We start from the raw sequence: 131,263 nt of genomic DNA, 5'->3' as shown, positions 1-131,263 counted from the left end.
TATTATAGTTCTTGCGATAAAGTAACAAACATTTATTAGAGGTTAACACAGCATGCGCCAATTACACAGAGCTATTTCTTAAGAGTACAATACAAAATTATTTTTACAAAATTATTTTTAGTATTAAAAGAATAATAATTTTTAATTAATAGATGATAGATGATGATGACAACAATTTAAGGTTTCAATTTTTGTATATCCTTCACTATAGAACGGATCTAGTTGGGTGTCTAATCTCTTGCTAGGCATACCGCATAGCCTGTTTTAAGAGAGCCAGTCCCTTTCCTTAATACATCGCATCGTGGTCTTATAAAGGTAAAAATGAAAAAATAATTAATACAAAGGCAAAATTAAAAATAAAAGGGGGGATAGCCAACCCAATGAATGTGTGGTGTGTGTGTATGTGTATGTATATGTGTGAGTGTGGGTGGATGTGTGTGTGAGTGTTTGTTTTAAAGTTATTTTATTTTTTATTAATTAAATCAACTCCTCGACCTTTTCGGAAGTAAAATGTTCGATCACTATTACATTAAAATCCGATATTGATTGAATATATATTGTTTTCCCCAAAGTTTCTCTAAGTTCTCTTAGTTGTAATATTTGTAAGTAGTGACCACGATCACAACATGAACTTTCAAGCCCACAAAAAACACACAAAACCTAAATACGAAATACATATCGTGTTCCATATTTTTGTACCAACCTTAATAAAAAACAGAAAGGCATATTCATAAATAAAATATATATATTTACGCTACAGGAAACCCTAATAAATCCGGCATAACCAAAATCATTTATTAATTCAATGTAATGTACCCACTGAGAGCACAGGTGTGTCGAATTGTAATCAATTAATATTACTGCGAGACCAATAGAGCTCCCTGGAGGTAATTTACTTTGGCTTATTAGGCTCTGTTGCTCAGTACTATTGTTCCATTTGAGCGAATAAATTAAAATTTCTCCCCAGAAACCTGAGAATTTCGGAATATATTTTCTTATTGTTGGCTTTTAGTGGGCCATGTCGAAATCTCCATTTCTTTGTACCTTAATTAATAATAGTAATTTACGTTTCAAACACAATTTTCATCCCATTTTCTCGAGTTAATAATGGATGACAAAAATTTGATATTGCTTTTATTTTATTTGAAACTAGCGGTCCGCCCCAGCTTCGCCCGTGGTAACTACATATTTACGTTTTCTCTACATAAGAACCATCCTCGTACTTCAAGGAATATAATTAAAAAAAGAATTATCTAAATCGGTTCACCCGTTCACACGTGATGCCGTGACAACGCGAAACGGGTTTCATTTTTATATATTATAGAAGACATTGTTTATTTGTATTTCATTAAAATAACAACAATCTAAGCGTTGAAATTCAAACAAATAGAGCACTTAACCTATATAGATACACTTTTATATACCCCAGTACTTTTGATGCATGAAAAAAATATTATATTTCTATATAAATACGAATACGATACGGAAGCACTTCTAAAATATAACGGGAATATTGTTATTGAAACAAGGGAAATATTATAAAAGTTCACAAGCATTGCCTACGTAAAATAGATTGCAATAACCATAACATCATATCGAAAAGGATTATTATTTGGACAATGTCATAAGAATTCGGCAGAATATTCGCGAAAGAAAATATGTACATACGACATTGAGATAATATTACTACGTATGGAGGAGACACCACGAACAAAATCTGTGCGCCATTTTTTGCTCTAACTAAGTTTTAAAAATTATTATCTAGTTAGGTACTTACCGATGAAAGTTATTCCTTTGCACTTTTCCGTATTATTTGTGCAATATCGTAACACACACGAAGGCATACATATTTGATGCGTTTCACTTTAAAACAAATAAAAAATGAGCGTGCAGTTACGCCATATGGCCTATGTTGAGCAGAACATAAGTGATGTATGCGGTGTCGTCTCCATATGTATATCTCAATGACATACGATAAGCTTTTAACAATATATATTCAAGTTATACTATTTCTTATTCTACGAGATTACTAGAAACATTGAGAAGCACTTGGAGTTAATTTTAAATTAATTACGAAAATAGGTCTATTTAAGGAATACCTACGTAACAAAAAGAACCGAAATAAGTATCTAAACTTAACAAAGAACTATTTAACTAAAGAAATAGAATGCTATAAATATACACAGCATTCCTTATCAGCATAGAAATCTAATTTGTTATTTAGATTTCTATGCTTATCAGTTATCCGTTGAATATATAACTCAAGCAATGAAGAAAATGCTGAAACAACAATATATTTTTGTATTGAAAACTAGCTGTGCCCCACGGTTTTACCCGCATTGTTCCGCACCTATTGGTCTTAGCGTGATAATATACAGGTATATATTGACCCGATCTGTTAGTTATATTCATGAAAAATAAGAAGAAAATCCATCTAGCCCGTATGTATGATACAGACATACAGAGAATAATTCTAAAATCTATAATTTTGGTCATAAATATTCAATGTACCTACAGTTTTGACTTTCTTACGATTTTATTCTATGCATAGATAGATTAGACTCACCATATTTAAATTGTAAAGATTCGTGCGAAAATGACTTATTTTCTTATTACTTGTCTGTCCCGCGTTTTTCCAAAGTACCCACCTAGTTAACATTCCCTCCGGATTCTTTCGCGTCCGTTGAACTGGTTTCGCAATCTTGTTCATTCAATTTTATTATTTTGACACGACGCTCTGAATTTCAATGCATTTCTTTGTGCACGGATGCGTGAAAAAATTCAATAAACTCCCTTATAATTTTTTATAATTTAATGAGTTTATCTAGTTGGAATGTTTAAGGAATATAATTTATGAACATTGAGATAATATTAATATGGAGACGATACCGCCTACATCACTTATGTTCCACTCAACATACGTCATGTGGCGTAACTGCACTCAGTCGCTTGCTCGCTCATTGGCGCGAACGTCACGCTCATTTTTTATTTGTTTTAAAGTGAAACGCATCAAATATGCCTACGTGTGCATTACGATATTGCACAAATAATACAAAGAATACGAAAAAGTGCAAAGGAATAATTTTTCATCAGTAAGTAACTAGATAATAATTTTTAAAACTTAGTTAGAGCAAAATTTTTGGCGGGCGACATTTTGTCATAGATTAAAAATTTAAGATATGACATTGGGCATGAAATAAGTGTTGTTAGTAATATTTGGTGGCGTAAATTTTTATAGTATAAAATAATTATTTTACATATTTAGAAAAGCATAGACTGGTTGTTAATTGAAAAAAGGTGAAATCATGAAATATGAAAATCAATTACTCAATCACCAATTTTTTTTTGTTAATTGATTTTAATCAAGTTTTTAATTGATATTGTATAAGCTACTGACTTGAACGTATAATTGAATTATTATTTATTTATCTGCACTAATATTATAAAGAGGAAAACTTTGTTTGTTTGTTTGATTGTAATTAATAGGCTCATAAACTACTGGACCGATTTTGATGAAAGGAGAATGCCCATTTTTGGTACTGGTTTTTCTCATGCATCAAGACAACAATACTATTAAAAAAAATCTCGGCAATTTAGAGGCCTTCTTACCATCGGAAAATATATTTTGAACAGGGAATGTTTTGTAAAATCTAATAAGACATGTAATTGTTTAGATCCGTTATTATATAGATTTAGTGTCCATTACCGGTTACCACGGTAACCAAGCGGTAACTTTTTACATTTACTATGGTAAATAGCTAAATGTATTAATATCGATTATTGTTTTCATTGAATTACAAAAAAAATCAATTAACATAAAATCACTCTTTAAGGTATTGTTTATACACTGTAGGTTGTTTTAACAAAGATAGTGAAGTAAAATAATATAAATATGTATAATATATAAAAAAAAATATTATTATGACATAGCTTGGTAGGTAACCAGTTATTTCTTATTTGTTTCTTTCTTCGAATATGTAGTGAAAAAATGATTCAAACCACAACAACAACAACAACAACATGTAAACCGAATAAAAACTCAATTGGCATTTTTTAAGTATATATTTAGGTTTTCTTGAAATCCGTCCCGGAAGATTTCTGGTGCCTACCTACACTAGCCGATGAACAGATAGACTTTGTCTGAAAGCATAAGCTCTACGCATAGATTAAATATGTTAATCGAACAAGTGATAACTGCGTTAAAAACAACCGACTTCAAACTTGCACTTGCAAAATTTACAAATACCTACAGACAAAAATGCTCATAAAATAAAAACTACTGGGCCTATCCGAATAAAATTTTTATGGGACCAATTCGACACCATCCCGCATCGAACAAAAAAAGAATCACGTAAATCGGTTCAGAAACCTCGGAGTAATCGGTGTACATACATAAAAAAAAAAAAAAAAAATATACCGGCCGAATTGATAACCTCCTCCTTTTTTTTGAAGTCGGTTAAAAATAACCTTTGGACGATAAAATGTTACCTAAATCACACATAAACCTAACTAAATCGGGGTTATTTAAGTTTTGAGGTTATTTCACATTTTTCTCAATATCTTGAAAACCCCTGTTTTTATCACAAAAAAATCAATTGGTAAAAATCTTTTGAATATCGAAGAACCCTCCAAAACCACTCTGGCATTGACGCAACACTGTACTGTGGTCCATACTTTCATGGGCATTCTCCTTTGGCACAGACAATCTCTTAAGAAACCCTGAAGAAGTAACCCTGAGAAAGAACATAGGCTACTTTTTATTGCGAAATATGTGCCACGGGCGAAGCCGGGGCGGACCGCTAGTTCAGAGATAAGTAATTAATATTTTTTCTATTCAAGGTTTCCATGTCTGGGCCGTGAAGAAAGGGAAAAATTATTTTTTTTCTAAAAAAGGCTCAATTTGTAAGGAATAAAACTTCCCATAGCCCTGACTGAACCTAAAACACGAAAAAAATTAAATTATTCCATATGACGTCACTATTTACATCATCCTATATTATATGCCAGATATTGTTAGCCCCGCGTAGTAAAGTCAGTTTATAACTAAAATAAATATTAAGTAAGTACAAAGAAAATTTCAAGTCAACGTGCATGTAAGGAGTGGCACCCAATAAAATAGACAGAATGAAACAAAGTGTCGCCTCTATAGCGGTGAGTCAGTGACATCGCATAATCTATGACTGTATATCCGTCATTCGCGCGCCCCGCGCCGCCGCGCTTGGCGCACAGATTTTGTTCGTGGTGTCTGCTCCATATTAATATTATCTCAATGTTTATGAATAGAAATTTAAGTTAACAAATATTTATTATGTGTAAGAAAATTTTCCGTTATGTATAATTATCAGAAGCATAAAACTTTCAAAGGATTTCTTTCTTTCGAAGGCAAATTGTTTTATTTAAAATACACAAACTAGCATTATATTAATGGACTCACGTTTTGCGTTTTCATTCGGGGATATTATCTCAACTAAACTGATCTCTCAGGAACGAAAATGGTCTTTGGAAATAAATAATCTATGAAATTAGTGTTGATAATCACATAAACACTTAATAATTGCGGTACCACTTGAAAGAAACTAAAATATCGTTTAATAAAGTGAAATATATTATTATATTAGAGTAATTATTTCATTTAAATTTTATTTCTAAAAACAGAACTGAAAAATAAATTTACTCTGTGATTAAAGATTTACCATTGTGATAACCATGGAGAAAACATAAAATACGTAATCGATATGACTTGGAAATAGCCCTCTAAAATGGTTTAAAAGATAATGAATGAATGAGAATGAATGAATGAATAAATGAATGAACCAGAGCTTTATTGTACACACCAAATTAAAGACATTACATAAAATGAAATATATATAAATATATATAATATAACATAATATGCACAATAGGCGACCTTATGGCTACAGAGGCATCTCTTCCAGGTAACCCAACCAAGGAAAGCAATGACAAAAAGCGAATACAGGTACATGGGCGTAGCTAGCCATGGGCTCAAGGTGGGGCAAAAATAAAAAAAATAACCCAAATCCAACACCCAAAGTCATATCCAGGTCTTCGAACCTCAAATGCCGGTGGCACGGCCGGCGGCTGTGCCGCCGGCATTTGCGAAGGCATTTGCGAAGGCATTTGCGAAGGCATTTGCGAAGGCATTTGCGAAGGCATTTGCGAAGGCATTTGCGAAGGCATTTGCGAAGGCATTTGCGAAGGCATTTGCGAAGGCATTTGCGAAGGCATTTGCGAAGGCATTTGCGAAGGCATTTGCGAAGGCATTTGCGAAGGCATTTGCGAAGGAATTTGCGAAGGCATTTGCGAAGGCATTTGCGAACGCATTTGCGATGGCATCTTCTTTACCTTGAAAACTTTTTTATAATACTCACTTTATTCTGTGTAATATTTTCTGAAAGTTTTTTTTTCTAAGGCCCATATTTTTTTGAGTTGTAACTCACGTGACACGTTCTATAGAACGTGAAACGTAAAACAAAAGTGAAATTGGATAAGATAGTGGGGTAACTAACTGTACTACACTAATTTTTCTTACAGTTCATGTAACATAGAAGCCTCAGCTATTTTCTTTTTTCGTGTGTAATTCGTTATTCGAATTATTCTTATTCAAAACACCTTATTGTTCACCTACCTCATCACGAAATAGATCCAAAATGTGTCCCTATCTTCAGCCGTTTGGTCGCTGGGCGTATGACAATTATTTGTTAATCAGTCATTGTAGAGGTAAATAATACTATTGTAGGTAATCTAAGTACTAATGTTTTGGTCTCATTTTCTATGTCGACTGTCGACTTTCGGGAATCGAGTATGAATTTTCTTACGGATATTAAGCTTAGTAGTTAGTACCTGGATAATTCAATTTTTAGATTTGGTTAGGTACCTTCCAGGTCAAACCCTGGGTGGGGCAAGCGCCCCACCCTGCCCCACCATGGCTACGCCCATGGGTAGGTACCTGGTGGTGTGTGTGTGTGTGTGAAGTCGTGAAGCACTGAAGCAATAAAAAAAATTTATTGTTTGTTATTGATATGTTTATTGTTTACATGTAAACAACAACATTCCCATAACTATGGAACGCCCGAACAGGACATTATTAATTCTACGAATTCTAAACTTCAACCAAATTGATTGAAGATATGAATTGTAAGCGGAAACGAAAAATACAGTGCGAGTTTTCGCTTTTTTATTAATTTTTAGGGTCCCACGGCAGAGCAATCTAAAATTTCATATAGTATAATTATATATATATTTTCCTATAATACTGTACCTTTTGAATCCTGTTTACATTATTCCTTGTTAACGATTATTGTTATATACCTGTAGGGAATCAACATTTCAATTATTCTCCATAACATTGCGTAGTAAGTATAAACTATATTAGACGTTACGTAGCTACATGTATATTGTTGTGCAAACAAGCTAAACACTATTTATAATCATTACAAAATAAAATATATCTTTAAAAAAAATAAAATCACCATAAAATAGCATAGTATTATGCATAATCGAACGACTTTTCCTCTCAAAAGCTTTTCCAGAAATCTACAGAACCCAAGCGTTCAAAGCAAACCCACGCTTTTTGTACGATTGCCACAGTTTGAACAGGTGCAACAAAGGCGAACAAACAAACACGTACAATTCAATAATCCGAATGTTATTGTACCGTTCAGTTCGTCCGATGTTATTTTAGCCGGCGCGTAATATCCACTGATGTTTACCGTGGTACATTAACACGGTAAATTGGGGACAATGATAACATCGCTGTTTGAACGGGACTAATAACGTGATGGATCCGCGCATTAAAAATGTTTGCGGGATGATAATCTACTGCTTAGATATTGAAGTTGGGTGGAATTTAATTGTGTGTGTTGAAAAGCGTAGCTAACTGAAGAAAAGTTCGGTCCCAAAATTGCATATACATTAATTACCTATTTTTTAGAAATTTGTTATATTGGCGGCTTAAAATCCTACCTGTTTTTTCAGAAATTTATTACATAATAAATATATAAACGTAAAATAAGTGACTTACCTAATACATCATACACATTTTCAGAAAGCATACCAAAATTATTGTCAAACATACAAACATTATGTATCGTATTATTTAAAGAAAGTTGAGGCGACGCCTAATGCCGTATCAAGTATCATACGCGAAACAATTGTCTTTATGAAAACCCACTTTAGTCTGATATATCGTGTATTGTTTTGACGTTTCCGATATTTACAGAGAGAGAGAGAGAGCGGGAAACGTTTTCAATATTAAATCTAACGTCACGAAGTGGGCGGATATTTTTAATAATACTCTGTCTCAAATAGACGTCGAAGAAAAATGATGTGATAAATTTGCCATTTAGAACAAAATGTGGCTTGAATTTTATTTTTCAATTACCTACCCTTGGCTTTGTTTTCTATCCTGGCTGTGAGGCGAGTCTTCGAAGTAGGCTATGATTGAATGGGAATGGCTACAATAAAATTAAAATAACCAATTTTTTTTTATTTTTTCACGTCAATAGCATAGTCCGACTTACATTTTCGTGTCGTATCTCTATGTAATAAGATTTCATAGATAACAGGGTTACAGGGATAAAATTCCCTTGTGAGTATAGGTTTATATTTTACATAAAAACACATGGACAAATATGTATATAGGTCTATGCCAACAAAATTAAAAGTTAAGATCCTAACTTTTAATTGTGTTGTTTTAAGAGCTTTGCACAAGCCTACCAAGCTTATAGTGTCTTGGCAGACACACGCAGGAACAAAAGCCATCTTACCTACTATTAATATTGACATTTGTTCGACATAGTAGGTACCATAGGTACTATCATTTGCTCCCGAGCGACCCTGGGGCCTTAGCCAAACGTCAAAACGCCAAGGAATAGAATACGCTATCGATAGAAATTGACATAAGCGTATGATGTTTTGCATAAGGATTCGGTCACCCTACCAACGACAACGACGACCACGAACAAAATTTTCATCCAGTCGCAATTAAATAAAATTGTGCAAAACACAATTAAAAATGAAATTTAAGAATTTCCTGTCGTATTGGTGTTTGGAAAAAAAAATGTTGAGATCAATGGATAAACAAACAGGATTTTCATAGAAACGGTGGCTCCTAGAAAAAAATGTATTTAATCTTTTTTATAGATAATTAGATTATATACAATTTTGGTTCAGGTGATTGTATGATAAACTTACCGTCTCGGCGAAAATCGCAAAAAACCCTATTTCTTTTTATTAATTGACCTCGAATTTTTTTATTCCTGATGTACCAGAATGACGGGAGATTTTAATATTGATTTTGAACAAATTTCGGCAAGATTGGAACTTTGGTCGTGGTCGTCTGCGTCGTTGGTAGTGTGATCGAACCAATACCAAAATGTCATGAGCTTATGTCAATAATTAGCGTTAGCAGTTTCTATTCCATGGCGTTACGTACGTTTGTCTAAGGCCCCTGAACTCACTATAAGCAAATACTACTTACCTACACAGTCCATAAAATTCCGCGTCAAATCACAAATGTCATTTGAAAAAATTTAATTTATTTAGAAATCCGTTGCATTTCAGTTATGATTTATTTTAATATGCCTGACTCTTGCTTATTCTTTAAATGCATACCTACACTTTTACTTTACTAGATTTTAAATTCATTTCGATTAACCTATGACGTCACAAAATGGCGCCAAAACAATCCTATTCTTAGTTGTATCGCAGTATTGTTGCGTATTATACTCCCGAAAACCAATAAGTGCTACTCGATCGACTCGTATTACTTTTCGGTTTGATCGGTTGTATATACAGATACAACCAGTAGGGAAACTTCATACAACACGTTCGAAATAGCTCACGCACACAAGCAAGCGTGTCTTAGGGTGCTGTAGTCGTGTAGCGTGTCGTAGGGTGTCTGTCAAATGGCATAAATACTCATAAGATTCTCGTAAACACACTTGTTTGCGTGAGCCATTTCGAGCATGTTGTATGAAGTTTCCCTACTGGTTGTATCTTTTTATTGTGAAATTACTAGTATTGAATAACATTCTTGTACAAGTATTACCTTAACTATTAGCATTGTTTGATTTCGCGTATCGCTATTCGGTTATTGTTTAGGAATCGGGTCAGGTCAAATTTTGGTATAGTAGAGTATGTAGTTTTTTAGCTTTAGTAAAAGTGGGTGAAAACATTTGTTATATTCAAAAAAATCATCACATCACGATTACAAAACCTGCGTGAAAAATGTTTTCCAATTATAATTTAATTTGATATGTTCTTTAAAATAATTTAGTTTTATCTGTATAACAATGCATAATTCTGAAATAAATGTTAACAAACGTTAATCAGAAATAAAAAACGCGTAATCATTTGTTATTCTCTCGAATCTTATCTTTAAATTAAAGTAAGGAAAAAGTTAAGTAAACAAGAAGGATTAGGAAATTAAGGCTGCATTGCTTTCACTCACCGCTCCAAACACGAACCGAACGTAATCCATTTTGTTTAATAAAATTTTACGGTATTATGTAATTTTACGATATCAATTTTTTTATACTTTGGTATTTAATTACTTTTTTTGCTATTAGTTTATTAATATTGTTAGCGAACAGTTCTATCTTTGGTTAAATAACAAACGTAATCAGAAAAAGCGTAATCATTTGTTTATTCAAAAAATTATCAATAGTTTAGAAAGATTAATATTGTCACACCCTATCAATGGGTGCAATGGTAAGTAATAAATTTATCATTTATGATAATATTTTTGCTAATAAATATAATATGATTTGATTTGAATTTGAAAAAACATAATGGATCTTAGCTCCATTACTACCATAACATACAGTGAATGTATCATAGACATTCAAACTCTCTGGAATCTGCGACTTGTCTTTAAACAGTACATTACTCCCGTAAATTGCAGTGTAATGTTGCAAAATTTCCTTACTGCGAACATAAATCGTGTGCAGATTAAATAAAGTGTATTCAGAGGCGTTGGACTGTTATCCCATCATAATTTTGTATTCTTGCAGCCAAACCGAGCGAGCCAGATCGTTCGGGTAATGATTTATCCCCGTGGATGCCATTTTTATGCGATTAAAGGCGACTTATAATGATAAACGGGGTTTTTTTAACGATTGTTTAACTGCTATTGTGGCGCATGCGACATTGACATATCTGCGTACTATCATACTTCTTTAAATTAATTATAACTGGGACCTCTGATGGCACGTTAATCTGTCAATCTTGTGAGGAATTTTTATTAAATTTAATTTTTATTGCATTTATGTCATATTATAAGAAGTACGATAGGGCATTTTATTTCAAAGTAATAGGTAAGCTAACCTTAAGTTGATACATATGATGCACAAGCTAATCCAAAATAATAATAAACTATTAAATTATTATTATATTTTAGTATGTTAGGCATAATATACTTAGATAATATAGTATGATGTTAGACATTGCATGAGATATTACGTATCTTTTCTCGCAAATACCTAGTTATTCTTTGCAGAGACCGGCATCTATGAACAAAATCTATAAATAAACTACAACGCTTTTTCAATTACCCTTGTACAGTCCATTTTAAAACCATACTGAGTTAATAGTAAACTTTATTTGAACTGCGAGACTAGCTGCCAACTGTTACCTTGTTATGCCGTTAAAAAGAAGATACTTGATTTTAGTGCTTTTCAATTTGTTCCTCCGCTGTGAACAAAGTGAATTAGGATATAGTCAGGCATGGCTGTAAAGACAGATATTTTATAAATACCCATATATTCATGGATACCTAAATGAGAATCTATACTAATCTATCGGTACTAATATTATATAGCTGAAGAGTTTGTTTGTTTGAACGCGCTAGTCTCGAGAACTACTGGTCCGATTTGAAAAATTATTTCAGTGTTAGATTCATTTATCGAGGAAGGCTATAGAGTCTATATATTATCTCAAGACCAACAGGAGCGGAGCACTGCGGGTAAAACCGCGGAGCACAGCTAATGTATTATATTATTGTGAGAGCTGATACGTAGTTTCAGTATTTTTTCGTTACAAAATTTTATTTTTAAAACTAGATCCTGACAAAGAGAAGGGACCTACGGGATAATGTTTACAAAATGTCTGTACAAATATAATCCATACTAATATTATAAATGCGAAAGTAACTCTGTCTGTCTGTATGTCTATTACTCAATCACGCCTAAACTACTGAACCAATTTGCATGAAATTTTGTATGGAGATATTTTGATACCCGAGAAAGGACATAGGCTACCTTTTATTGCGAAATATGTACCACGGGCGAAGCCGGGGCGGACCACTAGTAAATTATAAAACTATATATTGTGTTGTGTCTACTGTCTACGTGACTTTTGTATACCCTCTTATGTCTTTTTTACCTGATAATTGTTTTCAAAACAATACATTCCCAACTTACCTCAAACATATTCAATTAAAAACGTTATTAATTTCAAAAGTTCACAAATTGTTACCTAACACTTGTAAGACAACCGCGCCTCAGGAGTTATAAACAAGCTCAAGAAATATGACACATATCGTTTGTAATATCTTGGATACAAGCCCACATTAAAAACCAAACACACGATTATAATATTTACTGTATTGTAATAGAGATGACATTGGTGCGGAATAATTGACGATGTTGGCTGAACTTGTTTAAAAGAAGTTTAAACAAGAGTACTTTGTTTAACGTACATTCTGGCTGACAGATGACGTATTCAATAAAAGTTGGCTCATTCTACGTGACTTCATTATAAAGGCTCTGTAGCTTTTAAGTCTTACGAAATGCGTAGGTACTAATTTTATATTTTACTAGCTGCTCCGCGCGGTTTCACCCCCGTGGCTCCACTCCTGTTGGTCGCAGTGCGATGATATATAGCCTATAACCTTCCTCGATAAATGGGCTATCTAACACCGAAAGAATTTTTCAAATCGGACCAGTAGTTCCCGAGATTAGCGCGTTCAAACAAACTCATCAGCTTTATAATATTAGTATAGATTTAAAAGTGACTTGTGATAATTAATCAGTTGCTAGTTTTAGGTCATTATTGTCATGTTTAAATATGAGTTTTTTTTAATATTCTAGTATCTAAGGTATACAACCATACATTATCACTCATGCGTTAAGCACTCGATTGAAGTAGTGTTTGCAAAAAGCTGAATGAAAAATGAAGCTACATACCTAAATATAATTAAGTATACAAATATCGAATTATCGTGAAAAACATTGTTGAGCCACCGTGCAAAATTATGATAATTATAGATTCAGCTGTTTTTCCTTATTGAAAGAAATAAATAACTCAAATCGCATTTTCTATAATAATTAATTTTTTCTTCTTTTATATATAAGTAATACAAGATATATTATAAAAATGCTTTTAGACATGTTAACAACATTCTTCTACATTTTTAGCTAACGTTACGTGTATGAATTTTAATGAGGGTCAGCTATGTACAATAATGTCACTCACAGCCTCCAACGAGAGTAATAAAATGCCTTTTATTTTATAATTAACAAGGGGAGAATATCAGCAGCATTTAGTGAAAAAACCAGACTTTAACAACACGTCAACACCACAGAAATAATTTCAGAAAATTAAGCTTAGGTAAGTATGCTACTTCAGCTTGATCGCTTTGGCAAACACTTAAATCTATTTCCTTTTAATTGTATTAATAATTGTACTCTAGATAACATAAAATACAACTACTCACGATGAATATCTATAATCTTTCATCTATTTCTGTTACAGTCTATCATCTGTTCAGTATCAAACAAAGTCACTTTCTCTGTCCATATATCTCTATGTATGCTTAAATCTTTAAAACTACGCAACGTATTTTGATGATGTATTTTTCAATAGATAAGATTCAATAGATTCAAGAGGAAGGTTTTGGTATATTTTATATTAGGTTTTATACAAAACGGACGGAGCCGCGGGCGGAAAGCTAGTATAGTTACAAACTATATGCGAATCATCCATGACTTCCCGTCACACTTTGAAACAAATTATAATATTATAATTAATATATTAATACAAATAGTATTCACTAAGGTGCCTCATTATTTGGTCCCTGAAATTTCCATGCGTCATATAAATTAGGTCCCTTTATCTGAAACAAGATCGTGTCTCACGGGTTCTGCAGATTATTTAGAAGTTTCTAAGAGTTATAACACACATGTTATATACTTTTAAAGTAACAACGAAAATAGAGCAAAAGAACAAAAGTTAATACAGATTAATATTGTAATACACGCGTGTTGACAAGGCATTACAAAACATAAAAATAATACTGAAACTCATAAAATAATAAATCATTGTGTATTTTAAGTAAAGATTTGTTACTGTTTCTTTATATGTGAGAACAAAAGGAATACTAAATTTAGATTTTCTCATTACGTGCTATTATCACAACCACAGTCCACAGTCATAATCAGATAATATACTACGTGCTTAAAACCAACAAATAAAATGAACAAAAAGCAATAGAGAAAATTGGGCTAAGCAGACAGTTTTACGACAAAATGGCGGACAGCTAGAATTTGTTGTTACAATAATATGCAAATTTAGTAAACATTATTAGGTAAGTTAATGAGATTATTGTTTATGAGCCAATTAAACACTACGATACCAGTTTACGGCGTGTCGTAAACTGTCCTTTACTATCCCAGCGTCATTGAGATTGTAGAAAATCTTTAAATGAAGGAAAATACAATTTGAGAGTTAATTAATGTTGATTATGTTTACAGTTTACGATTAAACGGCAAATGTTGCTGAGAAGGTACCTATACTTTATTTTTCCCCGATGTGAAATTAGGTTTTATTGTATAGCTTCACGTTAAATTTTCAGTGAGCACGCAAATTATATAACTACTATGCTTAGATACTATGTTATTTAAAACTTTACAGTTTTATTTGTCTTTTTTATATAATATTTTAATTCGTTTTACTAAAAAGTAAAACTTCTAATATCTTTTTTCATTTAGATTGAATGAAGTATTCATCTTTTGTAATAAAATAAACAATCGCTTGTTAAGAATTATTCCACAGTACAGTCGAAAAAACAAAAAACAAACACGTCTAATTTTTAATAGATGAGTAGGTATATAAGGAAAATATTAGGTACATAGGAATATCAACTAAAATAACACCTAGCTATTTAACCTCAATGTAACCGCACCGCGGACGAAGTCGTGTCGCAGCGCTTTATCACAACACTTTAGATTTTATGAACGATAATAAATTGAACTTGGGCTAAAGTTAATTAAATTTACTTAAAACCCACCACTGGTGGATTAGATGAAAATTATTTCACAACTAACGAGCTTGCGCTAAATTTACGAGTGTGTTGTAATTTATTTGTAACGCGATTAATTTTGACTGGCGTGAATGGCTGACTAATGTTTGCATGTGTTTGATACTTATTAATTTTTATACTAGTCTTAAAGGTTATTACTACATAGTATATAACAATGCTTTCCGCTGTCTGTTTGCCTGTCCCTATGTATGCTTTGATGTGTAGAACTACGCAACGGTCTGTGATGCGTTTTTTTTAATAAGTAGAGTGGTACGCGACGAAAGTTTTATAATTTTTCAAGCTTCAGATAAAGCGGGTAAAGTCGTGGGTGGTAAGCTAGTAAAGTATATATTATGGGAGTACATTACAGTGTTAATGAAAAGGTTCTGATGGATCCAAATTTGTTAATTTTCTTTTTGTTACTATATCACTCTCGCGATGGTCCTAAATGGGAAAGTTTTAGACTAACCCTAATTCTATTCCCAAAGGAGAATAGACACTAGACGTAAAATGTTTTATTCCACAAATGTGTTTAGAGCCAGATTTATTTACCGCCATTTATACTATGCCGCCATTTTACTGAATCTTTGGATTAAAAAACGCTTGGTGACTTTTAAAATTATAGTTTTTCGTTAGTGTTTAGTACTTACCTCCTGAGAAACTAGAAAGGGTTTTCTGACAAGAATTTGCATTGTAGCTTCTCTGATAATAATAAAAAAGATCGTTTAATTATTACAAAGCAGTGTATGACATCAATATGAATTATACCTACTTATGTAGATCCTGATTACAATAACCTAAATATTCGTTTCAATCACGGAAAACACTCCTAAATTAGGTTTCGAAACTGTATATAGAAGACAACGTGGAAATAAAATTTTCCTGTCACATTCACTTAAATAAAAGATTATCCCAATAATATAATCTACGCAGAGCCGAGTGAAAGACGGTAGCCCAAGGGATAACAACATGTCAAATAAATCTTAACTTTAGCCAAAATTAATTACAATCCCAAACCAACCTTACTATCTTGAAATTCAAGAATTACTGACTCCCAGGAGCCTTGCCTTTGAAACACTTACACCGTGTTTCGCCATATTATTATAGTGTGACCATGTAAGAGTCCTTTACGGCATATAAAATGTAATTTCCTGACCAATTTGTTTATACATATTCCGTAACAATCTTGATATCTAGTAAAAAGCAAAAAAAAACGTAAAAGCGCCAATAACAGACTATCGATATCATATGAGGAAAGAAAATGTGTCGCGTTTTTAGTTTAAATTTCTATAGGCAATTTTCAGAATTTAATGTAATTTGAAGTTTTAAATTCTTTACTTCATGAAATTTAAACTAACTTCTTCGAATAGAATTATTAATAACCCATTATAGGTACTATAATAACCAACGCTTTTAAATCAAAAACTTTATAGAATATTAAAAGAAGTACCTATCACCTTGAAACTAAAGGCAGTAAGCGATGGGGAAGTATAATATTGTGGACAAAGAAAAAGTTACAGCTACTAAAGGGAGAGGCGAGGTTGGCAAAAAGTTACGAGGGTCCACACTTTTGGTTTCTATTTGTTATTAATATTCTGTCATTAATAAAAAGTATAATGCAAATCTACATAGATTTTATTAATTTTACTATTTAAGCATATAAATCCTTACAAGTATTGTTGTCCATGCTATCTTATTTTCTAAAGGCATACACGTAAGGAACTACATTTTCCATCTTTATAATTTGAAAAATCTTATCTTTCCCTTAACTTTATACCTGACGTTTTAAATAAAATAACCTTGAATCTTCTATAATACAAATAGAAAACATGATACTCATTAACCTGACATTTTCTTATCTCAAGCTAATTTCAATAATTAAGACCTTCAAATACAAACCCCTTTCAAAGAAAACAGTTTACATCCTAAAAGCTTTGTCACCACAACCAAGGACAGCCGCCCAAGATTTTATTACGAAAATACAAAGGCCAGTTCGCACTATGTTATACCCACATAATGGGACGAAGAAAACAACATCTTATAACTACTAACTTTACGATCGTATAATATAAGTGGATAGTTGACTTACATGTTATATATTTAGACAGAGATATAGGCCGTTTTCCTTGGGCAGTTTTTATATAAATAGTTGGGAGTGTAAGAGATTAAATTCTTGATAAAACCGCAATGAATCTAATGAAATCCAAGTTTTCCAGAACACAGAACTGTATCACAGGTTAGTGATACAGTTGTGAATTATACATATATGTATGTGTAGTTGTGTATATATATCATACATACATACAACTCGGCAAAATATTTAGTAATCATACTTAAATTTAATGTACATAAGCCAATATTATGATAAAAAATATGAGTAGTAAGTGGAGCATTTTGAATGGTCGACTATATAGGTAGATACGTGTCGCAGTCAACTAATTTATTTATTCACGATTTGCATAAGTGATAAAGTTACTCTAAAAATAATGAATTGCTAAAAGACCGCATTTTTCATGCACAAACTAAATCTTAAAACTATGACATATCACATCATTTTTGAACCATTTATACACCCCATGCATACAAGAGTCGCGTATATATTCTATGTACAGTATACCTATTTACAATGAAACTACCACCGTCACAGTATACAGTAATTCAGTAGCTAAGTATCTAGTAAAATTAAATCCTCTCACGACTCAAGATAATTAACTCACGACCGAATGCAATTAAGACAAGTAAATAGCTAATGCGGAGTGCATACAAGTGTCGATAGCAAGGACCTCTATATTCATTTATATATAAATTTTCAGTGGTTTTAATATAAATTATGTTTGTGTGACTCAGTTATGTTTTTTTGAGTGAAATGCAAGGGAAGTATTAAAACTTTAATTAATTTAACCAACTGAACTAACATTACATATTATTCTTATCTATTTGTAATAACTAGTAATTGAATTGGTAAGAAACCTCTTTATGGATATTTCTTTTCGATTCGATAATTTGGAAAACAATAAAACATATTAGTCATAAAGACAAAAAAATTCAAACTTTGGGGGAGGAAACAGAACAAAATTTTCCTCGCTTCAGTAGGTATGCTTCAGTTATTTTTTTTTTTCAAATTCTGATAATTTGCCATGCATTAATAATTCCCAAATGCCACCGTTCTGCTCTGGGACAATTCTCTTTAATAATGCTACGAATAATGTATAAGCAATTAAAAAAACAGTTAATTTAGTGTAGGTACATGAAAGTAGTTGTTTTCGATTTAATTTCAAAGTGATTTAATCGAAATTTAATAACCAACTTTATTGTTCAAATACTTGCAATGAATAAATAATAAAGTGTGTTCAAAATCGTGATAGTTTATTGTTTAAACTGCATATAGGTTAGTACTTAATATTTCACAAAGCTTAACATAACACAAAACTTTGTTGAAATTTTACAATATCATTTTAATAATAATTGTTAAAACGTATCAGACTAAAATTTATATTGCATTATATTATTTATAAACTTAAATTAATTAAATTCAACGTATAAATTTAGTTCGCAAACAATCTGAGGATTTTATTTTACCTACTTTTATTAAATCGTCAAAAGCTCTCTATCTGAATAAAAAAGGGTTTTATTCAGATTCTATTGAAACATGACTTTTTGAAAACAATAAAATAATTATTATTCAACACAATAAAAAATAACTTAATATACATTCAGCTCATGAATAAAAGACGGCATTAAAACTATCTCATTATGAGAAAGTACAAAATTTTTAACTAGCAAATTGTCTCTCCAGAGTTTTGTAAAACGAATAAAATGTTTGCAAATTTATGAAGCGCACTCCACCGTATCTCAAATTCAGACCATTAATAATAAAAAAATATACCCACAGTTAATCTACTTAGCTGAAATTGAAAACGTAGCGGATCCTGTAAGCTAAGATTCAACTTTAAGTAAAATAGCATTCAAAAGATTTCGTATTCTCGTGTCGACCATTGGTTGGCATTAATGTCTATATAATATGATGTGTCTATGATGTTTAAAACTTATCAACTCTAATGCATTTGATGTGTATTAATCATTGAGTTAGACATATTATGGAGACGACACCGCCTACATCACTTATGTTCCGCTCAACATACGCCATATGGCGTAACTGCACGCTCATTTTTTATTTGTTTTAAAGTGAAACGCTGAAACGCATCAAATATGCCTTCGTGTGTGTTACGATATTGCATAAATAATACAAATAATACGGAAAAGTGCAAAGGAATAACTTTCATCGATAAGTACCTAACTAGATAATAATTTTTAAAACTTAGTTAGAGCAAAAAAATGGCGCACAGATTTTGTTCGTGGTGTCTCCTCCATAGTAATATTATCTCAATGGTATTAATCAGTTTTTATGAGGTTATTGTTTTTCATGAAATTCATAATCATAATAAATGGAAGTGCAAAATATGCCTATGTAGCATATTTAGATTAAATGAGAATCAAACTCAACATTTAGCCTACCACCAATAAATAATATAACAAGTAAAATCGTCATAACACTTTCTCCAATTAAAAGTATTTTACCCTCAGAATGTCATTTGAAATTCAATATGGCGGGCTTTGGCTTAAAAATTGTTCGTAATTAAGTCCGAGAACTGCCACAATATTCGCTCCTTCAATAAAAAATTCATTACAAAAAAATTATATTCTCAAAAATTAAAATGTCGTATTCGAAATACGAGATGGAAAACGTATTTAAATTAATGAAAGGATACCGAATTTAATATTGAAGGTCCTTTTAAATTTTGTCAAAAACATAAATAACCAAAATGACGAATTCACTTTGAAGAAAAATGTAAATGAAATGAAAAGGGCGCGCCTATTTAAGAGTAATTTGTAATCACCATTTCCTGCATATTTTAAATACCTGAGATACCTACTACGACTTTATCCTTCTAATACTGCGTAAACATACTGAATAATTAATCTATTTTCTAAAGATATGTGACAATAGAAAACAAAACAAACGTTTATTTATAAGAACCTCGCACGTGGAACATGATGTTTGTGTCTTTGAACCGGGAAAATCTTTAGTCTCTTTTTATACGGTTGTCCGTATGTTCAATCACAAATAAATTAATATGTAATTCATGGCCAATTTTGTGAGATATACATTTCGCTTACTTATAAATTTCCAGTCTCTTGTCTAGCGATACACAGGTGCATACGTAAAAAATACTACGACGAAACACTGAGATATTTGAATCGTAGCCTTTATAATACGCAAATACCAATAAATTGCCGATATGTCGATACTAACCTTTACAACCAATCAAGAATCTCCTTTTCCATACAATTAAAAGGTATTAGGTTTCTACCGACGTACTTATACCTTTCTATATAAACCGCTAGATATTTGAACAATAAACATAGCCAGGCCTACATAAGGTCTGAATACCATAGATTCGGTGCTTGTCAACATAATACGTTTAGGGTAAACCCGAACAGCTTACAAGCATATAATCACTCGGTAAAGTAGACAGACGTCCAAAACAAGCCGCAGACCTGCGAAACCCGAAGCAATACAAATAAATAGCTTCATGAATTATGCGAGCTTGGTTTTGTGAGTATTCTGTGCAGACTTAAACCCTCATTCGTGGTATTGCCCGCAATTTATATAAGATAGTGCGAGCGGTAATGCTCTGCATTGATAAGGTTATTAACTCTTGGTGATTACAGTACGTTGAGTTATAAATGCTATATTAAATACGTACGCTTATCCTTGATCGAAACTTTTTCATCTGTACAACAAATAAATTTAATTGCATCGTCACTTTTATAATTATATAAAATTATGAAACAATTGAAAAGTTACAAAATATACATATTGTGTTTGTATTTAATGCAATAACGATTACAATACTTTATTAATGTAGTAACATGGAATGAAACTGTACACATAAATATGACTGCAAATGTACACTGAACCGTACACTAAAAATCATTTGTTTGCACTACACTACACTACTGCTATTATATTTTGTCAAGCATCCTAATAAATAAAATTACTAAATAATTTCCCGCCACTTTCTTCTAACATAACAATCTTCAAAGATCCCGCGAACTGCAATAAAAGAACTCGTAACTTAAACCATGTAAACTCATCAATGGCTCTTAAAGCTCAATCGATTTAACGAGCGAAGGGAAAGAAAAATGCGAGGAGGAACTAATTTGATCCGATAAAACACAGGTTCGATTGCAATCTACGGAGATACGACGCTAATGTAACATCGTCAATACCATAAATTTGTTTCAACTACAGGTAGCTCCCTCCCCATATTAAAATGTAAATCACACGGCCGATTTAATTTCAGGCTTGGAGTAGCATGTTCGGAGGTAATGCAGAGGTGCTAGCGGATTATACCAGCCATTTAAACTTTGTTTACTCGACTATACTAGAAGAGGGAATCATTGATTGAATGATTTTCAATGTGGTTCCTTCCTGTATCAATAATGTCAAATAAAAAAAACGTTTGAGAAGTTGTGGTACATTATTCTTACTTCCATGAACGATGCTGTAGACTTGATAAGTATTCTGGTGTTTAACTGTAGTACAAAATAGTATTTACAAAACCGTTCATATATGCTTAACTAACGAATTTCGGGTTGCATGTTTTGAGTCACATACCTAAGCGTTTGAACATCTAAAATTTTATGCAGCTATAATTCAGATCTATCACTTTCTAACGACACGTGAGCTCATGTTCACACATCAGTTTATTGCATTATCAATTTATGCTGATGGCGCTTTTAGATATTTTTAGTAGTTTCGATGTAATTTTGGTAAAAATAACATGCAAAACTCTCTTCTTTCACTCTACATTGACTCATCTTCACATTATCTAAATAACTTACAGTTACTTCTCTAGACCTCAAAATTCTACGCATGAATATAATATACCTATAATATTATGAACTTTACTTGTCGGCCACATATTTTAGAATTTATATGATGTACCAATATGCTGTGTTTTATGTAGTATAATTTATAAAATAAAAAATATACATATATTTTTTAAAATAATAGAAAAAATAAGATCTTCAGGCGGGATTCGAACCCGCGTCTTTCGCCATGCAGGGGCTTTAAAACTAAATATTAAACACCACAATGTTCACTTGTTGTAAGCCGCCATCTCCTACACTTTAGGCGTTGTTCACAATACATCGTAGCTAGTTGGCTCATCCTCACCCGAGGCGCGTATTACCGAACAAATTGCACTAAACTGCTGACCTCTTGAAATATTCACGTCGTAAACCAATCCGAATATCTTTATACTGGTACATAAAAAAAACACTTTCCTGTTACTATTATATTGTGCGTATTTATTATATTTAATGTTAGATTAACACTAAGCAGTTCTTAATATCTATTAAGTCGAGCTCTTGGTATAACCACAATATTTGGTGGTTCCAAATCTTCAGAAAGGAATTCCTTACTCCGTTCACTAATTTTGCCCAAATGATAGGTACTTACAGCTAAGATGGATACAACCACTGTTGAAGCAAATACTACTAAACCTATAGTCCACGGACTCCAAGATACATGTCCCTTATAATCTCCATCTCCATCATCATTATCATCATCATCATCATCAGAAATAACTGTAGTTGGATTAACTGTAGAAGGTGCCAGAGTAAGATCCCCATCCGTAGAATCGTAAGTAGACTGACTATATGCAGTAGAATCAGTCTCACTTGACGTGGAAGGATCATCGTCTGTTATATCCGTCCGTCTATATGTGATAGAATCTATATCTGTATATTCCAATTGTTGTGTAGTAGTATCAATATCTGTTGCAATAGAAGGATCTGTGGTACTTTCAAAACTATACTGGTCAGTTGAAGGATCGAGTTCTGGGTAACTTGTTGAATCTTTGGTATCGGAAGCTACAGTACTGTCATTATGTTCTGTGGGGTTAGTTTCTTTTATAACAGAGGCGTCTGTAGTAATATCGAAATCTGTAATAGTATTTTCTGTTTCACTTAGGTCATTAACCGGATCTACTGTCGTATCGAAGTATGTAGTATGTAAATATTTTAGTGTTTGAGTCAAATTAATAGATTAGATTTTTTTTATTTGAAATGATTAATTAATTCTCGCTCAAAAGAGCCTGGTCTTCCTGATTAAACAAATCGATCAGTTAAATGTGATATGCATAGGTATACTCATGAATCAAAGGTAAATTTACTTTTCTTTTTAACCGACTTCAAAAAAAAGGAGGAATTATAAATTCGGCCGGTATGTTTTTTTTTATGTATGTACACCGATTACTCCGAGGTTTCTGAACCGATTTACGTGATTCTTTTTTTGTTCGATACGGAATGGTGTCGAATTGGTCCCATAAAAATTTTATTCGTATAGGCCCAGTAGTTTTTATTTTATGAGCATTTTTGTCTGTATTTGTAAATGTTGCAAGTGCAAGTTTGAAGTCGGTTGTTTTTAACGCAGTTATCACTTGTCTAATAAAGTAATATTACTTTATATAGTTTTCTTCTTATTTTTGTTTTTACTAACTGAGCTAGAAAATAAAGGATGCCTAGCTAGAACCTCTAAGAACAGTAGGTATCAGAGATACTCTTGCTTTAGTATTTTTAATTACATAAAAAGATAATAATGTTAAATAATACAGTCGGCAAATTTGAATGCACTTATAATTATCATTTGCCAGATAAGATATAAATTACAGTTAATTTACAACTACCATTTATCGATAACAGGGAAGTACAATTAAAAGGAATTTAACCTTGAAAAACCGTTGTAGTTAAAAAACCGTACCAAATTATAATGGATGCAGAAAGGAAACAAAAAAATGTTTAACTTATTTATTTTTATAAGGTAACAAATAATAAAAACAAAAACGAAATGTATGAAATTGAATAATCAGCAGTGTTCCTAAATAATTTTTATCATTCCTTTGTTACATAAAGAAATAATAAATAATGAAATACATAAATAGTTAGTTCGAAAGCTATCTACTCGAATAACACATACATAAAATATGTACTGTAATATCGTTTTGATTCAATTTCATTCACTATTTGCATATACCTACATAAATAATTATTTTATGATTCTAATCTATTTACACAATACTTACTTTAACTCTTATTTAATGACAATGTTAAATGCAACAATCACATTTCACACTTCTTCGTGAATTCTCGAATTATCAATGTAAGATTTTGCAAATTAAATCTTAATATATATAAATCTTGTGTCACAATGTTTGTCCTCAATGAACTCCTAAACCACTTAACCAATTATCATAAAATTCGCACACCATGTGCAGTTTGATCCAACTTGAGAGATAGGATAGTTTAAATCTCAAATCGTTTTAGAGAAAGCGGGCGAAGCCGCGGGCAGTAAGCTAGTAGATACTAAATTAATTAATGAATTTCAGATCCAAAATGTTAATCAATAAATAGACTTAGCCATTATACCATTGATTCAATGCTCTTAGATCTGGCCAAATTTACAAGTCTTGGCAAATTTCTTTCATTGTCAATTGCAACTGTTTGTTGCATCGTACTCGTCAAGATTTTGGACGTGAAGCAAGCATATATTCCAACACATACAAGTCCTAACACACAAGCAGATGGTATTACGATCAAGGCTGTGTTCAATGGAGTCCAGAAAGTATACTCATCGTCGTCTATCGGACTTTCTGTTGTTGTTAACTCTGATGTTCCAATTTCTCCTACAGTTGTTATTTGATTTGTTGACGTCTCTGGGTGTATAGTATTTTCTGTTGTTAAGTTTACTTCTATTGTGGTTATATCAACGTTTGTTGTAAGCGTTGAAAGCAATTCAGGGCTTGTATCGTCTGTCGGTAAAGTTGGGGAGTCAGTTACTATCGAAGTGGTATATGTTGACTGGGATTCAGAGGTGGAAGATGATGCATCAGTTGTCGGGCCTGTGGTTGATTCTGTAGTCGAGGAGACAGTTGCTTCTGATGTAATAACAGAAGTTGAAGGGTATTCAGTTGAAACTGTACTAACAAAGTCTGTTGTAGAGGCACCGGGTGTAATTGTAGGATTATTTGTCGTTAATGTAGTTTCTTGTGAGGTTGTAGTGTCTGTTATTTCTGGAGAAGTATTTGAAGTTGAAGGTAATTCGGTGGTAGATACCACTGAGTCGGTTATCGTAGAAAGTTCATTAGTTGGTAGTGTTGTAAATTCTGTAGTAGAAGGAAAGTCAGTAACGTCCGTTGTAATAAAAGAAGTTGATGGTAATTCAGTTTGAATCGTTGTGCTTACAGACTCTGTCGTCGTTAGATCTGACATTGTTGTAGGATTGTCTGTCGATATCATTGTGCTCTCTTCTGTTGGGCTAGAATCTGTAGTCTCTGAAGTAATAATTGTAGTGGATGGAAAATCTGTTGGAAGTAATGTACTGCTAAAATCTGTCGTATATACGTCTGTCGTTGTTGTAGATTCATCTGTTGTTGTTGTGCCTTGTGTTATTGTTGTATCTGTTGCTTCTGTCGTGTATGCATCTGTCGTTATTGTAGATGCATCTGTTGTTGTTGTGTCTTGTGTTATTGTTGTATCTGTTACTTCTGTCGTATATGTATCTGTCGTTGTTGTAGATTCATCTGTTGTTGTTGTGTCTTGTGTAATTGTTCTATCTGTCGCTCCTGTCGTGTATGCATCTGTCGTTGTTGTAGGTTCATCTGTTGTTGTTGTACCTTGTGTAATTGTTGTATCTGTTGTTTCTGTCGTGTATGCCTCCGTCGTTACTGTAGGTTCATATGCTGTTGATGTAACTTGTGTTATAGTAGTATCTGTTGTTTCTTGTGTGGAATACGACGTCGATGGTAACTCAGTAATGATATTATCGGTCGTAGATATTACCGAGTCAGTTATTGTAGAAATTTCAATCGTTGATAGTTTCGTTGATTCTGTAGTAGAAGAAAAGTCAGTTATATCTGTAGTAATTATAGAAGTTGATGGTAATTCAGTCTGAATCGTTGTACTCACAGATTCCGTCGTGGTTATATATGGTGTTGTTGAAGGATGGTCTGTCGATATTGTTGTACTCTCATCTTTAGTCTCGGTAGTAATTGAAGAAGTGGATGGAAAATCTGTTGGAATTATTGTACTGCTAAAATCTGTTGTATATACATCTGCCGTTGTTCTGGGTTCATCTGTTGTTGTTGTAGCTTGTATAATTGTTGTATCTGTTGCGTCTGTCGTGAACGCACCTGTCGTTGTTGTAGGTACATCTGTTGTTTTTGTTTTGTCTTGTATTATTGTAGTATCTGTTGTTTCTGGTGTGGAGTAAGATTCAGTAATGGAAGGAAGGTCAGTAACGCCAGTAGTAATTATAGAAGTCGACGTTAATTCTGTCTGAATCGTTGTACTTACAGATTCCATCGTGGTTATATCTGACATTGTGGTAGGATCGTCTGTCACTATTGTTGTACTCTTTTCTGTAGGAAAATAATCTGTTGTTTCCAAAGTAGTAATAGATGTTGATGGAAAATCGGTTAGAATCATCGTACTGACAAAATCTGTAGTATATGCATCTGTCGTTGTTGTTGGTTCGTATGTTGTTGATGTATCTTGTGTTATAGTAGTATCTGTTGCTTCTGTCGTATAAGAAACTGTTGCTGATGTAGGTTCATCTGTTGTTGTTATTGTAGTTTGTGTAATTGTTGTATCTGTTGCCTCTGGCGTGTATGCGCTTGTCGTTGTTGTAGGTTCATCTGTTGTTATTGTAGCTCGTGTGATTGTTGTATCTGTTGCGTCAGTCGTGTACGCACCTGTCGTTGTTGTTGGTTCATCTGTTGTTTTTGTTGTAGCTTGTGTAATTGTTGTATCAGTTGCGTCTGTCGAGTACGCACCTGTCGATGTTGTAGGTTCAATTGTTGTTGTTGTAGCTTGTGTAATGGTTGTATCTGCTGCTTCTGACGTGTATTCGTCTGTTGCTGTTGTAGATTCATCTGTTGTTTTTGTTGTTTCTTGTGTTATTGTAGTATCTGTTGTTTCTGGTGTGGAATAAGACGTCGATGGTAACTCAGTGTTGATATGATCGGTCGTAGATACGACTGAGTCAGTTATCGTAGAAATTTCAATCGTTGATAGTGTCGTAGATTCTGTAGTAGAAGAAAAGTCAGTAATGTCTGTAGTAATTATAGAAGTCGATGGGAATTCAGTCTGAATCGTTGTACTCACAGACTCCGTCGTAGTTATATCTGGCGTTATTGTAGGATCATCGGTCATTATTGTTGTACTCTCTTCTGTCGGAGAATAATCTGTTGTCTCAAAAGTAGTTATAGATGTTGATGGAAAATCGGTTGGAATCATCGTACTGACAAAATCTGTAGTGTATTCGTCTGTCGTTATTGTAGGTTCATTTGTTGTTATTGTAGCTTGCGTAATTGTTGTATCTATTACTTCTGTCGAGTACGCACCCGTCGTTGTTGAAGGAGTATCTGTTAATGTTGTATCTTGTGTAATCGTAGTGTCTGTTATTTCTGGTATTGATGATGAAGGCAAACCAGTAGTAGATATAACATAGTCAGTCGTGGTGGATAATTCGACTGCTGGTGTTGAGGCAAAATCTGTCGTCGTAGGAAGATTAGTTCCATCTGTAGTTATAACAGAAGTCGATGGTAATTCAGTTTGGATGGTAGTACTAATAAATTCAGTTGAAGATGCGCCCGGCGTTGTTGATGGGAGATCTTCTATTGTTATTTTTGTACTCTCTTCTGTGGGAGAATAATCTGTAGTATCAGTAATAATTGAGAATGGAAAATCTGTTGGGTAGGTCCTTGTTATTGTTGTAAGATCATCTGTCGCTGTGGTAGGTCCTTGTGTAATTGTAGAATCTGTTAATTCTAGCGTTTCAGATGTTGAAGGTAATTCTGAGTTTATATTATTAGTTGAAGATATCACTGAGTCGGTAATCGTAGAATATTCATTTGTGGATGATTCTATAGTCGAATGAAGGTCAGTTTCGCCAGATATTACAGTAGAAGTCGATGGTAATTCGGTTTGAGTGATAGTGCTAACAAATTCATCTGCTTCTTTTATGCTAGTAGAAACTTGATCTATGTATTCTACCCATCGTTGACTTAAAACAATAGTCGTAGCATTATTCGTTGAGTGTGGGTTCTGTGTATTACCGATTTTATGATTCGGATTGTATATCTTCATTATGGACTGGTCCAAAACTTGTACCGTTAAAATATTCTGAAAAAAAAGAAAATTTCTAAAAACACAAATACAAAAAATACAATTTGTGGGTTAGGTTTCTATTGAAATGCGTAAGTTATAATAATTTTAAACGGAAAACATAAATAAATACCAACGTTTTATCAATACTTACTTGAAAATTAATGTCACTTTCTATAATCTTGATACTTTCCAAATAAGCATCTTCAAATACTTTATACATTTTAACACAACTATCGTAACACTTTATAACTACCACAGCGCCTTCACTTGACACATCCTCGAATAGTACGCCTATTTTATTCACATCACTATCAACTAAATTATATACTTTTGCAATATAGTTCTGAAGATCATCTGTAGTCACTAAATATTCACTAGTAGTTTCATTATTATTACTATTGCCAAAATTTGTGTCAAATTTATTATATTGATTAAAATCATTGTCAGACTGAGAAAGCACAATTATTAGCAACACACAAAACGTAATACTAATTTTCAGCATAGTGATATACAAATGAAGACCTAATAAGTTATTATTCAATAGTATGTAATAAATGTATATCTTGATTCAAATTATCTGATTCTTCATTCATTATCTTAGATAATCTATGATAACAATACCTTAGAAACTTTTATGTGACTTATCTGCCGCCTTACTTAAAATCTGTTGCCAATAATAATTTAATTGTACCCAAAATAGAATATAAACTACGATAAGCTTCTGATTCTTACACTGGTAAGATGCAAAATGATAAAAGTGAAATGAAAATTCAAGAAATATTATGTATTTAGGTACTATAAGAATCAATTTTATACTCAAAGTCAATTAATAATAATTATTGTATGCTATGTAGTTATAGTAAAAACATGAATGTTCCTTAATTCTGATCTTAATATCTTTGTATGTACCATGTTTTTATGCAATAAATGATTTATTTATTTATTTATTTATTTATAAAGATCCGATCGATTCAATCTATTAATAAAAATTAATTGAATAGCTTTAGAAAAATAAATAAACTACCATAATATGCTACGATTTTATTAAAAATACAAAACTAATTATCTGTACACGTGTATAGATTTATATATTATTATCCCACATAAATTAATTAATTTAGCCCCAATCTAAGTAAAGAATTTTTCTATTAATATCTAGCTGTGTCGCACGGTTTTACCCGCAGTTCTCCGCTCCTGTTGTCTTTAGCGTACCTAATCATATTATATTATAGTCTATAAGTTATAACCCTTCCTCGATAAATGGGCTATCTAACACCGAAATAATTTTTCAAATTGGACCAGTTAGACCTGAGATTAGCGCATTCAAATAAACAAACAAACTTTTCAACTTTATAATATTAGTATATATTTTTGGTGTACGACGGAAGTTCAATTAGTGAGTGATAATAATCTTTGCCTTTGATTATTTACTAATCACACGCATTAGAAATTAATTATTAAAAAATTGTTATAGATATAGTTAGGTACCGTGAATAAGCTATAATATTATTTTATCTAGAGATTTTTAATATAAAGTACCTACAGATTCTAGAAAAATCTACTTAAATATCCTCCAAAGGCTTAACCCGAATATTGTTTCTTGTTTAAATATAGACTCATGACCAATCAATCGAAATCATACATAAATCTACAAAAATTAATAAAATTAGAACACAAAAAACATCAATCAAATAACTGACTCCCTTTGAAAGCTGTTTAGAATCTTATCAACTACGGGAAACACAAGTAAGGAAACATATTTAGATTTATTTTCCAGTAAAATATTTTTCAACGCTGTCGCTTGCTTTTACCGTAAAATGGGAAGTATATTGCCCATGGGAGGCCGTAAACTTTCAAATAGATGTCTCAAATAAATAATATTTGAGTTCCACTGGCTTTAGGGACGTAACTACAGGAATTATAGCAACCGTTATAAAGATTTATCGATGCAAATAACTCCTTCGCATTTTATGGTGTGAAATTTAGAGGCCCGTCGATAAAGTCTATACCGACGGAACCGTTTGAATTATTGTTTTTTTAATATTCTTTAATTAGTATTCTGACATGCGACAACTTTTTTTTTTAACTACAGCAACAATCAGCTTTTGTTTAAAACATAATACCTATGTTTAATCGACTTCTTGGTATAAAAAAGCAAAGTTTACTCATCATTGATGCAGAGGTAACAAAAAAATAGCGAGCGATAAAAAGAAAATATACCTTTTATCTCATAACGTATCTGCAAATTGAACATTAAAAGTTAGTATAAAAACAAAGTCGCTTTCTCTGTCCATAATGATATTTGCCCATGTCCCATGTAAGCTTAAAGCTTTAAAACCACGCAACGGATTTTGATGGGGTTTTTTAATACATAGAAAGATGAAGAGGAAGATTTTAGTATATAATTTATTAGGTTTTAGACAAAGCGGGCGAAGCCGCGGTAAGAAACTGGTAAATACATAAATTATTTAAATTACTTATACCAGATAAAATAACGACGCTACAGCCACCTGTTTATCTTAATATTAAGCAAAAGAGTAATTAATCAGTCCAAACAGCCATTTACTAAAAATATGGATTTTACGTAAAGGGATTTTAGTTTAATCATTTTGATCGAGCTAAAAATCCAGCTGGAATTTTGTGAAACAGTTGCGTTTATGTGGGTTGCTTTTTGTCGTTTGATCTTTACTTGTTGTAATAGTCAAAGGTCTCCATTGCTGTATTCGTCAAACGAATAGAGATTATGTTAGAATCTAGAGATGTAATTGACCATACATTTCAAGGTGTTTTATATTCTTTCGATATCATAAAATCACAATATCAAAAGAATTTATATTAAAGAAAATGAAAACTGCCGCTGCAATGTTATATACTTTTTGAACCTGTTTCTTAAATTATAATCTATACAGCTATTCGGTATTTATTAATATTCAAATAACACAATCAATAATCACATATAATTATTATGATTCTGGTTACAGTACATAAAACTACAACCTTTATTATTAAATGTTGTAGTTTTATGTACTGTAACCAGTGAATTTTATGATTTATACTTTTATTTGACAAATACTATATATTCTGTATAATCCAGCTTGCAGACTTTGTGGGCAAATCTTCATAGATTTATTATAGAGACTTTATTACACACTAGCATCCGCCCACGACTTTGTACGTGCATCCCCGTTTTTCCCCGTTCCAGCAAGAATTTCGGGAAATCCTTCCTTAGGGGACGCCTACGTTATGACATCTACCTGCATGCCAAATTTCAGCCCGATACGTCCAGTGGTTTGGGCTGTGCGTTGATAGATCACTATATCAGTCACCTTTGAGTTTTAAATATAATATAGATTATTACATTGCCACTATAAAAAGGAAACTTTTCTTGTGCTGGAAATGGAAATTCAGCAATGTACTGTCTACTAAGACAAATTTCCGAATTGAAAGAACTTAAAACTTGGTACTTCGAATATAATAATATTAATGGAGCGCTACATTGTGTGTCTGTTACTATGTAAGTCTTTTAAAGTACCTACTTATATTTCAATAATCTAAAATGAACGAACTGAATTGATTCTTGACTATCTTCGACTTCTGAAAATGTTTTACGTCATGTTCCTAGTAGGAAAAATAATGGGTATAGGTTTGGTCAAATTACATATTTACTTTTATACGAGAAATACAACTGTCGCGTAGGTATTGTGCTTGCTTTTGCTGGACGTCAAAAAATATTAACATTAAAATAATAAAGCCCATGTCACTCAGGAATAACCAATAATTTTATACGAACTAACTCTTTTCCCATTGTTTTTATCTAAATTTAAGTAAACAAGAATGACTCTTACAATTATACCATCTTATTACAAACCTTCGAATCTTAAAAATAAGGAAGGAAAATGTATCCAACGAACAATGTTCGTATCCAAAGAATTTTTATAAGAGTATCCGAAAAGTTCACAATGTCAAACCCAAACTTTCAATATTGGATTCCTTTCAAGTTGAAATGACCAATTTTGTCTGTTCCATTCGACGGACAAAGCGCGCTTGACGGTTTATTTTATTTCATTAGGTATTCTATGTGCGTTTTAAAATATTTTCATTTATTACTTTGTGGAGATGACACATTGTTAGAGCATGAAGGCATACTATAAATAAATAAATTTAACTAGATACTAGGTACTTCTATAATACGATTTCAATTTACATATAGCTTCGTAGGTATACCTAAACAAGTATTGCATTATTTAACTATAGTCACAGAATACAATATAATAGTAGCTAAACGCTACTATAGTAATAAGTCTCATTCCTTGTTTGCTAACGCGTCTATAATTTTTAGTTTAACCTGATTTGTAATTTCAACAGTATCGAAATGTTACCATAAATTTTAAATAACGATATTAATACTCTACAAAGCTGAGTCACAGAAAAATGTATCGGTTATTTTAACTGAACGCCTGAATTCTTTATACCCTTTCCATATCAATTTGAGCATAAAACGCTGCTCTCAAACCGCTAGCTATCAAAGCAAGTTTTGAATAGCAAAGAATCAAATGAGAATGGAATTCAAACAGTTCTTGTAACTTATGGTTAGAATTGAGAACACCTGCCGTTGAAGTTTCAGCTTTCCGTCGAATTTGAATTAGAATAGGGCTTGATTAGACTGACTTCATCGGGCTGAAACGTTCATAAATGAGAATTTATAGATGTTTAGTAAGTTCCAGTTAATATTAATGATGTAAATTTGAAAATTTCGCCTAAGTTGCATTTAAAGGACGGCGTAGTTTGCGATACGGGTTCTGAGAGCTTTCCATTATAGTAGCCGAGTGTAGAAGCTCAGGTCAAGCAAGCGTTCTCATTAAGCCCTTAACCTGGTTTTTTATTAGTAAGCAAACTATCCAGTGGTGCCCAGTATTTCTTGAAAAATCAGTCAACAATCATATTATAATATAGAGTGTTTCTCGCAAGCAGTTAGAGAAGGAAAAATTTAATATTACTGAGTTAGACTAGACAGATAAATTTAAAGAACTTTTCACTGTCAGCAGCATCACATCTATATTGTAATGCTAGTGATAAAAATTCAGCGAATCCCCTCAAATCACTGGAAAGAAAAATCTTCCCTTCAATTTGTAGAGATTTTAAAAGCTTTACAATTGCGCGGGTAAAATTTTCTCACCATTAGTACCCCATTCAGTTGAGTGACGTCAGAATCCTCGCGGTTCGGAGCGAAATGTGAATTTGTAAATTGAATTACGTGTGTTTGTTACTGAAATATGTATTCGCTAACTTTTCGCTGGGGCCGCATGCTTAATTTTACTGTTTATGCTAGGTTTTGACATCACTGTTTAATGAAGCAGTTCATTGAAGTAGCCACTAGCCACTGTAAAGTTAAGTAGGCGTTTAAATTCATGAATAATATAATCTAAGATGGAGTAGATAACACTTTTCTTATCCCAGCGACTAGGGATACTCCCTAGTATGAATGTCAAAAATATTGAAGCTTCCTTAAATTGATTCAGGTGCATGAAAATATATTTTAAGGCTAAGTTTTAGCGCACAATTTGCATTGTTAAAAACTTCTAGGTTGCTATTAGGTATCACAATATACTATGTACGTATATATCTGTCAACTGTGCTATTATAAAAATAAAACAATATAATTAAGTTAATATAGCTACAACTAAAAACGTAAAGATAGGTTTCAAGTAAAACTTTGTTTAATTAAAAAAGAAAAGAAGAAACTTTTTACCTGATTGCAGATTTTACGTGCACTCCACTGAAAATCAAATTAATTCCGTTCAGTGATTCACTTAAAACGAAACTTGGTGACTTTTAACTTGCTCGTAATAAGAAACAGTCTGCGAAGGTTTCAGAAACAAAGAGTTCAACAAAGTTTTAATAAAAATATTAAGTAAAGTGTTTACAATAGTAAGTGTCAGTGACTCTAAGTTTTCTTTACTTGTCTTGGATTGGATTGGACTTGGAAGAAAACTTGCCCAAAATATTATAATACATGCAGGCTGCAAGTAAAATGGATAAAACAATTGATGATATCGTTTGATTCGTCCATTTTGTAATTATATCCATATGGAAGAGTGTCAACGGTGTATAATGAAAATGTATTTTTGTTTTGTTCTAGGTAATAGAGTATTAACATTGCTTTACGCAGGTATAGGTACTAGCTGGCATGGCTCATCTTCGGTAAAATTAACTTATAGATTCGGTAAAATTAGCTCTTGCTGCCCAAATAACATAACTAAATCGAGATATAGTTCTGTGGCCCAAATAATAAGCCACTGCCAATTTTGTAAAAAATAATACGTCGCATAGATAAATACCTACTTGAAACTCAAAAAAACAAACGCCCGCATTCTCGCCTAGATAACTTTTCGTAAAAACAGAAAAACAAGATGAAATTAATGTGCCGCCATCAAAACACTTCAACGGCTTATAATAATTAAGATCCCATTTAGAAGCTTTGTTTGTTATTCCGTACCTACTAGGTATAGAAATGCCTTTTGAAAGTTATTTCATTAACGTACCTATACCTATTTACGTACGTAACTATAATAATTTTTATCGACTGATTGTTTTTTCTTAGAAATCTAGAAACATTTTTTTAACTTGTCTCGGAATTTTACTAAGGAATTTTACCAATTAATGCATTTAATGATATTTATGTACCTAAATTCTATCCTAATTCTAATACCTATGCTATAGAAAGATTTTTTCGTAGAATAATTAATATTCATTAAGTATGTAGTTAGGTACTAATACTTTTTATTTGATAAATAAATTATATTATTGCGCTCTCACTATAGAAATAGGTACCTATAGGTAGGTACCTACGGTCTGCATTGTACCTGCAATCTGATATGCTTGGATCTTTTTTCAAATGGAATAACCATTTAAAATATATTTTATAAAAAAAATATGAAAGTAACTAGCAATGTTTATTCATTACCGTTATCAGATATTTTACAAAGTACTACTGATTGGAAGAGCCAACTAATTACCTACTCCTGAATACTTCACCGTACCTACTGCACATCTATTGTTCCTATTGTGGGTTTTGTCTTAAGGAACGATTTCATCTTCAATGACTATTCAAAGGTAATATAGGTACTATGAGATTTAATCTTGGCTTATCTCTAAGTCATCTACCTACATAATATTATTATTACTTACGTAGGTTTAACTTATTACTTAATTAGAGTCAGGTTGAAAAAAATAAAAAGAATAATTAATTAGTAGATATTCCTTCTTCATCCATACTAATATTATATATGCGAAAGTAACTCTGTCTGTCTGTCTGTTGCTCAATCACGCCTAAACTACTGAACCAATTTGCATGAAATTTGGTATGGAGATATTTTGATACCCGAGAAAGGCCTTTTATTGCGAAATATGTACCACGGGCGAAGCCGGGGTGGACCTCTAGTAATAATAATATGCTTTAATTACAGAACTGTTCTGTGGCTTTAACAATAAAACTTTTTTAAAGCATACTCACAGAGCATACTATAAAAATATTTACTAGAAAAACAAACGCATACTTGAAGGAATGGGTGTATCTGCTTTTCTTTAATGGAAAAAATTGCGTTACACTTTACAGTTAAAAATTGAATAATAAATTATTTCATAGCATTTTCATACTTAAAATTATTATTATTAATAAGTCGGTTCAAGAAGCGTAAAACGGAAATCTAAAAAGCGTCATCTGACACATTGTGACTATTGACAATGACATTTGACAATTTACGGCTTACGGGCTCAATGTTTTTGTTGACGTGACGATTATAGATTTAATTTAAAATTATTATTGTACCTAACATTTTTCTATCAATATAAAATAGTTCTTAAGATAAATAAATAACCTTTTAGTATTAGGGTGCGTAAATGACTTAAAATGGCGTACAATAATTTACTTGAAGTGGAGCCCGACCATTTGTTTCAAACGTATTCCATCGCTGAAATAGACCAGATTCAAAAGAAACTACAGTATGAAATCGAGAGGAAAAGGGAAGAGCTTCGAGCTATGGTTGGGTGGGTATATCTTTATTAATTTAAAACTAATACTTTAGGAACTAGAATTTTGTCCAAATTCTACATTATCCAGCGTTACCTTTCATACTTTTAAAGTAAATATAAAAACCTCTAATAGGAATAATATAAAGATGACAGTGTAGTTAACAAATTACACTTCAATTCCATTGTAAAATCTCTTTTTACAGACATCACTGAGAATTTTAAAAGACATCATGTCGGTATTTACTATATTTAGTATTGGTGAAAAGATAACTATTTTCAAATATACTATTGTTATTATATAAACTAATTTTTTTATATATTTCATAGCGAGAGGTACAGAGACCTGATCCATGCAGCGGACACCATAGAAGAAATGAGAACAACCGCATCAAGTACTCTGAACCATATTGGTGACATGATGGGTATTTGTAAGAACCTGCACAATGCACACTTGATTGGATTTAAAGTACAAGAAAAGCCACAGAGCAATAGGTAAAGATTTAAGAATTAAATTAATGAATAATAATTTTTTAAATTAAGAAAGTAAACATTGCAACTAAACATTTATATTCAACTTTCGGTCCGCCCCTGCTTCGCCCGTGGTACATATTTCACAATAAAGGTAGCCTATGTTCTTTCTCAGGGTCTATAGATTGTCTGTGCCAAATTTCATCAAAACCGCTTGAGAGGTTTAAGCAGGAAAGCGTAACAGACAGACAGAGTTACTTTCGCATTTATAATATTATATATAGCAGGGATACATATTAAAAAACAATGTGGTTTCCTACTGTCTGGCCCTATTTATGCTTCATTCCTTAGAATCAAAAAACAAATTTTGATGCAGATATTTTAATAAATATAGAGATTCAAAGGGTAGGTTTATATGTATAACACACCTCCTCATTACAGCCATTCAAAGCCAGAGCAGAATCTAGTATTTTTAATTAGTGTTATTCGAAATTTATATTCTTCATAAAAATATCTGAAATAATATTGAATTAATCATTGATTTTCAGTCTTCAAATAGATCCCGTGCATGGTATATCAGTCCAAATCAAGTTATTAACGGAAATACCAGAGAAAATATGGAAGTGTATAAATAGCAATGATTTCATCAAAGCCGCACAACTATTTATTATGGCAAGGCATGTAAATACAGGTAACAACTAAACGTTTCTCATTAATTAAATACAGTAAAATACAATAATTTAGTTTTTCTTTCTTATATGTATAATATCAGAAAATTTTCACTTTTTTTTCATTAAATTTTGGTATATTGAACCACTTTAATATAAAGCACTTACTAATCACAATGAAGAAGTTAAATTTTGAAAAAAAGATCAGTGAAATGCAAAAGATTTTTTCTTCTTTAATGTTTTCTCTATATTTTTGTGTTACATATTATTTAATGTATGTTTGTTATTAAAATAAATATTATTTTCAAAGGTTTACAACTCCAAATCGGAAGTAGGAATGAGAAGCAAAGCATGCAATCAATACAACGGCTGGTCCAACAGCAATGGAACTCTATCAGTAATTTAAGTCAAACTATAATTGACATGTGCGGGCAGAGGCTGCAGGATCTTGATATTAGTGTTGAGGTATATATTATGAAATTTTATGGGTTATACAGTTCAAATAATTGTATTAGGTTGGTATCTATTTATTTTTCTTAGAGGGCAAAAGATCCAAAAAATCTAATCGAACAATCAAAGAAGTTTTATGTGTGTGTGATAGATTTAAAAAAAAATTAAATTGAAAGTGATGTAACAAATTTCATATACCTAGTCTTAAATCATCTAAAAATTGTTATTTAAATTTCATAAAATGTTATTTCCGTTCAAATCTCAGAAGAGAATAGAACTATTTGGCTTTTTAACCGACTTCAAAAAAAGGAGGTTATCAATTCGGCCGGTATATATATATTTTTTTATGTATGTACACTGATTACTCCCAGGTTTCTGAACCGATTTACGTGATTCTTTTTTTGTGTCGATTTGGTCCCATAAAATTTTTATTCGGATAAGCCCAGTAGTTTTTAATTTATGAGCATTTTTGTATGTGATCGATGACTTATAATAATATTGTTTTTTACACAAATAAAACAAATGTCTTCTATGCCTATATCTATATATATGTGTGTTTACTATATTATCATTTGATTTAATATTACAGGTTGCCTGTTCTTGCCTAATTGGACTATATCTCCTAGACTCCAGATCAATGGTGGAATTATTAAACACACTGATAAACCTACATAGTAATAACAGCTTAAAATCTACACTACAGTTCAATTTGCAAAAGATTTTGGAGGGAGATGTTAAAGCACAGATAAAAAATAAAATTGTCAATGGTGTCAAGATTGTCATGAAGACCATAGAGTTGATTTATTCTTGTTTTGTTGGTGAGTCTATTTGATGCATATTTAATTTAATTTGGAGTTAGTTACATAATAATATAAAGAAGAAATAAAAAAAAAACATAATAGCGTATGTGCTGAGCACACGTGTCAGAAGTGGAACTTCTTTGGCAAGGTTCAAAGATACCAAAATCGTTGCCTTACTCCATGAGGAGATGGTATTGCCACGACACGACGAAAAAGAATAAGAAGAAGTTTCACTTGTTATTAATTGTTAACCCATTGAGCCCCGAGATAATACAGACAATAGATTTTCTATTGTGTCTGTGATTCCAGGGGCTGACTTATTAAACAATTTTTAATACTGATTTATGTATCTTCCCTTAATTAAATGCTTTGGTTACAGAAAACAAAGGAGGTGTAGTGATACAAAAATTAGAACAGCTGTATCGCAAAGATTCCGTGCCACTGTTGGATTTGGTGCAATTCAGCGACCCTTATGCTTTAAAGCTGCTGCCCTCCGTGATATCTCAATATAGGTAACCTCATTTAGGGATAATTGTTCAATCCTTTGTTAAAACTTATTCATCGAATACCATATTAAACTACCATTTCAAAAATGTATTCTAATTTTCCGTATTTGACAGTTTACAGGTGACATTTTAAAATGTCCGTGTAATACTTTATTAGACGGATACATTTTAACCAAGGATTGAAAAATCGGCCCCTATTGTCACGCATATAATATAAGCTTCACTAGTGTATTTGTATGTAACCACGTTTTTTTAGCTTCTTTAAAAATATTTAATTCAACAGCCTGTACAACGATTGGAGACAATTTCAGGAGTTTAAACGTGTTTATTTAGTTTTTCCTTTAACAATTATTAATTATATTATTACAAGTTGACCCATGCAAATGCATTTGCTCACAAAAGCAACAGTTTTGCAGCATTTACTTGCTCCCTTTCTATTCCCTTACTATCTTTGTATATCCTCTATAATTCATACCAATACTAGTCATTAGTAGTTCCTGAGCTTACCACGTTCAACTTAAAAACAAACTCTTCAGCTTTATAATATTAGTATGTAAATTTACTACTTAGTTATATGTAGTTAGTATTTTTTTACAGAACTAATTATAACATCCCTACTAATACTATAAATGCGAAAGTAACTCTGTCTGTCTGTCTGTTACGCTTTCCCATTTAAACCTCTCAACCGATTTTGAAGAAATTTGGCATAGACAATCTCTAAAGATTGTCCTGAGAAAGAACATAGGCTACCTTTTATTGCGAAATGTGTACCACGGACGAAGCCGGGGCGGACCGCTAGTTCTTTTATATTAATTATTTTATTAAAGAAAACTGTATTGTTTCAGATTAACAGCAAACAAATCTATACAAGCTCTAAACAACGAGGAAATATCAACATCAGTACAAAACTGGAGTATCTGGGTGAAAGCCTTCATCAATGACAATGTGAAGGCACTACTACAGAATGTTAATAGAGTGAGAGTGTTACATGAGATACGGGAAGAGGCGTTTAAAATTGGTTGGTAGATTTTTTACAGGGTGTCCCACTATTGGTATACTAAGCGCGAAGGGACTTGTAGTCTTGCATACACTGATCACGTAAAAAATACTTAAAAAAAATTGCATCAAAGAATGTTTGCTAAATTTTTCCTGAAAATCCATGTTTTTTTTCTCTAGTTTCGCGCAGCCGAGGGCATATACCGCTTCGCTAATTTGAGCATTTTGTCTATGACAACATAATCTTAAACGAGCTGGTAGCAAAGCTAGCGGGTTGCTTGTTATGGTTGTACACATACACAGTTATAAGAACTCATCTATTTGAAAAAAGAAAACATGACGTGACGGTATTGCCATGACGAAATTATACCCTCAACGTGCCTAAAGAAGCTTCACTTCGAAAAAAATCTTGTTTTAATTCCCCAGAAAGTCCACCAAACTGGTCGACAATATGCGAGTCGCTAAACATCCCGCCCGTACACGCGTGGTGTAACTATTTCCAACCGCTGCTGACGTCACACGTTAAAGTCATCGTGGATAACCGTTGGTTGAAGATATATGATACATTCAAAACTCAGCTGCTTATTGATCTTACTAAGGTATGTGTTTTGGTTCCTTGGTTAAGTTTTAAGTAGGGTTAAATGGAATATATATTTTTGCAAAAAATGAAAAATATGTATGAATATAAATTTATAAAGAATAGAAAAAATTCGATCACGAGGCGGGACTCGAACCCGCATCCTTTCGCGCAATTTATATTTTTGGTTTTATGGCATTCAAATGCTTTATAAATATAAATTTATAAAGAATAGAAAAAAAAGCGCGGTGTGTCCCTTCAGACACATAAAACTGAAAGATTAGAATAAATTCGATCGCTCTGGCGGGTCACGAACTCACGAGTGGCTGAGTTGGTGAGGCATCCGCCCCGGAATGGCGCGAAAGGATGCGGGTTCGAGTCCCGCCTCGTGATCGAATTTTTTCTGTTCTTTATAAATTTATATTTATAAAGCATTTGAATGCCATAAAACCAAAAATATAAATTCAATATGTATGAATTTAAAAAGATTTGATCCTCATAATTGACCAAATTAGAGTGTGTAATTTTAACTATTTTATTTGGTTCGATTCCCGGATGTAGTAAGCAAAATTTCAGAGAAATATCTGAATACAGTTATCGTTATTTTTAAAAATAATGGAATGTTTTGTTTGAGTGAATTTTTCAATCTACATTATTAGAAGCACTTTCCTTCTAGGTGCGATTAAAAAAAGTCATCAATATTAATTATTCTGAAAAGATATTCTAAAATATACATGGAAGTAAGGTTTATATTTATTGGAGATACATTATGTGGTCCAATTTTAATGATATAATATGCCATTTAAAGGTATCAGCAGATAGTGAAGTAGAAAAGGAGGTGAATATAAATTGGTTCATTTGGAAAGACCTCATCGGTGACACTGTGATCGAGTCCAGGAATGAAGTCGTCTCCGTCATGAATTCTTTGATGAAAGGTATTATTTTAATATAATATTAATTAACATTTGCAATATACTCTCACTTATATAATAATATATACCAATGACTTTAACAAACAGTTAATATATAAAAAGAGCGTGTGTGCAGTGCACACATGTCAGAAGTGAAACTTCTTTGGCAAGATTTAAAGGTACCAAAATCGTCGCCTTACTCCATGACGGGACGGTATTGCCATGACGCGACCTTCTAATTTTACTCTCAACGCGCCTTAAGAGGGCTTATTCAATTTAACGCAAGTCAAAATCTCCGCGATCTATTACGATAGATCGCGGCTTGCGCTATCCTTTTACTATGAACAGCATAGGTCCACAGGAGAGCGCCGAGCAACATGTCCTCTCTCTGGAAAGGCTCGCTGCCGACTGATTTTATTCGGGTCGCGCGCAGTGTTTTATAGTACTTTAAAAAAAATTGTAGAAAAATAATAGAGGTACTTTAGTTGATTTTTTAAATTTTATCTTATAAGTAAGACGTTCTTTTATTGCAATATGTATAAATTATATTCAACTAAGTCAAATATCTTGGTGAAAATAATCATTTTGTCGACTATAATTTCTAAAAAAATTCACATTGTTCGGATTTTAATTTCGTAAGTTAGGAGTCCAAAATAAAAAAATCTTTTAACTAACTATTTTAATAAGGATTTTTGCAGTTAGTTAAAAAAAATGTGTGTTAGATCTGTCAGCAATTTCTGATATTTTTAGCTTCGAAATTGACACTAAAAGTGAAATCAAGTAATCATCGGCTCAGTTATCTTGATGGTATTCACAAATACTGTATTAATTGAAATAAACTCTTAACTAACTATATAGACAATAAAATTTCCTAAAATTATTAGTAATTCATATGTTTGTAAGATAAGTGGTTGATGGACAATCTGGTTTGGAAAATCACATATTTGAGCCAAACAGCGCACGGACCGCGTACACGGCCTTAAGAAGTTCACTTAAAAAAAACAATATTAAACTTAAATTTTTATGTAGGTATGTCCCGCCAAGACAGAGGCTTCACACCAAACCTCGAGAAACTGTGCAAGAGTCTCGAAGACGAATTGCAGAAACTTCTAGACGATTTAAAAGACTATTTATATGTGGAAAGGAAGAAAGATTACTTGTATGATGAAGACGAGAGGCTCGAACAAATGTATATAGATACTAGTGAAATTGAAGTTTATTTGTGTGATGTTACGGATAAAAGTATAGAAAGGTAAATATATACTGTACCTCTACCATGAGTTGACATAGTTAAATCGTCTGACGTAACTACAGTAAACGTGAATAGTTCTTAACTTTCACGAGATTATTTACCGTGAATGACGTATCTATCGTCGAATAGTTATATGACATATTATGTCAAAATTAGAACTCATGGTGCAAAAATTGTATGGTTACTACAGCGAGTGTAGTATAGTTTACTATACGTTATCTACTGTAGTATTGTACTGTACTATTGCACCTCATGGAAAGCTTTTTAGTTCCGCTACGGCACACTAGGGGCGCTGTAAGAAATTTTATACAAACCGCTTACTACAATCGCTAGCGAGTATCGTGTGCGTAAACTCATGGTAGAGCTACTGAAATTAAAATAATAAAAATCTTTATTGACAAGTATGACAGGTAAAAATAATGAACCCTTCGGCTCCCGAACTAGTTTAATGCTGTGTCTCAGGAGGCTTCTCGCAATATTGATCTTAATATTATGTCCATAAACTAAACTAAAAGCTCTAGATAATATAATCATTATATAGAAGGTATTATTCTATATTTTCTAAGAGTGCCGAAATTTTTACAAATGGCTTAGAATTAACTACAAACAGTTAATACAACTTTTAAACCAATAACCTGAAAAAAATGTAAGGCCTTTTTTGTATCAATGTTGGATGCGCCTGCTTTATGGCCAATTCAGATCAAGAAAAAAATATTAATGTACTCATGTGAATTGTAATTGAGTCATTATTGGCATGGTGTATCAAATAAAATAAATAAATATTACAATGAAAATTATTTTCCAGTATGTTATCATACATAAAAGCATGTTTCGAAGAACCCACGCTCCAGTCTACAGAAATACAAAGAAAAACAACCGCTATATATACAGCACGGTTCGTTCAAGCGATTACCATCCTTATTCCTAATATACGTAAATGCTATATTCCCGACAATTACACCATGTTGGACGAAACATTGGCCCAACGTTGGCACAAACTGTGCGATACTTTGAAGGAGAATTGTCACTTTTGTTGGGGGAAGTGGTTGACGTTGGTGATGGATAAGGCCAAGGCTTTGACCAATAGCTTGCCGCAAGGTTTCAGTTTGGAAGAGAATATTGATTATTTAATGATGGTAGGTCGCTTTTAATCTTTTTTATTTCCCATATATAAATAAATAAATAAATAAATAAATATATTTTATTGAATTTTGACGTATTACTTTTGTTTATTATCCCTATTAAAATAAGATTTAATGTGATAATAAAATAATATCGAAAGGAAAATATTTAGACCTAAACACCATTTTTAAAATTCCAACATTATTTAGGTATCTAACCGAGGTTATCTAACAACATACACATAGGGCAGTTATATATTTAGAAAATTTTAAATTTCAGCAATGGGACGTAATAAAAATCGTCGAAAAAGACGACGAAGGAAACTCCATAGAGTCCATAATAAAAGTCCCTGCAGGGCCCTCACTAAAACTACAAGAATATCTGTACTCAATCAGTCGACTACTCGATGACGTCATACCTCACACGCTACCCGTTGAAATACATACATCCTTCATAGACAATATTACATCCATCACTTTCGCACACTACAACAACGTCATACGAGAGAAAGAGACAGATATAAATCAACGGTGTGCGCTTCAATTACTAATGGATGTACGTCATTTGACGCTGTTACTTGTGCCAAGAGAGAACAAGAAATGTATGGAGTTTTCGCAAGAGATTTGCGAGTTTTTGCGGCAGAAGATCGATCCGTTTGATTATGATGTTTTCTATCCGTACATACAGACAAATTTGAAACGCTCTGTGCAAAGAGTTCAGGTTAGTCATTAGTTTTGTTAAATATTTAATATTTTTCTATTTAAACTAGAGTAAACTAAATGTTCATAAACGAGTTCATAATGTTATATTCGTTTTCATATTATTTATAAATATTATTGTAGATAATATCCTGCCTTACTAACGCTCAATATGGAAGTCATTACTAACTAACCTCAAATACGATGACAAATCAATATCATTTCAAATATTTAAAAGCTTTAAGTTACACACAAATTTAAGCGTCTTTATCAATTTCAGACATTACTAGGCAGTTTAATCTTACACCACGGCCAGCTAACAGGTATTATTGGCACCAAACCTGTGACTTCCGGCGGGAGTGGGGATAAGGCTGCGAATATATTAGCCTCTGCTGATTCTCAGTGGTTCTCCATACTGCCAGTCGCTACACCCGCCAATTTGCATAAGAAACAAGATAAACCAGTAAGTATTGTACTTAGTTAAAGAAAAAGCCATATCTCAGCATAGGGATATTGCTGTGAATATCTTAGTTACTGCTGATTTGCAATAGTTCTTCATACTGCCAGTCGCTACACCCGCTAATTTGCACAATAAACAGGATAAACCTGTAAGTAATGTTTCTTATTTGAGAATATAGTCAAATCTCAGCATAGGCCCTATGCTATAGGGGATAATGCTGCGAACATATTAGCCTTTGCTGATTCTCAGTGGTTAATATTGCCAGTCACTACACCCGCTAATTTGCACAAGAAACAAGATAAACCAGTGAGTAATGTTTTTTATTTGAGAATATAGTCAAATCTCAGCATATGCCATATGGGATAATGCTGCGAACACCTTAGCTACTGCTGACTTGCAGTGGTTCATTCATGGTCCATTTGTACAAGTAACGAGATAAGTATTGATTTGATGCTGAATCGAAATTGATTATTATCAGCATTAGGAACCAAACTGATAAAAGTTTTTTTTTGTTTTTTACAAAACTGGCACTGAATTTTGTTTTCTATTTTTGAAACTTTTTCTAATTTTTGCTAAGCTCTTTATAGCTTTTTATAATAGGAATGTCTAATGCAAATATTATATATTTTGTATAACAGAGAGACAACTTCTTCGTCTTATAAGAACATTTGGTAAATATTCAAACCCTTGTGTGTATTAAGTTTTAATAATTTAAAACTTATAGATAGATCAACTAATAATGATAGCGTTGTTTTTAATTTTTCATACCTCTAGATAAAAACACTAGAAGGGTTTGGTTTTGTTAACTTTTTTACAGTTGTTGTTGATTGACCTAATATAATTCTAATTGACTTATATACATTTGCGTTATTCAGAATAATAAGCATGTACCATCGATTATTTAAAACCTTGTTTTGTTTAAAAATAACAACTTAACATTAAAATTAATTCAGCATATAAGCTGTATTTCAGTGCTGATAATCAGTAACTACTTTGACAGCATTGGAGTGATATTAATAAGGTTTTTCTACTTTTCCTAATAACTTTAGATACTTCAACGTTCTTTGGTCCAAAAATTTTAACTGCTAAAGTTGATCTATATTTAGTCATAATTATTAAATAAGTAGTCAATTTTTTTCTCTTTCTGCTTTTAAATTTCCGGCAAAAACGGTAAGAACATATAATATAGCGCAAAATATAAATATATTTATTTCTTTACAGGTAAAAAAGAAGCAAGTGCCATCAGCAAGTCCGAATAAGTCACGTTCAGAAATATCGGAATTAATGACAAGTTCCCTACCAATAAATTTTGCGAACGCACGCTCGGGAGCCGCGTCTTTCTTCAATTCTATGACGTCAGATTGGTTTAGTGGATAATAATTATCCAACAACTAACAATAATAATATTATATTGTAATATTTTATGACAAATTTTTAAAGAACAGAAAAAATTCAATCACGGGTCGTGATTCGATCCCGCGTCTTTCGCCTTGCCGTGGTGATACCTTTTTTTTAAAGTGGGGAAGATTCCAAAGATACCCGGCCCCCGGGTTATTTCATTTTATTTTATTTTATGTCGGTTTCTTACCGACTAAAACCCCACTGTGTTCCGTCGAGCCGCTATAATGATGGGGCCGCGGGTATTGGTTGGAATTCTTCCGCGACCGCCGGGGGCCTGTGACGCCTAGCTTATCAAATATTTTCTATTCTTTAAAGCATTTGAATGCTATACAACTGTAATATTTGAGTTATAATAAGTTATTAATAGAAAATAATATAAGTAATATATACTATTGTTATACAAGTGGTTTTTTTATCTCTTATTTTAACATATAATCACCAGAGAGTGGTATTTTTCCATTAATAGATTTTTACGCTGAAATAATATTTCTTATCGGATCAGTAATTCCCGAGATTAGCGTGTTTAAACAAACAAATTCTTCAGCTTTATATTTCTGGTCTAGTAGTAGTTATAAGTAATGCTTTTGGTCTAACTAGTTTTGTCTTTTTGTGTATTGTGTATTTTTGTAAGTCTATGTAAGTTGAACTGTTTAAATCAAGTTGGGACCGATGACTAATGCTTCTATGATATTTGCACTATATCTAAGATAATATTAATTATACTAGGAATATAATATAGGTACTGTTATTATCAACACAGATGTTTTCCATTGTAAAATAAAAGAAAACTTTTAATTTTTAGGGAATTCCGTATAAATTCTTAGTCTTATGTATTAACATCAATTGCCAAGGATGTTATATAAGATGTGCAAATCTCTATAGACATTACGCGAGTTAATATTTGCTAACCTAGAAAAAAGTAATATTATCAAACAAATATTATCATTCGATATTTTGGTTACCTACTATAACCCTTAAAAATTAAACCTAATTTTCAAATGAGTATTCAAAGAATAGATTAATAAATAAAACAACAAAATAATTACAAAATTTTTATTCTCAATTAATGTATTTATTATAATTTACGCACATAAATAGAAAATATTCACAAACAATATACACATAAACTACCGACTAAACTAGCTTAGCTTTCTTTCTTTTCTTCTGCCTTTCTTCCCAACCTCGCGGTGTCATAACCATCTCCATAACCGCCAAAATAGTTACCGCCAGCCCTTGCGTAGTTACCGTAACCTGAATAGCCGGGGCGGTTATATTGATAACCTACGTTGCCTTGGTAACCGGGCCTGTAGTTGGGACGGTAGCCTGTAAGAATTTATTTATTTATTTATTAAATTTAGACAAACATAAAAGGGAAGATATGTAAAAAAAATATTTGTTCTAGTAAGAACGTCATAGAATAATTGATTGTTGTTAAATATTCGGCAATAGATAATAATAGATAATAAAAAATGGCAATAGATAAAAAAGTCTCAAATATGTGTTAATCAAAGTCGGATTAAAAATTCGTATCTCTAAAATTCAAAGTAGTTAGCGATTAAGTAAGCGATAAAACAATTCTATGATCTACTTCTTACTAATCTACTCCATTCAAGCTTTCTTATTATTTGATATGCTTGACACAAACAAATACCGTTTATAAAAGATATAACGTCGTATTTGTATTATGTACATAAATTATAATATAAAAATGACAAATTGCTAAAGCCAACAGAAGCCATTATTTCAATAAAAGGAAATGACTCAGCTTACACTGCTCGCAATTATAAAACAACAAAATAATATTATAATTATTTTTATTAACAAAATTATAATTATTTTGTTATATAAATTTATATAACAAAATAATAGTTTTAACTTTTAACGCCTTATACATTGTATACGAAAATTGTAGGTAACTAATGTCAACAATCGTATAAATCACGACAAGATCAAGACCATGTGATTTCATTCTAACAGAATTAATTTTATAACAGCAAAAAACCGTGATAGAAAAGAAGGAAATTAAGAATCCTGTATGCTTAAAAATTACGAATTGAATTGACCTCTTATGTATCGGTTCACGGTGTGATAAATGAAATATTATTAGTGTAATATGAACTTTGAAACAAATATAAGTCAACAGTAATAAAACAAATTCATCTGCTATTATTCAACCGCATAATTTTAACCAATTAGACTAAATTTTAGATTAACAAAAATATAGGTAACATACCACCGCTAAGACCAGAGTTGTAACCATTGTAACCACTGAAACTAGAGCTATAACCGCCGAGACCCTGGCTGTAACCGCCGAGACCCTGGCTGTAACCGCCGAGACCCTGGCTGTAACCTCCGAGTCCCTGGCTGTAACCACCGAGTCCCTGGTTGTAACCACCGAGTCCCTGGCTATAACCACCGAGTCCTTGATTGTATCCACTGTAACCAGTGTTGTAACCGCCATAACCACCTAGACTACCTGAAAATTTATTCACATTATTACGTTTCCTTACAAAACTGAACGTAAAGGGAAAGTCAATAACTCTTCTTTTCAATACAACACGTGTATGCACGCTTGAATTGAAAACAAAAGGAGTAATCGCTACACTGTCAATGTAAATCAGAAAAATAAGTTAATGCTTACAAAAGCCATTGAACGTTATCTAATACATTTGAGTATTTACAAGCTATGTTACACCGATGACTTAATAGAATTACCTTAACACAATTGCAGTTTTTGGAAACTAAATAACTTTTATGATGTAACTAGTCTAATTAACTACGATAATAACAGCTTATTTTTATTTATTTATTTATTATACTTTATTGCATTAAAAAAAATACATAAACACATATAACAAAGACAAGACTACAGAAACAGCAAAGGGCGGCCTTATCGCTAGGTAGCGATCTCTACCAGGCAACCCAAGAATCAGAGGAAATATAACAATATGATGTGGGTGAGCAAAAATAAGGCAATACTAACTTATTGAAAAATGTACAAAATAAACATATACAAAGAAAACATAAGTACTTACTAATAGTAATATAAAATACATAAAATATATAAATAAATACATAAATGCGATAATAATTATAATAAATAATTATACATACACCTACATACTTACAATACATACAATAAATACATAAATACACATACAAATATATATCCGTAGCACATATACAATATACATATGTACAAGATAAACAGCTTATATGCATAAGTAGTAAAAAAATATTAAGAATTAATAAAAAGCAGAAACAATGTTGTCTTTTTTATTTATTTTTTACAGAGAATAAATTGCATGTCTATAGATTAAATGCATAAATGTGGCATAAGTAAATAAATCAAAATCGGAATGTCAGGGCTTCACAAATAGAGAGACAATAGGGTTGTTTGAACGCATTACCATGTCGGTCGCAGTAAATACGTGATGTGGAAGTGAAGTTATTATTCAATTATGAAATAAGAGTTGTTTTAGTAAGCTTTATGGCAACAATAATAGAAAAAAATATATTCTTAAATATGGAAAATAATAAAACTGAATGATTAATCTAATTAATCGCAATTGAGAAATAATAGAACAATAAATTAAATGGTTGTTTGGTTTTTAATTACAATATTTCTGATACTATATTCATCTTCTAACTTACCTACCTACTTGTATAATAATGTATATTGCATATTGTAGCCTGTAGGCAAATCATAATATGTATATTTCTTTTTTAATACGAAAGATTTGGTTATTTAAGATATCCCTTTCATGTTAAGTAGGTAAGTTCAGTTATCCCTATTAAAAAAAATGTATTAGGACCACTGAAAAGCAACATCTTATCCATTGAAATTAACAAAAACTTTTCTTCTTCCTCGATACACAAGTTTACACTCGTACCACTTAAAATAAATACAATATTCAATACATACCTCCTTGATATCCCTGTCCTTGATAACCTTCATAACCACTGTATCCAGAATATCCGGGTCTTAACAACCCATAACCGCCACTCCCTCTCGTATAGCCTCTACCGACCTCAGATCTTTGACCCCAAGTCACGGTCAATACACAGCATAACAAGAAGAACTTCTAAAAAAGTTTAATAAAAAATAGTTCTCATCATCACACGTTATGTGATTATTCATTGGTTTTATCATCAGTGATAATTGGTGGTAATGGATTTAATCACTTTTATTGCAAATTAAGATGATTCAGCCAGCGCTCTTAGGTGTCTCTGGCGGCATGCAATCATTTTTACAATGAGTTGTAATAATCAAGTTATTCTCAACATAAAATATAAGATCTTTAATGATATAATTTTTCCATAAAATAATTTATTGTATACTTAACTACTTAATTTTAATATAAGAACTGAAAATGTAAAATTAATATTTGTTGACTTTGCAGTACCTACTTGCATCATGCATAGGTAGTAGGTACGTTCCGTAAATTATTAACCGCACCAACTTTTATTATAGAATTAAAATTGTTCGCTAAATGCTTGGTTTCAAAATATTTACTTACTTAAAGTATAGGTAATAAATAAACAAAGTTATACGCTACAAATCTAAGAATTACAAAAAACTATCATAATTTACGCATCTACAATTTTCACAATACACATTCGTAGGAACGATTATTCTTAATCATTTCCTGTCCGCGACGATTTAAACAAAACACCAACCACGTGTACTTACCGTATACATTTTGTTAATAAAAATAAACTATATTCACTTTAAACCGTCCACTGTAACAGCTGAACTCAAATTGTAGCAGGCTCTGAGCAGTAAGGCTTTATATTGAGGTCGGATCGTCGTGGTTTTTACGTCGTACGAGTAGGTACGAGATAATTGATCATTGTTTAAGATTTTTGTCATCAGCCTATATTTGCAAGGAGTTGAAGATGCTAGTTCCGTAAGAAGGGTAAATAATAATAGATCCTGAAAAACTTTTCATTCATATTTCAAATAAATATGCCGAGTTTGTGTTATAATGATTTGATAAAGTTTTTACTTATAAGCGACTTAAAAAAGCAGTATGGAAACAGTAGACATAATTTTAGGTATAGGTAGTTATCTATTTTAAAAGGATAAGAATACAAAATCTAGGATAGTAAGTATAGGAAGCAATAGGTACTTATTTAAGGTCCTTGAAACCAAAATTGGATTGAAGCATGGCATTTAGAAGAGCAAGCATTCATCCTACAACACTATATGAATCGAAAGAATTACGGTTATAGTGTAGTGAAGTCCCATGTCCCCGTAGTGGGGTAAGGGGCAGATGCATTATGCATACATCTGTTTCACTGATCGATTTTCTTTTTAGGGACAAGTAGGTGATCAGCCTTCTGTGTCCTACCAGACCGAGACATTTTTTTTTCTTCGTCTCCACCGGGAATCGAACCCAGGACACCTCGGTTCTACGCTCACGCGTCAACCACTGTACCAAGGCGGCGGTCACGGTTATAGTAACTAGTCACTATTTAAGTATTTAGTACCTTAATTTTTGGTAGCTTCCTATTTACTAATTACTAATTAAAGAAGCAGTATCTAGGATATGCAAAAAAAATGTTTAATCATGCCTAATAGTCCAAGATCCCAGAGCGATAAGACATAACTTATTTTCTAAAAGATGAAACTTTAAGTTCTCTGTAGTGTCTCGTGTACTTTGTATACCTGCGGGTTTGTGAAGTTTGCCCAGTGACACCTGGGCAGGTACCAGGTGAGAAAGGTGACTAAACATAAGAGTTACTTTACTTAAATTTAGATGGCTGATTTTTAGATATATTTTATAGAATATCATTCTCAAATGGTATCGCAAGTATCAGACACTTTTCATGGACCAAAACTTTAGTCAGACGCTTTAAAGCTCTACCAAAAATAAATGAACTTTACTTATTTTTTAATGTCTGATTTTTTAATATGTTATTAACATAACTATTACAAAATTATATTTAATCAGTCAGACAAATTGGAATGACCAAAAATCTACTAAACACAAAAAATATTCAGCCGTGAGTACGAACGCGAGAGCACTATGCGCATGCGTGTCAGAGCGAAGAATGTAAATATTCCAAAAAGTACGGTTACTGCTTTCGATAAAATATTTCTGCATCTCTTTACAACATTAAGGTAATAATTAATAATTATTAAAATTAAAATAATTTATTGCATATATTCGGTAAATTAATTTTTAGCATAGAAACTCCACCTTTTTGTTTTAGGATGAAAAAGAAAATAGTGTGACAGGCTTATAGTGCTTGACAAAGTGGTAAAGTCACGTATCGATAAAAATACAATAACCTTGACTTGATTGACCACCGAGCGGCCCGATTGATTACGGGGGCTGAGGGAATAATTATAATATCTATCTTTTTCTTCCCTAATATTTACGCAATTATGCACATAAAACAAGATTTTTTAAGGTTACCATTTTTTTAGATTTTTGTGCTCTTCTAGATTGCGTAAAAAATAGATGCGATCTTTAAACAGACTGGACTCCTAATAGGCTAATAGTGACTATTTGTAGCTATCATTTTGGGAGAAAATATGTCAACATAATTTAAAACTTATGCTGCCATATCTATAGAAATTTAAAAATAGTCTCTTTTTAACTTGTAGTCAGATACGGTATGTACAAATATATTTATTGAAAGGGCTACAAACTGAAACAATCGATATTTATTTAATGTGAAATGACATCACTTTAAACTTTTTTCTATACTACGTATCTTTGTTATTCAAAATCTGTGGATGTGTCACCCGCTACTATCGATCCCCCTCAATAGCCTGGATACTCGTAAACACGCTTGCTTGTGCGCGTGAGCCATTTCGGACGTTTTGTATGTAGTTTCCTAACTGTATGTATCTGTATATTGTGTTACTATGGACGTCTCACTCGCTCTGAAACGCATGCATAATGCTCTCGCGTTCTACTCACGGCCGAATAATTTGTTTAGTGGATTTTTGGTCATTCCAATTTGTCTGACTGATTAAATATAATTTTGTAATAGTTATGTTGATAACATATTAAAAAATCAGACATTAAAAAATAAGTAAAGTTCATTTATTTTTGGTGGAGCTTTAAAGCGTCTGACTAAAGTTTTGGTCCATGAAAAGTGTCTGATACTTGCGATACCATTTGAGAATGATATTCTATAAAATATATCTAAAAATCAGCCATCTAAATTTAAGTAAAGTAACTCTTATTTTTAGTCACCTTTCTCACCTGGTACCTGCCCAGGTGTCACTGGGCAAACTTCACAAACCCGCAGGTATACAAAGTACATGAGACACTACTGAGAACTTAAAGTTTCATCTTTTAGAAAATAAGTTATGTCTTATCGCTCTGGGATCTTACTCTATAAAGAACTTTGTCGTCAAACAATGACAAGTAAAAATTTTGCACCAATTTATTTTAGAATATCTAAAATAACCGTAGGCCCATAAGTGAGGTTAGATAAATTAATTTTTTATTGCCATTTTATTAAGCCATGACTCAGTTATAAACAAATAGTATGAAGTCTCCAAACGCGGCAAGGATAATAGACAACGCAAGGATGGAATACAAACGTAAGTATGTTATTGTTTATTTGCATAGAGCTCGGCCACAATACGCCCAATATACCTCTAGAATTATCATTATAGTACTAGTATAAAGTATTCATCAATGTATGTTCTTTATAATATTAACATAATTTCACTAATTTGAATAAAAATCATCAAAACGGAACAGGGCATAATCTATAATATAAAAATGAATCCCAAAATGTGTTGGTTAGCGCATAACTTGAGAACGGCTTAATCGATTTCGTTAATTCTTTTTTTTAAATATTCCTTGAAGTTCGGGGATGGTTCTTATGTAGAGAAAACGTGAATATGTACCACGGGCGAAGCCGGGGCGGACCGCTAGTAATTAATAAAATCTTATTTCCTTGTTATAAAGGGAAATCTATCGATGTTCTCTTTGCTAGCTGAGTAGCATCTGTGAGGTTTTTATTTAAAACTGGATGCACTGGACGCACAGAGACCTGAAAAGGAAACAGCATAAAATTATATTGTTATCAACTAAGACTTCGCTCATCCAACCCTAGTACTCCAAGGAAGCTTTCTTGGAGTACAAAATATCCCTTTATAGCAAATGCAATCATAAAAAAACATATTCATCTGCTTGCCTTTGGTTGCTTGGCTTTACCACGCTTCTTTCTCTACAACTCTATTATTTCATATTTTACACACTACGTAATACTTAAGTACTCCCAGTTTCCTTAATGGCAAACCTTTTAGGATGCGTTTCTTTTAACGCACACGCATTATGTAACCTGTAATGATAGTAATATATGACTATGGTAATGAGACCGTTAACGAAACGTGCGTGGCCTAATTTACTTAAAACAAGACCTGAGAATTATATAATTTCGAAAACAAGGTAGTTATTTGTTTTGAAAAAAAAATATGTTAAATGTTTTTCCAATCCTTAGTTTAGAAAGTTACTTGATCTTCTCTGTAATGAAAAGTAAGACATACATACATACTCATGGTAAAACATTAAACATTATAGAATTGGTTTTTTGGCTTGATTGGTAGTGGCCCTGCCATGGCCCTGCCTTCCAAGTCAGAGGTCGTGGTTTCGATTCCCAACCGGGGCAAATGTCTGTGTGATGAACATAGATGTTTGCTCTGTGTCTGGATATTGATTATCTATATATAAGTATTTAATTAAAATTATATAATATGTAATATGTATGTTTATCAGCCATCTGGTACCATAACACAAGCGAAAGCGTAGTATGGGATCAGATCGTGCGGTGTGTGAAAATTGTCCTGAAATATTTATTTATTTATTTGGAAAATTTCGTGTATTTTCGCTAATCTCATTAACATGAGCTAATTTGACAGAAAAAGGCTCAAAATTAGGACAATAATGCTTAATACCCCTTTCCCAACCTCAAAACACCTCAAAATGTCCATTATACTTACATAACCGACCTTGAGGCGGCAAGTTGTGTATTAACTGTGCGATATTTGTATCGAAAGGTGAAAGTTGTCTGTTTTTTTAATTTTAAATATCATTTTAAATGCGAAGCGCCATAATTAACGTGGTGCAGTGGATCAAACTCGTTGACATATATCGGTCGAGGTTGCAGAACTCAAAATAAGAAAAATATTGTTTTCAGATTTTTATTAAGTAGGCCTCCAAATTTTAGTTTTTGTTTACTTTAGAGTATAACGTTTTAGCTGTTTACGTTTCGGTCCTATTTAGACCTTACTTTTTTATACATATCTAGTTACGAATTTATTTTTTGAGTCTTCGTGATTATGTTTTTATATACTTAGGTACAATAATATCCAATTTAGATCCAATAATTAGATAAGGTCAACACTTGTCCTTTGCCTAAGGGGTCGCCTGGTAGAGATCACTCTGAAGTGATAAGGCCGCCCCGTTACACATATTAAAGCTGTAACTTTGTGATTTATTAAGTATATACTTTTATATTTTATAAAAACAATGTGTGTAATGAAGTGTCAATTAAATAAATAAGGCAACTCAAAACATAAATAAAGTAGTTTTAAGTATTAGCTCAAAATATGCCGTGGAAAAGGTTTGTAGAGCCAAATGGAACTACACAATAAAATAGATTCAAAATATAATAGTTATCTTTTAAGAAGCATCATATTTTATACTCGAATGGGTGGAAAATGGGTCAAATAAATGTCTACCTTCTAGAAGTTATGATATAATAAATTTAATTTAAAAGGTTATGACGAACTAAATGCAATTGTCTTATCATTGTCACAAGGCATCTCATCAACAAAACATCGCATTTATAATGACTAATACGTAATTAGGTATATTGTATCTACATATTTCATTTCAACGGACAATCTTGCGTGACTAATTGTTAAAGCTTAATGACATGAAATTTTTAATTTACATTTGCGTGGATGTCCATTAAATGATTCATTTACTTACATTCTTAAGTTTGAGGCAAAATAATAAAAACTTTTTCCCTTACTTTTTCCCTGGAGTGACAGGACAGGACCCGAGACAGGACCTCGGTAGAGACGCTCTGGTTACTCTACCGCTGTCAATTTGCCTCAATGAAATTTAAACCATAAATAATAGTAATTGCTTTGGTCCAATGCTGAGTATACATAACCAAATGCTGGGTATGGCTTCTCCCCAGTTGAACCGAGGTAATGATAAAATAAGAACCTAAGTACGTTACTCAGTAAAAACGTTATTTTCTAAAGGTATTTTTTTTTATTATGATATTAGCTTGGAGAAAGACTAGTAAGTATTTTATAAAGGGTTACTTAGTACAAACAGACAGATGGTTATCTTTGTAATCGCTAGTTATCATTGAATAATCATTTGACGTTTGTACTGTTTTCGTCATTCAAAAGGTTATTCCACAAATTATATCCAATATTACTTGATTAGCTGATTGAAGGTTATTGTTATAGGATTAATATAACTGACGCATCAGGGATTTTGCATGAGTTTTTGAAGCGAAACTTCTTTAGGCGCGTTGAGAGTAAAATTTCAAGGTCGCGTCATGGCAAAGCCTTCACGTCATGGAGCAAGGCGATGATTTTGATATCATCGAATCCTGCCAAAGAGGTTTCACTTTGGACACTTATGTGCTCGGCACAACCATTTTTTTAAAGGTGTATATTGTCTGCGTGTTAGTTTGAAGTTGTAGCCACCATGTACATACAAAATTTTACGAACATAAACCAAATCATGTTATTGAAGATAACTTATTGCAGAATCTGTTCCTACTTATTGTTCTTATCATATGAACTGTGAACATTAACATCTTTATATTTAAATTTACAAAATTGTAATGAGTCACTGCCGTCTTGGTTTTTTATCAACAAAATAAGGCCTTGACCCCGAGTATCCGTATTAAGTAATAGTATAGGAAGTATGTAAAAGCCTTATTTTAAGAAATAAAGTAAAGACATTGATTTTTGGTTTTCCCCAAGGATGTATCGCAATACTTGGTGGTCTCTATTAAGGTCTTGGTAATCAGCTTTTACGGACCTTAAGTGGTTGGTGAATGTTATGTAACTCACACTGGTATTATCCAACATTAACTGTTTATTTGTCTGTGTATGTTGATTAATATGTTTCACTTTAGGATAAATATACCTACTAATAGACGCATTATTTCATTTTCACCACATACTTCTTCTATTTGATAAGCGTGGTTTAATCATTACGGAAGTCTCTTCGATAATAAATTACTGTCTAGGACATCCAAAAGCAAAGAAAAAGCCACGACAGTGGACAGTTGGGATATACATATTGTGCTCTATATCTGATCTGTGTAGAGTTGTAACTGGAAGTCTAAATAAGGATTAGATAGGGGAATATTTATGGTTCATAATTACTCTTAAAATGTAGTTCTAATCGCTTACCTTATTATTAATGTTTTATAAAACTTTAATATGTTAAAAAAATTAATAGAATTCTTAAGTTTTATAATATGATTTCCGTTGAGTTCATTGGTAAGTAAATACTTTAAATGAACGATTTATTAAAATGGTGAATTAAACTCTAAACTTAACTCATTTATTTAGAATCATAGTATGTGTTCGCCCCAATTTGGAACTAATAGGCCAATAACAGCGAAGGTCTGTACTCATACACACAATAACATGACGTCACATCACCGTTATGACGGACAGACAAAAGAATTGCGTTCTACTGATACACAGGAACAAGATTGTTCTTTAATTTCATTATTGGTTTAATTAGACCTTGTTATAGAGGTCGAAGGCAAACAAAATTGCAAAGTGGATAAGAGAAACAAAAGTGAAAATATTATACTTAGGTACCAACCGCGTTTTGCTATGCATTTGTGACTTCATTACTGAACCTATTTCGATGATCCGCAATTAAAATTAAAATATCAGTTTCAAATCTCAGATCGTGTCAGATACAGCACCGTATTTAACAAAGATGCCTTTAATTCCACTGAAATATAGGATTAACGTAATTCAAATGACGACTTGCATTACTTTTGATAAGATAAAGAATTCAGATTAGCCGATGTGCAACAACGCATATCAAATGATAAACCAAGATTGGTGAACACCAGAAGCCAATAAATATCCTTATCGACCTTTTGGGCCTTAATCTTTTAATACCGATTTTCTGTTTTATTACTACGTACCTAACCTACATTATTTAGGACACATTTCTATCTCCCAATAAATATTGGTCAATTCTTTATAATCGTAATGATTTACGATTTCTTATTTGTGTTACTTTTGCTTAGTTACTATAGCATAAACTCTTGGCTCCTGTCCGTCTATAAAAACTGCTTACCTACTCCAAAAATTATAACAATAAAAGCACCACATAACGATATTATGTATATCGTTATGTGGTGCTTTTAGAATAGAACTCTTTAAAATGATTGTGTCCATACCAGCATAATATCTATGATATGCCTTAAATTATTAATAATTTATTATCGCGTTCCGGATAGTTCTAATACAATACTAATGGTTATCTATCTATCAGTATTTCGAATTAAACAGATTAAAGTATAATTCTATGGAATGTGTTCTCTATCAACCCTATAATCTCATCCGTTATGTATTTCAATTATTACTAAAAAAACAATAAAAAGAAAACAGCTCGTTGAAACTCTCCTAAATTTCTTTCGAATACCGGGATAATTTTGTTGTAATGTCTGTTTTCCCTGTAATTATTATCTTTGCTATTGCATCTATGAAAGTAATGGCGGGAAATAGGTTATAAAGAACTTTACTTAGCCACAAGCTTTAGGTAGGTAGCCTAGGTATTTTATAAAAGCACCTATTTTGTCCTGCTTACAACAAAATATTATTCAAATGGAATAAACCTACTGATAACGAGGGTGTAAAATAAAAGATTTGAATATAATAATAACATCTTTTATTGTGGTATTTTTATATAACTTTCTCAACGGTCTTTTTGAAACAGTTTTCTTCAAGTGCAATTTACATCCATATTCCTGTGATATTTTGATTACAAAGGTATAAAAAATAAATACACAACATGTCACAACTCCAACATAAATAGAAAAGAAATCATAATACAGATACAATATAAAAATAGTGCTATTCGATTAATATCGGTAGTCTCTTAAAACATAATACAAATATTTGTTTTACAGTATCCAGTAATTGTTAATATGAAAGCCACAATGTTAAAAAATGTAAAGTAACATTATTATCAAGTATCACATTATATTGAATAGGATTCGCAGCCTAAATAGAGATTAACAATAGTTAAACATAATTAATAAGGTACTTGTATTACATTAAACAACTTACAACTACACAAAATAGGTAGGTATTTTTTCAAAATACGACACAGTTTAGATCAACAAGCCTTCGACTTTCTCGAATTTAAATTTAATTAAACTTATGTTATAAATTGGCTATTTTAATTATCTAAAAATATACACATAACCAATAAATTAATTAAACACTAAAGTATAATATCAATGTTAAGGCCTATTCAAACTAGAGCGGTATTGGCTGTTTACTCTGATCGGTACCCGATTGGAGTCTCTATAATAATATATTTACGATACAGCTGTAGAGATGATACCGCTCTCCACGGCGCGGCGGTAACGGATAGCGCTCTAGTTTCAATTGGCCTTTATGCAGGACCCGCCTTGAATAAGACATTAAAATTAAAAAGATCATTAATAAAACTATACCAAATTGGACAAAATAGCATTCTTTTCTAGTTTTGTAACTCTGGGAATTCGATACGGCCTGGGTAAATCTAAATCAATAAATAGAGAACTTTTTATAAGTCCTCTCCATCTTCCCAAATAATAACTTATGATAGCAATTACAATAACCAATATGAGACAAAGTAATGTCACCATAGTTATTGTGAAAGGGTTCCAAAAGCTGTTACAATTTTTATCCAAAATAGGAGTTTCTGTTGTAGAGAGAGTTGTGTATGGCCCGTCAGTCGTATCTCCTGTAGTTAAAGTCCATTCTGACGTAGTTATGTCTGGATTTCTATATGTTTCATCAGTTTCTTGCGTGCTTGTCGGAAATCCTGTTGGAGTCGTTGCATCAGGGTTATTTGTGTAGTCATTCGTAGAATCTGTTGAAGACGACGTCGTCGGTGCCGTTGTCGGTTCCACAGTCGTTGTTGTTGTTTCTTGTGTTGAAGATACATCAGTCGTGACATCTGGCCCTGTGGTTGTTACTTGATTCGTTGTAGTTGTTATTAATGTTGTAGTAGTTGTTTCTTCCGGAGCTGTTGTAGTTGTTGTTTCTTCTGGTATCGGTGTAGTTGTTGTTATTTCCGGGATCGTAGTGGTTGTAGTCACCTCTGTTGTTGTATTTTCCGGTATTGTTGTTGTTGTAGTGACTTCTGTTGTTGTTGTAGTGACTTCTGTTGTTGTTGAAGTGACTTCTGTTGTTGTTGTATCTTCCGGTATCGTTGTAGTTGTAGTGCCTTCTGTTGTTGTTGTATCTTCAGGTATCGTTGTTGTTGTAGTGCCTTCTGTTGTTGTTGTATCTTCCGGTATCGTTGTAGTTGTAGTGACTTCTGTTGTTGTTGTATCTTCCAGTATCGTTGTTGTTGTTGTAGTGCCTTCTGTTGTTGTTGTATCTTCCGGTATCGTTGTAGTTGTAGTGACTTCTGTTGTTGTTGTATTTTCCGGTATCGTTGTTGTTGTAGTGCCTTCTGTTGTTGTTGTATCTTCCGGTATCGTTGTTGTTGTAGTGCCTTCTGTTGTTGTTGTATCTTCCGGTATCGTTGTTGTTGTAGTGCCTTCTGTTGTTGTTGTATCTTCCGGTATCATTGTAGTTGTAGTGACTTCTGTTGTTGTTGTATTTTCCGGTATCGTTGTTGTTGTAGTGCCTTCTGTTGTTGTTGTATCTTCCGGTATCGTTGTTGTTGTAGTGCCTTCTGTTGTTGTTGTATCTTCCGGTATCGTTGTAGTCGTAGTGCCTTCTGTTGTTGTTGTTGTATCTTCCGGTATCGTTGTCGTTGTAGTGACTTCTGTTGTTGTTGTATCTTCCGGTATCGTTGTTGTTGTAGTGCCTTCCGTTGTTGTTGTATTTTCCGCTATCGTTGTCGTTGTAGTGACTTCTGTTGTTGTTGTATCTTCCGGTATCGTTGTTGTTGTAGTGCCTTCTGTTGTTGTTGTATCTTCCGATATCGTTGTAGTTGTAGTAACTTCTGTTGATGTTGTATCTTCCGGTATAGTTGTTGTTGTAGTGACTTCTGTTGTTGTTGTATCTTCCGGTATCGTTGTTGTTGTAGTAACTTCTGTTGTTGTTGTATCTTCCGGTATAGTTGTTGTTGTTGTAGTGACTTCTGTTGTTGTTGTATCTTCCGGTATCGTTGTTGTTGTTGTTGTAGTGACTTCTGTTGTTGTTGTATCTTCCGGTATCGTTGTTGTTGTACCTTCCGGTATAGTTGTTGTTGTGACTTCTGTTGTTGTTGTATTTTCCGGTATCGTTGTAGTTGTAGTGACTTCTGTTGTTGTTGTATCTTCCGGTATCGTTGTTGTTGTATCTTCCGGTTTCGTTGTTGTTGTATCTTCCGGTATCGTTGTTGTTGTAGTGCCTTCTGTTGTTGTTGTATCTTCCGGTATCATTGTAGTTGTAGTGACTTCTGTTGTTGTTGTATTTTCCGGTATCGTTGTTGTTGTAGTGACTTCTGTTGTTGTTGTATCTCCCGGTATCGTTGTTGTTGTAGTGCCTTCTGTTGTTGTTGTATCTTCCGATATCGTTGTAGTTGTAGTGCCTTCTGTTGTTGTTGTATCTTCCGATATCGTTGTAGTTGTAATGACTTCTGTTGCTGTTGTATCTTCCGGTATAGTTGTTGTTGTAGTGACTTCTGTTGTTGTTGTATCTTCCGGTATCGTTGTTGTTGTGACTTCTGTTGTTGTTGTATCTTCTGGTACCGATGTAGTTGATGTAATATCAAGTGTCGTTGTTGTTGTTGTCGCTTCCGTTGTTGTTGTTGTATCCTCATACTCGTAGATGTTACACTCGCCCTCGTAGTTCGGGGGAATATATCTGAATGAGTCCACGAGAACTATGGAGTCTGCTGCTGCTACTCCTAACATTGTTACCTGTAACAATACAATATTATTGAATTAATACTTTTACTTCAACATGTTTTCTTATCAAATACCTACTTGTATAACACAAATACGTACTTTTCGCTAAAAGGTCTAAATGATTTATATTTACTTGTGCTGTAAAACAGTTTATTATTGCTTTAATAAACAGTAAACTGTATTATAGCACAAGTAAATTATCATTCATTAGACCTTTTAACGAAAAGTACATATTTGTTATAATAATATGAATCAATATTAATTATCGTGATAATTAATTCATAAAAATTACATAAAAATTATATTTATATTATTTTTTCTTTCAACTATAACTTAGGATGTAGTACAAATTTAAATAAAGAGAAAATATCATTCGTATAAATAATTGAAACTATGAAAAAAAATTGTTCATTCATTTAATGTAGGTAGTTACTTCCTTTAAAAAAAATAATTTTATAGATATAAATTTTCTCTCTTCAACTGTTGACGAGTGTAAAATTGATTTTCATAAAATACAATCACAAGGAAATTGTAATTCAATCATGTTAAAACGATTTATTTTTGTTCTTATCTGCATATTTTATAAATTGATTATATTAATCCTAAATCCTTAACAATAATTACAAGAGATAATGAACAGCCCTGACTTATTTGTAAATGAATTTTAATAAACAAGAAAAAAGTGATTGTTGTACTTATTATAATATAATTCAGGTAATCGTGCAATAAATCATGAATTAAAGGCACACACACACATTTAAGGCTGTCTATACATACTTGGTGCATTGAATTGATTTTCATTAAATAAATTCATAAAATCAATAGCCACACAGGTGCCACATAGAGTGAACAGCTTCTCTAAGAAATTGCTAATACGTTTACGGGGTAGATATAGCGATGAAGGTTTTAATTCTTAGACTGCGCTGCGTTAAAACTAAAGTAACGAAAATACAAAGGGATGGGAACTTTAAAATGGTGGATGCACAAATAATCCCTCTGGATTACGGAGACGACCTTGTTGATAAGATACGATTATTACAGTTGACGATGTATTGACGTCATAGAAAATGAAGAAATCAGGGACTATTGGAAGCAATGATATGAAATTACAGACAAATAGCTTGGTAAATGTTTATACCCATAAATGTTTCTTGACGGATTTCCGGGTCAGCTATAAAAATATGATCTATTTCTATTACACAACATTTATCAAGAAAAGTGGATTGAACCGTCTGACGCAAGTCAAGAGAAGAGACAAAGATTAGCGTAATATGAAAATGTCATGAAGTTATATCATTAGACTTTGTCTGAAAATTCGAATGTATGGTTCGGAAAAGAGTGATTTTTATGACTGTTGTATATAATACACTAATTAAGTAAGGATGCTTCGATTGCAAAGATTGGCTGAAATTGAAAGACTCTTGAAGCTAGGTATAGTTATACAGTAAGAAATTGAGGTAGGTTTATATTTCAACATGTTGAAAATGTTGAGGAAAATAAACTGTATACCTACCTAATTACAATTTCAACTAACCGTAGTTTTATAACATTGATGTTTACTAAACCTAGAAAATGTATAAGACAGCCGATTTTAACACGAATCCATCAAGTGCAAACCAAAGAACAGGCATCTATATATTTGCAATCAAACGATTTATATATTGAGAATTTATTCGTAACTTACATAAGCATTATAACTAGCGGGTCCACTGACTGTTACTTGCTGCGTGAGCCACCCTTGTTCAGTAAACCACAAATTACCGACCACATTCGCTCCACCAGGGACAATTTCACTAATTATCACCCACAATGCATCACCAGGCGCTGTAGGCCTCATATATCCAGTCACTTCGAATATGCCATTATTGGACATCGGAAAGCTTTCAGAGGACATGCAACTAAGCACCTCGTTTGCAGACATAAATGTCATACTTCCATTACTAGGCGGCGATATTAATATATCTGCATAATATCCCATTTCCCACACCGGTCTCCCGATACACATTGTACAGTCATTTGGAAATCTGCCATTGAAATCAGACTCAAATTCGTACTTATAACACTCTTCACTTGACACATAATAACACAATAGCGATACTATGAAAATGGACCAGCTTTTCATCATTCTTCGCTGTTTTTTTTTTTTTTTTTGTTGTCGAAGAGCACAAAGTTTCACTACTGTATGTCATCCATTATAGCCAATTACTCGAAATTCAACTTAGTTGTCACTGATAAAATTCGTAATTGATGTACGAAAATCGTTTGAAAACTTTATAATAAAATGCAAAAACAGCATTGCACTTCCCGTTTTTCTCGAATCACAATTCATTTCGAATCAAAGCAACAAAATTTCTCTGGACCAAATTGAGTTTTCCATCGAAGTTACTTTACAAAAGTGTCTACACAGTTACACATACACATCAAAGGTCCGTATGTCCTCTTTCAAATAATACATAATTAGAAGTAAAACTAATAGGTCGAGGAATTTAATAGATTAGATAATTATTGAGCCCCTAGGATTTAGTAGAATTTATTGAGTATAATTATTTAAATATATTTTTTAAAGATTAGGCTGTATGCAAAGCAGGCATAGAGATAGAGCGTGAACTTATCTCCTGCTTAGTTAAATAAACGATAAGGAAACGTATGAATCAGAAAGTGTATGTAGGGGAAAATGCAATGCTTTGGTTTCCCAATATTTTCAGCAACATATCAACAATCTATTGTGTTGAGTATAAGCAAGTTTGATTTTTTATGGATCAGACAATATTATGAGGATTCCACATAGGTTAATTTCATTCTTCTAAATTGTTATCATATATGACTATATACAATGTTTATGGTTGTATTCGTTGATTGGCTATAACAGTATAGCATAAGAGCTAGCGCGCTACGTGCGCGCACTTTCTTACTAACCCATAAGTGGGAGAGACAAAATAGTTGCAGAGATAAAATAGTTGCGGAGACAAAAGTTGCTCGTGCGCGCTACCTTTAAATGTAGGAAGTATGGCATTTCAATATATGAATTTTAAATTTTACTCATGTTTGATATACTTGTACTTATCTGGTTCTAATTCGTATTGGTCATTGTTTATTAATTAATTTATTATCTGAAGGGCACAGTAGATACTAATTAGAAAATATTTGCTATTGTACATAAAAATAATTGCCAAATGTAGAAAGAATGGTCAGTTCCAATAAAAATAGAAGGAGCTGTCACATTCAATAATTTTTAAGTAAATTTAATTTAATTTTAAGTTTAATAATATTATGTTTATCTGTTCTGGGATGAGACAGCTAGGGAGAATGTTGAGGTCTAATAATAATTAATTAATGAATTCTTTATTGTACACACCAAAGTAAACAGAAATAATTCATTACTTCCAAACTATATATCCTAGTTCTTATGAGGACTATTAGGATTTAAATTAAAAATAAAATCACCAGCTCTAGGAATATTGGGAATCGAAAATTCCAGCCATACTTAGCCTTACCTATATTTGAATCTAAAGTTTCATCACGCAGTTATTATGGACATTTACCATAACTTAACGACAATAAATGGATTCACTGTCATATCAAAACTGCTCAGTAGGTGATGGGTAATACTAGTAGCTCGTAATTTGATCGATTCCGAACTGCTTACGATTTGGGAAAAGATGATCGATTAGATAGCCTTAATGCATTTGTTAGTGCAGAATGTTAATTGCATTATTATTTTCATATAAATTCTAGAACAATTCATACCTTTCGCTGGTTCAGATAATTACCCGGCTGCTAAAAATAACAATATGGTATCAACTAGCGCAAGAAGTTTGTTTAATTCAGTAATTGGTTTAAAACTAGAGGTATTGAATTAGTTTTAGCAAGTGTCCGTTTCTATGTATCACCATAATATTTTGAAATTTGAGTTTAAACATTTGCGTTCTTTTTATAGACGGTTACTTTTTATAGCTTTTAATGCAAATAAAAATTAGAGCTAGATAAGAAAATGACATTTTTGACCGCGACGATAACCTGACCAAGTTACAAAAAATAGACGATATTTACAAAAAATAATAAAATTTAAAATCTCCCTAGTTAACTAACCAATGTTTCAATGATCGATAAAAGTTAAAATTGTGTCCTATTCAGACCATACATATATCTACCCTGAAGGCTTAATACTTACATAGCCTGTGTACTTCGCAGGACCAGTGAGACGAGTACTCTTCGTAAACCAGCCTTCTTCAGTGAAGGGGATATTTCCAACAGCTCCGTTCGAGCCGCCTGGAACTATCTCGTTCACAAGCACGGACAACGCATCACCGATCGCCGTAGGTTTCACATACGCAGTCACTTCAAATATACCATTGAAAGCCATAGGAAAAATATAAGTCGACATACAAGTCAAGTTTTGCCCTGCATACGCAAACTTCGTGCTACGCTCGTTCGGTGGAGTAAGATCCACGTCCGCATAGTTCCCTATTCGCCACTCATCTCTATTCAAGCACATGTCACAATCGTTCGGAAATTTTTCCTCGAAATTCATCTCGAAATCATATTTAACACAATCATCACATAGAACAGTATAACTCAATAGCGTCGTCACTAAAACGAACCAATGTTTCGACATTTCTTTACACAGAGTATTTGCAGCGGCACGAGTCAATGAACAAATTCACTTTCGTTTTAAATTCATAATTAGCGAATTGAACGATCACTGATAGGACTTGGAATTTATATCCTACATGCTTCAAGTTATCAAATTAATATTCGACATCTCATACATCTTGATTCTTGATACGCAATATTTAACCACTAATAATATATAAAATATTTTCACTTAACGATTTTCTCTAAGCTTTATTTATTTGTAACATTTTCAAGAGCACGTTCAAGGCACTTATGCCTATTACAAAAATAATATGTAAGTAAAACTATTAGCTGGCCAAATCTGAGAGATAAGATTAAATTATTTGATTGTTATCGTTTAATATATCCGATGAGCTTGGATTTTGTTTAATTATTTGAACAATAATCTTTGATTTAAAGATTTATTGAATTGTAATCCGCACAAAACAACTAAAGGTATATGTTTTATAAAGAAAAATGTAGAAAAACAATATTGTAATGATGATTAGGCTAAGCAGATAGGTTATAGGATGTTAGACAAAAGTGCAGATTTGTTGGTACTACATTCTACATCCTACACATATAAGTATCCGGCGCATATACAAATTACTTTTTTAAAAATATTATTTAGGTATAAAAATATGGTATGAACTTGAAATGGAAAAGGAAAATGTTCCTATATCTGAACCCAAATAATGATCTGTAAAAACTTTTTCTATTTCTGATCATTTTATATTTTGAGGAAACTTTACTCTAATGACTAATAAATCTAATGACAACAACATTTTCTATATGTTCTTCTATGGGTTTAAAAACAGGTTTAATTTTCAGATCAACAACGTCACATGTAGGTAACCTACCACGTACCTACTTTAATCAATGTAGTTAAGTCTGCTTGTGTGAAAATTTCCTCATCAAATCAAACTATCTTTTGTTAATTAAAAATGTAAATACTCATAAATTTATAAAGAATAGAAAAAAATCAATCACGAGGCGGGACTCGAACCCGCATCCTTTCGCGCCATTCCGGGGCGGATGCCTGACCAATTCAGCCACTCGTGACCCGCCAGAGCAATCGAATTTATTCTATTCTTTCGGTTTTATGTTACTAAGGGACACACCGCGCGCCATCTATTGAGATGATTAACAACCATCTCAACCAATATGAAACACTTTTCAGTGAATACAATATTCGATAGTTAAATACTTTATCTTAAAAAATAGTTTGAGCAATAACATAGACTTTTTATCTCGGATCAACTCGGACAAAGCCTGTGCAAGCAGTAAGTATTTACCTTAGCCTTTTTGCCTTGGATGGCCTTTTTCTTAAATAAAATATAAAATAAATAAAAAACTAATTAGGTACATTGTTCTAATTTTATCAAAATAGATAAATAGATATTTGTTTGATAGGCGCGTAGGGAAAAAGTCGGTCATTGGCTCGTCTGTAAATATCACAAATTATCTAATAGTTTATGTACTTCCCTATTCATGTAAAAGATTAAAAATAATATAATATAGTCATATTAGTCACTAGCTTCACCTGTTTTACCGACGTTCTTAATTCAAACATTAATTATAGTTTTTCTGGAAGTGCTTTTAAAAAACGACGGTTATCAATTCCTATCTCAAAAAGAAATATATTTTTTTGTGGCTACAATCGGTAAATCTAAGTATAATATAAAAATTACAAATTTCTTGTTTGGCACAAAAATTCAGTAGAAGAAATTATGTTGAACGATTTATTTTTTCTATTCTTGTAATTAAATTTATTTAAGCACTTAAAACAACAGTAACGTAATTATATTATAAGTTTTCTTGTGCATACCTGTAATTGGTGTACATACATCATATTAATATTCGATAGTTGTTTAGTTTTAATTGTGATAATTTTCATGTGTACTCTGTTGGTATGTCTAAATTAAATAAATAAATAAATAAATAAGAGTGTAGACTATGCTTTCAGCCTGCAGCTTCTTGGTTCTTCTTGGTTGGTATTTTCTACTTGAATTCAGCTTAATTTTTATTATAACGAAATCAGAATATATTTCATCGATTTCATAATATTTCCTCGTTTTCTTTACAAGAAACTGAAATACGGGATTTCAATGCATTTATTCCACTAGCTATTGTCCTGTTAGTTTATAACTTCAATTGATATTATGCAATACCTATATTATACAATATATTTTGCACAATAGAGAACGAGAACATTTATTATTTATTCAAAACAAATACATATCTAATAGTATAACAATTTCTCTTTCTATTTTTTTTAATGTCATCGCTGTTTGCTTTTCTGCGCCTAATAACAGTAACGAACGGTACGAGATTCCTGTAAATGTGTCCGTAGTTGTTATTATAATATGAAAAAAATAATTAAACATTTTGTTAAGAGGAGTTACAAACAAACTAATGTGACTGGTTTTATTTTCACAACAATGCAGGTGAAAATTGTATCTTTATTTTTAGTAAGTGTGTAATGAGGGCTTTAAAATATATTATAAAGATATCTATAGACTCTAGTTAGATATTAGATATGCCAAATGGCATATTGCTACATAGTATAAAACAAAGTTGCTTTCTCTGTTCCTATGTCCCTTTGTATGCTTAAATCTTTAAAACTACGCAACGGATTTTGATGCGGTTTTTTTTAATAGATAGAGTGATTGAACAGGGTGGTTTTAGTATATAATTTATTAGGTTTTAGACAAAGTGGGCGAGGCCGCGGGCGGTAAGCTAGTCTAATATAAGTAAATACTTATTTATAGTCTATGGTCACACGGTGGTCACACGGGGTGAATGACATTTTGATTTAACTATGACCTCGAGCTACGGGCACTTTGAAGTTGAAATAAGTAATTAATATTAATGGCAGGTGCATTTGTTTCATTATTTACAGTTTAAACAATACAGGTAACATTTTAATATTTTAATAATAAATTTCAGAAGTCCCTGGTCGTTGAATCGAAATTGAAAGACAAATGAGAGTTGGTGTCTAGTTTTAATTGAAACAGTAGGATTTTTAAATCTATATCAACACTAGCTGCTCCGCGCGGTTTCACCCCCGTGGCCCCGGTCCTGTTGGTCGTAGCGTGATGATATATAGCCTATAACCTTCCTCGATAAATGAGCTATCTAACACCGAAAGAATTTTTTAAATCGGACCAGTAGTTCCCGAGATTAGCGCGTTCAAACAAACAAACAAACTCTTCAGCTTTATAATATTAGTATAGATATTCAGAACATCATACACATGGTAAGATATAGTCCTACATTTTGTACTATATAGTTACTAAAAATAATACGTCCTAGAGCCAAACATAATGAGTAAATTATAAATAAATAATAAAAAAATAAAATCGTTTATTTAGAAACAACACATACAAACAAAAACAATTTAGACACGACGATCGCCTCAACTAGGAATATACCTGTGCTAGAGACGATCGACGCCTTCCTCTCCAGACTTAGCCAGTATTGTTAATTTAACTTATATATACTACATAAATTTATAAAATAGAGAATCATTAAAAGAACTAATTGAGGTTAAAAATAACATTTCGGGCCTGCAGTTTGTGTGTGTGTGTGTTCGTGTGTGTGTGTGTGTGTGTGTGTGTGATGTGTGATTATCCTACTATAATTATAATAGATAGGTATTATAAATGCGAAAGTTTGTGAGGATGTGTGTGTGTTTGTTACTCTTTCGCGCAAATACTACTGACCTGATTACAATGAAATTTAGCACACATACCTATAGAGTATAGAGGGTAACTTGGAATAACACATAGGATAGATTTTATCCCGGAAATCCCAAGGGAACGGGAACTATGCGGGTTTTCCTTTGAAAAGGCGGGCCAAGCCGCGAGCGGAAATCTAGTAATAATATCTATTATAATACAATCTCTACAATACCAGCCCAAAGACGTAGCTTAGCGCCCAAGCTTTTTAGATCTATATTCCTGTAGTTGAAACAAAAATAGCCTGTGATTAAATATTGAACGTTTTACGCTTAAGCACATACTAATACCTAAAGCATATATTTGCAAAATATATACAATATTATTTTACACATTCAGTCGTTACGTAAATAAAAGATTATATCAAAGCGATCAATCGGTTTAGAGATTTTTATCTCATCTTTATTGGAAGCTATAGATTAACACTTCAAAGGACAATTACCTGCAAGATAGTAATCAATCTGATTAGATTACTCAAATGTTTATATCATGATCTCAATCTAATTCACAATAGATAATTTTACCGAATGTACTCACAAGTATCTTACATTTGACAATATTATTTCACACGAAATTGACAACACACTTAAAGAGAATAAAGAACATTTTGGCGTATATGTATTGATATGTATATTTTTGCTTTTTACCGGATTTTTCTATAATAAGCTTAACGCCACACTAGCAAAACAAGTAACGTTATTTTCAAATTACTAATAATTATCTACATTTAAATGAGTAATTAGTAGTTTGTTTTTGAAGTAATTAGATGGCTAAAATTTAGTATTCCTTTTAGAATAAACGCCTTTGTCGTTTAGAAAAAAGTCTTAATTTATAAGTTGAACCAAAAAGAGGAATATAAATGTTACCTGCCTTTTGTACTGCACCAATTTTCATTCTGTATTCACCGAAAGGTGGACGTGTCTTATAATTATATCTGTCTATCTGTCTATGACATCAAATCTTACAAATTAATTAAATTACATGTAAACATCGATTGTTCTTTGTGATTTAATCGAAACATTTTCTAGATTCTTAGCTGTTTTTACCTTTTAGCCATTCAACCGTTTGTAGAGCGTCTTATCACTGGTCTTTCAATTCTTAAATTCTAAATTCTCTAATTCAATGCGTGTTTCAAACTAAGTAGGTATATTCTAGATTATTGAGTAAATGTGTAGTCACCAAATACTTAATAGTAACGCGTGTAGCATATCAATCAAAAATTGGTGCCTAAAATATGTTAATCTTTTGTGCGTACCGTAAATTAATATTATCCTGAGCAAAAACTCTTTATTGTCTTAATATATTACAATAACTATATTAATCTAATTGCAATTTAGATATTATATAAAAAAGTCCTCACTAACCATTAAAATAAAGCGGCACTGATTGAACATTATTACCGTAATTGTAAAATAATCGTAAATATGATCATAAAAATATATCATTATCAGATATTAAAGATAACAGATCTATTTATGACTTGCCAAGCAAACCATGTATTCCTGTCAGTCTACATTCATGTATCGTCAAGACTCACAAGTCCAAAGGTTTTTTGGACTGAAACATTTAGAGCATAAGATTGATTTATAAATGCAATGATAAATAAAAATTAAAGTTTTAAATAACAGAGCGACTATCTAACTCTAATAACGATTAATAGTAATCTCCACAGTGAAAACATATTATACAAATTTAGCAAAATCAAGTTATGAGTGCCACTCTGACCTCTGTACAACTTTTTTTCTAAGTTTGTGAGTTACAAGGTGCGAAACGTAACAATACACTCATTCTATACTAACAACTAAATTGAAGGATGACATTCTTCCCTCCATAGTAATTTACTCACATGCAATTAAAGTTTCTTTATTATACAGGGTTACTTGTAAAACACCAGCAACCTCGCAGGACAAGATAGCTAACATCATAAGCAACAACATTTGTTCTACGACTTTTGATAATTTGTTAGATTTTATTTTCATACAAAAATAAATATTCATTTAATTTTCTGTTTGAATATTATAAACTCTACGCGCATCTAAAATTTACGTTAACAAGAAGCGATCGAGAGGGGGAAGGGGGCGTCGCGTCGTCCTTTCGATAATGAATAGAACATAGACTTACAAATGTTAGGAGAGTAGAATAAAAGCTTAAAAAATCATTTAAAAATAATTTATTGCGTTATGCCAAAAGTCGTAGAACAAATGTTGTTATTTATGATGTTAGCTATCTTGTCCTACGAGGTTGCTGGTGTTTTACAAGTAACCCTGTATATATTTTACACAACATTTCAGGTTACTATATTGTGAATATTACGACTGGTTATCCGAAAACGAACGAAAGAAAGTTATTCCTAGCTTTGATAATTTGGGTGAACGTGAATAATTTTCCTACTTATCATTCGTTATTTTTCGAATATTGTTTTATGAAGTTATTAAATAAAGAATTTCTGTTACTGAAATCTAAATCAAAATACGCAAAAAAAAAACTACATACGAACTCTATTTGTGCGATATAAATAATTATTATGTACTTAATAATTGTAAATAATATGTAAATAATTATTATGGAAGAAGCATATATTCTTTATAACTTACTAGCTTTCCGCCCACGGTTTCGCCCGCTTAATCTATAACCTAATAAATAACAACTAAAACCTTCCTCTGGAATCACTCTATCTATTATAAAAAACCGCATCAAAATCCGTTGCGTAGTTTTAAAGATTTAAGCATACATAGGGACATAGGGACAGAGAAAGCGACTTTGTTTTATACTATGTAGAGATAGAACATGTTCTCTACGAGCTCTACGTTTTCGTAGACGTTAGTCTACGAGTTGCAAATTATGTTTAAATCTGATAGGCGACTGTTTTTAAAACTTTGCAAATTGTATTGCGAAAAATAAAGTACTGTATATTTCCAAATTATCATGCGAATTAGTCATTATAATAAATGCCTTTTTAATAATAAAAACTGCTAATCTATACTAATATTATAAAGCTGAAGAGTTTGTTTGTTACTAACTCTAACACTAATCTCGGGAACTACTGGTCCGATTTGAAAAATTATTTCGGTGTTAGATAGCCCATTTATCGAGGAAGGTTATAGGCTATATTTCATCACGCTACGGGCAACAGGAGTGGAGCCACGGGGGTGAAACCGCGCGGAGCAGCTAGTAATCTAGTAGCTAGTAATATATCTAAGAATCTAGTGTAGGTATATTTTATTTTCACGTCCTCATCATTAAACACTCAGGTATACTTTTTTTTGTTTCATTTTTGTGTTTGTTTGTTGTATTATCTGTTTATTGAAACAATTTGAAAATATGAAGAGAATAATTGTGATCAATGCCATCTAGGTAATTCTATATTATAATATATCACAAGTAGAAAACCAATATTATCTAATCAATGTTATTTGCTCGGAAAACAATACATTCTTATGTTCACAATAGATGGCGCTACATAAAGAAAGAAATCTATACATTAGTCTATACGAAGTTACTTTTTATTTTCTCTATTAAAATAAGCTTCATTCAGTTATGTTACCTATAGTTCATATAATATATTGCTTTTACTACGTGCATCTCGACCACAGACTCGACACTGTTGGAATAAGGAAGAAAGAAAAGTGCAAAAACCATAGACCTCAAATGGATTTACAAAACTAAGTATATCCGGCATCCCCCAACTCCTGCTCTTCCCTATACGTAGATAGATATTATAATATCCATACATCTCAGTAATTTAACAATTTACATACAACTTATGTTTGCAGTAACTAACGCATATTTCCTTTTATTTAAATACAAAAAGAGTGTGTATGCCGAACACACGTGTCAGAAATGAAACTTCTTTGGCAAGATTCAAAGATAGGTACCAATACTCCGTGTCGTGACGGTATTACCATAACACGACTTTTAAATTTTACTCTCAAAGCGCCTAAAGGAGTTTCACTTAAATATTCGACTCATTAAATTATGCAAATGATCAATCTTGTTACATCCTATTGCTAATCTTTAGAAAAATGTACGTAATCTATTTTTTATCTTTTTCTATTTTCTTGACGATAAATATTATCGGAATAATAAAAACTAGTAGTTATTAGATAAACCTGTTTATGATATTATAATAAATAAATACAAAGATATAAAAAAATCATATTATAAGTACCTATCTATTAATCCACGACAGTAAAAAGTGAAACCCTTACAATAATTCACAATAAAAAACCAATAGTTAGGTAATTAATGTGAGCCGTTCAAACGTATATTGGAACGAAGTTCGTATGCTTTTTTTAGAGTATAGAGTATAGACTAAGTATTAATAGTGCTTAGCGCTCAGGAATGTGTAGCGCTAGGTAACGATAATTATTATGAGAGAAATCAAGACCAAATTATGTGCGCCTATTTAAAATTTTATAGCAAATGTAATTAAAACAACAATCAACATAGGTACATGAGTAGGTTTCAAGGAGATACTACAACAGTAGGCTTTTTGAAAAGAATTCAAGGTTTTTCATGTTTTCGAATAATGAATTAAAATATTCTACAAATATTATAAATGCTAAAGTTTGTTAGGATGTGTGTGTGTGTGTGTGTGTTTGTTACTCTTTCGCGTAAATACTACTGAACCGATTACAATGAAATTTAACACACATATAACATATATAGGGTAACTTGGATTAACACATAGGATAGGTTTTATCCCAGAAATAACACGGAACGGGAACTATGCGGGTTTTCGCGAAAACGCGAGCGAAGCCGCGGCTGGAAATCTAGTTATAAATAATTGCATCCGATTTTATATATTGTACATATACGGTTTAAGCTACAGTCAAAATCTGTTATAACGACATCGAAGGGACTACTCATATTGAGTCGTAAAAACCGATAGTTGTAACAACCGGATTTGAATTTTGATACACCATATTCTTTTGCCAGGTTTTTGTTTGGAATTCCTTTCTCTAGCTTTGAAATAATACGCGATTTTTCTTCGATATTGATTTGTTGTCATTTTTGCGACATGTTACAATTTTCACAGTTAACTCAACAATATGTTTTGGTGCGCCTTGTGTAACGATAAGTAACAAACTGACTTAAGAGATATGACCAAGCGGGTCTTGAGGCTACGGCCAAGCTACGGCATGCATGTGCTTTGTTTCTAAGAATGACAAAAGACCCTAAACTTTGATTACTTTTAAGATAATAGCCATTGACTATTAAACCGTGCCAGATGTGGATACAGTTACCTATTCAATAATTGTTTACAATACAGCTGAGCCGGTCGTTCTACAGATATAATTCTCCGAAAATATTAACCAAATGTGGTCGCTTAATGCGGTATGTCGTATTAAACAATGTCGTAAAAACCAATGTTTTCGATAAGGCGGTCATATAATATTCAGCCAGGACCTTTGATTTTGGTCAATTTAACCGGTATGTTGTTCTAAACGATGTCGCCATAAACGGTTTTGACTGTACTTATATCAGTAGGTTTTCTTTGTTAGGCCTTCTCTGAATCACGGGCACACAGTGGCTTCATGGATTTAATTTATCATTGATAACAATTAATGCAGTCTGATAAAGTCGCACATATCTTTCCGCGGTAGGAAATTGTTAAAATAAGTTAAGCTATTCATAAATATGACATAAGGTTTATCGGAACTTAATCATAATATAGTAGATATAGAATAGAACGTAGGTACGCTATCATCACAACAAAAATGTGTAGATTAGTTTGGCATTGCGATTGCATTTACATTAATTTTTGTCGACATTATCTCCTTACTTCATTATATTACTAGATTTCCGCCCGCGGCTTCGCCCGCGTTTGCAAAGGAAAACCCGCATAGTTCCCGTTCCCGTGGGATTTCCGGGATAAAAACTATCCTATGTGTTAATCCAAGTTACCCTCTATATGTGTGCTAAATTTAATTGTAATCGGTTCAGTAGTTTTTACGTGAAAGAGTAACAAACATCCATACATCCATACAAACTTTCGCCTTTATAACATATATTAGAATATTAGATATAAGATTAGATTAGAAATATTAGAAATATTAGATGTGTATAGGAAACGTCACAATGTACCTTGAAATGTAACAAGCAAGATTAGTAGTACAGGATACATCGCCCATTTTTGCAAGTGACTACTATCAAGCTGATTTTCCGTTTGTAGCTTTATTTTGATGAGACACCGAATAATTTCGTGTACGAAACTCTCGATTGTGGTAGCTAACAGAGATAACAAGGATAAAATTTTTTGATTTGATGGTTCTCAAATATTTATTACTAACTGAATTTTTTTTTTTGCTTAATCAAGGCTACTTTTATCCGGGTACTATGCATGCAGAAAATATGTATAAAATAAAGTTAAGTAAAAGAATTGTGAGATATAAAAAGTGATTATTAAATAAACATACGTAGCATGATAAATTATTAAGGTAAACGCAGCTATCAACGACCCATCGAAAATCTGAAGGTATTACCGACCTATAAAAGTAATTCGAAATTTAAACGTTTCCAGAACTATTCTAGCTATAGGTAGGCAAAGTTATACACGAATGTATTAATTGAGCATCGTATACTTTAACGTTAGAGTGAGTAACTGAGCAAAAAAGAGTTAAAATGCGTAAGTTGCTGCGGGGTAGCGTGGAAGCAGGACGTGTCGTACTGTTCCGTTGTTCCTTCGGGTAAGTACTCTGAGTATCTTTTTAAGACATTTACAAACAAATGACATCTATACTTTAATTTATATTACTAAATGTCAATGCATTTAAGTGTCAACTTTTCATTTCTTACAACATTTTATTAATAAAAAGTAATTTGAAACGATAAAACTTAAAATTAAAATGGGACGGTGTTAGCTTCACCAGTTTAAGTCGTGGCAGGTATCAACGACCCGTAAGTCGGCAATGGCAGCAACGTGACTTTTTGTTTTATTTTCTTTTATGTTATTATATCACACTAACACAAGTGGTCTTATGGACCAGTTTAAATCTAAGCTATGAGTCTTCATAAAAATCTATTAGCGACTAAACTTTTTTGTCTAGTGTTGTGTCTTTTAGCGTTGTCAATTTATACAAAGTTATGATATTTTCGAGGATCCCTATCGAATAGTTACAGTAGTAAATCATTGTTTTTTTTTTGTTTAAACAATATGCATTTGTTCATATTTTGTATGACATTAATCAATTATAATCTATTTTATAGTCTGATGGTCAAATGAATTAAAATAACCATTTTTTTATGGGTCGGTAATACAATTTAGGTTTATACTTACATACTTTAATACCGACCCATGTGGGTCGGCAATAGCAACTATAGGAAGCTATTACCGATCGAATATAGATTGTTTAGTTTCTCATCTACAAATTCAAATTCAAATTGCTTTATTTGCAGAATGTAGAATAAAGATGTTTGTATATACAGATAATATTGATCCTTAAACATTCCGCTCGTAATTGAGCGTGCAAATATATTTTTATTACTTTTATGACATAATAGGTGCCTATTAAAAATTATATTTTTTTTAGGTTCAATTAACATAAAACATATAATTAGGTATATTTTTTCCAGAAATATGGAGCCACGAAAGCGGCGAAAAGTATTCAGTAAAACACAACTCGCCGAAGCAATCAATCAAATAGCATAACGAAATATCCTAGAGTTTGAAATCCTTAATTTAATATATGTACATATATTAATAGTATTATGTTGATTAATTTAAAAGTTTGTAATTATTTAGTTCATTACTAAAAAGTACTCATTTGTTTTATTAAAAATAACTACAATAAAAAAATACGAATATATTTGCATTTTTATTTCATTTTATTAAGATCGGTAATCATCATCATCACTAGCTTCTATACATTCCATTGCTGGAAAAAGGCTTCCTCTCACATACGATCGGGAATAGCTGCATAAAAATCGTTAATAGCTTCACAGCCGTTTTTATGGGTCGGTAATAGCAACAATCGACTAAGTCACATTGTAAATTATTTTTTACAAGATAATCCTTTATTAGAATGTATTTGCTTCAATAAATACATTTTTTATACATAACACTAGCATATAAAATGAAATTATAAATCTTTAGAAGAACCAGTATACTTAAAAAATATGGTTGATTTTGAAATTGCCTTAGAGGGGTCGTTAATACCTGCGTTTACCCTATACAGTTTAGTTTTGAAACCTGCATCTTTTAATGCGTTTTAGGCATGAATCTCTACTTGAAATTTAAACAATATTTTGAATAAAGCAGCATGCTGGCAATGTGCAAAAAAAAGGAAAAATCCTACGTTTTTGAAACTATGTACTGACCCCGTGACCACGCTCGCTGTAAAGTGTTCGAAACGTCGGGAAAATAATATAATGAATAAATCGCGTTTAAAATCCGATAAATAGTCTTTAATTTCTAAATGTTTAATACTCGCGTAAAATCAAACACTAAAAAATACTTTAAAACCAATCTTTACAGTATTCATATGTGACTGCTCTTACTATACACATTTAGATATAGGTAAACAAGTGGTAAACAATATTTTGTTAACTTTGAACTGTAAACGAAGCAATGCACGTCCATTATTATGACGCATCTATTTATCAACACATTCCTAAGGATTAATTAAATCCTAAAATACTTCAAAAATATTGCACAGATAATGTGAATGCATTGTGATAAAGTGGATATCGTAATAAAATTTATAGGAAATGGTTAATAGGAGCTTAATTATTTATAAGAATGACATAATTCTTTGTTTTATTGAGTTGTAAAATTACGTTATCAGAAACAAATATTGTACTCGTAAATGCGTTACATTTTCCGTGTTTTGTTTCTTATTAGTGAAATAAAAAGTGTTAATATTCCCACGGTGCATTTACATCAAACGAGAGCATGATAATTGTAACCCCACTATGTAAAATTATTTTAATGTAGAGCATTATTTCGTTGTTCTTAGTACGAACGAAAAGATTCTTTGCAATGTTCTAATAGGTACTGAACAACACTGAATACAAGTTTTCGACGTCTAGGTACACTTAAAAAATCAGGAAAGAATGCTCTTGCTCGAGCTCTAGCTCTACTCGTATGTTCGCATGATGTAAATGTACCGTCAGAAGATATACTTTCGGATGCTTTTGGACTTAAATAATTTACGCTTCCTTTAGCTTTTTTAGGCATTTCCTTAGTTATTTAACGATAAGTGCTAATAAATAGCTTAATGCTTCTTAGTATCGATTCATGTTCAGCTGGAACGCAAGTAAGTAGCATTTTTAGATTCTCCCATGTAAATTTATTGTTGTTAAATATTAATCATAGACCATATTATCGCTGTAAAGTTACCTGTATCAGAGATATTATTGTTGCGGTGATGATAGAATATATTAAGGTACAAGTCCGAGACGGGCCGCAGACCGCAAACCGCAACAGCAAACTGCAAGCGACAACACTTGTTTCTATGAACATCTATATATATGAATCGGTGCGCGTTGCGGCTGCAGGCAGCAGTGTCGCCGCGCTTAGAATCAATTTCATAGATGTTCATAGAAACAAGTGGTGTCGCTTGCAGTTTGCTGTTGCAGTTTGCGGTCTGCGGCCCGTCTCGGACTTGTACCTTTAGGCAAACATTTAAAAATCGTTAAGCTTGGCTTGACGTGACTAAGATTTAAAAAATAATAAAAAGGAATAATCTCTGGATAACTTATTATTCTCTAAAATAGTGTCCCTGAGTCTAAGTCTTCTTTCTCATTCGTTTAAATTAGTTTTACACGGTGATAATGTGAATATAGAGCTATTAATAAATGATCTATTGTACATCTTACTGTACACAGTTATTACAAGCTAGTGTTTCGAATATGAAAGTAAATAGGTTTATGTTTAGATATCTTAATAAGGGTTAATGACTTTTCCTACGGGATCCTAAAATAATGTTTCTTGCCTTTTAGAGGCTAGAAACATCGAAATACCGTATCTATCTAAGTAAATATATAATATTATTAAATTCAAACAAGTAATGTGCGTAATAAAATCGATTACGATCCATTAAAACATTTGTAAATTACGTAGTGTGTAGATACAAGGTATAAAAGATAATTATTGGTTGTTTGATGTTTACGCTCGCGCCACTTCAAAAGCACTTAACAAGTTAACAAAGACATTTTATGCATGTATTATGTATCGTTTTATATTATTATCTATACTAATATTATAAAGCTGAAGAGTTTGTTTGTTTGAACGCGCTTATCTCGGGAACTACTGGTCCGATTTAAAAAAAATCTTGTGGTGTTAGATAGCTTATTTATCGAGGAAGGTTATGGAATGAAGCCACGGGGGTGAAACCGCGCAGCAGCTAGTTGAATATATTGCCAAAAATCGTTTTCTATTATTATTGAATATATCACCAAAGAGGCGAATCAGTGAAAGTCTGGACTTCTTTCAAATAAATCTATACATATAATAAATCTGTAGAAGGGTCAATTCTGTACATTGAAAATATTGAAAAAATAAATACCAGGGGGTGTTACTGGATCGATACCAAACCCAAATATGTGTTTAAAAAAATTTTTGTTTGTCTGCCTGTCTGTATGTTCAGGCATCACGTGAAAACTAACAGTTCGATTTCGATGAAACTTGGTATAATTATACCGTATTATCCTGGGCGTAAAATAGGATACTTTTTATCCTGGAAAAATACGTAGAAAAAAATTAATCTTAATTTTTCAGTTTTATCCATAGACGTTGTTCTGTAGAACCGCGAACACACGTTGCGTATTATTATAGGCCTAGCCGTATTTGGGTCCAATATATATATTTATAAGATATCATTGTCAGAGTTACTCAAAATGAAGAAATAAACCATCCACGCGAAGACCGACATCCGCGCAGACGGAGTCGCGGGCGGAAGCTAGTAATAAATAAAACTGGTTTATTTGGAAACAATACATAACAATTTAGACACGACGATCGCCTCAAGCAAGAATATATACGGTCTGTGCTAGAGACGATCGACGCCTTCCTCTCCAGAGTTAGTCAGTATTGTTTAGTTTACTTATATACTAGTAGTTTTTTTTTTTTTTTTTTTATTGGTTATAGGGAAGCGCTTGACCACAATCTCGCCTGATGTTAAGCTGAGATGTGGTCTAAGATGGAGCGCGCTTCCCTAGAAGGTACCTGTTCACTCTACGCTTGAAGACCCCCATATTGTACTCGTCGGGGAACACAGACTCAGGAAGCATGTTCCAGTCCCTCGCGGTTCGGATAAAGAATGTGGAACCGAACCGCTTAGTCCGGGTACATGGAACGTCCACCATATGGCGATGCCTAGAATCTGTGCGCCTCGACGACGACTAGTAGTTACACATTTTTAATAGTCAACGGTTTGTCACTTATGAGCCTCAAAATTTAAATTGATTTAAAGTATTTGTACAACGGTGCATTTACATTACAAAGAATGCTCTTGCTCTAGCTCTATGATCGTTTGATGTAAATGCACCGTAAAAAACAATTGTGATGAAATCGGAATGTTTTAAAACAAAAAAGAACTAAAAACCGTGAATGGGAAACGTGTATCACCAAGTGTATCACTGATTTTTTGATGTAATGAGACATCCTGCAATTTGCATACCTACACCTTGGCATCATGGTGACATGATGGTAGCGTCAATATGAAAATGTCTCATTAGTTCATTACGGTGCATTTACATCAAACGAAACAGCTAGAGCAAGAGCAAGAGCATTCTTTCGTGATCTTTTAGTGTGAACGAAAACACTGAATAGTGTTATTTAGTATTAGAACATTGCATAGAAACTATTCGAACGCTCTAAGTCCAACGAAAGAATGTTCTAGACCTGTTTAGACTATAAGAAATTGACTTAGAGGGGTTAGAATGAGCTTTCGCTCACCTGATCTAAGTATGCTCGTTAGACATGCAATAACAGATACACTGAGAGAAAATTTATATTTATGTTTTAAAATCCTATGTATTATGTAACTAGATACCTCTTAGGTACCTTATGTTTTGAATAAACTAATTATAATGAAACTTGAAACAATAATACTTATTTATAAATTAAAAACTTAAATAAATAGAAAATATGGATACTTACATATCCACTGTAAGTGCCAGAGCTGCCCATTGTCATGACGACGGAATTCCAGCCACGAACGAAGCCCGGGGTCTGGAGTCCCAACGTTTGCTGTGCCACCGTCGCTTCACTGTTTCCCGCGAATTCGTTCACTATTATCGATATGATGTCCTGATTGCTCGCCGTATCCATGAAAATGTTCATCTCGATGATCCCTCCCGCCGTTATATTGAACGCGAACGAGCCGATACAGCTCAATACAGTATTGGGCGCTATGAACAGCGTGCTCAGTTCGTGGGGAGGCGTCATCCCTATATCTGTATAGCGGCCTAGGTTCCACATGAGCTGCCCCCCGCACAGACTGCTCTCATTCGTGAAGTCATCACTGAACCCCTGCTCGAAGTTCACAGTCACGCACTTGCTGTCACTTAACACGAAACACAACGACACAATAAAAAGCCGGTACATTTTTTCGATGCACAGCACTGTCCCGGTCGCCGCTTAATCTCCACGATTTAAACAAAATTATGTATCATAGCTATTCAAAATGTTATATCGGATAAGATACGGCTCTTCGATTCTGGTAATGTTGATAAGTTTAATTACAGTGCTAATTCTTTAATTAAACATATTCTAATCACTGTTTTCCATTAAAAGATACAATCTGTTCATAGCTTGGTTACACCGACTCTAACTATGAGTAACGTATGAAATGTACGTTATAACTTATAACACAAAAATTATACAGTCCTTCAGCAGTTCTTATCGAGTATTATATCCTAATAATGGTATTTTAATATGTGTATAAAGATATACAGAAAATTATCTATAACACTTAGTAATAAGTAATAAAACAATTAATATTAATATTTTATTAAGCATCCTGCTTTAAGCCAATTATGATTACTCTAGGCAATTTTATACATGTGTGCAAATATAATATGGTTATTATTATGAATCAGAATCATAGTTCAGGTACTTTTCTTTAATCTCTGGGAATTTTAAATGAATGAAATTGTATCCATATTTTCTAACTTGCGTTGTTATTTCTGTAAAGTTTCGAAGAAAGAGGTTCATATGATTTCCCCAATGAAAGATTTAGAATAATGGAATATTATTATACACGTATATTCTTGGCAAAAGCAAAATCTACTTAGAAAAGGAAAAATGGAATATAATGCAGAATTTATGTCTCAATAGGCACCTAAATGAAAAAGGTTTTCATTTGTGCGTCAAAAGAAAAACATCACATTACATAAACACACACACATTTAATTATTTTTATCGTAATCTGAGTGTGTTAATTAAAATGATTTATTGATTGATAATCGCCGTGATTTTTCAGTACTTTTCAAACGGGCTACCGTCATTGTTTTAACTATTTTTCAAAGACAGAGATACATACAGAATAAATATACAGAAAATATATTAGAATACAGTTTTAACTTGCAAAAAACATTAGAAATGTTATACACACATATTTAATCTTAATTTTTAAGGGAAAAGCGATTACAGAAATTGAAAATAGCGTTCAGGATTTATAATGGCAGGCACAGAAGAAACAACGGCTCCAATATTTTAAGCTAAAACATTGATGGCAAAAGTTTTATGTTGCCTGTAAATCTTACAAATATTTCATTCTGTACAAACTAGACATTTGAAAACTAAAAGATTCATGAAATCGTTGGAGGCCTGAAGAAGGAATTATTTTTATACGTAGGTATGTTATTTCAAAAAGTTTCAAAGATGGTGTCAGAAGATTGCAAAAGGTTTTTTTTTTTGAGAAAAAATTGTTGATTAACAGGAACTACCACTTTTATCACTATAATAAAAAATTATAATCCATTAATACCGGATTACCGCCGACAAAGTCCTTATAAAAATTATCCGCGATAATACACCTTGATAAGATATACTTTTCATTAGTTTTACAAAAATATCCCTTTTGGCAATATAGTATCTATAATTATTAGCATTTATTATATATTTAGAATTTTTTGATAAAATTTTACTAATGTAAATCATATTGTAATCTACACATGAAAAGTAAATAAATTATTAGTCGAATCGAAAAGAAGCCGATACATAAAGAAGTGTTTAAGAGGGGTTAGGCGGTCAGCGAAAATTCAGCTATTCGGGCCTGAGGTAAGCGGTGAGGGGGTCCGAACTAAAAATCGTAAGCGCCATTCACATTTTTATCAAAAAGTGAATGAAAATATTTAGTATTTTCTAAATCTAAAACAGTCACGAAATCGACAAGGTAAATACCTATGTATTTGTGATTTTATACGAATTATTATCGTAAAATACGGTTGTAATGAGCATTTATATGATATTTTAGAGGTAACTTCAGGATTTTTTTTTATCGAGCAAAATGTTTCCAATCGTGTTTTGGAAACAGTCATCCCATCACACATATGTTCTGTAATACATATTAGAAATTCCAGTGCGAAAAAACTTCAATATTTTCAATTATAGCTCATAGAAAACAGTCCATTTTGCCGTGTTCACCTACTAAGGCCCCTTAAGACTGTATTTTAATCCTTAATCACCACATAGTATAAAACAAAGTCGCTTTCTCTGTCCTTATGTCCCTTTGTATGCAATCTTTAAAACTACGCAACGGGTTTTTGATGCGGTTTTTTTTAATAGATAGAGTAATTCAAGAGGAAGGTTTTAGTATATAATTTATTAGGTTTTAGACAATTCGGGCGGAGTCGCGGGCGGTAAGCTAGTTTAAAATATATGTCAGATAAATAATACAACAAATTCTCATGAAAAATAACATTTAATGAAAAAATTAAATTCATATTTTTACGAATACATTTTAGATCTTTTTGGGCATGTATTTGAGTACTGTTAAATTAAACTATAAACATAATTCAGTCTCTATGTTTATACAAAATTAATATACAATCTAAATTTTATAGGAAGCAACATTTCTTTGAATTAGGATTCACTGGCAACATAATTATTATATGTATTTTATGAAGAAATCATCCCAATTTTAACAACTAATCAAAATATTTATAAGACAACATCCAAATAATTTGAAATAAATTGCATAATGATCACTGAAATGCGTAAAATAAAGTAAATAAATCATAAAATATTACATTATTTACTAGGTACTTCAGTCTGTGATAAATCTACACAAAAATAAATTCAAATCTCTTGAAATACAATTTGAATACACAAAAATATATTTGCAATCGCAATAAATATATGAAAGGGCTCAAGGAAATAAGTTGAACTTAGTAAATAAAAATGATTTTCATATTTATAAAAATATACAATACTTAACACTAAGAATATCGCCTGACAGTGATCTTATAAACAGCAGTGAGCTAGCGACATCTCTTTATTTATTAAATTTACCAGAATAAAGATACCAAAATCCTCGCCTTACTCCATGTCGTGACTGTATTGCCATGAACCTTGAAATCGACTCAAAAATAATAGAAATTGTGAGTAGTACAAGAAATTTTACTGCAGTTTGTCACTTATGGAAAAGGACATATTGAGTATGCTCTTAGTTAAATAAAACAGTTATTTGATTAAAGCACATCACATAAAATATTAAATAGCAATTCATTTTTTTTGTATTTAAACAAAAGAGATATCACGAAACCACTGCTGATTACAATTAATTAACATTAAAAGTTGACTGCATAAGAATGTTTCCTTGCAAGGCAAATCTTTATTTTATAAAATTCAATATTTTTATTAATTTGATAATAAAATGACATTTGATAAAATAAAACTGATCACTATACATTTCAAAGTAAAATTACATATTAATTTAAATTCATTTTGTAGAAAACATTCAAATAGTCAATTTCATAGTACAATGAGACAGAATAAAATGTCACTTAATAATAATAAAAACCACTGCACCGTTACCTTAACCAAAATTAAATCGACAATATACAAAATGCATCTACTTGTTTCCATTACTTAAATATAATACATATAAAAATCAAATATCTATTTAATAAATGCTACTTTAGTTGCAGTCTTCACGCATCCCATTATCTCATAAGTGAGTGTCAAAAACTTGTGTCATCTATACTTAATATTATAAAGCTGAAGAGCTTGTTTGTTTGAACGCGCTAATCTCGGGCACTACTGGTCCGATTTGAAAAATTCTTTCGGTGTTAGATAGCCAATTCATCGAAGAAGACTATAGGCTCATCATCTCGCTAAAATCAACAGGAGCAGAACACTGCGGGTAAAACCGCGGAGCACAGCTAGTTAAAACATAATAGACAACTTTTATTACCCTTATTTTCCTTTAAAAACAATATTTAAGATATGCTGACTAATTTTTGCACCATATAAAACTGCTGAAACTAAGTACTTTCATACTAACAAATTTCTATCTCATACAAATTTATTGTTCGCGTATAATGCTACAAAATAATACTAAATCACCGTGCATAGAACATTTGTGCGTATCATAGCTAGGCCTTGGACGACACGTGATATTTAACAATTAATTTCATATCGTTTCAAGTAGAAAGCTGTAGATAGGCTTAAAGATCGGGAACGGCACATTGAGATGTGTTTTAATAGTTCAGTTGTCTCTTTCTCGCTCATAATAGTTGAATCATGCCATCTTACTTTGACATCTAATTGTGTATGCATGCCATTTTTGACATTGTGTTGGTAACCTATCAACATCTTTTCACTTAAAATATTCTTTTCGCGCCAAAATATACTTAAAAAAAGTGACACTATTCCATCTCACCTTCAAATTTACTGGACCGCAAAACAATTATTGCCTATTGAGATTATCGGTTCGCTACACATCACTTTTCACTATCACTTTCGCTAACGTTATTTTGTTTCACTGTTATATTTCACATCACTATTTCAATACAAAACTTCGTAAACTGTCGCTTTCTTGTCCCCCGAACCCGTCACTATGAACTTATCATCCGAAGACACATCACAACTGAGCACCGACGACGATTCTTTAGACTGAAAAGAGTAAACAAAATTAATGAATGTTTATTCAAGTCGTGAATTTTTGTATTTAAGTATTGAATACCTATATTGTCATTTTATTCAACCAAAGGTGTAATTTCTCCAAATAAAATACTTCACAAGTAATTTAAAAATAAATTATCTGTAATAAAAAATAAAAAAAAAGTATCATGCGAAATAACGTCCAGACATCTTGGTGAAATTTGCCGTATTTTTATTTTTTACTGATTAGCGAATCTTTTCTCACTTTAAAAACATAGATGATTTTTTTTAACTTCTACATACAAATTTAAACATAAAAAATACTTGTCATATTTTATAATCATCTCACCTGAAATATACTAGCTCCATACGGTGTCCTCCACGCATTTAGCAGATTATCCTTGCCCGTGGACACAAACCACTTGCCCGAAGCCGCAAACCGCAGCGATAACACACATGATTCGTGCAAAGCGAGCTGGTAACGGTCCGGTTTGCCCGCGTGGAGTACTTCTACGTGGGAGTTCTCCATTCCTACTGCTAGCCAGGAACCTGGGTGGGCAAATATGGTATGTTTTAGAGGTAGTTTCATATTTGTGAACATGGGTTGAGAGATATAAGGTTATGTGTGATAGAAGTTTTTTGTTTTTTATGTGTTAGTTATCTGTTAGGAATGTTGTGTTAGTTAAGCAAGCAACTGAATGGGCTTAATTTTTAGTTTGTAGGTTTTTTCTTCTTGAATTAGCAAGAAGCATGCAACTTTTAAAATAAACGCAAAAGCAGTGGTGACTCGAAGTAAAGCTCGGACTCAAATAATCGCAACTCAAATATTTCAGTATCTGTATGTCTGCTCTCAGAAGGACTATTCCTGTTTTTACAAAATTTATTTTGCTTCTCCGCTCCTATTTCACATATTATTATAGTCGATTTGTATCACTGGTGTTCCCGCTATTGTATTTTTCAGTTTCACTTCTACTTTAGCATATATCGCGATGTGATATAGCCAACATACCGGTGGGACAGTAATAATAATAATAGACGGGCATTTCTCCGCAACTCGACGTCAAGCGCCTATTTTGCGTGAGAGAGGGAGGTGGGGGGAAACCAGCTAAAACTGAAACCACCCGAGCTCCTCCATGAAGCCAAGCAGCTTGTGAGGGCTGCCAAAGGCTTCTGGGAGGGACCCAGGAGACCCCAGGTATCTTGCCCTGTACTCCGCAACCCCCTTACATTCCATGATGACGTGGGCTGCCGTTTCCTCGGTCGCCATGCATGCTCTGCATAGCGGACTGTCTGTGATCCCTAGATTGAAGAGATGTTTGTTAAAGGGGCCGTGCCCTGTGAGGGTCCCTGTTATTACACGTAGTTGCACTCTACGTAGGTTGAGAAGCCGACGTGCAAGTCTCGAGTCAATGTCCGGTAGGGCTTCTCTGGCTTGCTTGCAGTCAGATCTGCTTGACCATTCCGCTCTCTGAACAGTGCTAGTGAGCTGAGTAATCATCTTACCGGTGGGACAGTATCCCAGCGAGAATATCTGGCTGGAGAAGTCGTGCTGGTGCAGCTGGCGGCCCTCGCGCAGGTCCCACGAGCGCACCGTGTTGTCCAGCCCGCCCGTCCACAGCCGGCTGCCGTCCGGGCTGATGTCGATGCACGACGCGCCGTCCGTGTGACCTGACACACATACATTATTATATAAATAACTATATAAATAAGTATACAAAAAAAACAAATCTTGTTAAATAAAATAATTAATACAGTTACTCTAAACCACGTTTCGCACCGACACAGGTGTGAACTTGTGAAGGAGCGCAGCGCGGCGCATTTTTCATTGTCAAATTATAATCGACATTGTCCTCGTTAAAGTAAAATTAAAAATCAAATAACAATTTATTCCCGAGAAGCATCGAAGCGTCACGTGCGAAAGATACCGCGCTGCGCTTTATGAATATTATTTTTTAATGAGGACGTCGATAATAGTTTGCCTACGAAAAATGCTCTGTTCTGCTCTCCGCCATATCTGCACAGCCCTTAGGGTGATGCTATACGAGCGGTTTTCCCGCCGCGGGAATCCGCTTCTGAACCGCACTAGTCACAATTTAAAATGAAAGTTGTATGCTGCATACTACACTGCGCGGTTTCCCGTCGCGGTTCACAGGCGGGACAAATTCGACCGCCGCATGCAGCGTCAAACCGCCGCTGATAACCGGCGCTTTAAACTACACGGGCGGTTTCCCGCTACGTACATCATTCGGCGCGGGATCTTAGCGTTCGCTCGTGGTGTTCAAATGAACAGAAAACAGCGATAAACCGCGTCCCGTGTAGTTTGATGGTCTGCGGCAGCTTTGGCGAGCGGTTTCCCGCGACGGGAAAACCGCTCGTATAGTATCACCCTTAGTGGAGAAATTCAAGTATTTTCAGCGATCTAAAGTTAACAATATTGTATTAAAATAAAGATGTCTTACCTTGGAATTGCCTAACTAATGTTTGATTATGTAGATCCCAGACTGCGATATTCCCGTCAGAACAACAACTGAAGCAAACCTGAAATCAAATATTTTTATGTCATAGAAAGTATTCCATTTATTTAAAAAAAACTTTATTATTTGATGTTAATGCTGTTTCGACAACAGATTGAAGATTTTTGCATAGTATCAACAAAAAAAAATTCAACAAAAATTTTCAAAAACGATTCGAAATAATTGTTTATGGCATACAAGCAGACGGCGTTCGCTGGGCTCGACTAAAACGCACACCAAACGCAGAGACGCGCACGCAGCGGTTAACGTTGACGGCTGAGAGGTATTACCGCATGGCGTGAACGATGTGTTATCCTAATTCGCTTCAAAGAGGTTCATACGTGTCAACTGTTAGTTCAGCGATCAGCGTGCATACAATCAGCCGAATGGTACATCTATCGGTCAATTAAGGAAAGCTGGCATGTTCACAGTACTCACACTTATGCAATTTCACTTACAGTATGTTCAAAAATAAATGCGACTCTAGTTTCATTTTCGACTTGAATTGTAAAATGGGTGCGTTGTAGATAAATATATTATGCAAATATAATTATGAAAGCTCTCATAATTTACCTGTAAAATTATACTTTAAAAGTAAATCAATTGATGAAGTTAATTATTTATTCTAATAATAATCAATTGGATAAAAGTATTAATAGTCATTCAATCATCAAATAATAATTAAATTTCAGGTCATAAAAACAATACAAATAACACGTGCGCTCACTCCCAACACACGGATGGTTGTTTTGATAATGATTTAAATAACGGACGTCTTCTGCAGTTGCGGACCAGTCTTGTCCTGACTTTAGTCGAGTAAAGATATTATATAAGAACAACACAAATAATATTATATTTGTAGTTAGTACGTAATACCTACCAATACGCGCTAACAAATATGTGTTACATGTTTATTGTATAATATTCACACTATTGGTTTTAAACTCAAACTCAAACATTTATACAATTAGACTTCTTCTAGAAGCACTTTTGAATCGTCTTAGCAGTTTAACAGTTTTAACATTTACCACCAATTCAGAGAGCAGTATCTATAGAGAAGAAGAAGAATCTATTTAATCATACCTAATCGTAATCTTCTACTTCACTGAAACTTTCATCGCTCGAAGAACTCGCCGTCAGTAAATGAGTCAGTGTAATTATCTACTTTTGGTTCTATAATTGAATATATTTTTCCTCATGTTCTCGCGTCTTTCTCCAAACGTCACTAAACATATCCAGACTAATATGGCATTTGCTTCCTTTCTAAATAATTCTTCCACAGTTTTCAAGTTAAAGTTCACATTTTGTGATGCTACTTTCCCTTTAATTATGCCCCATAGTAGGTAACTCTATTGGGTTGAGTTCTGGATGGTATGGTGGAAGGCGCAATACACTATGTCCATGATCTTTGAAGATTGCATCAAGTAAAAATTGTGTATAGTTTGGCTTATTTTTTTTTAATAATGTTATAACTCTGATTATTAATTAGTAATTTGATTTTTGAAAAAAAAAAATGCCGATTTTAGTCAAAATTTATATTTTTCTAACAAGATCCTTATCATCCAAATTTCCACCTTGGTGAGAAAAATTGACATTTCTAATGAAAATGAACAAAAAATTAAATGATTTTATTAAATACTGTAAAATAGTCTATAATTCTTCCATTTACTGTATCACAAAATTCTTCATAGATTTTTAGATATTCGTACTACACCAATTACATCACCCTGTATTTATAAACAATTGCAAAATATGACACATACATAGGCCGGGAGATACTGACACAAAATTTCGGGTCATTTGTAACAGAATGGCGGTTCTAAGGTCTTATTACGCAATGACTAAAATAAAAATGATGGTCAGAACGCTGGTACCGGCGGACTAGTCGCGTGGGCGTTAGTCGAACTCGTCGTATAAATAGCGAAAGTCAAACGATTTGTAACACAAAAATTTTAGAATTTACCGATAGCCCATAAAAAAGATGTAGTCCGCCAGTACCAGCGTTCTGACCATCATTTTTCTTTTTGTCGTTGCGTACTAAGACCCTTCTAGACCGCCATCCTGTTACAAATGACCCGAAATTTTGTGTCAGTATCTCCCGGCCTAACATGTGCAATGTGTAAATGTGTTGACGTTCCAGCTCTTCTTAATATATCTATACACATTTGTGCGAATAGCGAGGCGAAAAATGAAACAATGAAATTATGAAAAAATGAAATAATGTAAACAATGCACTTGCTATTCGCCTTGATTCGAGTATTCACGATAAGCCCTGTTTTTCGGACGTAACCAAAGCGTGTGTGACGTGTCAGAAGTGCAACTTCTTTGGCAAGATTCAAAGATATCAAAATTGTCGCCCAAATCGCAGATACGTGACGGTATTGCCATGACGCAACTGATATTTTACTTTAAACTCGCCTAAAAAACTTTCACTTCAAAAATAAATGTTTCTTTCGTTCATACGAATGTTAAGTCGAAAATCTTCTATAATATAAAAATGAATCCCAAAATGTGTTGGTAAGCGCATAACTTTAGAACAGCTGAACCGATTTCTTTAATTCTTTTTTTATTATATTCCTTGAAGTGCAAGGATGGTTCTTATGTAGAGAAAACGTGAATATGTATTCATTTGTATATTAAGTTGTTTTAACTTTCAATGTCTAAATTTGTGTGGTGTTTACCTATCTAAAATTGTACACTTAGATTTAAGTTTAATTTTATGTATATTTGTCAATTTGTGTAACAATTTCTGGTAAACCTTAATAAATAAATAAATAAAAAAAAAAAAAAGTACCACGGGCGCAGCCGGGGCGGACCGTTAGTATCACATAATTATGAGTGGAATAACGAATAGTCACCTTGCTGTCGGGGCTGATGGCGAGCGCGTAGCAGGCGGGCGCGGAGGAGGTGAGCTCGGCGCGCATGCGCGGCGTCGGCGCCGACAGGTCCCAGATCGACAGGTTGGACGCCTCGCCGCCCACCAGCAGCGTGCGCCCGTCCGGTAATAGCTTCACCGAGCGGATGTAGTTGTCCCTTTGCTGCAATCAAATAAACACAGATATAATAGAGAGACTACTACTATAGTAGAGCCATTTTAATAGGCAACATTTGACAGTTAAACAAAATTCAACAACGTAACCTAGTAACGACGACATAGAATAACATGATATTTCGTTTTGTTAGAACTGCACATTTGCTTAACTTTTTTCAATTATGATTACATATTTATAATAATAATGACCGATACATTAAGTAATTTTAAAGCCCGGCATTCACTACACGCGCCGCGAGCCGAGCCCCGAGCCGTACCAATCCGTGGACAAATCCGTCATCGCCCACACACTACACGTCTATCACTATCCGTCTCCAGTCGGCGAGCGCCGCGCCGAGCCGCGAGCCGCGCACAACTACACATACACACGCAGATTTGTCCGCGGACTTGTCGCCAGCTACAAATCCAGCGGATGGGTGCGCCTGTGAATGGTACCCTTAAGATTTCATTCTACTGATAAACCATACTAAACATAATAAACAATTTCTGAATTGAAGAACTGACGTCGCTACAATTTTGTGTCAATAAACCTTTTTTCTATTTAAATAGCAGAGACGTTACTCTAAAAATCGAAATCTGACATCTAGAATCGAATGCATTGATTACTTGTGAATAAAAATCATCATAAATTAATAAATTCGATTGACAAATGTTTCAAATCCGTATCGATTAATTCACTTTAATCGATGTTTTTAAGCAGGTTACCTCTCTTCGAAGATAAAATTGATAGACGTCAAATGTTGCCTATTAAATTGGCTCAACTATAATTATAAATACTTTTCAATAAAAATAAAATAAATTATAAGAATATTACACACAATATACGCAATTGGTAAGTATTCGTTTAGGCGATTATCACACTGCCACGTATTATTTTAAGTGTTATATCGATACGCATCTACGCGCCTACTTGCGGGATTTCAATTTATACAATCGTGTAAAGAGCTAAATTACGTTTTGTAGATTCATGAATTTCGTTCCAAACAGTTCGCTTTTGGCACGAAATAACGCACGACGCTGTGCGACTTAGCATGCTATACGTCTCGTGCGTTTCTGTCGCACCGACGCGCATGTACGCATGTTTCACCACTTATACGCGCGTGATCTGAATCAACACGCGTGGATGCATTTTCTGAACATGTTCCATAAATACACTTACAAGCGACATTAAAAAATACATTCGCACTAAGCTGCGTTTTACATGGCAGTGTATACGCCTTTACTATTATAACACAAAATATATTGTTAAAAACATTTTTTTTTTTTCAATTAAATCACAACTAACCAAACAGTCCAACTGCGACAGCGGCTCGAGCGTGTTCGGGGATCCCGGGCTAGTGATGTCCCACAACTTAACGCAACCCTTGCCGCCCGTGTACGCGTGCCGTGCGTTAGATCCTAAAGACAACGCGACCGCACATACAACTTCCCCATGTGGGAGTGTGGCAACCTGTCGGGCTCCACGCGGGATCCCGGGCCCTACGAGTGCATCCGCAGGGAAGGGTACGGGTTGCAGCGGCCCGCCGCATGTGTGGTAGGAATACGCTCTGTAGGCATAAATCATTTTATGAGAAGCATTTATTATTTCCTCAAAAATTTTGTATATTTCAAGATAGTGTTATATTATATTACAAATAGGTTAATATTGACTCATTATTAATACTTGAAAAAACGCAGCAAGACTATTTTAATGAAGTAAAGTTTAAGCAAAATAACTACATTCTAAATATTTTGCATATACAATAGATGCAACTTGCAAGTTATAAGATAACATCAAACACAAATGTCTGTATATAGATTTCATGATAACGATTGAATTCCAAAATGTTTTAGTTGCATTTTTTTTTTCAATATTATTAATACTGTGCAAACTTGTATTATTATAAAAAAAAAACACTAACGGTTTAGCAGGCGGCATGCCATTGGTCCTATGCCCGTCAAAAGGGAGGGGGGTGCGGTAAGCAGCGTATGGGGGAAATGCGTATCGGCCTGTCGGTGTTGGAGCCCGGCCCTTCGCCCCTGGAGTTCCAGGCTTCTCCTGCAATGTGATTATTTTATTATAGATTGTTTTTAAGTGTTAGCAATGTAATCTTCCTCTTAGTCGAACCCATTAATAAAAGAACTTGGTTTTTACGTTTCTTGCATTGCGTATTTACAGCATGTAATTGCGTATTTACGTTTTTACAGCATTTAATTAATAAGAAATAAATATAAATTCCAAAAGCATGTTCATGCTATGTATGATTTTTGTACTGTTTAATTGTATGTAATAAAAATAAATTTCATTTATTAACATCGTCTCTTATTTAACCAAATGACATATAGGATCTATTTTCCACATTAATTTGTGTAAATATGTATGAATGATTTTATTAGTAAAACAATTGTATACTTACATCTTTAGAGCTCTTAGGAGTGGATCGACTCGATGAGGAGCCTGATCTCGACGGAGGTCTTGGACCATTTTCCGTTCTCTCGCCCTCTGTGCGTACACTTGGTGACCCTCTTTCCTCCTGAAAGTGATATTTTTAAATAAAAAAAATATATAAGGATCATTTATCACTCAAAATAATGTAAACGGGAATATTGTAGACAAAATTTTAGTTCTACCTTTGAACAAAATCTAAAATTTTCGATGTAACATGTAATTTTAGAACTCATATATTGTTCCATTTGTTGATTATTGCGATTATCGATTTTTTATTGTTAACAAACACAAAAGCTAAAATCGTTGTGTTTCTTTTCAAACTTGAGTTTAGAATAGTAACTTAACTTCGCAAGAAATCTCCTTTCAAACTTTAGTGGCGACTACACCACCGCAACTAGCGCCCCCCAACATTTTATTTTTTTACTCCTAAACCAGATCAAATTTAAAAAATCTAGCTCGGTACTTTGCTAGTATATTACTTGTAGTATTTTTGGTATTACTTTTCATTATTTTGCATTCGGTAAATTAGGATAGTACGGGAGCTAGCAACGTTTAAAAAAAAGTCATTTTAGTATAGTTGGGTTTTTGATATACTGTTTCTCTTGCTATTTCGGTTAGAGTCCGGGCAGTCTGGCTGGCCGCAGTGGTTGCGTTTATTAGTGCGTGTAGAAGGATAAGTAACACAGTGATTACTTATCTTTCACTGGGACTCATGTTGATGTAATTTCACTTATTTCGATGACATTTTAGTTATTTTGAAATAAAAATTGCGTATGGCACCTATTTTACAACGAAAAAAACGTCTTGCAATAAAAAAATTATGTCTGATGGATCTATCTAAAGGCAAAAGATTAAAAATTACGCGTTAAAAAATGACTTTAAATTAAGGATATTTTCCTGTGCAGATAAGATGCGCACTAATAAACGCAACCACTGCGGCCAGCCAGACAGCCCGGACTGTAACCGAAATAGCAAGAGGAACAGCATATCAAAGAACCAACTATACTAAAAGTTCTCTAGAATAATGAACAGTTAGAATAGTGAAAAGTAATACCAAAAATACTACAAGTAATATACTAGCAAAGTACCGAGCTAGATTTTTTAAATTTGATCTGGTTAAGGACTAAAAAAATAAAATGTTCGGTGGCGCTAGTTTCGGTGGTGTAGGCCTCTTAAAATAGTAACTCAAATTCGTAAAATTATCTTGAAGCAGAATTAATTAATAACCAATTAACATTTACAATAATATAGTACGAGAATATAATACTAACCTCATTAGCAACATCTACAACCAAATCTTGATCGCTCTTTTCTGCATCACTATCCTGGAATATCAAATATAAAAATGGTTGAAATTAACGCATGAAAGCAATTTTAATATCAGCAAACACTGTAGCAATAAACTAAAAGCAACTTTATACAAAGCGTTATAAAGCTTAAAATTGGTTGTCTGTTTTGGTATTCATTTGCAATATTCATTTCTTTAATAGATACTGTAATGGTTAGATAGTAAGATAATAATATCCCATAAAATTTGACTAAAAAAATGTATATTTTATAAAATTCTGTACACAACTAACCCTTTCTATTATCACATTAAACACAAACATTTATTACCACTTAATATCAGCGACCACGAAAATTACTATCGTCAAAGTATTCGTATTAGATAGGGAGGCGAGGTAGCTAAATGGCGTAATTCAACGGCGTCGTCGAGACTTATCAAAATCGAAAGATAAAATAATTTCGAAAAGAAAAGCTTCTATGGTAAAAACCATTTTAGCGGTGGGTTTGGCGTTTACGGATTTTCAAAAATGTAAAAAAAAACAGTTACTTGGGCATTCTCGAGCGCGTCAGATATTCATACTACGTATGCTCCAAGTGCCTCTGATAACAGCGGTATACTAATCTGCCGGTTTGCGTGGTGGGGCTAGGCATATAAATTCATCAAAAATGCACAAAAAAAAATTTACTCGAGCGCGTCAGATTTTCGGAAGGGGTGTTAAGTAGGCCCCAAGGAAGCTCCCCTTAAAAAAACTGACGATTACGGCATGACGATAAGTTACGATGAATTTTTGAAAATGCAGAAAAAAAAAGTCCTTTTGAAATACTCGAGCGCGTCAGATTTTCATAGGGGAGGTTCATCTCGGTATCCTGAAAGCATATTTTCTTAATCTGACAAAAATGTTGGTGGGTTCTCTTAATCTGACCGAAAAAGGTTTGTGGGTTTCTTTTTTTTAATCATCGTTATTTCATATCAATTTTTCTTAACACCCTCAGTTTTCGAGATATACTCAAAAAACCGGGAGTTTGAATTTTTATAATGCTTCAAGTAAAAAAGTTTTAACTTTGGACAAAAATTAAAAGAGACCTTTTTTTGTAAAATAAAATTACCTTTTTTGTTTATTTTTTTGGAAAAAGTAAAGTTCGCGACTTATATGCTGCAACGCGTTTTTTGGAAGAAGAAATGGCTCCTCCAGACTTCCGGTCATGCGGAAACCGGCAGATTTTGTATTTTTAGTAAGTTTTAGATTATATTCTTCAAAATACAAAATAAAAACAATCGCGCTCGAGAATGCCGGATTAACGTTTTTTTTTTTTTACAAGTTCGCGACCCTATAACACGGCGGCGTCAAGGACTTATGGTCAGATTAGTTAAATTTAGTCTTAAACCACTAAAATCAACCCCCAATATCTTAATCTGACGCGCTCGAGTATTTCAGACTATCGATTTTTTTTTACTAATCTGATCGTCTATCTTAGGCGCGCGTCACTACATATAGAGCTAAATAGTTAACAAGGTTGTTCTATTAGGTCTAAGGTATCTCTCATATCTTAAACTGCCACGCTCGAGTATTACAGAAAATTCCCCTCTTCGCCTCCCTATCTATATTGGCGAGAGCATTTGTATGGGAATTTGAAAAGCGCCCCTGCCGTGCGAAAAAGGACTAATTTTACATGTGAGAATTTTTGAAGTGAAAATTTCTTTAGCGGCGTTGAGCACTTTTTCTGTAATGGGTATAAAATCTTAAACTCGCGTCAGGGCACGTGACCTGATCGAAAAAGCGTAAGACGGATGGAGAGAACTCAACGTTAATAATAAAGTTTTCACTTCTGCCGGCACTCCCGGAGTGCAACCCGTCTTTTTTTTTATTATTTAATAATAAATTACATTTATTTCTTATTCTTTCATAGACATGGACATATTCATTATAGTTTTGTTCACAAATAAAAAGTATAAGTGGCACCCGTTTTAGGCTTAGTTCGAAGAACTAGCCTGTGTATACCGGCACCAGCTTCTCCCTAAGTCATTCATAATGACATCATACTCTCTATAACGATACGAATACTGTGACGCTATTTATCGTGCTCGTACTTCAGGTTCTATGCGTTGAACAAGTACCTGTTCTTTGATAAAAAAAAATCAATTAGACTTAACAATCCCCTTTCAATCACACGTAGCTACACCAAAACCAGCCAACCAATCGCACACAGCAAGCGATCGAGTACAAATACCACTAACACTAGACACACTGACATATCCCACCTTGTCCTCCTTCCGTCGCTTCGCGTCGAGCGGCTCGGGCTCGGGCGAGCGCGGCCGGTACTTCTGTTCGCGCTCTAGAGGCGATACTGAGCGACGCTGCTGATTATAATAAAATATATAAATAAATAATAAAATTGTGCGGACGTTATTTTCTATATATAATATTATAAAGCTGAAGAGTTTGTACGTTTGAACGCGCTAATCTCGGGAACTACCGGTCCGATCTGAAAAATTCTGTCGGTGTAGCCCATTTATCGAGGAAGCCATTATCATCACGCTACGACCAACAAGAGTGGAGCCACGGGGGTGAAACCGCGCGGAGCAGCAAGTTTTCATATATAAAACCTTTTCATATTAATTAATAAAATTTATCATCGGATAAAAATGAAAGACTATATTTGTTGCTGAGCGCAAATCTTGAGAGCTGCTGAACGGATTTCGTTAAACCTTTTTATAATATTTCTTGAAGTACGAGGATGTTTCTTATGGAAAGAAATCGTCATGTACCACGGGCGAAGCAGGGGCGGACCACTAGTAATTAGCTATTCAAAAAACTTGTAAAAAGCATGATTTAAAATACAATTAAACACCTAGAAGCAACTAGATTTATTGTAATTTTAAAGTACTTAGTTTTCCTTAAAAATTAATATAATTTAGTGAGGACGAAACTAAGACGTCACAAGTTAATTACGTATATCTTTAATCTGTGTACATTACATGTCTATAAAAAGACAAATCTTACATAACAACGTACAGTAATAAATCAAACTCGGTATTTAAATGTTTTATGGTTTCATTACGATTCTGTTATTTAACATTGTTATTGATCTTATTTTTAATCGTTTTTCCTAGCAACATCGTAACTGACCATTCAATTGAGAATATTAAAATAATTTATTTATTGAGTAGCTTATAAAAATGCTATAATAATCCGGAAAACTTGAAAAAAAAAATGTTAGGCAGAAGGATTACTATAAAAGATCTTTTATTCTGTTACAGACTACAGTATAGTTTTGGAAAAAAGTCTACCTGCTTCTCGTATTACATTCGTTCATTTTCAATACATTTAATTTTCTATAGACGTATTATAGTAAGTGTGGCAATACTTCAAGGTAAGACTTCTTCCAAACTAAAATCAAAAGAGAGAAGCAGATGGTCCCTGCAATTTTCTCTCTCTTTCTAACCCAATTAACAAGTTACCCAACTCAAACTATATAACTATGAAAGCGTTACTTCTTTTTGTTATATTTACCTGTTGGCTCATAGCTCTTGAAGCGGCTAGTCTATCGTCCTCTCTGGGGGGAGGGGGTTGTCCCGGCAGGAGGGGGGGTGGCGCCGGTCCACCTGATAAGGGCGGTTTTATATCCGATGGAGGGGGTAGTTCCACCTATAAATATTTATGAATAATTTGTTAAATAAGCTTGTTTAACGGTAAATTGTATCTAACTTTTATATTTGATTACTGTCATTGTATGTGTTATAAATACACTTACATAAAATTATGATCATAATTATCATCCCTCTACTTGACAGTAGTGTGTTGAACATCATCGGTCGCATCATACTTTTTTTTAAATTAAACTGAATGTTTGAATCTAATTGTTTATTAAAATCACAATGTAAAATACATGTTTCACTTTGGCCTTAACTAACACCATTAGAAAAAAATTGGAGACATATATCTTTAACATGTAAGGTAGATTTCTCCACATAAACAGGATGGGACTTCTTAGTTTATATACATATAAAGTCACTTAGTTAAATTCTACCTAAAAAAATATGTATTATTGTCAATACACGCCAAAATTCTCACCTTATGCGCCGGCGGGGGTAAGTGCGGCGCCGGCGGCGGTCCCGCGCCGGGGAACAACAACCCGCCCGCGCCTAACAACGCGCCCGCGCCCGCTACGCCGTGCGGCAGGCCGGACGCGTGGATCTGTTGCTGGAAACATTCCCTTGTTACGAACGTTCCGAGGTGGCTGGGTATCTATTATAGTGTTCGATGTATTATACAAGTGATAACTGCGTTAAAAACAACCGACTTCAAACTTGCAACATTTACAAATACAGACAAAAATGCTCATAAAATAAAAACTACTGGGCCTATACGAATAAAATTTTTATGGGACCAATTCGACACCATCCCGCATCGAACAAAAAAAGAATCACGGTAAATCGGTTCAGAAATCGCGGAGTAATCGATGTACATACATAAAAAAAAACATACCGGCCGAATTGATAACCTCCTCCTTTTTTTGAAGTCGGTTAAAAAGTGGAACTTCTTTAGGCGCGTTGAGAGTATTATTTCAAGGTCGTGTCATGGCAATACCAGCCGAATTGTATGTACCTGTGCTGTGTACATACAATTTGGCGGGCATTTTACCGCAACATGTGATTAAATTTGTGTACAATTAGTCAGAATTGTCAGCTGTGATGTGTACCTTTTTTAATAAATAAATACCGTCACGTCATGAAGTAAAGCGACGATTTTGGTATCTTTGAATCTGAGTTTTGAAACCAAAGAAGTTTCACTTCTGACACGTATGCTCGGCGCACACGCTCTTTTAGACGCCTGGGACGTTAGAAACAATATGGACCCCTATTTTGTAGTCTTTAACGCTGCTCGCACACGAGCACGAGACAACCACGAGACATAATACGATCCACAGGTATAATTGCTAATATATTATGGGTTTAATGATATATATGAAACACTATAATAGAAATTGATAAAATTCACATATTATAATATAATTATAAATAAGTGATAAATAAAAATAACAAATATTAAAACTACATTATGGTGAATGGTGATCTATAAAAAAACACATAAACAACTACTAAAAACATAAGAGTTTAAGAACAAATATAACACAATTTTTTATTACACAATAAAAGTGATGATTACACAAGAATGAAAAAACCCAGAAACGAAAATAAAGCAAATAACACTTATGAATAATGAATCATGACCCATATAAACAATAGGTACTTATGTATCCAGTATTTTGTCAAAGGTTTTTTTTTTTTTTAATTACAAAAAGTTTGATATGATCCAACTATCACGCCCTAGCAAATGATATTAAAATGATCGTTAGATACATAATTATGACAATAGAAAACCACCTAGCTGAATTAGAAACCCCTTTACAATCGTGAAATTGCGTGCAAGATAAGTTAGTTAAAAATAATAAAGTGCTCCGAGTTAGTTGCATCAGTAGATCTTTACAAAACATTGGATCTCTCCTAGAACACAGTATTTAAACTGTTAAAATTGAACTATAGTTTAGTGACAAGAATCATTTTATAACCTTTTTCGGAAAACCTATAAGTACCTATATTTATCAAATACAAGAAAGAGCATAACAAAAAAAATTACTAAAAATGAAATAAAAATAACTCTCAAGCCACATGTACAGTGCGTCATGAAAAGCAATAACTATGTGAAGTCAACGGTGCTTGAATTTAATGGAATAAAGTTAGGCATATGGGAAACTCCATTAATTTTATATGAAAATGTCGATATGAAATAGAAACGGTTATATTAATGACCGAGATATTGATTTGTGGCTGCTATTAAAGTCCAATCACAATGTATTGTATTAGAACGATGGGCACTCAACCATTTCATAATGTTTTGTAATATGATTTATGAATAAATAAAGATTTTCAGTTATCTAGTATTTGTTTTAGTTATATTATCTTTTTGGGTGTTTAAATAATAAAGTGCCTATATCTTTTAGGTCAATATATTATGAAAAATACAATTTAAGGTATTGTTACAGATTTATCTGTGAATATTAGTTTTATCAAAACATAGGAAAAGCCTACATTTGCCGTGTTGAGATCCTTGACTCACATAAAATCTGTATAAACTGTGTACAAGACTGTATTTGCTATAGACAGACTTCCTAATCTAAAGCAAACTACATAACAGCTTTGTTTAACATACTTATCAAATAATTATATTTACAACGGAATTAGTTCACACTAAAATGTAATGAGATGTCTACGAAAAAAATAATAATCTTGCAACACAAAAGTGGTGTTAATCACAAACAAAAAAAACATAAAACCAAGCACATGTTTGACTAACTTACAAGAAGTTGCTGCAGTCCCTGTTGTTGTTGTTGCTGCGGACAACATTTAAAAAATACGCTCAATTATTTATTTTTTATATTGTAACAACAAATTACCTGATTTAAGCATTATCTACAAACACAATCGCATAAACCATCAACCTTATCTCAATTAAAGTAATTGAATATGTAATCCCTTAAAAAATATTGTATCCAAAAACCAATTCAAGATAAATAAGTCGAAGAAATTCGGGAATTTGGTCAGTAAAGAAATATTTTCTAAAGTTAACAGGGTTCAGTACAGCATTATAAAAATAGATAGTCAGTAACCATTTTGTTTGTATTTACATTGAAATACGAACAAAAAACTTACCCCTATGATAGCATTAAGTTCAGACATAGTGACCTGCTTAGCTCTCTCCACGGCGGAGGCGACTTGCTGTTGGTGCTCTTGAGCGAGGAACGGCAACACTTGTCCAATTATTGCGCTTAATCTCTTCGCTATTTCCGTCTAAAACATTATGTGCAATCAGCTGAACTAATGATTTATAAAAAATTATATTAGTAGCAGACTACCAGGAATAGACAAATATAGTGGGTGGTCAACTAAATGAGAATGTTAGAAATGTTCTAGAAAGTTCTCTATTATGATTTAGTAAAAAGTCAAGTGTATTCAAGACAAGAATGCACTATCATCAGCTCTAGCAGTTCTAATAGATATTTTATATAGCTATACAATTGTACATATTATAAGCTACATTCTTATAATATAAAAATTTGGATAATTATAACTAATTGTTATTATTACTTTTCATCAAAGTAATTACTATTGTAATGAAGGAGAAAATACATTCCGTTGGCTTCAATTAAAACTCTTGCACAATGAAACTACAGATAAAAAAGGTATAATGAAAATTGCTTCAAGTAATAGACATGAAATAATTATAAAACAAAGCAATAAAGTATATTTATGTTTTAGCACTCATAAATATGGACAATTTGTATTGTACTCATAGAATAACGAGGCAATAAAATAATTTACCTGCTTGTGCATTTCAACATTCAATCCATAGGACATCTCGTAATACTGAAAAGAGAAATAAATTAGGTTAGATACCTTTCAGAAACATAAAATATAAAACAAATAGCATATTTTTTATGTATATGTGAACAGAATTAAACATCTGCATCGTAATGCTATGAAATAATTTTGGCCATCTTTATATTAATATTCTAAATCATTAATAGATAAATTATTAATAACCATGTGCTTTATGTGTTTGAATTGTTATTAAATTTTAATGATGAGTACACCAAGACAGAAATGATTTTAACTGGTGGTAATAGCAGAAATAAAAAAATGTTGTGTGGTTTTATGAAACCACGGTAAAAGTGAAACTTTTTTCATACTATAGACATTTAACTAAAAATTATCGTATTTGTACGATAATTATCGTACGTATCGTGCGTCACGCGACATGCGCTACACAGACCAAAAAGTTTGAGACGATGTAATAAAAGTTTCACTTTAAAAATAATATTCCTTTAAGATGACTAAGAAAAGATTGTAACACATTTTTATACATGAAATACTCTTTACAAGTAATAATGTGAATACTGCAAATTAAGAACTCTTACCATAACATAATGCCGTTGCATTTCGGTTTTTTCACTAGCTAGTTTCTCACATTCTAATTTTAACCTGTAAAATAACAATAGATTAAAACAGATATTTTAAATTACTTTCTTAATTGGTTATTATAACTGTTAATTTATAATTTGCAAACTAATGTTGAATTGTTAAAGAGTTTAAAAGAATGGCTTCATTTACAAAGTAATTATTTCAACTTTAATAAGTTAGTATACAGGTTATAGTTTAAAGGGTGAAAAAATAATAAAAATAGAGTACGAAATAGCCTCAAACTGTAATAATTGTGGCATGATATTCATGACCCTCAATCAATTTCTTAATCATGAAATAGGACATTCAACTTACTGATAGCTACATTCGAAAATTATTGTACTTAAGGAAAATTTTAAATTGAATCACTTGAAAACTTACGTATGATATTGTGCTTGTAAAAAATTAAATTCTTCCTTTATTCTTTCTAAAGTATCCGCTATCGTAAACTTTATCGGACCTGCCGAGGGTTGAGGCCCCTGAAAAAAAATATCACGACATTCCATAAAATTCAAGTACAATAAAGTTAACATATAGGCTAATAAATAAATTAAACAAACCCGAACTGCTCCAGCCGGGTGCCGCGTCGGTGTAGGATACATTTTTATTCTTCTTAAAATTAAATAAAAATACACAATCAAATAGAACTCGTCTTAAAACTGACACCGCTGTAAGTTGATAGCACCATTTCCAGTAACTCAACCTCTGCTATAATGCACTAAACACTTTTCCGTAATAACACACTAAGCACAATGATATGCACAAACTTTGATTATAAACTTTTAAATTAACAATCATTATCTCGACATTTGAGATATATATCTCTTCCACTTTATTTTATGTTTCAATCAATGACCTTAGCTATTGTTATTAAATCAAACATTTTATTAAAATACAACAGATATTTTTATGAAAAATAGTATCCATAAATCCACGCCGCAATTTTGGTGTCATGTCATATCCATCCATCATTCACTTCATTCGTCAACCACAGACAAATGTTACCCAATTTAAAATATAAATCTACTATAATTATAGATGTTTAAACATAATTTTATTTAAATTATTAATGCTTCAGAGAAAATTTTGTGGATAGGAATAACAAACGAAATAAGAAAAATCTACTAAACTATATAAAATAAAATTCACTGGAATACACGACCACCATTATTTTGAGGTATACCTAAATAATATGTTATTCCAGAAGTATGATAGCACTTTTTCAGTAATTTCGAACGATCTATTTATATTGCTTATACAACACTTAATCATCATTTTATTTCAAAATTAATTACAAATAAAAATAATATTATATTGTTAAACAAAGAACTACTAACTAAATTTTTACCTGTAACCTGGGTAAAATTCACAATACTGACAACACTAGCACAGACGTCATATTGTACAGATATTAAATTATTATGTACTCTATAAAATAAATAATTTTATAAAGCTGTATAAAGTGTTCATCATAAAATAATTAATAGGTACTCGGATCGATTTCAAAACTTTTTTTATCTACTAATTTGTCGATATAATAAATAAGTCTCGCTATCCCATGACTTTTTTCATTTCATTTTTTTACCCTCGCTCTTGAATTTATTAAAAGTTCAATTTTAGAAAATATCTAGATAGATAGGTTCGAGATTCATAACAAATTTTAAGTCAGGTATAAAAACAAGATTTGTTATTATGTATATCGTATGAATATACTTTGAGAATAGCTATTCTAATCATCATGAATTGAAAAAGAGAAAAGTAATAATACGCAAGTAATATAAACTAAGATAATAATCAAAAATGTTTTAATTACGTATTGTTTTAGACGTATATTTTAATCTAATATTATACGAACACAGTATACGAATTTATTGGAGTTAAAACGTTTTCTGTAAACAAAGTGCTGTACTTGTAAATGGCAACATTTAAATTGAATGTTCGCATTTTCAATTTTATTTTCGCATTTTGATGGCAGATTGCGAACGTCGCGCTGTTGCAAGCAGACGTAAAAAGAGTGCAGTGTTCGGAGTGTTTTGAAATCATAAATTTGGTTGCTTTGACAAAAACATGATAAAGTGTATGTTCCAATGATTATATTTAGAAGGAAGTGCTGTTCCTAAAGTGGTATTACGTTTTATGTGAGTTTATACGTCGCAAAGAGAACCATCATGGATTTCAAATCAGCCGTTTATAATACTTTTAATGCTGCTCGAGATGGAAATTTAACACGATTAAAAGTAAGTACTTCTTTATTTTGTCAATATTTAAATAATACGTATATAGACTACCTATTTATTTTTCGTTTGTGGCGTTCTTTATTCAGCGCTTCAACATTCCGTTATGTAGGAATGTGTAGTTAATAATAATCCAGTATCCACGTCCTATATAAAATCAGGCTAAGGAATGGAGATCGAGGAAAAGTACTGTACGATTATCTCGGCAAATGACTTCGTTGCTAGTTGCTATACATGTCACTATTTATTTAATATATTTCTGAAAATAAAATATCTATAACCAATGAACAAACTTGAGCGATTTTGTTTTGAGATCGGTATTTATAGCACAGTAGTTGATAAATTACATTCAATTAACACTAAGTATGTAATTCTAAGTACAAGTAGGTACCCAGTTATTATGGAACTAAGGTTGTTGTTTTAGTTGAATAACTGAGGTCTTAATAAACTTTTATTTCTCTTTTTTTCATAGTAATTCAAAGTTAATCCAAATCAATAATTATAATAATATGTAGGTATATTAGAGTATGCACCTGTTTTTGATAATTATCATCACATCATTGAAGGAAATAAAGTCAGTTTTGTCAGCCTTTCAAATATGTATGATAAATTTCATAGCTAATGGTGTACCCATAAAGATATATAAAAAAATTCCATTACTACAGACAATTTTTGGACTTACACCCATGTCACATTATAATATGTAAATTAAATAATTATAAATTTACAAAGTCATCATTTATCATTATTTATTGCATGTTGCATTAACAAAAATTCACAAAAGGTTAATAATATACCAGAAAACAATACATTTTTATTTTTAAAATGAATAGGTACATTGTATTAAATAATTTTTAACATTTTAAATGAAAGTGGTGGTGCAATGACCTGATTCAATACTTTGTACTGACTTTGTGTGGGCGACCAGTGCACTTTGGCCCAAGAGAAATCTTATTATCAAATTATGTTGAATGGAATTTCCACTGTTCTGAATTCCTTGGATAAATAACTGATTTAAATCTGTTTTGCTGATTAATGTTATCATTCAATAAAGATAACTTATGTCTGCTTCAGCAAGCAATATTATACCTCATACTGTACAATAATATAACCTATTCTCATATCAAATAAATAAGGACGACGTGCGCCAAAAGGGCCCAGTACAAGATAGTGGCTGGCGGGACTAACCGGCAGGCATTCTGCAAACTTAGAGGAGAGGCGTGAAGGAAGATGGAGGCAAAATTAAAAAACAAACTACCCCAGGAGGGTACCGGTACATCCGGAGAATCCCTCCCCGAGCAATCCTCGGGCAGCCCCTCGTATTCTGGGGGGGGCACAGTTTTGCCAGCACCTTTGATTGATAACTGCACAGGAATGGGTCACCAGGTTCCTGCGACAGCAAATGCTACTGGTAACAAGAAACTCGTGCAGCAGGCCTTTCATCCGAGCCTTTTTATTCAGAGACCACGCAGTAACTCGTTAGGTAATGTGCCTACTGCAAAACAATCAATTGACTTAACTAATCAAAATCCTGATGATAACTTGAGTGTTGAACAAAATTATCCAGCGGAAAACACGGAAACAGTATTACCACCACCCTGGCAAAGAATACCTCAAGCACGTAACCCTAAAAGAAAAAAGCTATCAAATTCACCATCCCCAGAAATAAAGACAACTAACCGATTCAGTGTTCTCCCCCTGGATTTGGCAGAAGAAAATGATTCGGACGATAATTACAGAAAACCCAGCAAACCACCACCTATTATACTGTACGGAATTGATGATGTTAATCGATTAACAGAACTCCTTGAAAGTGTTGCTGAAAAAAATCAATTCTCTCTTAAAAATATTAGCAGAAATCAGTTAAGAATTAACTGCATAAATGTTGAAATCTATAAAAAAATAATAACACTAATAAGAGAAAATGGAATAATTGGTCATACTTTTAACAGAAAAGATCAAAGAAACTTTAGAGTAGTCATTCGAAATCTACATCCCACAACACCTATTAGTGCTATTAAAGAGGAAATAGAATCTACTGGAAACACAGTTGTAGGCGAGATAATTAACGCAAAATATGGACCTGAAAAAAAACCAACCTCAACATTTTTCGTAAACATTGCTCCTGGACCTAATAATAAAATTGTTAAAGAGCTAAAATTTATATATCACCAATCCGTTGTTATAGAAGACCCAAGGAAAAGACGATCGATTGTACAGTGTCACAGATGCCAGCAATACGGACACTCTAAAAATTACTGCATGCGCCCGTACAGGTGTGTTAAATGTGGAGAACCACACAAAACATCCGAGTGTAAAAAACATGATAGAAATATGCCGGCAACTTGTGCTCTCTGCAACGGACCACATCCAGCTAACTATAAAGGATGTGAAATCTACAAAGAGATCCTTGCCAGAAGAACCAATAACAAACTTAACTCGCATTACAAAAAAGATTTTAAAACTCCATCTGAAAATAATATAATCATAGATAATAATAATACTAATATAGAAATGAAAAATCCGAAGAAAAATACTCTCTACTCAGATATACTAAGACAGAAGAATAATGAACAGAAGACTGAAACAAAGCAAGCGGATAACTCTCTACTTGAACAAATAGTTATAAAACAAAACGAAAAGTTCGATCAAATCTTACAACAAATGAGTAATCTAATTGTACTCATAACAAAGCTAGTTGAAAAAATGTCAAAATGACAGCTTTGAAGCTAGCCACCTGGAACACAAATGGTTTAGCGCCTAATAGAAATGAAATTGAACTGATTCTTAACGAACATAATTTAGACTTACTGCTGGTATCTGAAGCACACTGTACCTCAGCTTCAAACATAAAATTTAATAAATATCAATGCTATGTTACACTCCACCCCGACGGAACTGGCCACGCTGGGTCTGCAATTGTTGTGAGAAAGACAGTTAAACATCATATCTTACCAGAATTTAAAACCGACTACATCCAAGCTACTACAATAGCTATAGAAGATAGGACCGGCTATATCAAAGTCTCGGCGGTATATTGCCCTCCAAGACATAAAATTAGCTGTGAAATGTTCTCCGAATTCTTCAGCAGTCTAGGAAGTCGCTTTATTACAGGAGGCGATTGGAATGCAAAGAACATTCACTGGGGATCACGGTTAACAACTACAAGGGGCAGGCAACTTAAAACTTGTATAGACAATAATAACATGCGTGTCATTTCTACTTGCGAGCCAACGTATTGGCCTTCAGATAAGAATAAAATCCCGGATCTACTCGACTTTTTCATTGCAAAGGGTATGTCAACATATTACTTTAAAATAGAATCTTGCTACGATGGTTCTTCCGATCATACTCCAGTTCTACTAACAGCTAGCACCCTACTAATAGAAGAAGAAAACATAAAGACATTTCATAATAAAACTACAGATTGGGATTCCGTTAGAGAATATCTGAATAACAATATTGACCTGAAAGTTTCCCTGAAGACGCCCGATGATATAGAAGAATCTACAAAATATGTAACATCGCTTATTCAAAAAGCCTGTATCCTAAACACTCTAGAAAGTAGGACCTTAAAAATACCTGATAATTATCCTCGCGATATAAAAAGGGCTATAGTAAATAAAAGAAGAGCAAGGCGCATCTGGCACGACAGCAGGTTGAGTACAGATAAAACAAAATTCAACAGAGAGGCGAGAAAACTGAAAGATATGCTTCATAACTGGCGAAATAAAACTCTCGAAACACAACTCCAATCGCTGACTGCAAATGCCTCGACGAATTACTCGCTCTGGAAGTTTACAAAAAATTATGACCGTCCACAGAATGCTAAACCGCCAATAAAAGGAACGCAAGGCTGGGCGAGGACACCAGAGGAAAAAGCAACCTGCTTTGCCGAACATCTAGAAAAAGTTTTCCGTCCCAACAATGAGACATCCACTGGACACGACGAAGAAATCATTAATGCCCTCAAAGAGGATATGCAAATGTCTCTCCCGCCAAAACCAGTAACTACCGCCGAAGTATGGAGGAAGATAAAAGATCTTAAAGATAAAAAAGCGCCTGGTTTAGATCTTATAACCAAGGAAATTTTAAAGCAGATGCCCCGCAAGGTTATAGTATTCCTGACAGTCCTTTATAATGGAATTATAAGGGTTCAACATTTTCCTAATGTCTGGAAATTATCAAACATCCAGATGATACATAAGCCTGGCAAACCGGCTAATGAAGTATCATCATATAGACCCATTAGCCTATTACCGATACTGTCAAAAGTTTTCGAAAAGATTTTGTTATCCAGAATGCTTACCTGCCTTACAGTGAACAATGCTATTCCAGATCATCAATTTGGCTTCAGACAGGAACATTCCACTATTGAACAAGTTCATAGAGTAGTTGAAAGAGTCCGGAAGTCACTAGAAGAAAGGGAATACTGTTCATCGGTGTTTTTGGATATCCAGCAAGCTTTTGACAAAGTATGGCACGAAGGTCTGCTATACAAATTAAGGAAAAATCTACCTCACAGCTTTTATCCACTTATAAAATCCTATCTTAGTGAACGTCGCTTTCAAATTCTGGAAAGTGGAAAGACATCAAACATCTACAGCATCAGAGCAGGTGTGCCACAAGGTTCAGTGCTTGGACCAGTACTATACACACTTTTTACAGCTGACTTACCGCTTACTGAAAACGTCACTACAGCAACATTCGCTGATGACACAGCAATACTAGCAAGTAGTAAGGATCCGGCAATTGCATCAAAAAATCTACAAAAAGGTCTCAACGCGATCACGGACTGGATGGAGAGGTGGAAAATTAAACCGAGCCCCTCAAAATCGGTACACGTCACCTTTACGCTTCGAAAAGAAGATTGCCCGCCTGTAAAGCTTAAAGATTCTACACTACCACACACTGACAGAGTCCGCTACCTCGGGCTACACTTGGATCGACGTTTGACCTGGAACTACCACATCAAAGCAAAAAGAGAAGAAATAAACATTCGCTACCGCAGCTTGTACTGGATACTGGGCCGGAAAAGTCGCCTGTCACTGGACAACAAACTACTGATATATAAAAGTGTAATAAAACCTATTTGGACATACGGCATTCAACTATGGGGTAGTGCCAGTAATTCATCTATCTCGCTACTGCAACGACAGCAAAATACTATACTGCGAACTCTCAGCAATGCCCCCTGGTTTACTACTAATGCTGAAATTCATAGCCACACTAACATATGTTCCATAAAAGAGGAAATTAATACACATACAAAGTCTTATGTTGCCAGACTGGAGAAACACCCGAACAAACTAGCTAGCCAACTGATAAAAAAGTCCTACCACAATCGACTGAAAAGAAAAGATATAATCTAGCTTTACTACTTACTTGAAGAGAAGTTGTCCTCACTGGAGGGCTCGCTCTAAATGCCAAACCTTGCCTGACAACACATCCGCTCATAGCGAAAACCGCTGATTGCAGATAAAATGAAAAAAAAAAAAAAATAAAAAAAAAAAAAAAATAAATAAAGTATAAAATATATTGTCTATCTATTTCGGTGGAGTACATCTTCATTCTTCAAACACTTTTACACAAGTTGTAAAATTATGGTACTAATGATTAAGCATAGATGTTTGCCGTTCTACGAATGTATGAGATTGACGTAAGCTGTAGATACGTTTGTCCACAGCTTACGTCAATCTCATACATTCGTAGTCTATTCTATTGAACGCTACGCTAACAGAAAGCCACTTGACTAGGGGGGCTGTTCATTTAATCAATAAAATATATTATATTGTTTTATTTTTAAAGTTCCTTAGAATCAGAAGATGTTATGTACATATGATGTACTACTTAAAATAATGAAATTTAAAGTAAACAGTCATACCTACCAGTAAAATTATTTTTAAATTTAAATAAATGTATTTTTTGTTTTAATTTTTTTGTGAAGACATCTTTTGTGCACAACAAGAATAAAACATAGTGTCATTAAAAGTATAGCAATTTTTTCACACAAAAGCATGCTAGTTAACTCAAGTAACTTGCTATGCAAAACTATGTTAATAAATGAATTAACAATACATGTAAAATGTTAATTAAATGATACACTTACACATTGCAATTACAAGATGTAGAAATTGGTTAAAAATAATAATAAACTCGGGCAGACATGTTTATAATACAACTCAAATTTTATTGTTTACTAGCTGCTCCGCGCGGTTTCACCCCCGTGGCTCCACTTCTGTTGCCCGTAGCGTGATGAACAGCGTGATATAGCCTATAACCTTCCTCGATAAATGGGCTATCTAATACCGAAATAATTTTTCAAATTGGACCAGTAGTTCCCGAGATTAGTGCGTTCAAACAAACAAACTCTTCAGCTTTATAATATTAGTATAGATTTAACCACACTGAATTAAGTAAACTGAACTAAAAACAACACCTATCATGTTGAATATAATAGTACTTTTAGGCTAATCCTAATAAATATCAATGCTAAAGTAAGCGTTGATATTATTGAGTCGGTAACTGCATGAGTCTTTGAACCAAAAATAAAACATATGCTTACTTGATGCAGATGTTCAGGATGTCTGATTTAAACTTGCATTAAATGTGCATATTATTATGTTGCATGTAGTATTGTTTATAAAATGATCTGTCTTAAAATGTGACATGCATGTCTTTGATTTTAATATTTTGAAGAAACATTGCAATTAGTAAGTTGCAGATTTTTATTAGTTATATCAGAGTATTATCGACGTGAATTCAGGGATTATTATGTACAGTGTAAACTCAGTATTTGATTACCTTTTCATAAACATTTTTATTTTATATCCGACGGGTAAGTAAAACAATATAATATTGTAGGTAGAGAAAGATAGAGAATTTCTTAACTCAATGCATACAAGATGTTTGTTGTAACATTGTGTTCATGAATTGTTCAGATAATAAATATTTAAACATTGCATTATTTATAGGATTATGTATACTTTGTTTATTTAGAATGCATTCAACTTCCCTATGTAAGTACATACATATTTTATGCTAATGCCTCACAAATCCTATTAAGAGCATGGTAAGAATATTAAATGCTATTTATATATACATGCATTTTTATGTAGGTAATGTTTGATGTGGTAATGAATGTTTCGGCAATGTTGATTACGTTATCTGGGCCGAAGGCACATTGGTAACCCAAATTGTGTTCGATAAGCGCTGTTTTTGCGTACGCCAATTTGTAGCGTTATGGTTTGTTTGTGGTTTCAATTTATTTTATTAAAAATTACGATATCAATGTTGAATAATGTATTCATGAATATTTAATTTTTCCTTTGTACATTTAAATTTTTTTATTCAGGCTATTAAATAAAATAAATTTCATAGATGTTTTTTATAACTTTCCCATGAATAAATTTTGTGAGTAAAACGTGAGTACACAGCTATAAAAACAAAGCGTACCAATATTGTAGTCATCAGCTGGCTCAGTAAATACACGGAAGTCTCTGTAGTTACACATGAGGCTCACGGAATTAGACCAAACATATGCGATTTTCTTATTTTGACTCGTACGAATGACTCAGTTCCTGCGAGACGCGCGGAACTTTTTTTAACCGTTTACCGTTTCTATATAGGCTTTGTTTGCTAAAAACACTTCTTGTCTTCTTTGTATATCATCGGTCTTGACTTTTTTCCAAGTCAAAAACGAAGTCGAAACATAATGGATGTTTTTGTAGTTTATTGGGATGTTTCCTTGTTCTCGGTGTTTACGATGTTTTTAAATGTACCATTAAATTATTATCAGGTGTATTTAAAATTTAAATACTCTTCGATTTGTAGTTATCAATGCCTCAGGCTTTTTATAAACACGATTTATTTTTAAATTGGACGCGTTTTAAATGTTTATGACCTAAATTACCACTTGAATGGTGTGTTTTTAATGAAGTTACTTGAAACAAATGCCACTTAATTAATGTTATTTTTATTAATGTTGTATGTTGTACGGCTCATTTAAATTGTATTTTCATGCTAATTTTTAAGTCCACTAGACGCAAATAATCATAGTAGGTACATCGATCAATTCGATTTCCCCGTTTTTGGGTAATGCACATGAATTAATCAAATAAAATTATGTATGTACTAATGTCAACTTTCGATCATTATTTATACGTGTAATAACGGTACACACGCAACGTGTCAAGGTTTTTAGTAAACCTAGTGAGTAAATAACTAAATGTTATATTTTATAAACTTAATTATTAAAATTTTTGTATGTACATAATATTACATTACGTCGTTAACGATTAATACACATTTTCATTTAAAAGAAGAATTAAGGAAGGCAAGTTTCGTAATAATAATTAATAATGCGTGAAATGGAGACAAAATTAAAAACTTCAGAATTGGAATTTCGTATGCGGATGCGAAATAGGTCAACCAGTGGGATGACCTGTCCAGGATTTTCCCAGTCAACCCATTTTTAATACATTTTTTAATAGACTAAATTAATTATAAAATTGGTCTCATTCTATTATCACGCCGTTAAATTTCGCCTTATGTTCGGATCTTAGACCAATATAGGAATCAAAACAATATAATATTATAATATATCATATTGGTAATTCCATTAAAGCAGAAATCTTTCGAGTGATAAGTAAAATTTCCAATCCATTTCATCGGTAAGAAAGGGGAAAGCGAACACGACGTTGAGTGAGGGAAAATTTATACAAGACGACAATATGCAATTAACAACATGAAGGACGTAGTATTAACTATAATATGTAATAAAATATGGCGGTCAACAATGTTGTGTATGCACACATATGCACATATGTATATCGATCTACGATAATATGATTAAATATTGAAGTTTCATATATATTTAAATTAACTTCACTTCTATACTAATAATATGTATCATTATATTATTATTTAATATTTAAAGCTGAAGAGTATGTAGGTATGTTTGTTTTATGGCGCTTATCTCGGAATCTACGAATACAATACATATAGGTAATACCTACCATATTGTAATGTAAGGTACATTACAATATACATGGTAGGTATATTACTCTATTAAATTATATAATTTACTTCTATGTTTCTAGCTTCACTTTTATGTTTGTAAGTTTGTATGTAATTGACTCCTTTAGACTCGATTTTGATCCTCTATGTTCTATGATTAAACGGATAGATGTTGGATAGATGAAATTCAAACTTTGTACACTTATCAAATATCGGTGACAATACAATAATTTAATTTTAATAAAGCGTGTTTTTCGAAACTAATTATTTTTCATTATAACATCGACACCGGTCACGGCGCGGTCATTTAACTTGCACATTTACGGTTCAGTTAGCGATCCTAATTGGATACGAATGAGTTAACTGTTGCGACCGGTTGCAAATACAATGTTTTTTTACTAGATAATTATTAATTTCGTATAGGTATACCAGCAACGTTTTGAAATTATTCAGGCTAGTTAAAAAAACTGCAGAATATGTCCTAATGAATTCCTTCGTCTACTGTAACTGTAATCTGCGAACGAGACTGTTCGAATATAGTAATGTTATAATAGGAACATTTTAGATTAAATTTTAAATGTGTTCGTAGGCTCTAAGGATTTTTTGTTTGTTTAATAATTTCACCTATAACTAATAATAATTGTAAAGCAATCGCTTTTATGAAGATACAGCTAGCATTCAACAATATGATCAATGGCCATGTTGCAACGGCCATATTGTCTCAAAGAGCTGTTAACTTTACCGTTACAAAACTGTTACCGCCCGATTTCCTACTTATTCTTTTGAAATACAATTATGTATTCGTTGCTCAAATACCATTTGCAGGCTTGTTGGGAAATGTCCTTACATAATTTGTACATTCGAAAAGTAAAAGAAATTGTTGTTTGGAAAGGTAATTGTGTGTAAAATAGTGTGGTTTTTGTAAGGATTTAGGTTTTGACTTATCCGAAATAACTCAATGTATGATGTACATGTGTTTATTTTAACATATTTACAATTATCAAAACAATGCATAAAACATTTATAAAGTTAAATAATGCTTCCTCACGCAAACAATTAATGTGATGAATGGTAGGAAATAAAATAAAAAACATAATAACTAAATTCACAGAAATAATAATAAAAATTTAAATTCAAATTACATTTATTTGCAAGATTAGAATAAAAAAATTGTTTGTATTTTGAGAAGTTTTTCTACAATCTCTTAAATCTTAATACGAATATTGAATTTAATGGTTTGCGCGATATGAGTTCAATGTTAACGATAAGTTTTTCCTTATGTAACTATGTGATATACCTGAGCATCGGTATTTCCCAAATACATGTACAGTTATTAAATTAATTTTAAAAGCTCCTTTATTATGTTTCTCGTTTTTTTTTGTTGTTTTTATAATTCACTTATAAATCCGGGTTACATTACAAATGTATTAAGGTCAGGAAATTAATGAAATGCCCCTAGATATAATTGTAAATATTAGGTGATTTAGTTATTAACAAGAAAAGTGTATCTTTATGCCTATTGTAAATAAGTAAATAAGTTAATGTGTGTTACATTTTACAAGAATGTAGCGAGACTTACTAAAAGACGTGGGTTTACTTTACCATTCGCTATGTTTCTAATAGCTTACTTGAAGCTATGATGTCAATTTTCATAGGTTCATCTATTGAAACTTTTAACTGCAAGACAAACTGTACGTTTATCCACAAGTTATGTAACCGTAAATCCTACATAGTATAAAACAAAGTCCCTTTCTCTGTCCCTATGTCCCTTTGTATGCTTAAATCTTTAAAACTACGCAACGGATTTTGATGCGGTTTTTTTAATAGAGAGTGATTCAAGAGGAAGGTTTTATAGTAGGGGAGCCCAAGAGGGGATTTTGGGATTTACTCGAGCGCGTCAGATTACTATTAGGGACGGTACCTTAGCTATTCATTAGTACCTCTAGTCAATATGAGCAGTTATGGTTGGTGGGTGCGCTCAGGGGCCCCGCTGGAAAATTTGAATAATCCATAATTCCCTAAGGTTGAGCTCGAATCGTCAGATTAGCGAAATAGGGACTTCTTATATTGTAATTAACCCCCCCAGATATTAATCTGACGCGCTCGAATAATATTACTTTAATTTTTTACCCTTTCTTCATAGCGATTAAATCGCCACTTTAATCGTCAGATTAACGTATACTTTTTTTCAGTGACGTCCTGGAGCATGCAAAATATCAATATCTAACGCGCTTGAGTATTTCCAAGCCATTTTTTTTCTTTTTTAAATTAAAAAAAATCAAAAAACCCTTCCCCACCGCTAAAAGTGAAAACATTATAGGACCTTTTTTTCTCGCTATGGTCTAATCTACCAATTCTAATAAGTTCCCGTGACGCTCGAGTAAATCCACATTTAGCATCCTGGGCTCCCCTACTATTAGTATATAATTTATTAGGTTTTAGACAAAGCGGGCGAAGTTGCGGGCGGTAAGCTAGTAAAGTATAAACCACAGCAAATGGAAGTGTTGTGAACCCACCTGACATCCGCTTGCGGTTACGGCAGGTGCAATGGGCTGGTAACAGTAACAAAATGACAAAAAGTACCTACAGAGGTAGGACTGCGTAGCTTAAAATTGGTAAATTTTGGGTACTCGTTACTGACGACTGTTATTGCTTTACTTGCTGTGCCCCGCTGTTTTAATCGCATTGCTCCACTCCTATTGGTCTAAGCGTGATGATAAACAATTAGCCTATCCTTGTAGCTTATCTCGAGAAATGTACTATCTAACAGTTAAATGATTTTTCAATCGAGATTAGCGAACAAACAAACTATTCAGCTTTGTAAATTGTAATATTTGTATTTAGTATAGATATGCGTGGTTTTTTTTTCAATTTACAATTTAACATTGTAATGTGAATAATAAATGCATTTTAGCTTAAATTCTAAGATTTAATTTAACTTTTTTTGGCGTACATTAAAGTAACTTAATACTTTAAAGCACTTTAGATAAGTAGAGAGTTTTTGTTGCATTGGATTTTACATGAATTTGTTTAACATATTCTGAACAATTGTTTAATATATTTTTTAATTAATGAACACGAAGTATAGAGCGATTAAATGCATTATAGCTTGTAAGCAATACAGTACGGTTACTGTTAGTTGGTATTCTGTGACGGCGTTCTAGTATTTTCTACGCTCACTATAGGTATAGTTTTTACCGTGGTGTGTAACAGAATATCTCATGAGTGCAGGCGTGCATAACTTCTGTATCAGTGGAACTGTTGCTATGCGTTTGAAATTACCTAATGAGAATCCAGGCCAGGTATACAATTAGTGTAGAATTACATTCGTTTCGACTGTGAGCTAAGCTTCAATATCTTGAAAATAAATTTAAATAAGGCATTATGAGCTAGCAGCTAGTTATTTAAAAAATAAAGCTTGTTAATATTAATATTTCAATAATAAGAAAACACATTTTAAACGGTTGTAACAATACTTACTTCATTTCAACCTTTTACCAACATAGGTTAGTAATGTACTAATGTGCGATTCCCCTTTACTTATGATATGTCTAGCATTAAAATCAATTCAACCCACATTCAACCGTTTTGTCATGAAGATTTTCCACTTTTCGCATTTTCCAGAAGTATTAAATTATGTTGCTTTGGATTGCCATTGACATAGATAAACATTACAGAAACACACACGTTAAAACGTTAAAAATAACACAAGACAGATAAGATTAATGACACTGAACTTGACGTAAAAATACTAAGAATTTAAATTTAATAATATTAAAAACATTTTTACTAAAATTAGGTAAACAATTACAACCGCTAATGAATGCATCGTAGTCAGAGTTATTATGCAAATAATGAATTTCATTCATTGAAATGTAAATTCATTTTAAATACAGTAGGTATAAATTGTTCTAAAATAGGTTAAATCTCTAAAGAGGCCATTACAATTTTACGGGCTAAGGGAATTTTTTAACGGAAATTTGGCCTGTTGTAACTGTGCCACTTTTTCTGTGTAATGAAGTATTCAAATAGTCTTTGCAAAAAGCTACTTGAAAAAGCTTTAAAATATAGCTTTTGGAAACGGTATTTTGGAAATGATTTTGCAGGATATAACTACTAACTTTCGCAGGATATAACTAAGATATTTAGCTGTATTGTTGATCTATTTATTACTCTATAAATTCATTTATTTTTAAACATTGCATTGTTAAACGTAGGCACAATAACAATTTAGTAATAATATTATGGGTTAAGTTAATTTAAAATTCCATAATATTAAAAGAAGAGTACATATTTAAATAAAATCGATAGACTTATCCGTTCACATTCATGGGTAGGTAATAGGTATTCGTATCCTTCTATTTTTGGGAGTCAGTTAAAAATATGCTATTTCACAATGTATTGAATTAAATTGCAATCCTCAAATATTTAGACAGCTATGAAAATGCAATTTTTTAATTATTATTTTTATGATAAAATGTTGCTATTCATTAAAATAATTACTAAAGAGCTTTCATTATATTACGCAATAAAAACTCCCAGTATACTTTAACTTCCTCTTACCAAATTGAGTTAAATCCATTCAAAAAGAGGATGACCTTGTTGGGCGATTTTTTACAGGTGCAATGATCTCTTTATAAATTCAAATTAGCAACAGTGGGTTATTGTGTGTGAAAAATTGTAGTAAGTGCTTTATTTGTTAGATGATGTGAGTCATTCTTGTCGTAGAATACCACATACAATAAATTTGAAACTTCGCCTGTCCGATCACGTTTTACCCTATTTTTTTTATAAAGGCCTACTCACACGTTTGGATAACGAATCATATTGTTATATCGTCTTCATACGTTTATCTTTTTTTATTTCAGTACAGCATTCACATACTTATATTATTCATATTTAATATAACTTATAACTTATTAGTAAGAAATTTTTGGTATATTGTGTTTCAATAATAATCAAAGGTTTCTCTCGAATATTTTTTTATGCTTCCGTAGGTACCTACCTACATTAAAATTTTAAACTAACCTAACCCCTTTATATTTTTTAACTTTTCAAATGTATGATACCTGCTTCAATGGGGCTGAAATGTACCTTTTGATAATATTATAATCATTGATTTCAATTTATCTTCTCAACGTTTCTATATTTAAATGTGTTGTAAACAAATTAATGATGACTTACAAATGAACTGGTTTTTAAAAATATGTGTAATTCTTTAACTACTAGGCGAATATATTAATGGTGATAACAATGTAAATTGTGAATACATCGAGATTTGTACGAATTTTTCCGTGCGTAAATAAGTTGGTAGGTAGGTACTAGAAATTTCTGGAGTATTATAATATGTCAACGAAAACTCTAACGCTACATTTGTAGAAAAATCAAATAAAATTTGAACAGAATAGGTACCTAATTCACATTTTTACAGTTACAGTTAGATGGAAACAATTTTTCTCTTATGCAAATTTAGCCATTTGTCACAGTGACAGTGAAAGTTGATGAAAATCTAGAAACGGGGTACACAAAGTGTGACACTCGGTCACAGATTGTAAAATAAACGAGCATATCATTTTGTCTACTGGCCGATTTCTAAACCATGTTCCGGTCGCTTTCTGTTCTAGAATTTGGCTTTTATAACTGAGCTAGCCGCTTAAGTAGACTGTAAAGTGCTAAATTGCAAAAGTAGGAACTGAAAGGTCGACGAATTTCGTTATCGCTTACAGAATCGCAATTTCTACTTTACTTCTGACTTCTTAAACTGTCTTATGTATCTAGTGTAGGATAAATTACATTAAAACGTATCGGACGTAAAATGTCTACGTATGAATTAGGCGGCGAATTCTACGAGAATGTATTGTAAACATAGGTTTGTAGATTCGATTTCTAGGCTTTGTATTCCAGGATAAGTACTCTCGAATTCCAAACTTAGAAATGCTTTTAACAATTTTTCGAAACCTTAATCTTGACCTACGCAATCGACAGTTTCGCATAAGTTGACCATGCATGTGCCATTTATTTAATGGCCATGTTTATTACAGCAGCCGGAAAACGAGTCGACCGACCTGTTTGATTCTGTTGCCATAAAGAGAATCAGCAATACGCATTCGTTGGCTGAGAAGTAAGAGCTATAGTAGAACAATAAGTAGGTACCTTGTTGCTAGCTGATCTGAGGATAAACTTTTTTCGATTTGATGTTTGTTCCAATCTTGGTTCCAATTAACCTTGGAATAACTATATTGTGATGTAATTTTTAAATGTAATGTTTTCGTACTTTTTTCGTAATTTCATTTAAAATGTTGACAGATCACGAAGATTCGTTATTGTTTTGCGATACAACGATTATTGTTACAGAGTTGTCATTTAAAAGTTTTTATTTTTCCATTGGCTTTGTTTGCGGAAACGAGCATAACTAACATTGTTATTGAAAATATTAAAATTTATGTGTTTTACGTTGCTTATACATATTTATGATTTGTCCATTTTTATTAAAAGCACTTTTAATGAGTGTCAGTTTTGCTTCATAATTAAACTTGATTTATTTAACATCGTGTTATATTCATGGGTCATGGCAATTAACTAATTAGTGAACAATGGGCAGTGATGAGTCGCACAAATGTTAAGGTGTATGTTTTTGGGATTTGATACATAATATACATATTCAAAATGTATTCGGTCACTTGAACTATGTAATTGTAATTTTCGACGATAATTAAACAATTAGGTATATTAAAGTTTAGATGCTTCACTTGTGTTTAGTTAATTTTAGGTCCCTTATATCTCATAAATAAACATGAAGTTCAATTGCATTAGCTTGACAAAAACCAAACATTCATAACTAATCTAATATATAAAAATCAATGCCACTTTTCGTTGTAATTCCATAACTCGAGAACGGCTGAACCGATTTCGATAATTCTTTTTTTATTATATTCCTTGAAGTACGAGGATGGTTCTTATGTAGAGAAAACGTTAATATGTACCACGGGCGAAGCCGGGGCGGACCGCTAGTTCATTTATAATATTCTGTGTTATTTATTTTAACGTGTTAAAATAATATCACATTTTGTCTGCTCAAAACAGAAATAAAGAGCCACGCTCTTTATAAATATCTATACCTTTAGTAGGTAAAAAAAATGGAATAGTAATAAGTAAGCAAGTTAGATAGTATTTTCTACTGACTGAATAAATCACGCAAAATTGCCAGCTGACCTAGAAAGCGTTCGCTTAGCTCTTTAATGTTTAAATAGTTCACTGGATACAGTTAGTCATAATAGCTTTACATCGTTGCATGTTTCAGGTAAGTCAGTAAATATTGTTTTATTGATAAAAAGATGAGTTTAATCGTTTATTCCTTTTTTGTTGCAGGTAAGTTGGCGTGAATATATTGTTGGCAATTATGATTTTAATGATTGTTCATTGGGATGCTGAAAATGTCTAACCGTTATGAATTCGCCATGCTTGGTGAGTTTTAATTAGATAAAATTAGAATTATTATTTGAATTATTTAAATTAGAATAATATTTAGTACCGGTCGTTCTTTTAAACATTTTCTCCGATGGAAAGCCTAGGTAGGCTATATATAAAATTTATATTAAATTACTCCGAGTTCCTGGTAGATTCGATCCAGATCGAACGATTTAAGTAGGTACGATTTTATATAATTAATCAACATTTCTCTGTCTAAATAGTTATTGAGTAAGTTTGGTGGAAATATTTGCAGCCGTGTAAACTTTAAAATCGCAGCCATGTGAACATTCAGCCATCTTTGAGACATAAATGTTTGATTTTGTTTTCATTACGATTAGTTTCTGAAACGAACTCATAACAACGCTCTTTTTAAATACAGGTACATTTTAAATTAAGTGCTACAAAAGATTAAGCTCGAAAAGTAAGAGTGCCACACTGATTCACATCTAGCCTATAACCTATAAGGATCGATGCAAGGTCGCCGGCGCCGCGGAACACATGCCATGACCATACAGGATGCACGCGGATAGGCCGTACACCCTTGTACGGTAACTTGGCTAATTCGATTCGATATGTTTTGTTTGTAAACATGTATTTAGGATGTGATTCTAATGTAAATGTGAGTTTTGAAGACGTTTCTAGTGAGTAGTGACGTCATAGTGTTTTGGTTTCTCATTGCAAATTGTGAGCCGTTTATTTGGAGACGGTAATTGTGACGCGACGGTACAAAAACATTGCGGTGTTTTTTGAAATGAATAAGGAAACTACTTCTAATTAATAAAGACGATACGAAAATGACTGGCATTAATAAGGATACTATTACATAATTGTAACGTAATGGATTAAATAATTTATTTGTTGAAATGTTCTGTCTAGATACAATTTTCTCGTACGATGTTACAATGAATAATTCGAAACGCTTCATGATTTCAAAATTAAACTTATTCACATTTTAATGTGTTGTATAATGTATTCAATTTAATTATTAAATGTATTTTCGACACACCTCCAAAATATAACATACATCTATTTTAACATTTTATAGACTAAAATCGAACCAACTCAAAAATAAATAATATTAGGTATCTACCTACCTATTTATAAACAGACATCTTATCTTATAATTGTCGATTTAGATAAAAATACATTACCTACTTATAGCCGTTCCATTTCGCCATTAAAAATATAACTTCTTATCGTCTATCCATGTGAGATTAACATCGTTAAATTACGGAAGACGGCGGAAAATCCTTGAGAATTCTATGATTTATCGCTGCGACGTTGTTGCGTGTGTGACTTGTATTTGATTTGGTAACAAATAACAATTGTGCGATTTGGGATTTGTAGCTATAACCTACTATTTGTACTTTATTTGGTAAAAGAATCTGTGATATTTCACGCTAGTTAAATGCCAGGAAGTCTTGTTCTAAGGGAGGTATGTAATACAAAAGCAAATAATCCACATAACTGGTAATTGAAATATTTTTTTCATTGTTGGGTTTAGACACGAGCTACAAAAAGCAGGAGCTTTCTGCTCCAAAAAAAGTTGGTTTTATTTAATTATAGGAAACTAGCTTTCCACCCGTGGCTTCGCCCGCGCAGTCAAAGAAAAACCCGCATAGTTCCCGTTCCCTTGGGATTTCCGGGATAAAACCTATCCTCTTTCCCGAGGTAAAAAGTAGCCTATGTCCTTTCTCGGGTATCAAAATATCTCTATACCAAATTTCATGCAAATTGATTCAGTAGTTAAGGCGTGATTGAGTAACAGACAGACAGACAGAGTTACTTTCGCATTTATAATATGAGTATGGATAGGAAATTAAACAATGCCTTGAACTTTGCTTGTTGAAGATTTTTTAACAAAAGGTGTTAAATAATTAGTACCTTCCGCTTATTTTTTTATTCCGAGATCGGGGAAACAGATATAATATCTGTCCCAAATTACACCCAAATGAATTCAGATTTAGGAATTCTATCACATGCCCTTCTATTTTAAATTGGACCTCGAAATGATGGTTTCTAAATAATATCCGGAAAATGGTAAATAATATTTATTCATGTAGATGGTAGAATAACCAAAGAGTTACTAATGTCGCCATACAACTTGTTTATTTTTATTAATTCTCTTTATTATCTAGCTATATGTATTAAGTATGATGTACAAACATGTAAATTATATAATCAGTTAAACCTACGGTCACACTCACAGAACATATAAAAGAGGTTAGAACTTAGAATGGCAATAATTCGCCGTTCCTATAAGAACCGGTGTCGCCTGTGGGTGTCGCCAAGTCATTTGTACTCTAATAAATAAGAAGCTTACGCACATATTTGCAATTTCAAATCTAGCCAATCATAGCGCCGCGCGATCACGCGATTTAAAATGGAACGAATCATACGCATGATGATGATGTGAGCAGTGCTCATATCCTTGGCGCTTCTGCCCCGCCTTAAAATTTTTAAATGCCTTTCTAACCTCTTTAAGAACATATAGTTCTGTGGTCACACTCACTGCTTGCACTGCAACAAATATATTTTTCCTCAGTATTGATAATATCAAGTCTTGATTTATCAATTGACTAATAGCGTTTAAAGTGGGTGATAGAGATTTTTTGGAATTGAAAAAAGGAAATAGGTATGTTGTTATAACCGCTGTGATTCAGGTATTCTTAGAAGTACGGTAGTCACTTGTATTGTACAAAACTTTTTATCTACTATTTCTAGATTTTTCTATCAACCACATTTTTGTAGTTAGAGTGTTACTAATGGATATAGCGGTTATTTCTGATTGATTTCTTTTTAGGTCTGATCGAGAGTTTATTATATTATTTAATTTATTTTTAGAATACCTACGTGTAATTTTGGGCATCACAGGTCGTACTTATTAAATACTAGCTTTCCGCCGGCGGCTCCGCTCGCGGTTTCAAAGAAAAACTCGCATAGTTCCCGGTCCCGTGGAATTACCGGGATAAAACCTATCCTATATTACTCGTGGATAATGGAGCTTTCGAATGGTGAAAGAATTTTTAAAATCGGTCCTGTAGTTTATGAGCCTATTCATTACAATCAAACAAACAAACAAACAAAGTTTTCTTCTTTATAATATTAGTGTAGATTTAAATGCATACCTACTCTTATCTTGAAAGTTGTATTTTATATATAGTAACTTAAAACCTTTTAACATATTTGATAAGCAATTTACAACCAGTATTTGATTTTATTGTGGATTTATTGTAATGCTTTTTTTTATTTTTTAATCTCTAATTAAATATTCATTGTTTATAAAGAAAAAACATAAATGTTTTATAGGTTGCTTGCTCTAAATAAAGGTACATTTGTTAAGATTGAAGATTTTTGTCATGTTTAAGAATTGGTACCTAAGTATGTGATGAAAAAATAGGAAGAGGGATAATATTACATACAAAGTAACGCATGTACATACAATGTAGGTATATATAAACTCATTAATTGAAAATGTATAAGGTTACCAATCGACAATGATTAATATAATCGATTAAAGGTTGCATATTATACGTATTGATATGTAAATGCAAAAATATGTTACTTGTCATCTCGCAAGGTAACCCGCATATCCTATTCTTACTTACATAAATAGTAAATACCTATTAGGCACTTATGTTGTGTACTTGCTGTGTGAGAATTTTCTAGTTATACATTTTTTAATCAATAAATGATAAATATTTCAGGACAATTCTCACACACGGCACGATCTGATTCCACACTAAGCCTTCGCTTATGTTATGGAAACCAGATAGCTGATAAACATACATATATAATTTAAAATAAAAACTTATATGGATAATTAACACCCAGACACAGAGCAAACATCTATGTTCATCACACAAATATTTGCCCCGGGTGGGAATCGAACTCACGACCTGACTTGGAAGGCAGGGCCACTACCAACAAAGCCAACCGGTCAGTCAAAGGATTAAAAAGTATGTAGTTTTCAATTATAAGCTTGCCTTTTATTAACCTTTTGAATTCCAGGTGCTTTTAAAAAGGCCAATGTCATTCGAGGATGCAACTTTCATAAAAAAGAATGTTTAAATGGAAAATTGTTCGGATCTCGAATACCAATAAACTAAGACTCTTATGAGAAAAAATTAAGAATAAATAAAGGGAGAAAAAATCTATTTCCTGTATTAAATTGCCATCAGTCCTTCCCGAAAGAAGAGCATTTATTATTTTAATTATTTGATATGAGCAGTTGAAGTTTTACATGACTTGTAGTTAGATTGCCTATATCGTGACTGATTAGAATTTACATGACTGAGAATAAGTTTTACATGACTTGTAGTTAGATTGCCTATATCGTGAATAGAGCTTATTAGGTCTCGTAATAATCGCAATGCTCATAGTTTCCGGTGAATAATTGTAGCCATCAATTTACCAAGTGTTCTTTTGAAATACATCACTCTAGGAAGTTAACCTCAATTAGGACAATGACACCACAAACACGGACGTTGCGTCTTCCGCGCGTCTTAGTATTCAAACCTTGCTGTGTTACTTCCTCCCATAGATTATTTATTATTTATTGCACACTGCTAGTTAATAGCCGTTCGTGTATTAGCAAATTGATCAGACATTTCTTAAGTAAATGCATAATTTTGTACGGAAATGTCGCGTGCGAATTTGATTTCCCTTCTGTATTCTTCGATCGAGTGATCGGGAGGTTATATGTACCATCACCTACCTAATATGTTATAGTACGAAAACAAGGTTAGGACTGGCTATTTGTTTTGGATTTAGATAAGTTTATTCTTGTTCTTAATATTTCTTCCTTCGTTGAAATACTTATAGTTTTAAAGTTAATAGAACCAAAAACTTGATAGATTTACTTATCTAACTTAATTAGATAAACTGATATTTATTTTCTCTGTTTATGTTTATCATAAGATTCAGTATAATAAATTCGCCTGTGGTTTTGCATTGGTTAGTCATATCTTGTGTGCACTGTGCAGATGTGAAATGCATCTGCCCAGCTGCCAGCAATTAAGGCACACAGACCATTACTCATTTCCATTAAAAATATTTAGATTATATACGTACCTACATACTATATATTTAAACTTACATATAATACGGAATAATCGAGGCTATAAGGCAATAGACAATCTACGCGAATATTCTAAAGGTGAAAGATTTTGTTTGTTTGTATTGAATAGGCTCCGAAAGTGCTGGACCGATTTTAATTATTATTTCACTATATTATTTGGAAGTAACATAGCGTATATTTTATTTCGTGTTAATCCTGGGTCAGCCCAGGTAAAGCCGGGATGAGCGGCTAGTATTATAATATAATGAGGTATCCTTATTTTCACGTCCAATTCAGTTTGACCCAGTTCATTGACAGACGGTGTCATTCATCTGTTTCGCCAATAACCCAAAATAGTATTGAGAAGTGATAAATTACCGCTCAATGGTGATGAATGTCTGACTATTTACTTCCACATCTGTATAGTAATACACCATATTTACCTTTTGTATATTATATTACCTTTTGTATAATATATCGTTGTAATGGCGTATATGTAAATGTCAAGGCTCATAATTTTTGCCATCATTACACCTACAAATTGCTTTTCATTTTATGACGTCTGATGGTTTTAATTAAATGGTAAATGTTAAAAATACTTATGTAATGACGATTCGAAAGTGCTACTAAATAGTAGTCTAATTGAATAAATGAATGTTTGAGTTTGAGTTTGAGTTTATGTACCGGAAATTTTGAACATTGCCAATGTTATTAATGGTCATATATCTGATCGGATAATTAAAATAATAAATACGCTTCTTTTGTAATGGAGGCAGAATTTCAATACAAATTGTCACACTCATCTATACATCTATACATCTATACAAATATTATAAAGAGGAAAGGTTTGATTTTTTGTTTGTTTGTTTGTATGAATTGAATAGGCTCCGAAACTACTTGGCAGATTTGAAAAATTCTTTCACTGTTGGAAAGCTACATCATTTCTGAGTGACATAGGCTATATTTCATTTTCAAAAAAAATAGGCATCCTTACTAAAATTACGATAACGTAATCCAAGGTGTGAAAAAAATATCAAAAAACTACCTTACATCGCGTGCGCTGCGAAAACTGTTGATGATAGAACAAAATGATATACTACATTTTTTTAGAACACACCATTGTCTACAAAAAATCAGCGGCAGCATATCTCTAACTATTACAGTCATGTCACAATAAGCGTTTTTTTATTGAAAAAAAGAAATTAAAATACCACCGCTACAAAAAGCTCTTTATTTGTACCTTGGTATTAACCCTTATCAAAATAAATGATGTATTATTTAATATTATATAATATTTTAATAGCCATAAATATTACACTGTTTTTAGCTTTGTTGATTCTACACGTTGGGAAATGTAATACTTATAATAAATGCGAAAGTTTGTGAGGATGGATGTACCTACTCACTCTTTCACGCAAATACTACTGAAGATTACATTGAAATTTAGTATACATATATAGAGGGTAACTTGGATAAACATATATGTATATCCCGGAAATCCCACAGGAACGGGAACTATGCGGGTTTTTTTAAACGCGGGCGAAGCCGCGGGCGGAATGCTAGCTCGTCATGTATAATTTAGTAGGTTACGATCATTTTAAATTCTTGAGGAAAGAAATCCTGAAAAATAAAACAAGATCAAACATAATAAAGGAAAAAATACAAATATGTAACTATGTATTTGTATTTGCCATTCATATTATTTGCCATTCAAATTTGATTCAAAACAACGAGAGCACATAATCGAGCTGGCGCGTTTAAGGAAAAGGAAATTTAAAATTT

General features: G+C 32.7%; 5 protein-coding genes across 18 annotated transcripts; 1 reads left to right on the top strand and 4 right to left on the bottom strand.

Annotated features, from left to right (window-relative positions):
* Positions 1 to 22,733: 22,733 nt before the first annotated feature.
* Positions 22,734 to 28,775, bottom strand: LOC123698694 (mucin-3A-like). The gene is made up of 3 exons (XM_045645443.1): positions 28,707 to 28,775; positions 24,964 to 28,570; positions 22,734 to 23,332 (listed from the first exon to the last, which is right to left on the bottom strand). Exons 1-3 carry the CDS (start codon positions 28,773 to 28,775, stop codon positions 22,734 to 22,736), a joined length of 4,275 nt encoding a protein of 1,424 aa, XP_045501399.1.
* A 7,534-nt stretch (positions 28,776 to 36,309) lies between these two features.
* LOC123698333 (conserved oligomeric Golgi complex subunit 1) lies at positions 36,310 to 47,039 on the top strand. 4 transcript variants are annotated; one of them, XM_045644919.1, is made up of 15 exons: positions 36,310 to 36,601; positions 36,914 to 37,078; positions 37,603 to 37,745; positions 38,033 to 38,187; positions 38,762 to 38,990; positions 39,352 to 39,484; positions 40,324 to 40,496; positions 40,901 to 41,073; positions 41,860 to 41,986; positions 42,992 to 43,214; positions 44,020 to 44,350; positions 44,616 to 45,056; positions 45,315 to 45,497; positions 46,133 to 46,165; positions 46,716 to 46,852. In XM_045644919.1, exons 1-14 carry the CDS (start codon positions 36,465 to 36,467, stop codon positions 46,154 to 46,156), a joined length of 2,637 nt encoding a protein of 878 aa, XP_045500875.1. In that variant the 5' UTR covers positions 36,310 to 36,464; the 3' UTR covers positions 46,157 to 46,165; positions 46,716 to 46,852. The 4 variants fall into 4 exon arrangements, with proteins under 4 accessions (XP_045500875.1, XP_045500873.1, XP_045500874.1 ...); XM_045644917.1 differs by lacking the exon at positions 46,133 to 46,165 and having other exon boundaries at positions 46,716 to 47,039; XM_045644918.1 differs by lacking the exon at positions 46,133 to 46,165 and having other exon boundaries at positions 45,315 to 45,500; positions 46,718 to 46,869.
* Positions 47,040 to 47,934: 895 nt separating this feature from the next.
* LOC123698341 (abscisic acid and environmental stress-inducible protein-like) lies at positions 47,935 to 51,722 on the bottom strand. Its single transcript, XM_045644936.1, has 4 exons — positions 51,589 to 51,722; positions 50,821 to 50,980; positions 49,129 to 49,371; positions 47,935 to 48,218 (listed from the first exon to the last, which is right to left on the bottom strand). The coding sequence occupies exons 1-4, from the start codon at positions 51,595 to 51,597 to the stop codon at positions 48,040 to 48,042; spliced, it is 591 nt and encodes a 196-aa protein (XP_045500892.1). The 5' UTR covers positions 51,598 to 51,722; the 3' UTR covers positions 47,935 to 48,039.
* Positions 51,723 to 59,846: 8,124 nt separating this feature from the next.
* Positions 59,847 to 83,897, bottom strand: LOC123698693 (mucin-22-like). The gene is made up of 2 exons (XM_045645442.1): positions 83,451 to 83,897; positions 59,847 to 63,005 (listed from the first exon to the last, which is right to left on the bottom strand). The coding sequence occupies exons 1-2, from the start codon at positions 83,895 to 83,897 to the stop codon at positions 60,612 to 60,614; spliced, it is 2,841 nt and encodes a 946-aa protein (XP_045501398.1). The 3' UTR covers positions 59,847 to 60,611.
* A 2,301-nt stretch (positions 83,898 to 86,198) lies between these two features.
* LOC123698336 (protein groucho-like) lies at positions 86,199 to 106,668 on the bottom strand. 11 transcript variants are annotated; one of them, XM_045644921.1, is made up of 18 exons: positions 106,261 to 106,668; positions 106,082 to 106,179; positions 105,658 to 105,721; positions 105,062 to 105,106; positions 104,393 to 104,530; positions 104,041 to 104,073; positions 101,754 to 101,882; positions 101,193 to 101,327; positions 99,917 to 100,039; positions 97,665 to 97,718; positions 96,362 to 96,478; positions 95,867 to 96,003; positions 95,251 to 95,512; positions 93,772 to 93,951; positions 90,860 to 90,938; positions 89,904 to 90,068; positions 88,750 to 88,949; positions 86,199 to 88,412 (listed from the first exon to the last, which is right to left on the bottom strand). In XM_045644921.1, the coding sequence occupies exons 1-18, from the start codon at positions 106,300 to 106,302 to the stop codon at positions 88,305 to 88,307; spliced, it is 2,109 nt and encodes a 702-aa protein (XP_045500877.1). In that variant the 5' UTR covers positions 106,303 to 106,668; the 3' UTR covers positions 86,199 to 88,304. The 11 variants fall into 11 exon arrangements, with proteins under 11 accessions (XP_045500877.1, XP_045500880.1, XP_045500881.1 ...); XM_045644924.1 differs by having other exon boundaries at positions 99,932 to 100,039; XM_045644925.1 differs by having other exon boundaries at positions 99,941 to 100,039.
* Between the last annotated feature and the right edge of the window lie 24,595 nt (positions 106,669 to 131,263).

Source organism: Colias croceus, chromosome 16, assembly GCF_905220415.1.
Source record: "Colias croceus chromosome 16, ilColCroc2.1".
Taxonomy (NCBI): Eukaryota; Metazoa; Arthropoda; class Insecta; order Lepidoptera; family Pieridae; genus Colias; species Colias croceus.
Note: the sequence above shows the minus strand (reverse complement) of the source record. Positions and strands in the feature narration are given on the sequence as shown.

Bases quoted from the DNA above. Each gene is read 5' to 3' on its own strand.
- LOC123698694 (XM_045645443.1), bottom strand. From the start codon at position 28,775: ATGTATAAAGTATTTGAAGATGCTTATTTGGAAAGTATCAAGATTATA. The intron at 28,571-28,706 runs GTAAGTATTGAT...CTTTTTTTTCAG, and splicing joins AAAGTGACATTAATTTTCAA to AATATTTTAACGGTACAAGT. The intron at 23,333-24,963 runs GTGTGTTAGGAC...ATACTATTACAG, and splicing joins GATCGTAATACCATCTGCTT to ATTTCGATATTACTACAGAC.
- LOC123698333 (XM_045644917.1), top strand. From the start codon at position 36,465: ATGGCGTACAATAATTTACTTGAAGTGGAGCCCGACCATTTGTTTCAA. The intron at 38,188-38,761 runs GTATATATTATG...TTAATATTACAG, and splicing joins ATCTTGATATTAGTGTTGAG to GTTGCCTGTTCTTGCCTAAT. The intron at 44,351-44,615 runs GTAGGTCGCTTT...TTTAAATTTCAG, and splicing joins ATATTGATTATTTAATGATG to CAATGGGACGTAATAAAAAT.
- LOC123698341 (XM_045644936.1), bottom strand. The intron at 49,372-50,820 runs GTATGTATTGAA...ATAAATTTTCAG, and splicing joins AGGACAGGGATATCAAGGAG to GTAGTCTAGGTGGTTATGGC. The intron at 48,219-49,128 runs GTATGTTACCTA...AAATTCTTACAG, and splicing joins CAACTCTGGTCTTAGCGGTG to GCTACCGTCCCAACTACAGG.
- LOC123698693 (XM_045645442.1), bottom strand. From the start codon at position 83,897: ATGTACCGGCTTTTTATTGTGTCGTTGTGTTTCGTGTTAAGTGACAGC. The intron at 63,006-83,450 runs GTAAGTATCCAT...GTATTGTTACAG, and splicing joins CTGGCACTTACAGTGGATAT to GTAACAATGTTAGGAGTAGC.
- LOC123698336 (XM_045644921.1), bottom strand. From the start codon at position 106,302: ATGTATCCTACACCGACGCGGCACCCGGCTGGAGCAGTTCGG. The intron at 105,107-105,657 runs GTAAGAGTTCTT...TTCTCTTTTCAG, and splicing joins TGCAACGGCATTATGTTATG to TATTACGAGATGTCCTATGG. The intron at 97,719-99,916 runs GTTAGTGGTATT...TTGATATTCCAG, and splicing joins GATATGTCAGTGTGTCTAGT to GATAGTGATGCAGAAAAGAG.